At 45.1% G+C, this 144179-nt stretch overlaps 1 protein-coding gene across 3 annotated transcripts; it reads left to right on the top strand.

The window, feature by feature from the left end:
• The first annotated feature begins 39219 nt into the window (after positions 1–39219).
• Positions 39220–134628, top strand: RREB1 (ras responsive element binding protein 1). 3 transcript variants are annotated; one of them, XM_066579294.1, is made up of 13 exons: positions 39220–39542; positions 86214–86334; positions 91439–91555; positions 93339–93532; positions 96045–96134; positions 98868–99031; positions 107933–108077; positions 109684–109820; positions 117363–117552; positions 119656–122347; positions 124709–124873; positions 129160–129864; positions 130531–134628. In XM_066579294.1, the coding sequence occupies exons 2-13, from the start codon at positions 86256–86258 to the stop codon at positions 130980–130982; spliced, it is 5130 nt and encodes a 1709-aa protein (XP_066435391.1). In that variant the 5' UTR covers positions 39220–39542; positions 86214–86255; the 3' UTR covers positions 130983–134628. The 3 variants fall into 3 exon arrangements, with proteins under 3 accessions (XP_066435391.1, XP_066435394.1, XP_066435392.1); XM_066579295.1 differs by lacking the exon at positions 39220–39542 and adding an exon at positions 40022–40040; XM_066579297.1 differs by lacking the exon at positions 124709–124873.
• Positions 134629–144179: the final 9551 nt, after the last annotated feature.

The raw sequence follows: 144179 nt of genomic DNA, 5'->3' as shown, positions 1-144179 counted from the left end.
AGATCTCCCCTCCGTTCCTCCCCGCTCTCCACCGCCGCTCCCCTCCCCCAGCCGGTACCCTAATCTTTAGAGACGAGCGGGCAGGTACTCGAATAAGGCACTACTCGCTCGAGTAGTTTGCCTTAGCGAGTACGCTCGCTCATCTCTAATCAAGTGGTTTACGCAATAATTGTGCGGTGTAAACGCATGCAGCGAAAGACTGATCAGCAATAAATCGCTATGAATGGAGGTGGGTGGGCCGCAACAATCTCTTGCCAGCTCAAACTCCATTCAATGAGCTGTGGGGGCTATCGGACGCTTCAACACCCAACACTAGTCCCGAAAAAAGGGGCTTTAGAAAAGGGTATTGAGCCACCCTCACTCACTAGACCATAAAGCAATAACATCATTTTCTAATTTCAGCACACGTGGATACCAAATACGATGAGATTCAGCTGTTCTTTCCCTCAGGCTGTCCGACGAGACCAGTGTTATCTTGCTATAAAATGGAAAATATCTGCAAACATCATCCTCCAAGTACATTTAGCAACAAACATGTCCAATAATACTGCATCCAGTACAAGCACATGCTAAATATTACTAGACTCCTCCCGGCATAGTGAGCTCTTATAGAAGGACATGACTGCCGTATCATATATATATATATTACACATATACATATACACACACACCCTGTTGTACCACCTCTAGCTTGGATGCAAGATGTGATATGGGCAGGCATGCGGGCATACAGGTTCTGTTAGGTGTCCTGTGGCATATCGCTCAACATTTGCTGTAACTGAGCCTCTAGATCATACAAACTCATAGGCTGTTGAAGTTGGCGTCCCAGATGGTTCCGTACATGTTCTATATATAGGGGAAAGCCCTCACTGACTGACTCGCCATTAATTCTCTAACTTCCTGGTGTCGTACAAACATGAAATTTGGCAGGAGCATTCTATAGGCCCCCTGTCCACGGACGTGTATTCGCCAGGACTTTCCATAAAGCGCCGGCCCCTGTCCACAAGCGGAGAATTAATGCAATTCTCTGCTCACAGCGGGCAATTCGCAGCATGCTGCGAATTGCCCCGATTCTCCGCAGTAAGCCTATCTATTAGATAGGGCTGACCGGTGAACATTCAACGCCCGTGGACAGCCGGCTTTAGGTCCTAAATAGGAAAAGTAAAGAGGTCACAACTCGATTATTGCAAAAGTAAGTGACCCCCTAAGTAATGTACTTAATCTAATTCTCTAACTTCCCCGTTTCGTACAAGCGTGAAATTTGGCATGGCCATTCTTTAGGTCCTAAATAGGGAAATTAAGGGGTCACAACTTGATTCTTCAATTCTAAGCGTGAAAGTAAGTGACCCCCTATGTAATGTAACTAATAACACACATCTGTACAGCAGAAACTTGAAATTTGCCTTAAAAGCTTTCAGTTTTTTATTAAATGATCTAGACATGCAGGAACAAAGTATCACATTATCACAATAGAAAGCCAAAGGGGTGTTTGACACAAGAACACATGACACCTGAGGCCAAATACAAGTACAAGGAAACAAAGTAAAAACAAATAACCAATAATGCAATAAAAAGTCCAGTCGGCGGTTCATACCATGTCTTTCAGCCATGCACCTTGAAATTGTTCCGAAAAACATAGGGGCCTGTCTCTGGATGGCGGACAATGAAGCAGTTGGAGCTTGTCGGACGACCAGATGATCCTTTCTACTGGTGGTCTGTCGAGGGGCATCCTGAGCCCAATCGCCTTGTGTGCGTGCCCGTGTGCATCCACCTTCTAACAATGGGGTTAAAACGGTTCAGGTGGCGGGCAATTCATCAATATAACCATCCATCTTCTCCCATCCCAATAATGCGCCCCTCTCAGACTCTGGTAACGGGGTGAAATCTCCTCTCTGCGTCGTAGAGGCGTCTAGTGGTCAACAAGCTCTACACGAGCGGAAGAAGAGGTCACTACACACAAGGAGCCTCTGAGAGCCTCTTATAGGTCAAGGGGGAACCACTTTTAGGGCCTCAAGTGGCAAGACTGTTTGACTGCTTCTAGGTGGTTTTTGTTTTTTACAGAGTGTATATATGATAGATACATCTCTATTAGAGATGAGCGAGCATACTCGCTAAGGACAATTGCTCAAGCGAATCTTTTCTTCCGAGCGGGCAGGTACTCGCTAAGCGCAATGCTCGATCGAGTAATTGCCATTAGCGAGTATGCTCGCTCATCTCTAATCTCTATCATCGCACACAACAGCATGTGCGCATCATACACAGCGGAGTATCCCAGAAATTGGAATGGAATGTCAATATAGTATAGTTGAAGATTTCAGTAAAAAGTATTTGACCTGATATTAAAGATCATTAGTAAATACAGGTTCCTTAGCCGCTCTCTGCAGTCTAGCTAAAGAGCTTATCCAATCATATCCTAGGAAAACATATAAGTAATGCAACTTTTCAATATACTTTGCGTTTCCTGTACTCTACACATTTTCTAAATCTGTATTTGTTCTCAGTGAATGAAAACATTCTGAAGCAAATAACAAAATGGCACTCCCTCAACATCCCCATTCCCCACCACCACCACCACCACCACCACCACCAAAAAAAGCATTACATCACTGACAACAAAGTAAAGAGTAATTATATATAATTATCCATAAAGTAATAGTCCAATAAAACAATTACAATACTCCAAATATATGTTATTGCAATCATTAATAGTGGAAAACTTTTCATTACATAAATAAAGCACCAGAACCAAGCTCAGCATATAAGTACAGCCCCAGAACAAAGCTTAGTACATAAATGCAGCACCAGAACCAAGCTTAATAAAAGGGATAAACTGTAAAGTCAAGTCAGCCACTGCTATTTAAGTTTGTAATACGACCTGAACAGTGATATAGTATGATGGGAACTGTCTGTTCACAAACAAGACTGCTACTACCAATCATCACTCTATAGACTATACAGTGACTACATGACTGATTGGAGGCAGCCAGTGACAGAATGAACAATGACACTGTGACTCACTTATGAGGTCATCCCTAATTAGCATTGTTGTTTTCTTCTCCATTCAGCCCAGACCAACATAACAACTCCTCTGGACAAAATTTGTTACTTCAGAGGGTGGCACACAAGCGTCTTTGGTTCTTTGATTTTTAATATCTGTATTGCCTATATTAAAGATAAACCTTGATTAGTGCCATACATGGTTTCCCCTAAAAACTGTATAACAGGTTAACTCGTAGCACTCCCTAAGTAATATATAAGAAACTGCACTGTTCACCTGTAATGAACAATGATCCGCACTGTCCCCCTATAGTAAGCAAGGAGCCATACTGTTCCCCATGGTAAAAAATAGCCATAATGTACCTTTGTAGTATTAATAAGCCATTATGTCCCCCTATAGTAAAAATAGCCATGCTGCCCCCTCTAGTAACAGCCATAATGTTCCTCTGTAGTAGGAATTGACATAATCTCCCCTGTAGTAGCCATAATGTCCCCTGCAGTCGCTATAATGTCCCTGTAGTAGCCATAATGTCCCCTTTAGTAATAACTATACTGTCCCCTGGGGTAACCATAATGTCCCCATAGTAAAATAATAAAGTCACTCACCTTCCCCACAGTCTCACTGCACCTTCCATCCACCGTCTGCACTATTGTATCAGTCATCCTGCAGAACGACACAGGCGACGCGATGACATCATTGCGACACCTGCATCACATGGAAGGTGCCAGGCTGTAAAGCAAGGAGCCCAGCATAGCTTCTGAAATTAGCGCTGCCACTGTTAGGGGTCGTTCACATGGGTGTCCAAATCGTGCAGAAGTTAGCCTTGCAAAAAAAAAAAACAAGGCTAACTTGCCCAAAAATCACGTGAATGGACCATTTTCTGCGATCAAGTCCTAAGCCTCCTTAGCGTTTAAATTGCCCATTCAGTTGATCGGGAGCTGCGGGTTGCCTAAAAATGCGCTGCTGTTCAAAATTCCTTCAGCCGGTAGAAATCCTTCTAATAACTTCTAATGTCTTAAATACAGGAATCTGTCTTCTTTTTCGAACATTGGATGTAGCTAAACTCCTTCCCCCTCCCTTTTTTTCCAGCTCCCATAGGAGTCTATGGAGGCTTCTGCGATTTTCTGCCAAAAGATAGGTCAAGAGCTACTTTTTCAAGCAGCACGGAATTCCAGTCGCTGAGTTCAGCCGCTGATGTCCTATTTTCTTAGGTGCGATTTTTTTTTTGCGCGGCTTAAAATAGTTGATCTGAACGTTTCCATAGGAAACCATTGGTTCTACGAGTCGCGATTTTGTAGCACATGTAACTTAGCTGCAAAAAATCATCCTTGTGAACGAGGCCTTAATTGTATCTTAAAGATGCGGATACAATTAACTGTAAATTCTGCCATAGAAGATCAGCGAGCAGCAAGGGTGCCCTGCTGATCCCAGGCAGGCAGCGGCTGTGGGAGGGGGTGCCACCTGAGGCAGAGTGATCAACTTGCCTCATAGATGAGGCTCCCCGATTTATATTTAAAAGCTGAGAACATTTCCTCACCAGGTTCTGCTCACTCAGATGATTGGGCTGATTCAACATACTAGTGATCTCCACTCTGATGTCCAGAACTGGGGACTGGATATTTGTGTTGTTGGTGTTTTAACTGTTTATCTTAAAAACTAAACCAAGTGTGAACAGAAGAAAGTCAAGACTAGTTGTGAACATCTGAATGTAAACATTTTGGCTTTGAAAAGTTGCACAATTTGGTTGCACAATCACTGTTGGTGTGCTTTACGATCTACACGGACCCTTCACATTGCACGTCCTACTCTCTATTATCATAACTTCTATATCTTTCTTCTAGAAGATATAGCCATCCGAGGCCTTGGATTTTGCGGGAAAAGGATTTTTAATGTTACCTTTCAATGTACTGCAAGAATTAAAAAAAAAGTTTAAGTGGGGTGAAATGGGGAAAAAACATAATGGCAACATTTTTTTTGGGGGGGGGGGCTTGTTTTTACAGTGCAGCAAAAACATCATGTTAACGTTATTCTGTGGGTCAGTATGATTACAGCGATAACAAATGTGCATAGCTTTTTTGTTGTTGTTAAACTGTTAAAAAATAATTTTTGAGTGATAATCGTCGTGTAATTTACAGCCCAAGATGATCGCTCAAGATGAGTGATCAGCTTGCGCTGCCAGCGGAGGATGTAGAAGGCAAGCGAGGCTGCTCGTCTTCTGCATCTAGCTGTTCCTCGCTCAGAGCGCCCGGCTGTTATACAGCCGAGCGCTCCGAGCAGGGTATGAAGAATACAGCTGGACCGCTCTGTTCTTCATACCCAGCCTGTGTTCTGGGAGCGGGATACAGCTGAAACAATAGTATCAGCTGTATCCCGCTGTGAATCCCTGATAAGGCTCATCGTTGTTTTTCAGCCCGCAAAAAGACAATGATGAGGACGGCTTAGCGAAAACTGCATGATGTCAGCGCAGCAACACACAACGATTATCGCTCAAAAGACGGCTTTACTTTCTGTTACCATTTTCTGACTGTCATAACTTTATTTTCCTTTCGATGAGGCTGTGTGAAGGCTTGTTTTTTCCAGGATGACCTGTAGGTTCTACTGGTACCTTTTTGACGTACATATGACTTTTTTCATCGCTTTATATTAAATTACTTCTTGGAGATAAGGTGACCTAAAAAAAGAAGCGCAATTCTGGTACTTTGTATTTTTTTCCAGACGCCAGTCATCGTGCAAGATGAATAATGTGTTATTTTAATAGATTGTACTTTTACAGCTGCAGGGATACCAAATGCGTGGTTTGTTTTGTTTTTTATATTAAAGTGGGGAAAAATTTTTTTCTCATATTGAAACTAACTTTTCAAACAACTTATGCTGAAATGATAGCCAGTGTGATCGTTAGCCAAACTGCTATTCATCTGAAACAACATTTTGGGACTGAAAAAAAAGCACAAAAAAAACGCTAAAAACGCCTTAAAGTCGTGTCTCCATTCCCTCTTCTTTGTTGTCCACTGTCTGTTCTCACTTGATTATCAGGGGACACTGGGAAGGCAGAGCTGGCGATGAGTGTAGTGGCCCAGGGCTAACAGGACCCTCCATAAGTATGAATGCATTTTTGTCTTGTGCCTATGTGTTGTCAGTGTCTTCTATGTTGCATGAATATGATGTGTATTGCATAGCTGTAGCACTGAATGGGTTAACTGTCTGGTATGTGAGATGTCTGAAAAATGTATCATGTTGTATGTCATGTGATTGTGCTTCTATATATGTTTTTGCAAGGTGTCTACAAGAGAGATCTGTTCTGGGCTTGCAAGAGAGAAGAGAGGAGAGTGTTGTTCTGCGAGTGAGCCACACAGACACCATCTGCTCAGTGTGATCCGGAATGGAAGAGGCTGAAAGGTTTACACCAGCCTACCCTGGGCCTACTTTACCCAGGAGATACCATTGTTGAGACACACAGAGACACACAGAGACAGAGAGACACACACACAGAGACACAGAGAGAGACACACACACACAAAGACAGAGGGAGACACACACACAGAGACACAGAGAGAGACACACACAAAGAAACAGAGAGAGAGACACACACAGACAGACAGAGAGACACACACACACAGAGACACACACAGACAGAGACAGAGAGAGACACAGAGGAAGAGAGAGATAGACACACACACAGAGACAGAGAGAGGGAGAGACACACACAGAGACAGACACACAGAGACAGAGAGAGAGACACACAGACAGATAAAGAGAGACACACACAAAGACAGAGAGAGACACACACACAGAGACAGAGAGAGAGACACACACACAGAAACAGAGAGAGAGACACACAGAGACAGAGAGAGAGACACAGAGGAAGAGTGAGAGACACAGACAAAGAGAGGGAGAGACACAGACACACACACAGAGACAGAGAGACAGAGTGGAGCCACCATGCAGCGTAGAGTGCCTGTCTTCCAAATGTGATTGCTGACCAGTAGAGAGCTGGAGAGAGTGAAGGAGATTGGCCGGGAACAGAACCCTGCAGATAATGTTAACTGTGGACTCATCTGTCATCTTGTGAATTCCCCCCGTCACACCACTTTATGTTTTGCACCATTTTTCCTGCTGGCGTGTGTATACTGTTTTATGGACTGTAAATTATTCTACAAGTCAAGGAGCAATGCCGACCGTTCCTGGCTTTGCTTTAAATGTTTCCCTGTGTGTGGACTACTTATTTCTAACATCCAGATTCACCGCAGAGGAAGCAACAGTGGTGTCACGTGTGACAGGACTTTAGGTAAACCGCATATTGGGTTACCCCATGAAATTACCCCAGCAGTAACTTGGATGGGTCCCTTGCTACCCCAGGGGTGGGGATATTACAGCCCCATGACAAGGCCGCAATCTACCCTGCTATCTCCTGGACTGTGGGCCCGATCCTTGTACGCTGCATGAGTCATCATACCAATTGAAATTTGTGCAGAGAGGAAGGTGAAGGAGACTTACTCCCATGCAGATATGAATGCTGGAGCTAATGATGATATATTTGCTGCTGTTTATACACATATACAATGCTAAATCTTGTTGGACACCCCTACATGAGGAGGTTAGGTCTCTGTGTAATAGATAGTTGGAGACCAGAATCTCTGCAGTGCTCTGTGTACAATCTGTGCAACACAGCACTCATAGCACAGCAGCAGGCCCCTCCCAGCAGTTCTGAGAGGCTGGAGAATCAGATATACACCTTATAGAGGGAAAAATGGGGATAAATGTAGGAAGCAGAAAAAAAGGGTTATTCCTCATGTTTTTTGAGAAGTCAGGTACTAGTCAGGGAAATATAATAGGTCTTTGCTTTTGGGAAAAGTTTTATCACCAAAAAGGAAAATAAATAAGAAACTAATAAAACATAAGCTTTAATATGATATTTAAAAAGACCAAAAGCTACCAAACGTATACAAATGCAGATAAAAAGTCACAGAGTTAAGGAGGATGTTAGAGATAGAAAGAGGTCCACCCAATTATGACCCAGATTTAAATGCTCCTATAAACTGAGTAATCACCCCAAAAAGGGTGGCCCCATTCTCAAACCTCCTAATGAACCCTAAGATGTCCTTAAGATAGCCAATAGAAACATCTCTGACCATACAGAACCCCCATAAGTACACATACCAGCTACAGTAGTAATCACAGGTCAGTATAAATGGCCAAGATAATTCACCACTAATATAATGATAAAGTGACAAGTGCAAGAAAAATAGATATGGTATCCCAAAAATTAGATAAAAAGACCAAGCATCAGATGTATTCTCGATGCAGAAGGCAAAGTGAAAGGTGCATAAGTATAATTCAATCACAATCAGAGTGGTGAATAATAATTACTACAACCCCAGTGTTTCAACAGGTTTCACTAGGATTACCACCGTATCTCATCGGGGGCGATAAACAGATGGATAAAACAATAAATCAGTTCATGTACTAGTGTGATTAAAAGTCATGAACTCGTTAGTCAAAGAAATTCATAAATGAGAAGTCAATTCATGGGATAAAACATTCATAATGTTCCAATGAATGACCAAAGCAACAAGAAAATGCACTCATATACAAAGCACATCAAAAGGATACATGACAATTCACATTAGTGCCACTAGGCTGACTAAGGCATAAACATATGATGCAAGAAAATCAACTTAGTAATGACACCACTTATAGTAACATAGTAGGCTAGGCTGAAGAAAGACATATGTCCATTCAGTTCGCCTATTACCCCCCACCTGAACGTTGATCCAGAGGAAGGTAATGAGGTAGAAGCAAATTTTCCTCATATAAGGGGAAAAAATTCCTTCCCGATTCCAATCTGGCAATCAAAATAATCCCTGGATCACCGACCCTTCTGAAGTAATCATTGATATAACATTTAATATTGTAACGTTCAAAAAGGTGTCCAGGCACCTCCTATACTCTTAGTGAGTCCACCATCACCGTGTCCTCAAGCAGAGAGTTCCATAGTCTCACTGCTCTTACTGTAAAGAACCTACCACGCATAGAGCAGGCTTGGCTCCAGAACCCACTCCATACATCCCCCACTACCAGAGGGCATACATGCACGCCCTCGTTCAGGAAGGAGTATTCTGGGATTTTTTTTTATCTAACAGCTGACCACAGTAAAAAATAATAAGCCTACGCTCACCAATCCTGGACCTCCACAGCTCCAGCAAAGCAACTTCCGTCCTTCCCCATGCATTGTATGTCAAACATCACAGACTGCTAGAACCAATCACAGGCCTGAGCAGTTCAACACTGATGCCCATGATAGGCTGCAGCAATCAGTGACTACAGCATGTAAATATAGCACTGGCAGGGAGAGCGGACGATGTGGTGCTGGGGCTTCGGGGTCTGAAGCAGGAGAGTATAGCCTGTTTTATTATTTTTTACCATGGTCATCTGTTTTTTTGTTTTTTTTTATATCTTTGAAAAACTCCTTTAAGGGGTTAAAGCAAGTCCCCAATCTGTTCTGGCCAACAAAAATAACTTGTAATAGTAGGAACCAATTATTCTCATTTCAATTTTACATTCGCACAATTGGCCTTGTGTGTAAAGACTGTTGTAAGTGAAAGTGTCAGCAGCCAACATCGGATTCCAGATTTCATCTTCTCAGAACTTACTTTAGAATAAAAGAGGTGATGTTCCACTCTTCTGCACAAGGCCCAGTGGGCTCTGGTCTTCTGTAAGTCCCTAAGACTAGTAGTTCTGAGAAACTTCTCTCTAATGCAAAATGCACAGTATATATATAGCCTGTGCCAGAATCGGGGAGAAATTGTGGGCCATCAAAAGTTGTGTTCCCTGAAGTCATACATGCTCACATCATTCAATGTACATATTTAATGCAGTAGGGGAAGGCGGATAAGTGGCCACCGATACACTTTGTTTCTCATGGAGATAAGTGGTGCGCTAAAATCTAACCTGTCTGATGATCGTTTACTGTGCAGAGAGATGGCCCCTTCTAGTATTGCATTGTGGGGGAAAAAAGACTTATTCCCTATACTCAAGGGCGGAATGGGAATCTAAAATGGCCCTGGAAAAAATTATAAAAGTTGCCCCATTTTGTAGAGTAGGTTGGCCAACCAGCAAAAAGTGGGCAAACACAAGTAGGTAAGGGTTCGCCACAGCCATGTTAGAGGAAGAAGGGGATAAGCCCATGTGGTAGGCATAGGTTGATGTAGCAAATTGTCTATGAAGCACATAACATGTTAGAACTGGAGGTATATATTAAAAGGGTATTCCCATCTCAACTTTTCATAGCCAAGATGGGGAAACCTAGCGTTGTGTTCCAACCACCTGTCAGTAAAAGCACTGTTTCAGTGAGTGGGAATTACGGAAACGCTGTGCTACGCTATACTACACTTTGTTATGCTGTTTCTGTAGCCTTCATTCATGTCAATGACAGCTATGGAAGCAGCGCTGGGCTAGACTTTTGACTCTTTTCGTAGGCTTCAGCCGGATAGCAGGTAACTCTGGCAGCAATTTCCAATTTTGCCTATGTAAAGATGGAAATGCTCCTTTAAGGTGCCACCCATTTTTACCCATTAAGCCTCCATGACATAAATGAACACCACCTTGTCTTAAAGGGGTTGTCCCGCGCCGAAACAGGTTTTGTTTTTTTTCAATAGCCCCCCCGTTCGGCGCGAGACAAACCCGATGCAGGGGTTTAAAAAAAAAAAACGGATAGTACTTACCCGAATCCCCGCGCTCCGGTGACTTCTTACTTACCTTGCGAAGATGGCCGCCGGGATCTTCACCCACGGTGGACCGCAGGTCTTCTCCCATGGTGCACCGTGGGCTCTGTGCGTTCCATTGCCGATTCCAGCCTCTTGATTGGCTGGAATCGGCACACGTGACGGGGCGGAGCTACGAGGAGCAGCTCTCCGGCACGAGCGGCCCCATTCAGAAGGGAGAAGACCGGACTGCGCAAGCGCGTCTAATCGGGTGATTAGACGCTAAAATTAGACGGCACCATGGAGACGGGGACGCCAGCAACGGAGCAGGTAAGTGAATAACTTCTGTATGGCTCATAATTAATGCACGATGTATATTACAAAGTGCATTAATATGGCCATACAGAAGTGTATAACCCCACTTGCTGTCGCGGGACAACCCCTTTAAGCTTCTATGGTGGACATTTATGTCATGGGTCCTGCACCCACAGGTTTATGGTGAGAGATCTGTGCTGACTGACAGATAGGCTCTCATTGTAATGGCCAAAATCAGAGAATTCAGTAATTTCACTCTCCAGATGCTGTGGTAAATAGCAACCACGGCATCTAGGTGGTTAGAGGGAGGAGGCTACTCCCCCTCCCCCATCATCCCCCCACAAATGCAATCACAGGAGGCCAATGAATAACCATGGCAGCCACAGGTCCAGTAATGGCCTCCAGCTATCCCACAGCTGTATGCCTATAAGGGCTCACACAGGCATATGTGTCCCAAGTATTACACTTGTATTTTTCACAAGTGTAAAATACACAGTACAGAGTAAATACGCATATACAAGCTTTTTTGCGGCATCGCCATAGTCTATATTGGTGCATATTACACACCAAAATAGAACATGTTGCATTTTTCACACTTGTAATAAAAAACGCAGCTGTGAGTGGCCCAATAGAAATCAATGGGCTTTTAGAACTGCATATTACACACGTGAAAAATATGTGCATAATACGCAGGCAACATACACCCATGTGAGTGAGCTCTTAGGCTGTATATTCAGCACAGCCCACTACATTGTTTTGCGGTTTTAGACTTTCAGGGAATAATTCTTTGCTATACTGAGTATACAAAAACATTATAAAAGCGATCAAACGATCACATTGTGACATCTCCGGCGGGACTAAATAAGTAACAAGACCAATATTAGTAAAGTTTATTTTTCAGAAAAGTATACAGTTTTACAAAATTAAAACTAAATTTGGTTTTAATTTTGCATAAGTGCAACAACCCCACATACTGTATCACTGCAGTCCTCATGACCCACATAATTACCTCCATACTGTCACTGTACAGAATCCACTATAAGACCAATATCACCTATAAGAATACTGTATATGAACCAAATAATACCGCCACACCCTCAAATATAAAATAACGGTCACACAGAGGATAATGCCAGCATACGATCACTGAATAAAAAAAGCACTCCAAAAATCAATATTAGCAATAATAACAACATTATATGAGGGTCAAATAATACCCCCAGACCGTGACCACATAATATCACCACAGTGTTGCTGAAAAAGAAAACCCTGTACAAAGACCAGTATTGCCCCTATACATTTACCAGTACATACCAGCTCTACACAGCACGAGACACGACACTGCTTCTGAGCTCTATACAGGCGCTAAGTGATAACAGTACCGATCTATCCAGTAAACACAGGTGACATCATTGACTGGAGCTGTTCACTTTCCCTTTTTCTTCTTCATCTGGCCCAGATGCCATGACGTCTTCTCCTAGTTACAGATTGTCTGCAGAATTTGACACAAAAACATCTTTGACTCCTCAATTTTTCAGTCATCTTTGTTTTCCAAACCTCTGCAGAATATTCCCATCAGTAAAAATGTCCCTCATGACCTAAATTAAATAATGATGCCCTCTGTGGTGTAAATTAAAAACTAATATCCCTCATGGTCTTCAATTGGATAATAATGCCCTAGTGGCCTCTATTAGTAATAAAGCCCTGGTGACCTTTTTTTAGTAAAAAAGCCCTGGTGACCTCCTATTAGTAATAATGACCCTTGTGGCCTCCCAATAGTAATAATGCTCATTATAACTTAAAATAAAAACAGCTATACTCACCTATAGCGATCCTCCCACTCCTGACTTCTTCAATCCTTGCCTTGCTGCTCACCCATGGACTTCCTGGTAGAGTGATTATGTAATTGCTATGGCCAGTTCCTGGTCAAACTAAGGCTGGGGTCAAGGACTGGCCTTAGTGATCAATTGAATGTGTGCTTGTCACATGATCCCTCTACCAATCTTCGGGTGAGCATCGTGGCACGGATTGAAGAGGTCGGGAACGGGAGGAGCATTACAGGTGAGTATATCTGCTTATTTTTGTTTTGGTCCACTTCCAAGTTGAATTAAGAAAAAATAAATAAAAATGTTGGCCCCTACACCAGCCCCAGAACCGGACTGTCCCTTGCGGGTTAAATGACCAGTCCGCCCCTGCCTCTACTAAAAGTAACAATGCTGGATCTCTACAAAAGCAGAGAGAACCAGCTTTGTCAATCATACGATGTCGTCTTTTTCTAATGACCAGCCCATACATATTTTAATCAATACTTTGGTAACAACACAGCTAAAATTGGGAGTTGGATCCATTAGGGAGTTTTAAATCTTTCCCAATGTAACAACCCTCCTGTATGTTGTTTTTTTTACATTTTTTCTTCACACTTTCAAAAAATTATAACCTTTTTGTATTTTTCTGGTAATAGAGGAAGGCTTATTTTTTAAGTTGTATTTTTGAACCGTACCATTTAACATGATTGTGTAATATTTTAATCATTTGGATTTTTAAGGATGTAGCAATACCAATTAATTACATTTTTATTTGTATAATGAAACGGAAAAGGGGTTTTCTTAAACTTTTAATATATTTTTTCTAATAATTAAGAAAAAAAAATGTTTTACTTGTTTTTAATTCTCTCTTTAGTCTCCATAGGGGACTTGAAATTGCGATTGTTTGATCGCTCATACGGAATGCTATTGTATTGCGTTATATTATATTCTGATCAGCAATCTACTAAGATGTGCCACAGGCACATCTTAATAGACGTACATTCATGGCAGCCCTAGGGGCCTTCAGAAGGCCACAGGCTGCCATAACACACAGATTGCATCCAGTGATCTCATCGCAGGGGGCCGTTCAGGACATCAGAATTCCAATTGGGACATTTAAACGCAGTCAGAACTGACAGTGCCGTTTAAAGGGTTAACAGCCACAATCAGGGTTCTCTCTAATCGAGCCTGTTGCAGGCACGTGTCAGCTGTGAAAGATGGCTGATGCCTACCATGTATGGAATGGACTCAGCTCCTTTGCCCATTCCATACAATGACACCCAACATGCGCCGTACATGTACCTTGTGACATTTAGGACACTGATGTCTTCTTATGTGGCAGAAGGGTTTTGGGGCTGCTTCTGTTACCAGAGCCCAAGTGGACTGCTACCTCTGTACCCCTGTTGCTGTAAATCAGTAATCAATCATTTATTGAACCACAAATTTCTGAAGAGGACGTAGGGAAGATTTTGAAAAATTGAAGTCTTCATGGAGGACCACTATTAGAGCAGTCAGTACAAGTAGTACTGCCAGCAGGCGCACAGTCACAGCACTGCAGTACCGCGAAGATCAACTGTAGTCCTAATTGTTTAAAATTAACAAGCTCCACCACCTTACAATTTGACATTACATTTAGCCGACAAATTGGGGGTCTTTTAGCAAGTGCAAGTAAACCCACTATTTTTGCTTTATTGAGTTATATTATAGACGCCCCAAGTACAGAATCCTAGAATGGTAGAGTTAGAAGGGGCCTCCGGGGTCATCGGGTCTCCCTGCTCAGTTCAGGATTCACTGAATCATCCCAGACAGCAGTCTGTCCAAACTTCTATTGAAGAACTCGCCACTTCCTGTGGCAACCTGTTCCACTCATTGATCCCCCTCACTGTCTTATATCTAATCTGTGTCTCCCCCCTTTCGGTTTCATCTCATTGCTTCTAGTCTTTCCTTGTGCAGATGAGAATAGGGCTGATCCCTCTGCAGTGTGACAGCCCTTTAGATATTTGTAGACAGCTATTAAGTCTCCTCTCAGCCTTCTTTTTTTGCAAGCTAAACATTCCCAGATCCTTTAACCGTTCCTCATAGGACATGATTTGCAGACCGCTCGCCATCCTGGTAACTCTTCTCTGAGCTTGCTCAAGTTTGTCAGTGTCTCTACAGGGGTGCACAATCTGTGACCTGTGGAGTACAGATTGTGGCTCATGCCCCGCTAGAGAGAAACAGTTAATTGTCTGTGTGATGGAAGCCTGTATGAACCAATAAGATTTTTTCTTCACAGCCAAGGAAGGCATCCATTACTTACTAGACTCTGTGTAACCGGGGTCTTCAGAGAACATGATGTTGACACACAAGATGGCTTTAAATCTGTTTAATTTCATAAGTTTAAAAGGGTTGTCCCGCGAAAGCAAGTGGGTCTATACACTTCTGTATGGCCATATTAATGCACTTTGTAATATACATCGTGCATTAATTATGAGCCATACAGAAGTTATTCACTTACCTGCTCCGTTGCTAGCGTCCCCGTCTCCATGGTGCCGTCTAATTTCAGCGTCTAATCGCCCGATTAGACGCGCTTGCGCAGTCCGGTCTTCTCCGTGTTGAATGGGGCCGCTCGTGCCGGAGAGCTGCTCCTCGTAGCTCCGCCCCGTCACGTGTGCCGATTCCAGCCAATCAGGAGGCTGGAATCGGCAATGGACCGCACAGAGCCCACGGTGCACCATGGGAGAAGACCCGCGGTGCATTGTGGGTGAAGATACCGGCGGCCATCTTACTAAGGTAAGTAAGAAGTCACCGGAGCGCGGGGATTCGGGTAAGTACTAAACGGGTTTTTTTTTTAACTGATGCATTGGGTTTGTCTTGCGCCGAACGGGGGGCCTATTGACAAAAAAAATAACCCGTTTCGGCGCGGGACAACCCCTTTAAGCACATTTCCAGGCACTTGAAATGAAGATACCGTCTGCCTGTCTCAGGTCAAAGTCTTTGGGTCTCCCATGGCCATCCTGTTCATGATGCCATTTGTAGGGGTGGCAATGCGATTTGCTTTGATACATTCAAAGTCCTCAAGAAAGACTCAAATGTTAGTGTACTGTCTTCTCCATAGGCTACATGCCCCAAACTGGTTGTAGAAGAGTCCTTCATGGGGCTGACAAGCCATTTTCCCAGAAAGTAATAGAAGACGGTAAACATTGCTTCCTTGAAATAACTAGATATCATTACTGCGAACATAACGAGCCGGACAGTCTCTAACTTCACTGGGTTTCAGGCAGGTGGCATGGGTCCAACATGGCATAATGGCTCTTGGAGGTTTTATTCCTCATGGATACATTAAGAATTAGTACTGGTGTATCTCAAGTACTTGCAGGCCCTGTATTCCTCCATAGCGTGCTTGGCACACCGTGACTGCTTCTCTCTATCTCTAGGATTAGCAGGCTCTCAGATTCTCCTTCCGTCTTCCAGAGACTAAATGCGTCACAATTTCCAGGTCACATTATACCACATGACCTACATCCAATGAATCAGGTGCCTGCTACAGTGCCCACACCTTACCAGAACCAGTCTCTTTTGCAAGCCATTGGACCTAGTTACTGGAGGGAGTTGATGTCCAAGATGCTACAGTGGGTGAAGATGAAGCCTCGGAGGAAGGAAAGGTGGTCAAAATTCTAAGGAGGCATGGCTGAATATGGCAATTGATTCTGATCAGTGAGGGCGTTTGCTGATAGTAGATCACATAATGAGCACCCACAGAATAATTTGTCCAATTTACTGATTTTACATTTTTTATTTTACTGTTGTCATCGCATTAATTTATAACCTGTGTCACTAGGGGTCGAAATTGCAACTTGGCCACCCAGCAAATGGGGGCCTGTGTACCCCCGCCATACGGTGTATTACTGCCACAGGCTGTGAGTGGCACTCAGGGAAGGGAGGAACTTTTACCCGGGGAGCCGAGAGCCAATTACAGGCTACAGACTGCCCTGGCACACGATCCACCCTTCCACTGAAAGACTGCAGTTGTGATTGGTCACAACTGCAGTCTGTCAATGCACTGCCGGCCACGTGATTGGTCCAGCCGGCGGTGCACTGAAAAAGAAGAACGGAGTACACAGACCATGCGGTACAACGAGGTATGTACCACATGTAATCTTATATGTATAGCTGGTATAACTTATACCAGCTGTACATATATAATTATATACAGGAAGTATTAGGTTATACCAGCATGCTCCATATCACTATATACAGGGGGGTGTACATCTCTTGTATATAGTAATATGGAGCATGCTGGTATAACCTGAGTATCTCCTGTATACAGAAGCGTAGCTTGAAGCTCCCGGGCCCCGATGCAAAACTTGGAACAGGGCCCTGAACTATAATGCTTTACTTATAGTACTGGGTTCCCTATATGGAGAAGAGAGGCCTTATGGGCCCCCTAAGGCTCTTGGGCCCGGGTGCAACCGCATCCCCTGCATCCTCTATAGTTACGCCCCTGCCTGTATATAATTATATATGTAGTACTGGTATAAGTTATGCATCCAGTATGTAAAGATATAGACCATGCTGGTATACCCTGATATATAACTATATACAGGAGATGTATAGTTTATACCAGCTGTACATATATAAGTATATACAGGAGATATCAGATTACACCAGCATGCTCCATACCATTATATACAGGGATTTGGAGATTGCACTTTTCTCCTCCTTTTGGGAAACTGGAAAGGGGAACCCCACGGCCAAACGTCTCTGTACGGAACCAAACAGCATCAGACGGGCCACTTGATTTTAATGGGGTCCATCTGCCTTCCCCACAGTTTTTGGATGGAAGTAAAAGCGTTGCATGCAGCACTTTTCCTTCTGGTATATTGAGCAGCATCTGTGACGGAACCTCAACCAGAGGGTCTAATACAGATGTGAACCCAGCCTTACCCCACCATGGTTGATATCACTGTATACAGGAGATATACATTTCCTTGTATACAGCGATATCGACCACACAAACACACATATATATATATATAACCTGCATGCGGTTTAAAAAAATAAATTAAAAAAATGCATGTGTTGTTTACATCCACATGCGGTTGTTTATAGTGTATGCAGTTTCTTAAAATCCTATGTGGTTTTTGAATGCCCCTGAGCCTTTAGTTACGCCCATGCCTGCGTTGCTTATTTATGGCTTTGGTTGGTTATTTTTTGCACTCCGTATGACTTTTTTTAGACCCAGTTTGGCGGTCCTATTTGCTTGCTGGGCCCACCGATCTGCCCCTGTATTCATTTGTTGACTGTTCCATGTATGACTTTTTTGTTTTGCCCTGATTGTATGTAATTACCTGCACCCTGTAAGGCCGTGTTACTGGCATCCCATAAGGTCCTGTCCGCTGTATTTGTGTTCCAAACGCTCGTGTTGTTTACATATCATTCTGTTATTTGCTTCGGTTTGCTTTTTTTTTTTTTTAATTCCTTCCAAAATAATTTCAAAATTTAAATTTCATTGCGGTCCCTTAAAGGGGTTATCCAGGAAGCGCCCGCCGGGATACAGCATGGTCGGAGCAGAAGTGCTGCTCCAACCCCTGTGTAGTAGCCGGCGCTCGTAATTGCAGGTGCAGCTCTCACTGAAATTAATGGGAGCTGCACTTGTAATTGCAGGCTAGAGTCCTATTGATTTAAATAAGAGCTGCACCTGCAATTACAAGCGCCGGCCACTATAGCGGGGGTTGGAGCAGCACTTCCTCTCTGACCCCGGGGTATCCTGGTGGGCGCTGCCTGGATAATCCCCTTAAGGTAAAACATGACAATGCGGCCCTCACACCAAAAAAGGTTGTGCACCCCTGCCCTAAAGTAAAAAGCTCTACCTGGTGACGGATGCTCATCAAAGTTTCAGAGTGATTGTTGACTTTTAGGCACAATGTTGCTAAACAAGCTCTTAAGGTATGTTCAGATGTTGGAGATTTGTGGTGAGGAATCTGTGCGGAGGATCTGCTGCATATTGCAGTACAATACTGGTGAAATGCTCCACAAACCTGCATGTGACGCAGATTTAGGGAAAATGCCCACGGAAGGATTTCTGGTGCGTTTTACGCGGCAGAAATCCGCGTCGTTATCCAGCAGCTATTAGGTTCTATTGAACCTAATTGCTTTCTGCATTTCAATATTCACGCTGTGGAATTCAAGCATGAAAGAAATTGCAGCATGTTCTTATTTCCGCCGGAAAAAGGCACGGTCAGCTTCCATTGTAGTCAATGGAAGCCGTCTGTCATGCGATACTACGTCATCGCCCACTGCCAGCGCATAATGCGCTGTACTGCGCATGCATACCGGCTCACCAGACGGGACTCGCGCAGCAGATCCAGAGAGGTGAGTATGGGGTCTTTTTTGGGGGGGGGGGCACCGTGTCAGACTTCACTCCGATATTCACCACGGTCTTGGGCATGAGGCCTTAGTGCAGAATAGACACGCAATACAGATCACAGCAGGTTCTATCTTGTCACGTGTTACTTGGGCATACACACCAAGATAGTGCATGGCAATTGGTAGCCCGCAGCAAGAACGCAATGTCATTGGTTACTTGCTGCAGGCCATGTGACTGTCACATGCAGGCAGCACACAACGAATTATGTTCATGTGCAGCCAGCCTTACGGTAACATACTGAATTCATGAATGGGTGAGTGCTGCCTCTGATTGGCTGAGCGCAGGGACCAATCACAGGCAGCTCCCAGCTGTCATTCAATAGCTAAGAGCTGCCTCTGATTGGTTACAGTGCTCAGCCAATCAGAGGCAGCCCATTCAGCAGGCAGGTATTTTAAATCCCCGCCTGCTGAATACTCCTCAGAGCAGTGCAGGATAAGAGCTGGCTGGACGTTGCTGAGCCCCAGCAGCTGCAGAGAGGTGAGTACAGATTTTTTTTTAATTTTTTACACATTTTTGGGATGGTTTTCAGGGAAGGGCTTATATTTTAAGCCCTTCCTCGAAAATCACTGCAGCAATGGCCAGCAGTCCATTGCTTTCAATGGAGCCGGCTTCAAGTTTCAAGTTTCCTATGCAGCCGTCCCGAGCCAGGATCGCCGCATAGAAGTACACCCTTTCTAACTTCTGTCAGAGTGTCTGTGGAGTGACCCTACCCCTTTCCTCCTCTGTAGTGTTCCCCTTCCAGAAGCGGTTCCTAGCAGATAACATAGACTGAGTTTCCTCCCTGACCTCAAATTGCATTGTCTTGCCTGCACTGTAAAGACTTTAATGAAACTGCCTTGTAATAATTGTTTTCAAGTTTGCTAAAGTAAAGTTTATACCGGGCCCCAACCGTTCCTAGGGACCCTTGGTACTCAGAGACTGTATGTGTCTATAATTATTCTCCATAGAGGATCATTCCGGTGTGTAGGAAGGGTGGCGTCACCCGTGATAACTATAAGCCTCATTTTCCTGGTTTTATTGGCATTCCCTATCCTAGAGGTGTCTTTGGTGGCCTGCAGTTATACTCTGGCCTTGGCTGTGTGTCATCCCTCAGGGAAAGGAGTCTGGTAAGTGCCGCCGTGACAAGTCTCCCAGCTGCCCACATATGAACAGCCAAATCTCCCATCAATGTATCAGTTTTCACCCATATAGCAGATACAAATTTTTACTCTCCAGAATATCCCTTTAATGGTTACAGTACAAGGCACAGGACTTGGCTATTATAGGTACAATTAGGTACAAAGCTTGACGGTTAGAGTCTCTTAAGGCACAGAGCTTGGCAGCTACTTGTAGTAACTGAACAGTCTTTCAATGGGGGCACACAGCATATTGGTTACAGTCTCGCATAGTGGGCACACACAACTTTTCAGTTACAGTCTGTGTTAACTGGACTTGGTGGGGTACCTTGGGTTTGTTCTCTCGCAGTCTCTTGTCAAAATAGCAGTAAAGTATTTATCTCCAAGCAGTGGTCCAGAAATGCCCCAGTACTTCTGGAAACCTTCCAGCTGATCAGTTTCCTCAGGCCTAGCAATCTTATGCAGGGCCACAACTGGCGTAAGTCAAAAAAACAGGGTGGCAGATTGCCATCCAATGAGATCTCAGGATCAACAGCTCTAGTGTGGCTTCCTGGCCAAACCGAACGCCACTCGAACAGACCACATCAGATGATGCGTCTGAATTCCAGTCAGTCTTATGTAGCCATCGCAGCCACACCGGACTCTTGCTTTGCACATTATTGCTGAGTGCATCATATAACAAAAAGGGGCAAAGCATCCTCATATATAGTCTATGACCCTGCCCTGAACAGAGCCCATGAAGTGCCCCCCTCCAACATCCTCATCCGCGACCACAGAAGAATACAATCTCTATGCCCACTTATATAACCAGTGTACCAAGCAGTGAACTGTTAGAGGGGGACAGTAGCTGTCAAAAAAAGGAGTAAAAGAGCACGTTGGCTTGAGGGCGAGCTGATACGTCACATTGTTACATGGATGGGTGACTAAAGGACTACTTCTTGGTCTGCATTGGGAAGTAATCCGATTTTTTTCTGGACTATGGTTCCATAATCAAGAACCGGATCGCTGCCACACCGTCATTTATTGATTCAACATACATGTAGATCTTGTGTACTACTGAGTGGGCATATGATCTGTGTATATTGAAGTCTATGTACATTGCATGCTCAGACCATAATACACGGGTTTATGAAGTAGAAAGTAGCAGCACTATATACGCAGAAAGTGAAGTACAACCAAAAGGTCAAAGGTTTTAGCATATTTACATTACTTAGTGTGTGCATACATAAAATGAGCCGCGTAGCTATAGAGATGAGGAATACTGGCACCTCTAGCAGGATGCAGAAAGCATAAAAACGTCAAGTATGTATAATCACGGCTCCTTCAATGCACGGATATCACATGAATCAGTCCTGCTTATGAGCATGCCTAGTAACAATTTGGTAGTCCATGTTCTTCTTAAAGGTTTTTTCTGGCACTAAGATATTGATGACTTATTCACACCAGCGTATATCGGCCGGCACTTTCACGCCCGCCTGATATAAGCTACCATCACACAGGCGTATTCCCATGGCCGGGCAGGAAGGATAGAACTGGAACTACCTTCCTGGCCTGACTACGTCCGCTGCCATAGGCTCCTATGGGAGCCAATGACAGCGTCCAGAGAAGGGAGGTGGGAGGGAATTTAGAAGCGTGACTGCTAAACTCCCTCCCCCTTCTATTTTCCTCTCCGCCCCTTGCCGCTCTTTACAATTGGAAGGGGGCAGAGCTAAGCGCCACCCTTGTCTCACCTCCTCCCATTGCTGGCTGCGGGGGGGGGGCTTAGCTGCGCCCCATCCCGCTCCTCCCATTGCAAACAGCCAGAGAAGAGAAGAGGAGAGCCGGCGAGGAGGAAGGAAAGAGAAGACACCTTAGCAGAGCCAAGCTGTCTCCCTCCGCCCGACAGCATCTACGCCGAGCCAGTACATTACACGGTAGCGTATATCGGCTGGCTGTGAAAACGCCAGCCAATATACACTCATGTGAATAAGTCCTCATCTTCAGCATCTGTAATCAATATCAGATTGGTGGAGGTCCACCGCTCAGAACCCCCAGCGACCAGGTGATTGAAGTGACCACAGTTTTTGAGTGAGCACTAGGGGCGTAACTAAAGGCTCAGGAACCCGGGTGCAGAAGTTCAGCTTGGATAGGTACCCATACCTAAACCATGGTACCCACATACATGATCCAGCCCCTTGGCATAAGCTTTCCAAACATCAATCATTTCCTGGACTACATGAAAATTTGTTTGTAGCACCTTAGGCTGTGTCCATGTTTTTTGTTGCATTTTTGAACCACAATAAAAAAATACAAAAATAACACACCGCATTAAAAAAAACTGCATGCACAATTAAAAACCGCATGTGGATTAATACAATAGATGTTGTCTTTTTAAAACAATATGCAGGTTATTGATGTGTTCTTTTAATTATGTGTAAAGTGTACACTCGTATACAGGAAATACCCAGGTTTTACCAGCATGGTCCATATCACTATATACAAGAGATGTCTAGCTTATACCAGTAGTACATATATAATTATATACAGGAAATACCCAGGTTATACCAGCATGGTCTATATCACTATATACAGGAGATGTCTAGCTTATACCAGTAGCACATATATAATTATATACAGGAAATACCCAGGTTATACCAGCATGCTCCGTATCACTATATACAGGGAGATGCAGAACTTATACCAGCTGCACGTATATAATTATATACAGAAGATACCCAATTTACCCCAACATGCTCCATATCACTATATACAGGAGATTTATAACCTATACTAGCTGCACATATATAATTATATACAGGAGATACCCAGGTTATACCAGCATGCTTCATATCACTATATACAAGATGTATAACTTATAGCAGATGTACGTATATAATTATATACAGGAGATACCCAGGTTATACCAGCATGCTTCATATCACTATATACAAGATGTATAACTTATAGCAGATGTACGTATATAATTATATACAAGAGATACCCAGGTTATACCAACATGATCCATATCACTATATACAGGAGATTTATAACCTATACCAGCTGCACATATATAATTATATACAGGAGATACCCAGGTTATACCAGCATGGTTCGTATCACTATATACAAGAGATGTCTAGCTTATACCAGCTGTACATATATAATGATATACAGGAGATGCCCAGGTTATACCAGCATGCTCCATATCACTATATACAAGATGTATAACTTATACCAGATGTACATATATAAATTATATACAGAAGGTACCCAGGTTATACCATTATGGTCTATATCACTGTATACAGGATGTTTAGCTTATACGAGCCATACATATATATTTATATACAGGAGATATCCAGGTTATACCAGCATGCTTCAGATCACTATATAAAGAGAGATGTATTACTTATACCAGATATGTAAAGTATGTTTTAGAACTTAAAAATGCGCCTCACATGCTTTAAAAGTTGCTAAAATAGCACATTATGGTGGACTTACCGGGTGCTTGAAGGGTTAGTCCGTCGTAGATGGAGTTAACCCCTCGGCACCTGCTGTCCACGTTAGCCTTTAAACAGTTTCTTTCCTCTCCATCGATCTGCTTTTCAGGAGCGGCGTCCGGGGAAATTCCTTGATCCGTGTTTGCAGGCACGGTCGGATAAATGAATATACGGGAAAAAACTAAAAAGATCCTGCGCCGTGAAAGATACAATTTTCCTTTTAATGTAGCAACGCGTTTCGACGATTACTGTCTTTATCAAGCTTGATAAAGACAGTAATTGTCGAAACGCGTTGCTACATTAAAAGGAAAATTGTTTCTTTCACGGCGCGGGATCGTTTTCGTTTTTTCCCATATATTATACCAGATATGTATATATGATTATATGCAGTACATACTTGCAGTAGATACCACATGTTCCACTCCCCTCTTCCGCTATCAGCCACAGTCTACTCTCATACTGCAGTTGTGATGAATTAGAACTGCAGTTTCTCAGTGGAAGGGAGGATTGCTGTTACGGTATACTACCCGTGATACGCCAGCCCGGGTGCCCTAGATCTCACCCACAACCCCTGTCCCTGCCTGCTTTCCTCCACTCCTGGCTAACACCAGGCGGACAACTGGGCGGCAGTCCCTACTTTCACTAGGGACCGAAAAGGGACGCTGGCGTACCTGGATGGAAAGGGTAGAATACCGACAGGAAGGGCAGATGTAAATAACCAACATGAACAATACAAAGCAGAACTGAGGCAGATGGAAAAACCTGGCAAACAACAGAAAAGCATAGCAGACAAGATGACAGAGGCAGGAGACCAACAGAGGCAGGCTAGCTAGCACACTGAGGGAAACCAATAACTGGCAGTGATTGCAAGTCTCTGCCCGACCTTAAAACAAAAGCATCGGCCCAGGGGCGGAGAGAGGGAGACAGCCAACTCCCAACAGAACATACTAAAAGGGAGCTCGTGCACGGCAGCTGCACTCACAGGTGCGCACGTTGCCACGCGCCACCAGCACCACGCCGGCCAGGCACCCGCGCCCCCGGCAGCTGGACAACAAGCCGGGGGGATGCGCCCCGACTGCGGGACCCCGCACACCGCCACACCGGGAGGACCAGCAACCGCCGCATGGTACCAAATGCACTCTGAGGGAGTCTGCGGTGTGGAATTGGCTGCTGGCTGCCCCGGGTAAAAGCCTTCCCATATGGGAACATCACCCAGAGCCAGCCTGTTATGGAACGACAGTATATGGTGGGGATCTCATGTCCCCCCTAGCCAAGGAGCCGGGTGTAGAAATGGACATCACATATTTGGAGCAATATTCAACTCAGGCTCCTCTATAAGAAAGAAAGAAAGTACATGCAAAAAACGTGAGAAATAAATGCTACCCCCCTCCCCCCCCCCAAAAAAGGTCATAAAAATGGAACTGAATTGCTGATATGGGGCTGCCCCTGTTAGGCAGGTAGTTTACCATATTAGACAGGTTAAATTCCCCCTCCCCCATTGTTTAGTTCAGCTATTGTCAGTTGTGTTCTCCAAGTACTTATATAGCATGTATATAAGTCCTTTTGACAACTGTTATGTCTGATCTGGACAAGATGTTTTGTCGTTCAGCTCAGACGTAACAAAAGCGTCAGTGATACTGTGAGTGATTTCTCAAAAAATGAAAACCTTTTTAAGAATACATTGTATACAAGGTATGACACAATTTCTTGCAATTATATGACTTGTATTCTGTATTTTCCCCCTCTATATGTCTGATTCTCAAGTCTCGCAGTATTGGTGGGAGAAGCCTGGCTATTGTGCTGTGTTCTATGGACTGCACACAGAGAACTGTAGATCCTGCTCTCTAAATGTCTGTAACACACATATTTAAAATCCTCATGTAGAACAGTGTACAGCAAGAGTGAGCAGTGGAGATGAGATTTCTGCAGCTAAAACAGTAAAAAAAAAAAAAAGTGACTTAGTAATAGCTTACAGGCAGTGTCTGTGTGATTCTCTCCTTCCTTTCTGCCATATCCTCTCTGATATACTTCCTGTTGGTGAGTTTATACATGGCAAATTTGGTGCAGATTTTCCACACTGGAAAAATGTACATTAAAAGCTGCAACATTCGATTGAAGAAGCAAAATCCGCGGCGTGTGAACATTATCTATGTATTTCAATAAGCACGACGACTCAGCCCTTCTACCACCCATGTTCTAAAGTCTCCTGTCTGTCAGTGAGAGCAGGCACGCACACTTTCTTGTTGCCCTTTTCCTAGGTTGTGAAAAACACCAGAATTTCATGCATTTTTTATAAGCGCTTTTTGGGTGGCTTTTTTTTTTCAGGAGGTCCTATTTCCTATAGAAGAGCCTATGGATAAGCCTGAAGAAGTGTCACATGTAGCAACTTGACAGCAGAAATAGCCCACATCTAGTCAGCCATTATATTATTTCTAGAGATGAGCGAGCGTACTCGGTTCGGGTGTTTTTGCACTCGAGCACCACTTTTTCCGAGTAACTGACTACTCGGACGAAAAGATTCGGGGGGCGCCGAGGGTGAGCGGGGGGTTGCAGAGGGGAGTGGGGGGCTCCCCACTGCTACCCCCCGCTCCATCACGCTGCCCCCCCCCCCAATCTTTTCATCCGAGTAGTCAGTTACTCGGAAAAAGTGGTGCTCGAGTGCAAAAACACCCGAACGGAGTACGCCCGCTCATCTCTAATTATTTCCTTTTTATTTCTCCCTTACCCATCAGGTGTTACAGACCGAACAACACTGAACGATGATCTTCTGAACGAGCCAACGATGCATCTACCCGTCTAAACAGGTTGCACGAGGATCAGCGGTGACGTCACTCGCTCATTCAAATGCGAATCGTCTCGTCTAAAAAGACCCTAAATGGTCATTACTGATCTTTTTTTGTCTGGCAGATTGTTAACTTTTATGATGACATCTATAGCCGGCTTAACTCCCAGAGCCTTAGAAGCCATATATCTTACTCAAAGTGCATTGAGCCATTAACTCAAACAACTTTTCAAGTGATTAGACTCCCCACTGGATGTATTTGTACTACACAAAGCAGGAGGAGTGAAGTAGACTCCAAGAGCTCTTTCACACACGCACTATTTACGAACTCTCCTATGTTCACAACAGTGAGGAAGCCTCAGAATGCCTGAAGTCGAGGAATCCTAGGATGGATGGCTGTGGAGCTCTCCGTCTGTAAATAGGCACCATATACATTTACGAAACTGTTTTAGTCTGATACCTGAAGTTTTGGAAATTGCGTTGGGTTAGCCATTGCAAAAAGAAGTTCCAAGAACAATCTTTGAAATTATAGAATTACAGGGATAGAAGTTTAGGGATGGGTTCACACGGGGCGGATTTGCAGAGGAATTTCGCCGCGGCAAATCCGCATGCGGCCACTAATCCCGGGATTAGCCAGCCATAAGAAATCTCGTCCACACGGGAAGGCAAATCCGCTGCGGCTAAGCCAGCAGAAGATGCTGCTGCGGCGCAGATTTGCCGACCGCAGCATGCTCATTTTTTTTTTCCGCTGCGGCCGCTCTCTCCTCTATGGGAGCGAGCAGCCGGACCGCTTCAAAGCTGCCGCGGGTTTAGCAGCAGCGGTTCTCCCGGCGGAAATCTCGCGTTTTTTCACTGCGGCCAAACCGCGAGATTTCCGCCGAGAATCCACCCTGTGAGAGCCCAGCCTAAGTGGTAGTGAGTAACTAACTAATGGGAGGATCACTGTATGAGAGTGACTTACCCCATCCCCTCAAACATGTAAGATTTCCCAAACATGCATGTTTGCATGTTGCAAAATAGAGAGGCGGTAAAGGTCCTTTTCGATGGAATGAAAGTAAAGATAATTGTGCAATCTAAGGTTTTATTCACGCTAGCATTTTATTGCAGCAATTTTGCTGCGATGAAAGCTGGCCAAAAATTGCGACCATCTGATGCATTGGATTCCAATACATCCATTCAGATGGGTGATTTTCCGTTGTGTAAAATCGGCTGTCTGGACAAGATAGCATATTTTGAACACATTCTGGCTGGCTGCTTTTACCCTGGCTGGAAAAGATAGGTCTGGACCTATCTTTCGGCCAGAATATGCTGGCCGGTCCCATAGACTTCTATGGGAGCCTATGAGAGCTGCCGGAAAAGAGAGGTGGAAGGGAGATCCGTAGTGTCTCTGCTAAGCACACTAGCTTTGCTAAGCTCCATCCCGCCCTCTTCCATTACTGGCAGCCGACAAGGGGCGGAGAGCGGGCGGGAGTCTAGCACACTAGCTCCTGCCCCTCCAGCCCCCTCCCTTTGCCGGTAAGGGGTGGAGAGGGGGAGGGAGTTTAGCAGAGCTAAACACTCTCTCCCCGGCCGACGGTATCCTGGGCTGCGGCATATATGCGTTGCAGCCTCGGCCATCTGAACAGACAAAAAAATGGGAGATGCATCCGTGACTTGCTCACAGCCGCCTCTCGTGCAAGTGATTTCCGGCCACTCTGTGGCCGTGACGCGGGCAGACGGAAATCACAGCGCCTGTGTGAAGGAGCCCTAAAACACGAGCCAACGAACAAAGGACGAACGAGAATCGTTCACTTCTCGTTCACTTTCTGCAGGACTAAAAATCCTTGTTGGCTCGTTCACTTCTCATTCTGTTTAAACACTTCTCATTCAGTGTATCACATAGTGAACGTGAAAGACTGAATGAGAAGTGAACCATTCTTGTTGAACTAGTCAACGATGAATCTGCCCGTCTAAACAGGCTGCGCAGGAGCGAATGAGCTGGTGATGACGTCACCCACTTGTGCAAACGAGATTGTACCGTCTAAAAGGAGCCGAAGCTCAAGCGGCCGCCCAACTCTTCTTGCATCACTTATCTCCAAGAGAAATGTATATATATATATATATATATAGTGTACCTGGGTATCACTGATAAATGATTTGGTGTATCTGATGTAACAAAGCATTATTGGCAACCCATCGTGTGCTAAAGAAGTGCTTACCATGTAAAAAACTGCATCTTCCACTATCACCGGGGCAATGGTACGGATATGTAGTGTCACAAGATAGAATGCAGTGGTCCTTGATTGTAAACACAACAGTGATATGACACAGTCAGAGACAAAATACACAGTGACTCACGGGTGACATCCTCTGGGCGCACTCCTTCTCTCATGCATCTGCTCTGGGACTTCCTCCAGCTAAGTTTTGCCTGTGCAGAGTTTTCTGCCCATTTATCTTTAGCTACTCTGAAATGATCAGCAGCACATACTGCGTCACCTGAGTAGTGCTACTCCCTGCAAGCTGGGTACTTATTTTACCAACCTTGGAAGGATGGAATGCTGAGTCAACCTTGAGCCGGCTACCTGAACCACGCAGAGATTGAACCCGCAACCTACAGGTTGTGAGCGAGAGCTTAGGACTGCATTCTGCTGCCCTAACAATAGTGAATTATAATTAGAGATGAGCGAGTATACTCGCTAAGGCACATTACTCGAGCGAGTAGTGCCTTAGCCGAGTATCTCCCCGCTCGTCTCTAAAGATTCGGGGTCGGCACGGGTGACAGGTGAGTTGCGGCGATGAGCAGGGGGGAGCGGGGGAAGAGAGGGGGGGAGAGAGAGATCTCCCCTCCGTTCCTCCCCATTGGCCCCCGAATCTTTAGAGACGAGCGGGGAGATACTCGGCTAAGGCACTACTCGCTCGAGTAATGTGCCTTAGCGAGTATAATCGCTCATCTCTAATTATAATACATGCTGTGCCCCTAGTAGTGAATTATAGTACATACTGGGCCCCTAGTAGTGAATTATAGTACATACTGGGCCCCTAGTAGTGAATTATAGTACATACTGGGCCCCTAGTAGTGAATTATAGTACATACTGGGCCCCTAGTAGTGAATTATAGTACATACTGGGCCCCTAGTAGTGAATTATAATACACACTGTGAATTATAGTACATATTGGACCCTGGAAATGACAGTATTTTATTTTCTATTCGTGTCCAGACTACCTTGAAGAGATCTTTCAGCCACAACTCTACTTTGCACATAAACTCCCCCTCTTACTGCTGCCTGCAATGCCCTTTTCAGTGCCTCTGACAATTAGCCCTCACCGAGTCCAACATACTGCCCCAATGCAGCCCCAGCACAGTAATAATCTCTTTTTGCTATCACACATGTTATAAGTCAATAGAAAAAAAAAATAAAGATTCTCGAAATCCCCCTTTAACTCCCTGAATGCCTGCGGTGTGAGGCTCAACCTGCCTTATGGTAGGGGTGCCACTAGGCGGGTTCCCTTTGCCTGGTGCTGGCTCCGACCCGGGTGACAGAATTTAAAAAAAAAGTAATTTATTGCCTTCTGTTGGATTTCTTGACCTCTCCTGGGTTCATTAGACATGTCGCATTGCCAATTATGTACCTCGTTGACACTTATGTACCTCGTTGACACTTATGTACCTCGTTGACACTTATGTACCTCGTTCCTTACCAATTTCCCCAGATAATCAACCATTGAATATTTTTACGTGAGCTGAAACAAAGCGAATAGCGACTAGTGAATGAATTCTCACTTGTCACTCAGTTGATAGCCTACATTGGCTCCATGGATTGACTATTCGGACCAGCGTGAGGCCACTGAGCGGAAGCATATTTGCGTGCGCCAGAGCGCTGTGAACAATGTTCTTTTGGGCGCACGTCGGTGTATTTTGCTGTACTTTTTGCACCCGCAAGGCATGTTCAATTGCGAGCAGCAAACAAAGACGCAACAATTGAAACGGCTAATAAGTTCTAAATGTGTTCTTTTTCCAGCAGAATTAGGCCGCCTGCACACGGGCGGAAATCCCGCGGCGGTATTTCCCGCGGGATTTCCGCCGCTGAAAGCCTGCATAGGAGTGCATTACAATACGCACTCCTATGCAGACGGCCGCGGTTTGGCCGCGCAAAATCTCGCGCGGCAAACAAACCGCGGCATGTCCTATTTTTGTGCGGGGCTCGCACTCACCCGGCCGCCGGCTACGGTCTGCGCATGCGCCGGCTGCGCGGCAGCCGGCACATGAAAGAGCCGGGGCCGCCAGGCGTGGGTGAGTACACGCTCGTCACTGCAGGCTCTCGGGTCGGGTCCCGCGGCGAGAATTCTCCCCGCCGGATCCGACCCGCTCGTCTGCAGGCGGTCTTACACAGTGTTTCTGGCATCTCCTTGCACATTGGCGATTGACTTCTATGGGGATTCTTGGTGCGCAAATACTCTTTGCACGACCAAAATGCGTGTGCAAAATACTGAAATGTGAACAAACCCACTGAAATCAATTATAGAGTTCTATTCTCTGTGTATTGCAAGTGCAAATATACCCGTGTGAAGCTGGCCTTAGTCCCAATTATAGACAAACACAAAAACTAAAGCTGGGTTTAGACGGGACGACTGTCAAACGCATAAGTGACACATTTTATTAGAAATCAATGCAGAATTCCAGGTACTTCCAAGGGGGTCACCTCATTTGCTGGCAAAGTGTCATTTATGTCTAAAGGCCCTTTTACACAGGATGACTTGTTGGCCACATAAGCCCGATAGGCGGTCCCAGCGATGACCGTTCTTCCTGTGCCAGGAGCGATCATCGCTGAGTGAATGGAGGCAGAGTGGGTCGGGGATCTTTCCGGCCGGCACGCCTCCATTCACAGTAAACAGGCAGTCGCTCATAGGTGAATGAGTGCCTGTTCACAGGGGTCGATCATCTTTCAGTTTTATGCCTGCATGAACTCAACAACGAAGATAAGAGAATGAATCGTTGACATCATCGGGCCCCTGCGATGTAATCGCAGAGGGCCAACGGGTTGCCATTGCTACAGGATGCCAGATATAGGCGTCCTGCCTTGCCAGTGCCTATGATCAGTATTAGAAGCGACAAGGCGTTGCAAGACAGAAGTCCTGCAACAGCTCATCGTAGTGATCATAGCTGTTGTAGTACAAGAATGAAGAGAGTGATAACCAGAAATGAGGGAATAGATATAGGGTAGTGCAGCACGGTGGAGAGCTTTATGAATGTGAGTGAGGAATTTAACCCCTTAGTGACCACCAATATGCCTTTAGGGCCATGTGATGCACAGGGCGGCGTATACACCGTCTTCCCCTTCCCTCACTCTTGCTGGCTCTCTGCAAGGAGAGGAGGTGGGGCGGGGCCTAGCTCCGCCCTATCCCACCCCTCCCATTGCAAACAGTGGCAAGGGGCGGAGAGGAGAAGAGAAGGGGGAGGTAGTTTAGCAGTCACGCTGCTAACCTCCCTCCCACCTCCCTCCTCCTGCAGCGGTCATTGGCTCCCACAGGAGTCAATGCAGCTGCTGCCACCGCCAACGTAAAGGCACCCGACCGGGCATTTTTTACGCTGCGGACATACGCCCCTGTGCACTGATGTATTGTAAACCAATGCATCAGAGGGGCAGCATATATCGGCCGGGGCGTGAAAACCCAGCCGATATAGGCCCGTGTGAATAAGCCCTTATACAGTGGTTGCTCGTGGGCTTTAAACCTGCACATACATCTCTTTAAGGCCGCTTTAACACGGCCAAGAAAATCGTGCACATAGGGCACAACCACAGACCGATTTAAATGGCTAATTCGTCTTTGTAGATGTGTTCTTTTTTCCCGCAGCCTTACGCAGCGTTTCATGCATCTCCTTGTGTTTTGCACGTTCATTCGCGCACCTCCCATGGACTTCTATGGTGACCTTTGGTGCACAAGTATACAGAATGATTGAATATGTTCTTGGTCTTTTTTTTTGCATGATTGAAATGTGACGCTAAAATATGGAAATGTGAAAAAAACTCTTTCTTCTGCGTATTGTGCGGGTAAGTTTTGTGCGTGTAAATGCATCCGTGTGAAGCCGACCCAAGTCCATGAAATCTTTCCCTGTTTTGTTTGGAAGTGATGAAATCCCTTTTTGACAAAATATATAGCCCTCACAGTGTACCATATTATAGCGGTCTTAGGGCTTATTCAAACGGGCGTATATTGGTCCGGTTTTTACACCCAGCCGATATACGCTGCCCCTCTCTGCAAGGGGAGGGGGCGGTACAGGCCAGACGCTAGTGCACTGAGCTCCCGCCCCCTCTCTGCCCCTCACCACTGTTTGCAATAAGAGGGCCAGGTTGGGGGCGAAGCTAAGTTCCGCCCCGTTCCGCGCCCTCCCATTGCAAACAGTGGCGAGGGGCGGAGATGGGGTGGGAGCTCAGTGCACTAGCTCCCGGCCCATCCTGCCTCCTCCCCTTGCAGAGAGGGGCAGTGTATATCGGCGAGGCATGAAAACCCGACCGATATACGCCCGTCTGAATAAGCCCTTCGGGCTCCTTCAGACGGGCATTTTTTTACATGCACCTCAGTGTAATGTATTTGCGCTATGTACAAATTTTTTTTGTGCATGTATTGGTGTATTTTAATGTACTTTTTGCGCACGGCTGACAACCACGCCCGATTTAAAAGGCTATTTAACCTAATGAGTTCCAGATGTGTTCTTTTTTTCACAGACTTGCGCAGTGTATTGTGCATCTCCCTGGATATTGCACGCTCATTTATGCACCTCCCATAGACTTCTATGGGACCTTTGTTGTGCAAATGCGCATGAAAATAGAGCAGGTCCGTTAGAAATGTGTGTGCAAAAAAAAGGAAATGTGAGTGAACCCGTTGCAATCAATGGGTTCTATTCTCTGCATATTGCATGTGCAAATATGCCCGCGTGAAGGAGCCCTTAAAGCATCCTTCAGTTGGTGCTGGCTTTGGATAATGCCCTGTGTAGTACCTTCTGCTAGCACACCCCTCATGTGCTGTATGGACATTCAATATATACATGCCTTAGGCTGGGTTCCCACATGACGGAAATCTCGCGGCTTGGCCGCACTGAAAAGCCGCAAGATTTCTACAGGAGAGCTGCAGCTTCGAAAACCAACGGCATCACGGGTTTTGGAGCGGTTCGTCCGCCTGCTTTTTATTGCGGCTTTCTCTCCCTATAGAGAGGAGTGAGGCCGCAACGGGAAAAAAAAAAAGAATTGACATGCTGCGGCTGTCAATTCTGTGCCAGATCCGCCCGGCTTTGCCGTGACGGTTTGGCCACCCCATGTGGATGAGATTTTTGCAAAATCTTGTCCATATGGCTGGCTAATCCCAGAATTAGGAGCCACAGGCGGATTTGCCGCACAGAAATTCTGCACGGAATTTCTGCGGTAAATCCATCCCGTGTGAACCCAGCCTCAGGCTGCTTCCACATCTGCATTGGGGTCTGTTTGGGGAGTAGGAAAGGGGAATACCCTGGCCGAACGGGTACATCTTTTGGCAGAACCGAACAGTGCCAAGTGGACACCGTTGGTTATAATGGGGTACTTTGCTTTCCCCTTCGCTGTCTGGCATTTTATGGGACAAAAAAGAGCTGCATGCAGTTGTTTTTCTTCTGGTACTTTGTGCCGGATCTGCCAGCCCATCTGTGGTGCCCCATTCAGCAGGACTAGCCATCGGATGCAAGAACACCAAGGGGCAGCCATTCCTTGGGTTTCATGTTGCTATGGTTCTGTATTACACAGCATATTATGGATACGTTGTGCCCTAGAAGCAATGTTTTGTAATACAGGATGCAATGGAATGTTTATTATTTCTTTATTTTGTGTTCGTTTTACAGCATCACTATAGGCCACACGGCAGAGGTCAGACTGGTCTTCTGTGCGCTGCGGATGTGCCAGCCAGTGCGCATGCGCATTGCAGAGAATGCCGTGCCGGCGATGACGCGGATCCGCAGCGATTTCGAAATTCACTTTTCTGAATAGTCACGGGTCGGACGGCTTACATTGACTGCAATGGAAACCGTCCGTTCGAGTGACGCACCAAAATAGAACACGCTGAAATTCTTCCTCCGCGAGCGGAAATTGCAAGTGCTTTCTGCTCGTGTGCACGGAAGAATCATTTTACATTGCACGCTGGACGGATATTCCAGCGGAACATGCGGCCACACGCCCGTCGTGGATTCCACATTAAAAATCCGCGTGTGCATTGGGCCTTATACTCCTGGTCAAAAACAATCCATGCCCTAGAAGAAGGTGTTGCTTTGCTGCAAAACCAGGCATGCAGTTCCATCTCAGGCAGATGTATAAATGATGAGAGTTGTGATTAGAGATGAGCGAGCATACTGGTTAAGGCAAATTATTCAAGCGAGTATCCCCATTTTCGGGTACATGCCTGCTCATCCGAAAAGATTTGGGGGCCGGCGGGGTGAGCGGTGAGTTGCGGGAGTGAGCAGGAAGGGGGGGGGGGGAGAGATATCTCCCCCCCCCCCCCCCCGTTACACCCCGTCCCCGCCAGCAGGCATGTACTCGAAAATTCCCATACTCGCTCGAGTAATTTGCCTTAACAAGTACGCTCGCTCATCTCTAGTTGTGATGATTAGATGGACGGTCTTGTGGTCTTGTCACCGGAGGCCCCTAAAAGTGGTTCCTTCTTGGCCTATAAGAAGCTCTGGGAGGCCCCTTGTGTTTAGTGACTTCTGCTTGTAGACCACTGTGGCGAGCAGTTTTGCACATACACTGCCCTTACAGTCATATTGTGGCTTCTGTCTGGGCATTATGTGCGACGTGTGAATAAAATCTTAATGGGAGGCTTACAGAGGTACAGAAAGGGCCTATAGACTTCTGTGGGTATCATATTAGAAGCCCATGGTTTCCAATGGTTTTTTCAGGCTACAAAATATAGTGATTTTTAGCCCGTGTGAACCAGGCCTGATGGCCTTTTTTTTTTTCTAACCACTTTTGTTTGTTTTTTGTGGCTAGCAGGGGCTTCTTTGTTTTTTTAGGGTGGATTAGTGATGCTTTTATCAAAATGTAAAACTCTCTGGGTGTGGCTTTTCATAGGGTCCTTTTCCCATAGACTTCTCCATAGGACTTTCAAAATGTATGTTACAAATGTCATAAAAGCTATGAAAATGCTTGAAGCTCATGAAGTTTTCAGAAACGCAGGGGGGGGGGGGGGGGAATAGTGTGTGCCGCCCGCCCATGGTTTTCCAATCTATTGCTGCGATTCTTCAGCTAGCACAGGAGAGGCTTATTAAAGCCGAAAAACCACGAGCAGCTTTGTCGTAGGGTTCTTGGCTGTGTGAAAAAACCCAGGACATCTACTACATCTGAGTATACTCTTAGAGCTCCTATACATGAGCGTATGTGCAATTGCGCATGCTAGAGCGCAATGTATTTGCCCCGTGAATGAGTCTTTTTTGTGCACCTATTGGCATATTTTACAGTACTTTTTGCGCACGGGACACTACCACACCACGATTTAAAAGGCTATTTAACCCAATGAGCGCCAGATGTTTTTTTTTCATGAAATTGCGCAGAGTAGTACACAATTGCGTGCATATTGAATGCGCACCTCCTACAGACCTCTTCAGAGACCTTTGGTGCGCTGATATGCACAAGAATAGAGCAGGCTGCGTTTTGTTCCCCAATGTGCATGCAAAACAGAGATATGAGAATGATCCCATGGAACTATACACATAAGTACGTCCGTCTGAATGAGCCCTTAGGCCAGATTCCCACGGACATATTTACGTGCGCAATACGCTGAGAATAAAATCCATTTATTTCAATGGGTTCATTCACGTGCGTATTTGGCGTGCTTATTTCAAAACATATATGTATCATGCTCTATTATCCTGTGCAGGGGGAGAGCACGCATTGAACTCATGAAACTAATTACCATTTACCCCTTTCCAATCCACTGTCTGACATCTAAAGACATTATGATTTAAGGCTGTACAGCTCTGATGTTGGAAGACATCCGTCGGGGTTCTCTTACTGTATATTGCCAGCCTCTCTGCTGTCGGAGCCTATCCAACGTATCATCTCATGCAGTACTGGCTTTAGCCAGCAGATAGCGCCGTTGAATAACGGCAGAAAAAGAGTAAGCCCCCTAGGAAAACCACGATACAAATGGGATTGGAAAGGGTTAATGGCTGAGAGCGTCACTGCGTGCCCCATTCACCAAAAATGCAGCACAAATACGCTCTTGTGAATCCGGCCTTAGGATTTGTTGCGGAGTGTAGATCTGCAATGTAATGTTTGCCTTTAAACCCTCACCATTTGGTACGGATTTTATCGCATATTTGTGCACCGAATTCCCCCCCCCCCCCCCCTCATTAATAAAAGGTGAATTTTGCAGCAAAAATAGCAATCCAATTAACATATCGCTGAATTAAATTCCGCACCGCATGTCAGTTTCCGAACAGGTTTTGTTCAGTTTTTTTTTTGGATGCACGCATACGAGGTTTTTAAAATTTCAGCCACTTTGCTGCTACGGAAAATGACGCAGATTTTACGTGTGGTAGGTCTGCACTGAAATTCCGCTGCAAATCCGCCCAGTGTGAACCAAGTATTAGGCCGCTTTCACACAGCCGTGAAACGCGCGCAAGATTTGTGCACTGCGAGACGCACATACCCGTGCGAATATAAACCCCATTCTTTTGAATGGAGTCATATACGCGAGGAAGGTTTTCCCACACCGCATCACAGGAAAAAGAATTGCGCATTTCCTATCTCTTTGAAACGCATCACCCATTGAGTTTAATGGGACCTTTAATGCATCACATGGCTCTCGCGTGCCGTGCGATGTGCGAGTGTGATGCAAAGTCTCATTAAAATCAATAGAAAACACTTCTGATCCTCTATCGCACACGAATCTCGCACAAGAGGATCCGAATTTCACAGATGTGACGCGAGAGGTTCTTGCTTGAAAAATGCCTCACATCCGCAGGCAAGTCGCACGTTCACGAGCGCGATATCAGGCCAAGTTTCACGTCCCCAAATCACGACCGTCTGTGTGTAGGTAGCTTTAACATAAATCTACATGAGACATTTTTAACAGCGCAGTCAAAACCCCATTAAAAAATCCCGACTGCCGCAGTTTCGTGATGCGGTTATTGGCCGGAGAGTTGAGAGCATCTTGTGTAAATGCACCCTAGTTTCACACAAGTGTATCACAAAGCTTCGTGCAATAGCCAGAAGTTTGGTGCCGACAATAGAAGTGAAGTTGGGAAAACTTTTCCCAAAGTTTCATAATAAAAAAAACTTGCATAATAATAAAAAAAGAGGTTCTCCAAAAGTACCCCAGAACACCTGTTTCTAGTCCTATGTGAAGGTGGCATAATGATATCACAATGCTACCATTGACAATGCTTTTGCACATCTGAGTCACATGCAACAAGCACACAGACATCCGCATCCACCTGAATAGACAGTCTGACTCCTGAATAGCACATTGTAGGTAGCTGGGGTAAGGTAAGCTGGGCTGTCTCATCTCCAGGACTGCCAGACAGGCTCACAGTTTTATTTGCATTAATTTAACTCTTTAACATCTGAATGGGATCTAATGTGCTGGATGCTTGGGCAGTACCATGCAGAGTAAACTTATGTACCAAGTAAAGCCTTCAATGAGGCACCTGTGAGCAATTTCTGCCCTTTTAGTTCTGCAGGTGTCCTTCATTTCTTGGAAGGATCAGTTAAAGAAGGAAAGGGGGGGGGGGGGTAAACTTCACACTGTATGAACAAGGGTTAGGAAGGGATGCTACTTTGTTGCAACAGGCAGTTAGCTGTGGGAGAAGCAGCCTCAGCAGGCTCAGTAACATGTCCCCAGGAGATGAAACACGTGATGGCTCCTTTATCAGAGAGGGAGGGTGTGAGGACTCAGGAGGGGGAGAGCAGGAGCTGCAGGAGAAAGAGAGGTAGTAACCTGCTCTACCTGCCTCCCAGGTCCCTCCCTTCCTCCCTCCACCATCCTTCATGGAGGTCAGCTGCTGCTCTACAGCCAGGAGGAGGAAGGAGATAACATGAGAGCTGTGAACTTTGCACATCCACCCTAGCAGTTCTTGCACAGCTCTGCAGCTTTCCCTCCACCCTCCTGCAAGCTCACCTGCCCAGGCAGCTCACCCCCTTACTGCTGTGGGCATCACATGCTGGGACGTGGCATTACTTTTGTGTCATTGACCTTTGTAGTGGTGACATTTTACACACAAGTTGAAAGCTGCTGCAGAGATCAATGACAGCTGTCCACATAGATAGATCAGGACAAAGTTACTATGTATCATCATGGATGGCACTGCTCATAGTGGTAAACACTTTGCAACAGGCATCATCCACAGGTCATGTCATAAGATGATGCCTATAACTAATGACACCCCCCTATCCCTATGTCAAGTGTAATGAGGGTGCTAAAAACAAGGGCAAAAAGTAAAAAGACACACTTTTCCGAACTTGTATGCCCCAATGTTAGAGGAGATGATGTTGCTCTTTTTTTTTTCCCCTCCCCTCCCCCATCTCCTCCTCTCTCCTCTCTCTCCGCCCTCCTGACTCTCCTTCCCCTTCCTTGTTAAAGTCTTTCTACCAACCAGCTTTGAGCAGCAACAGCAGCAGCACCAAGAGCAGCATTTTGCCTGCAGGACCTGATGCTCATCCATATTAAACTGGCTGAGCTCAGGAATCCAGCCAGATCATCTCCTCCTAGAGCAAAGTTTATTTTTAACTAGCAAGCACCATCAAATCCTGGATGTGAGCTCGGTGGACTCTGGAGAGAGGACTATCAAACTTTTCTCAACAGCAGAAGACAAACTTTGTTTCTTTTTCTCCTTTTTTTTTAGTTTGGTGTCATTTCTTTTTCTTTACATTTTTGGCTTTGGTGTCATTCGAGTGTTCTTCATGGCATCCCCCCTATGAGATGAGGACATCCCTGCTAAGGTGAGTTCAAGCCAAAGTTTTCCGCAACTATCAGAAAGTTGTGCTTGGGTGGAAGGAGAGAGATGGGGAAGTTTGTCTCCCCTCCCTGTCCTTGTGTTTGTTGCATCCTCCATGTATCTTTCGTTGCTGTGTTTTGAGAGGAGGGGGGGCAGCTGGTGGCCTTGACAAAACTTTCCACCCATGGAGAGGGGGAATTAAAGTAATGGCTGTTGAGTGTATTAAGTAGCATCTGTTCGGTGTGCTGGGCATGGAGTGTGGATCGGGGAGGAATCACACGTAGCAGTGATCGTCATCATGAGAGTACAGGAAGGAGCCTGGCATCAAAGTACAGATGGGGGATGTAGTGAGCTGCTACTATATAACTTTCTCACCTCCTCCCAGCAGCCATCTCTCTGCATAGATGCTCCTCCAGCACTCATCTCTACTTCTGGACCTGGGGATGTATTATTAGATACTTGGAAAAACTTAGGAAAGTTGTGGGGCTGCTGCATCACTGCTGTAAGTAGATCTGTGGGGAGAGAGCTCGGAGACTGCGACCTCAATGGTTGCTAAGAAGCAGAGTATTATGCCCCCCCTGTGCTGCACAGGATGGATTTGCTGACTCTTTATAAGGCTACGTGCACGTTGGTGTTTACAAAAAAAAAGTTACGTCCGCGATAAACGGACGTTTTTGGCTTTTTTCATACGCGTGCTGCTCTGCGTGGCCTCCGTATTCGGTCGTGTGTCGTGTTTTTTTTTTTCGCTATATGACGTGCGTTTTTCACATCTGCAACACAACACAAGCCCAGTTTTTTTTCTGCATCTTTAAAAAAAAAATGGACAACATACGGAATACACATGTGCTGTCCATTTTTTTTTCTTTTGTCTCCCCGTTGACTTGCGAGTCTCGTCCGTAAAACGGATCAGAGTAGTGCATGCGATGAGTTGGGTTTTTTACACAGTCCGTGCTCGTTAATGTGTGTTGTACCGTACAACATTATGGGTCCGTGTGTAGTCTGTTTTTTTTTTTTAACGGATGGGGGGGGACCCCGCTAGCGTACTGAAGGCCTAACTGGACTCAAATTAGTTTTTCAAGAGTGAAAAAGTTCTTAAGAGTTTCTTGTATTTCCTCTTCCTCCTCGTGTGTTGGCCGCAGACGTCCTTGAGATGGTGTCACACTATATAGGAGCTATAAGTATGTACATATATGGATGGCGCTGTGTGTATATAGTGTTATATACTGATTAGTTTCCTGAGTCGGCGTAGTATTATCAGCTCCACAGTTTGCTGCTGGGTCTCCTCTGTAAGGCATCCTTGATGAGTTATAAAAGGAGGAGGAGAAAGAGAGCATTTCTCCTGTCTCAGCAGATCTGTCCTCCCCTGCTCCTTACTGGTGAGGAGATAGAAGGAGCCCAGATCCGGATGAGCAGTTCACATTCCATTACGAAATTCTACACGGCTTAAGAGCCAGCACAGCAGCACCAACATACATACTCTGCACTCACTGAGGGGAGGGAAGTGGATCTGATGGAGGGTACTCACTCTCCTCACTCACTTTAACCCCTCACTGGCTGGCCCAACGCATGCCAGGCTCTCGCTCCTCGCATGTCGCAGTATGGCATGTGATGATCTAGCACAAGGGTAACATTGTGACTCTTTTAGGGTGTTTATGATACAATGTGTTTGTTATGTTTACAGTTGTGTCAACATGTAAACACTGGTATACACAGGATGTTACATACAAGTCCATGCGGAGCTCACAATCTAGTTCCGCAATACACCTGACCTGTAATGTCTTACGCTTTTTGATTAGGGCCTGTTCACACTGACATATGGTCATCCATGTTTTTGCTCCTAAGCGTTTAATGGACGCGTAGGTTAAATAGGGAGCATTTGTAGTCTACTACGCTTTTCTTTCCCACAAAAGGTATTGAAACCTATACCGTCTTTTTTTTTTTTTTCCATACGCTTTACGTGTACGGTTTTTTTTGGATTGGGGAAAAGTGTTAAACTACAAAGGGTTTATAAAAAAAAAAAAAAAAAAAAAAAAAAAACATTTTGGACACACACAAAAAAATAGATCAAAACTTTCACCGCACCCACGATTGTAAAAACCTGAACCCATGCGTTTTTAGATTTTCTTTTTTCTTATGCATGTTCTTTGCATTAGTGAAACATACATGAAAGTACCATTCTATATAATAGTGCTTAAATCCACGATCGAGTACAGTGTTGGAGTAAAACTAGGTTAAGAGTAGCCGTTTGCTGTCAGTGAACAGAAGCACATCCATCATGTCTCCAGGACAACTCATCAGCAGAGATCCTCCTCCCTTGCTGATGTTTCAGAGTTCCCCTCATCTCATCAGTCTGGATTACATTGTAGTTGTGCAACCTACTATCTTTGCTTGTGTGGAGCAAGTCACAGTCAGATGGTCTGAACTTTGCATGTAACCCTTCCTTTGCCAACTGGCAGGATCTTAGAGCACATTTTACTGTGTGTGTTGAGAATGTACCTGTAGTCTTTGCATTTGGTAAATGGATACAGAGTCATGAAAAGCTACCCTTGTCCCAGTTACTTATAAACCTCCTAAGATGGCTTTCTACATCCATTTACATGATACTACAGTTCAAGGCTGGGCAGACTGTGTTGAGACTTTGTAAAGTAAGTGATGGCCTGTCTCATTGTCTTAAGTTGGTGCCTGTTGCTCCTTGGAGTTCTTTTGAGTTTCTAAGCAGTTTTCCTGCAATGAATGAGTTACTTCTCCGTAGTTTTTTTTTCTCCTGTTTGTTTTCCATCTGTTGTAGGCATACTGGGCGTGTAGAGGATGCTTCCATTTTCTCAGATTAACCTGCATGTGTTGTACTTTCTGTACTGACCTTGCAGATGCATCGAGCTCCACAACTGGGGCTAATTTAGTGAAAAAAGCCAACTAGTAGCAAAGGTGATTTTTGGGTGTAGCAGTAGGGGGGCAGGGGTAGCAGTCACTACCAGGCTCTGGAGCTTTAGGGGCCCAAAGGCCCCTCCATCACATAAGAAGACCCCAGTATTATAAACAGCACATGGTAGATAGGTGGCCCTGTTACAGATTTTGCATCGGGGCCCAAGAGCTTCCAGGTGATTACATATTTGTGAGTGTAGCCCTATCCAGGTGAGGTCTGTTAATGGTGTTTTGTCATGACATGTCCACTTCTAATGACGTTAAGGCCGCTTTCAGTCAAGCGTACTTTTAGTCCGGTCCGTAATACGGAGCTAATGTGAATCCGTGCGTGGCTGTGTATTAAAGGCGCAGCGTGCACTATTCTGTTTTTGTCCATATTGCATACACCCATTGTAGTCTATGGAAGGTGACTACATTATGGATGCATCACTAGTTGCATTCATTGAGTATATTTTCTATGGGGCGAATACGCTTCTGTATTTGCGCAGTGGAAAATAATACGGATGCCCTACGGTTGCAATAGTCCATGTGACGGCCATGTTATAATATGAGCATGTGGCCTAAGAAAGGGTATGCGATATGAAAAAAGGACATAGAAAAATGCAAGTTACTTTTCGATGTTGGTATTCGTTATCCCTTTTAAAAGAAGGTGGTGCTCTGAAGGTCACAGGATAAGTGTGCTAAGCAGCTAAACAGAAGGGAGCTAAAATTAACCCTCGTATCTTTGGAAAAGGCAAGATGCAAATTTTTTTTTAAGAGTTTTTTTTTTAGTTGGTCCAAAATGATTTGTCTTGTGTCCAGTGGTGAATAACTTTTTAGCTGACAGGAGGATGTGCTCTCAGATGGTACAGGTGGTGGAGTATATAGGTGAAGGGTAGTAACCTCTTTTGTACCATTTTATATGCTATACAACAGGGGCGCACAACTTGTGGACCATAATGCCATTCTGTGTGGCCCCAATCATCTGGACACAGAAATGGCTGCTTACGTGTAGTTTCCATGCCAGGGTAAAAAGGAGTGGCTCATAGCAGGGCAACAGGAACAAACAAGTACTAAGGGTGCACTGTGTAGCCATGTCTGGGTCCCTATATATTAGGACAAGTACTAAGGGTGCACTGTGTAGCCATGTCTGGGTCCCCTATATCACTGACGTAAATATAGGGGATGCGGTTGCACCCGGGCCCTGGAGTCTTAGGGGGGGCCTGTAAGCCTTCGCTTCTCCATATAGGGAGCCTAGTACTATGAATAAAGCATTATGATTGGGGGCCCTGTTACAGGTTTTGCATTGGGGCCCAGGAGCTTCAAGTTATGTCTCTGCCCTATATGTTAAGTCAAGTACTAAGGGTGCACTGTGGAACCATGTCTGGGTCTCTATATATTAGGTCATCTACTAAGGGTACCCTGTGGAGCCATGTCTGGGTCTCTATATATTAGGTCATCTACTAAGGGTACCCTGTGTAGTCATGTCTGGTCCCTTATATATTAGGATATGTACTAAGGGTGCCCTGTGTAGTCATGTCTGGTCCCTTATATATTAGGATATGTACTAAGGGTGCCCTGTGTAGTCATGTCTGGTCCCCCTATATATTAGGACAAGTGCTAAGGGTGCACTGTGTAGTCATGTCTGGGTCCCCTATATATTAGGACAAGTACTAAGGGTGCACTGTGTAGCCATGTCTGAGTCCCTATATATTAGGACAAGTACTAAAGGTGCCCTGTGTAGCCCTGTCTGGTCCCCTATATGTTAGGACAAGTACTAAGGGTGCACTGTGTAGCCATGTCTGGGTCCCCTATATATTAGGACAGGTACTAAGGGTGCACTGTGTAGCCATGTCTGGGTCCCCTATATATTAGGACAGGTACTAAGGGTGCACTGTGTAGCCATGTCTGGGTCTCCTATATATTAGGACAAGTACTAAGGGTGCACTGTGTAGCCATGTCTGGGTCCCCTATATATTAGGACAAGTACTAAGGGTGCACTGTGTAGACATGCCTGGGTCCCCTATATATAAGGACAAGTACTAAGGGTGCACTGTGTAGCCATGCCTGGGTCCCCTATATATAAGGACAAGTACTAAGGGTGCACTGTGTAGCCATGTCTGGGTCCCCCTATATATTAGGACAAGTACTAAGGGTGCGCTGTGTAGCCATGTCTGGGTCCCTTATATATTAGGACAAGTACTAAGGGTGCGCTGTACAGCCATGTCTGGGTCCCCCATATATTAAGATATGTACTAAGGGTGCCCTGTGTAGAATATCCTTGGGACCCTTGGAAGTGGTTCAGTATGACAATGTGGCCTTCAGACCAGAAAACGTTGTGCACCCCTGCTGTAGAGTGATGGTTACATAGAACAGATTAAATTAGCATCTTCTATTTGCTTGGGTCACTCTATTTGTTTCACAAAGGCTGATATAGTAGAATACACTGAAGAACAGTCTTCAGACTACAATACATTATAGTTACTAAAGTCTATCTTATCTCCATTTACTGTGTGATAGAATGTTATCTATTGGACCCTGTAAGCAGCCATCTGAGGCTGACTGTAGTGTTCTTCACTGGCATTGCTGATAGGAGTGGGGGAGACCGATCTACCCTCCATGATGACTGTTGTATCACCTATTGTATGTGTTTCTGAGAGCATTCAGTAAACATTAACATAATGGTGTATATTGTACATGGATGTACTTGTATAAGCCTTCCAATTGACCTTAGTATTATAGAGCTTGTTGTGATGACAAACAAGCCCAAGTTCTTGGTTAGCATGCTAATTCAAAGAAACGCCATCACATGGACCAGTTATACCAGATGTTGGCTCACAGGGCAAAACTCTCCTAGTGGTACCTTTTTTGGGGGGTTTGCTTGCACCTCAGTATGGATGGATTCCAGATCATTGTGGGGAGAGAGAGAGAGAGAAACCAGCATAGGAGGAGTTAAACAGCGCCATCACATTTTCTGTGCTTGCAGAGTGCTGAAAGAAAAGACTTTGCCCACCAGGTTTATTACCTGGCAGTCAAGAGGGAGACAAAAAAAGTCAAATGAATCATTGTTTCAACATGCTGTAAAGGGTGGGACATTTTCCTTATCCTGTTATCTACAATCAGGTGAAGGATGTAGGTTTTACACAATAAGTTGGAGGTGTGGAGTCAAGTTTTCTGCCGAAAAGCCTACTGTAGCCCCATTTTCAGGTTATTGCACTTCTGTATCGGTTAGGACGGACACTTCTGTGTTCTTCATCTGCTTGCATGGGAGAATGTTTCCATATATGTTGCAAAATAGAATATATTGGAGCAGATGCTGCTCAAACTGTAACAAGTAGAACATCTGATGAGAAGGCCCCGTTCCCACGGGCGGATGCAGTTGTGGTCCATGAAAAATGCAGCGTTTTTACTACATGTGTGTGTCGTTTTTTTTTGGGGGGGGGGGGGGGGGGGGTTGTCTCCTATGGGAGCTGCAGAAAAAGGGAGTCTAGGTGCGTCCAACACTGCGAAAACATGACAGTCGCCTGTATTTAGGCATTACAAGTAATTCCGAGGATTTATGCCGACAGGGAATCCGGGACTGCGATGTAATTTTTCGCTAATATGCCGCAGCAGGCCGTGTAAATGGACGAGAAAACACTTAATTTTAGCGACTGTTTTCTGCTCATGTGACTTTTGACTCGTCCAGCATCGCTCGTGTGAAAGAGGTGTTAGCGGGCGAGCACTGCTTGTAATACCCACATGAAAAAGATTGCAGCGTGCTCTATTCCACCGCGTATTGCGCAGAATAAGCCCTATTCTTTTCTATGTGTAGCGTATGCAATGCTGTCCATACACAAGATATTGCATATGGGTGGCGAAAAATACGCAACCCCCTCTGAGACAGAGCGCGAAAATGGAAAAAAAAAACAACGCATTTCACACTATGCATGACAGCATGCGTGAGAAGCACTCGCTGCCATATGTGGTGATAGCCGGTGGCTCACACAGACCGGTAAAACGCTGCGTGACCCATGCAGCGTTTCACGCATACGGTCATGCGAATGAGCCCTTAGAGATACGCTCGCAGCTATGTATTGTTCCCCGATCCCATAGACTGTAATGGGCAATTTGTCTTTATTTCACGTCAGGATACACCAATACACATCACTGCCTCTGTATGCTGTCTGTAGGTATGTGCTTCACACGGGCGTATGTGCGCACACAAAATTTGCGCAGGCAATGCACCAAAAATATGACCCATTGATTTCAATGGGTTCGTTCACTTGTTCATATATTCCTATGCATTTCGGTCACGCAGAAAAAAACCGTAAAGCATCTTCTGCTATTTTCCGGCGCAAAAACTCCCCATAGAAAACACTGGGGATGTGCAAAGACGAGCAAAATACGCTAGATGATGCATGAAACTGCGGAATTGCGCAAAAAAAAAAAGAAAACATCTGGAACTCGTTAGACAAATAAACCATTTCAATGGCTGGAGCATCGCTGCTTTATTGGCGCATGCAAATGCATATACGCTGCACGAGCAAAAAGTATAGTAAAATACGCCAATGCATGCACAAGAAAAAGCAGCGTTCGCTCCGCAAATACGCATACGCTCGTGGAAAGTGGGCTTTTCATACAAAAAAAAAAAAAACGGACAGAATAGACACCTGTCTGCATGAGGATAATATATTTTATAGCCAACCGGTTATAAAGTGTGATTACACATACAGACTAGTAAAGAGTGGATGGAACACTAGACGGCCCCTCCGAGGGTGAAGGGAGGATGTGTATGGCTTTAGTTATGTAGTAATGCAGCAATACTGGCAATCCGGGACATAAACTCTATGCAATCACTTATGCCATGCCGTTGGGGTGCGTTCACACGGGCCATAAAATCCCTCAAATTTTGTGCGTTGCGGGACGCACAAAACATGCAAGAGAACAGAACCCATTCTTTTCAATGGGTCTATCGACATGGGTGATTCTTCTCTTGCAATGATGCTGCGAGACGGAAAAATCACAGCAAAATCTATTTTCGTGCGAGTCTCACCAAGAATAGGTCATGCAAATGTGTGGTCACCCGCACAGCACATGGACCGCCTGCGTCCGTGCGAACGCACCTACAGGATGAGGCGTAAAGTTGCGTTTAGATGAACGGAAAAAAATCGCCACATTTGAACACATCATTCAGCGTAAACGCAGCTGATAATGAATGATAATTCATCCGCTTATCATTCATTTAATGCATGAAAATCGTTGGTTCGTTCGCTAATCGTCCGGTTTGAATACCGCTCAGTCGTTCACAACGAACGCGGACTATTTAGCGGGTGAACAATTTATCTGCCTGCATAAAGAAACCGCACGAGCGAACTCATCATAGGGGGTGCGAACGATAAATCGTTACGTGTAAAAGCACCCTAAGATGTTGTTCCCTAGTTGGCAGTTCCTGAAGGTTACATGAAGGTGACCCGGCCGGCTTCCCTTCCTGTAAATAGGATTCTAGATAGCGGAGACCGCATCCTCTCCTTCCACGGATCATAGTCATTAAATTGGGACCTAATTTAAGTTGATACTTTGTAGGTTCTTGGATTGTCGATCCCGGAGTGTTTAGCATCTCTGTTCACTAGGTTATCTCTGGTACTGAGCTGAACCCAAGGAAATGGGGAGGGGGGGGGGGGGACACGTATGGCTTCCTAAGATTCAGGGTAATTGGTTATGGCTTTATGGCTAATAATCTGATGGGGACGGATTTGGGATGGAAGGGGCCGCAGCAGATGTGATGTAATTGGAGATTAACCGTTTCAGTAATAGCCATTTTAATTGACATTGCCTGATGTCGTGTCTCGTATACCTTGAGCTCAATACACTATTGTTACTGCTCATGTTGTGCCTTAAATCTCTCTGTCACACAGATGTATTTGCGCATGAAAATTTTGCGCATTTGGGTTGCGTAAAAACAAAACGCGGCACGCTCTTAATTTCCTGCGCATTTGCATAGGGTAAGAACACATCTTGAACTCCTGACACTATTGGCCATTTCAGTGGTTGAGCGCATCGGTCCGTGTTTTTATTTTTTTTTCTTCTTTTTTTAACACATGTGACCGACTTGCGTGCACAAAAAGTACAGTAAAAATGAGTCGTGTATACAAATGCTCAAAAACATGCGTGTGATATGTGGTGGTTTGCAGCAAGCAAATACATACGCTGTTTCGCATACAATTGCATGTATGGATTGCATATAATACACGAGCACAAAAAAGAATGAAGCGTGTTCTATTGTGTGAGAGCCCATTGTTCTCTGTAATCAATTACGTATGTGTGGCGTATGTGCGCCATTGTGAAAAATGTAAACATTTTGTGGCCGGCTCCACAGCGGTACAACCCTGTGTGACTCACACACGGTTTTACGTATACGGCCGTGTGAGCCCAGCCATAGGGTCCCTTTAAACGAGCCAATTATCATTTGAAGCAGCAACTGGCGTCACGACTCACTCACGAGTAGATACATCGTTGGCTCGTTCAAACCAGAACCTTCAGTCTTTCACGATGAGTGAACGAACCAACGGTAACTTTCATGCTACATAAAATAAACGCCGAGTGAAAAGCGAAGACTATCATCCGGCATTGGGTCGCGTTTAGACCAACCGATTAATGTTCATTTTCGCTCGTTTGAGTTTTTTGGGTTTTTTTGTAATCGCACCGTCTGAAAGCGCCTTCATTAAAGATACGATGCAAAGATGAGTTTATTATCAATAAGTATTTTCGTTGGCAGTTTAGAAGAATTCCGGCGCAGCGTGTTTTCACTGGAGCCTGTTAGCAGTTGTACCGTGAAACAAAGGTAGGTTTCAGTGAAAAGGTGCCTCAGACAAAAGCAGTGGGTTACGGGTGGAGACTGTTTGCTCAGTGTGATTCAAACAAGAAAAGCTGTGAGCCTAAAAGCCCGGTCCGTTCCTGCAAGCAGGTATTTGAATAGCTCAACAAGGATTCACCTGCAGACTCCAGAATGTCAGGCTGGGGCTGCTAACAGGGGAGGAGAACCCTATTCATCACCCCCACCCTGCTGCATTGTCACTCCTGGGGACAGAAGATAAACTTTACAAGGCATCTTACTTCTTCAGTCCTTTTGTTTGCACTTTTTGACTCCATTGATGCTAGATGTGAACACCTATATACATAGAATGAAAGCTCCCAGCATCAGGGCGGCTCTTCTCCTGATCAGTGATGCCCGCCTCTGGACAGGGCAACGCTTAGCTCACCCTGTAAGATGCTGGATCTGTGTCTGTAACAGATGTCGCCCCTGTCTGAAACCATCTTGCAAGATTAGCATTGGATGGAGTAGGAGGCAGCATCCTCTCCAAGCGGCTGTTAACCACATGGCAACGTTTAGGAACCTTATGGTTTCCATAGCAAACAGAGCGTCTGGTGGCTTTACCTGCTCCGCTTGTTGCCAAGGCTAACGATGCAATGAATGAGGATCCTCTTTTGTTAATTTAATTAAGTTTACGGCTGATATGCTCCTATTACAGGTGCGACCAGCGGGGCCGGACGGGAAACGCATGAATTCGGGGTATGTTTAGAAAGCATTGCAAGGATTCTTGGGATGGAATGATAAGAAAGGGCAACTAAAAAAATAAAAAGGGAAATAAGTGAAGAAATGGGCCATGATATAAAAGGAATACATCACTGCCCCCACCCCCACAGCATCAGAACTTAGTTTATGGTACTGTGGGGGCGTGATAAGTTCCATTTAACCCCTTAAAGACCAGGGTGTGTTATATATATATTATTTTATTTATTTATTTATTTTTAATACATTTTTTTCTCTGAATATTTTCTATCTTTTTGTTTTGTTTTATTGGAAGTAAAAAATGAAGAAAGTTTTTTTTTTGTTTTTTTTATAGTTGTTTTTATATACTAAATTTAATTGCACATTTTTCCACTGTGGCTGAAGCATCCATAGGAGCCGCAGTTAGAGGGGAAGCATTGTTATTTAACACCACGGAGGACTCTGAGATGCCCTCTACATAACCAGCTGCAATACCAGACACAGTCCACAGGCAAGAGTAGCGCTGTAACTGGAAGAAAGCAGCCGTCTTTTTCTAATCTCAGACAACCCCTTTAACCCGAGAAGCCAATTACGCAGTGACTGTTACAACGGGTATCTGTGAGCTTATGTCTCCATATGTATCGCCATACTGAAATGCATATTTGCAAGCTATAGGCCCAGAGTACTGCTGCTCAAGTGCCGTGTTGTCCAGTACTATGCATGTAACCTGCCCGGTGATGGGTATAAAACCTGTTTTTCAAGAGTATTTCTAAGCAGATGTTGTTTTGTTTTTTTTTACTTTGCGGATTCTTTAAAAACCCCAATAATTGGGCTACCTGATGTATGTGCAGCACTCAATGGTGCCCAATCCTCGAAGGGGAAAGGTGGCAAAGTTTATGTAAGTTCAGAAGCCTTCGCTCCCCGGGGCCTTCACAGGAGGCACACACATATTGACTCATTCCGACTGTGCAGACTTGTTCATTGCACCCAATGATTTTCTTTATTGGAGCATCTTAATTTTGCATATATTATTTCTTTAGACAGGGTAATGGAAATACTCTTAATTTGTAATATATACGTAAGAGCTATTCATCAAATACTTGGTCCCTCCACTGTTACCTCCACTGTTTACCCGTAAACACTCATGTTTATTTCAGTGGGGGGGGGGGGGGTGTAAGACGAGCTGTTCTCAGACACCTCTGGCTGAGACTTGTCTACTGGAAGAACAAAGAGATTGGGATCCAATTTGCCAATCTTTCTTTGCTCATGGGGGTCAATTGAGAGCATCCCCCATATATATAAGATTAGTGGCTGATAATGACAAATTTGGTGCGATGCACCAACATTAAAGGGGTTTTTCAGGAAAATACTATTGATGACCTACCTTCAGGATAGATCCTCAATAGTTGATTGGCTGGGGTTAGCCGCTCAGCTGATCGGGCGCCCTCTGTCAGCACCGCAACACACAGGTTTATGGAGCTGAAGTACTACTCCGACCTCTGTGTAGTGGCTGACACCCGTAATTGCAGGTTGTGGTGGGTCTCCTTGACTCACCGCAGCTGATGATCCTGAGTGGCGAAATCAAGCAGATTGACTATTGATGATCTACTGTCATCCATAGTATTTCCCTGGAAGACCCCTTTTAATGTGTATGGGCAGAATTGCGTACATACACAAATAATGCCTTGGGCCTGCAGTCGGGGTCCTCAGAGTGGCAATTTAGCAGTTATTTACTCAAGATGTAGAATCCATGGTTCCTGTAATCGTGTCATTGTAAAAATGATGATGCCACTTAATTGTGTACAGTTGGCCATATATAGCCAGATGCTTGCCCGAGAGACTTTGGCCAATCCTCAGAATTGTCGGATTCCATTTTTTTTTGGAATTTATTTTTTTAATCTCCAATCCCTCAACTTTGGTGTAAAAATATATTTTTAAGAAGGAGTCAGAAGTATTGTTAACATCCCCATAGCTCAATCATTGGTCCAGAATCGGGCCAACTTGAAACGTTCTCCATGATTGTTAATAAATAGACGACTATTTTTGCTGTAGCTTTGTTTGTTGATTCCATTATTTCTGTGAAGAAGTTAATTACCCAGACAAGGCCTGTCTGCCGCTAGGCTTGTTTTGCCTAATGAAGAACCCTTGATAGAATCTCCTGCTGATGGCTGACTAAAGATATTTACTTGACCGCAGTCTCCCCTACTGCTAGGCTGTCCCTGACTCCCTTTGTATGGGGCTTGGCCTGGTATAAGAAACTAAAAGAAAATCACCCTTCCACATCTGCTTGTCTTTTATCCTGAGCTTTATCTGCTTTGCTGGTTGTTAGCTGGTAAGTGATGCCGTTCTGGCCGGTGGGAGCCGGTCGGGACTCCCGGCCCTGGCCAGGGTGGGAGCCGGTCGGGACTCCCGGCCCTGGCCAGGGTGGGAGCCGGTCGGGACTCCCGGCCCTGGCCAGGGTGGGAGCCGGTCGGGACTCCCGGCCCTGGCCAGGGTGGGAGCCGGTCGGGACTCCCGGCCCTGGCCAGGGTGGGAGCCGGTCGGGACTCCCGGCCCTGGCCAGGGTGGGAGCCGGTCGCGACTCCCGGCCCTGGCCAGGGTGGGAGCCGGGTGTTTGTGCATCAATATTTTTCAGTTAAAGATGATGCTGTTAATTGATTTTGTTTTCAAAAATTGAACTGGAAAGTCCTAGTAATCCTTGTGACCTTCTTAAAGATGTAAACCTTTTTGATTTTTCTCTTGTGGACAGTCACATCTTGCTCCTAAACAACTTAATTTCTAGCAGAGGATGTTGGCTAGTAACTAATGGCCCGAACCGCATTGGCTTGCTTCCTGTTTGGGAACTCATTTCCCTCTAGGAGGACTTTTCCTTCGGTAATTTTAATAACTGCTTATGCCTTTTGTATGCGGTTCTCTTACTTTTTATAGCTGGTACATGTCGGTGCGTTTCTGCTCTACGGTCATGGGGGTGTGCGGCCATACGAAATACAGCGACATTGTTAGATACGTTCCACCTTCACTGGTAGCATCTAATGCAGCGAACGTCTTTGTGCTCTTCTAGTCACTCTAAAAGGCTTCACACGAGTATTTGCATGTGCATTGTCGTTGCGTATTTTCAAGAGCATTTTTGCTGTACTTATTTGCGCAAATCCTATGGTGTAATCTATTCCATATGCTCTATGTGTAGGAAAATAGAGCGTGCTGCCTATTTCTTTGCGCGACAGACTTATGCATGCAAAATCCGCACATGTGAACGAATCCATTGAAATCAATGGGTACTATTCACTGCGTTTGGTGTGAGCAAATGCGGTTGTGTGGATTGGCCTAAAGCCTGTGGGACACGGGCGTATGTGTGCACAAGACTTTGCACATGCAATACTTAGAAAACGGAACCCATTGATTTCAATAGATTCATTCATTGCGCGTCCGCAGTTGCATCACGCAACACCCCCCCCCCCCCCAAAACGCAGAATGCCCCATTTTTCTGTGCAGGAAAAGAACACATCTTGAGTTTCAGTGGCCGAGATCATCAGTGCGTGTTTTGTTTTTTGCAAGGCCAATTGCGCGTGTGCAATAAAATATGCCAAAATGGACATTCCGCAAAAACGCAGTGCACACAAATACGCATACGCGTCTGTGACACAGGCCTAAGGGTACTTAATTAAAAGTTACTGTACTTTTTTTATTCTGGCCAAGAGGGGGTTAAGGTGCTGCCAGTAAGGGGTGCAGGCGGGTTACTTTTGCTAGCTCCTACTCTGTGCAGTGCAGGCCCCTTTAGAGCGCAGCAGATAAATCCCTTCTCTGGATGGTAACAAGATGCTAGAAAGGTAATGTATACATCAGTGCCAGATTTCAGAAGTGAATCCTCGCCAGAACACACACTTTCTCATGTGCCGCTCCTGAAACTCAACCAGGTGGCACGCCGTCCAAATCCGTGTAATGCACCCAGGTTTTGCTAAAGCAGTTAAAAACAAGTATTTTGATGGGTGTTGGTTCATCATTTCATCATCTGACCCGGGAGGGGAGGATGCTCTGTGTTCCAAGTAGTGTGTGCGAGCACGCTCTGCCTAGAATTGTTGGTCAGCGTGGAAAGCTTTTCTGTAGGATGTTTTTGGGAAATACTCTGATATTTTAGGGTTTGCTTCCACTTTAAGGACTGAGCACCTTAATTTATTTTTGGGGAACCTCTAAAATGTAACTGATGCATGAGAGAGAGAGAGAGAGAGAGAGAGAGAGAAGAGCCAATACTTGTGGGACTCTAGAAGTCATAGATGGAACATGAATTAATCCCGGGTGGAAGGTGCCTTCGTCCGGACAGATGAAGGCTCTGGTATGGTGCTCAAACGCGTTGCTGCTGACTCTCCAGGTCCTCTTGCATTGTTGGAACGCACCATCCACCCACAATTTTTCTCCTTATATACTGCCTGTATTAGAGCTTGTCCAGTCAACGGGGAGTTTGTTGTTGTTGGCCCTTTATATATGGTCCCAGGTACCATTTTTCCACCTTGTCCCTTCAGTGTTAGGCTGGGTCCAAACTGGGCTGAAGCCTAATCATTTGGCCTAAACTTGAGCCAATGACTGGTGAACGTGTATCGTTCGTCCATTTTTATGCAGGCATAAAGACCATCGTTGGCTTATTCGGTTTCAACGACAATCGTTCAGTCCTTCTCATACGCTTATACTAAGACTGAATGATTCTTGTTGGATGAGCCAACAATGTATCTGCCTGTCTAAACAGGCTGCATGAATGTGAATGAGTTAGCGATGACGTCATCGCTCGTTCAAATAAGAATTGGCTCATCTAAATGGACCTTCAGTGAGATATTGTGTGGACACCATCCAGTAGTTTAATGGTGCTAATAGATGCTAATGAATTGTAGAAACCTAAAGTGGCCCCTGTGGTGACTCGGCCAGAGAACTGGACTCACTGATGGGGAAACCAGTAGCAAAGGGCTATATTCGACTCCTTCCCCCACCTTCTCTCTACCTTTTAATTTTTGCTCTCTCCAGACACGGGAAAAACTAGTGATAAGATAATGTTCCTGGGAATAATCAACATTTCAAAGCCCTCCAAACAATAGATCTTGGTTGGATTAACATCTTTATTGTGGTGAGATGATGGGACCCGTCTGGTCTGGTGATACTTTTTAATCCAAGTCAGTGAACTCCGAGACTGATTAACAAGACGTGTCCAACACATCAGACGGGAGCGAACAATAGACGAGGCCACCTATGGCAGCCATTAGACCTTCCAGAAGGGAGTTGAGATTGAGAAGGTGAAAATTGCTTAATTGTGAAGGTTTATGGAGACTAATAAGGTTAAACTGTGATGGCGTTGAGGGCACATAACACTGGACAGTTCGGTCCTCGGTCCGTGTCCCATAAAACTGTTACTACTTCACATTGAACACCAAACAATTATGTATAAGGCATGAAGGGAGATTTATGAAAGTGTCTAAAAGAAAAACTGTATTTGCCCATAGCAACCAATCACAGCACAGTTATCATCTCATATTCTGGTCTGATTGGTGGCAGTGGGCAACCAAGACTGTTTGTTTTTCTTCAAGGCCCTTTCATAAATCTGCCCCATGATGATAAAGTGTCAGTTGGCAGTCTGCTGTCAGTGCAGATAGTGCTGTCCATATTGTAGTGTCACACTTTGGTATTGCAGGCACAGGACCTATTGAATTCAATGGGGACTGTACCTGTAGTACCAAACCAAACTGCTGCCACGCTGTCCACACTAACAGTAGGCCAGCTGGGATCCCAAGTAGCAGACTTCCACCAATCCACTACCGATGACCTATCTTAAGGATAGTTCGAAAAGTCCCAGTCATCCCTTTTAAGGGCCATTTACACCAAACAATATAGTGTTTGAATGAGTGAACAGTGTTTCACATACATTTCACTTCTATGCTGTAGGCTACCACGACTAATTGTAGACTTGGTGCTACGTATATTTGCGCTACCATTTAATGTGCACCCTTGTGCTTTTTTAGGATGAGGCAGCCTGTATTAAATTGCTGGTTGTTGCTAGAAGACCTGAGCTTGCATGTATGGACGGACCTTCAGTTTGTTTGACGCTACTGATGGTATACCCACTTCATTATTTTGGGCTATTTATTGTAAGCAGACCACTTGTTGTCACCTAAAACACAGCCCCCATTTGGTCTTGTTTTTCCATCAATAGCTTATCTAGCGGTGAGAAGAGTCCAGCGGGGCCGCGCTTCCCTCCGCTCTACAATTGGGCGGAAGTTTGCTCTTCGCTGTGTTTATTGACTGGGGTGCAACGGGGCCACCAGTGAAATGCATTCTGGTCTCACTATACAGAAACCTTAAGATATTACTTGATCCCTCTGCAAATTCCCAGCTGCCACATTCTCCATCCACTTCAATGGAAAGGTAGCGGAATTTATGGCGCCCCCTCATCTGGTAGAAAAGTGCGTTGCAGTGCAGTTTTATAGCAAGTCGGGGCAGATGTCAAAGTAATTTTTGGTGGCTTCACAGATTTGCGAGTAGACAGCAACTTTACCGACCGCCTTGTGGCCATTTACATTCAACTGGGATTCGAAAACCGTGCTGATTTACGGTAAAGCGGCACGCTGGCGTTGTTTTCACGTGACCTCAGATTTAAAGGGGTATTATGGATGTAACAAGTTACCCCTTAGCCAATCCGACTGTTGGGGACCCTCACAGATTTGTCTGGTCAGAACACCAATACAAGTAGGTTGTGCGGGTTCGCCGGTTCAGTGTGACTGGCGCGCACTTGAACTTGACCATCTCTGGTGCTTTCATTGATACGAATGGAGTATCGGAGCACCTACACGACCTCCGTTCATTTTTAATGAGGGCGTCCGACATCGTCAAGTTCAAGTGTTCAGCAGTTTCTGGAATACTATTAGGCTAAGCACACACTAGTAGAGATGAGCGAACATACTCGGTAAGGCGATATACTGGAGAGAACATCGCCTTTTTCGAGTACCTGCTGGCTCGTCCCTGAATATTCGGGGGGGGGGGGGGCGCTGGGGTGAGCAGGGGGGGGGGGGGATGTTGCAGAGGGGATCAGGAGGGAGAGAGGGATCTTACTCTCCTCCCCGCTCCCCCCTCGCTGCCTCGCGCTGCCCCCGACCCTCAAGGCCCTCCCGAATCTTCAGCAGGTACTCGAAAAAGGCGATGCTCTCTAGAGTATATCGCCTTACCGGGTATGCTCACTCATCTCTACACACTAGAACATGCTACGATTTCTTGCGTATGTATTTTGCGCAATTCATGTGAGTGGCAACATGGTCGCCTATGGGAGATTGGTACAGTGTATTCCGCGCCTGGAATACGTTATATTACCACACTCGTGTGAGCCTGGCCTTAGGCTGAGTTCACGCCCAGGTTTCATTATTCTGTTCTCTCTTAGGCCTGTGTCACACGGACATACTTGCGTACGAAAATATACGCGCGTGCTATAATACATAGAAAATAGAACCTATTGATTTCAATGCATTTGTTCGCAAGCGCATATTTTGCGTTCACGATCGTGTTGTGCAAAAAAAAAAAAAGCAGCATGCACATTTGCGCAGGAAAAGAACACCTCTTCAACTCAAAACTAATTTGCCATTTTTAATGGCTGAGAGCATTTTTTTTTTTTTTTTCACGCGCCACATTACAGTAAAAAATGCTGTGCATACAAATGCGCAGTGTGCAAAAATGTGGCGCAAATGTAAATGCAAATTTGTCAATACCAGATTCGTTCACTTCAGTTAGATGTCCGTCTCTTTTACGTTTTGAAAAGGTAGGGGGGCGGATCCGTTAAAGCTGGATGAAAGAACACGGATGTGAACATCGCCTTAAGGTCTGTTTAAACAGCGAGATTATCGTTTAAAAAAAGAAAAAGTTGGGTCGGGCAAACTTGAATAATAATCGTTCTGTTTAAACACGGCCGACGACTGTACGCCAAACAAGAACTCGTAAGGCATAAAAGTCATCGTTTGCTCATTAACTCATGGTGGCGTGTAAATGGCGGTCGTTCTCATTCGCTGCTACAGTGCAGGTGAACCATTTGCGAGCGAACAATTTTTCTGCCTGTATAAACGGGCTGCGTGCGTGAACTCCTGTCTGCGTCCGCTCGTGCGAAGGCTAAATCGCTCCGTGTAAAAGGAGCCTAACTTGCGCTAACATGTGACGTCGGCACAGTCTAAAATAGCGTGATACCTGAACATTCTGGGGAAAGCAGATGGTTCTTTCCAGCTACATAGTTGTCACCCCCTCGGGCACGTTTGTGCAGATTATTTCCCCCACCCAGCTCCCACCCACATACATAAGAGCAGCACCAGAGGTGTAGGAGTAGCATTTTAGATGCAAATGTGAACAAAGTCCAGAAACCCTAAACTTGTTGTGTCGTAAGAACTTCTCTAAAGTTATATAAAACTTTCTAAACTTTTTCTGAACTTTTTGATTACGATGATCTTCATATCTAAAACTTGTTATCTTGCCAAAAACCCCAAGCAATCTGATGATAATCTAGGAGTAAAATGGATGCACTGTGTCAGCGACCCTGAAGGGGTTAGCAGGGGAGCGGAGACAGGCTGAGCACCTAGGCAGGCATCACTGGCCGGGGAAGTGAAACACGCAGGCTGCGCTCACAAGATGGGGGAAGTTGCTTCAGCAGAACTCATCACAGAGCCGGAGGGAGGGGGCCAAACAAGATGGGCCATGTCAATATGATTTCCATTAAAATGTTTGCTGCTAGGACACAGCGTGGGATGCTTCGGCGTCTAAGGGGTTAATTGGACATATGCGGCTTTGTATCCTAAAACAGTTGCAAAGGGGCGTGAAAAGAATCTTCTGGATTTTTACGACTTTTTTTTCGTATTAGCAGAATGCACCTCTTTTAACGCTGACTTTTTAGAACTTTTTAGTCTGCGTAACTTGGGGCTCTTCACACGGGCGGATTTGCGCAGCGGATTACGTGCGCAAATTCTGCAAGCGTAAGGGTGGATGCACATCTGCAGTGGGGTACAAAAAAAATACACGCCAGGGCGATTTGAAATATGCGGGTGTATGCGAATTTCAGCCACACAAACGCATGGCACTTTTGCTCGGTCGAAGGGCTCTTACGCCGGTGTGTGAACAAGCCATTAGTCTGCGTAACTTGAACTGAATATTACTGCCCGTCTGTCCTTTATTTTCTCAGTGGCGCCATAGTAAAACTTGTTGTCTCAGACTCAAACCTGACAAATATTTTTACACGGAACGATTAGCGTTAAAAAAAAAAAAAAAATCGCTGGATCACTTTGTTCGACTCGCTAATCTTCAGTGTAAACCCGGCCAGCAATTGAATGAGAATCCGTTTACCTACCGTTTATTTTATGCAGCCATGAAAACCTTGGTTCGCTAGTTTACACGTTCCGTTGCGTGTAAATAGGGATCGTTTAGCTGTTCACATTCACTGGTACTCGCCCCTCTAAAACTCTTGTATCGAGTTCGCCATCACCACATCCTCAGGCAGAGAGTTCCACAGTCTCACTGCTCTTACAGTAAAGAACCCACTTCTATGTTGTTAAGGTCTCTTTTATCATTCGCTCAAGAAATGGACAACCTGAAAAAGCACCACCTTGTGAGCCAATGACCCAATACTTCACCGGCTCTCCAAAAAACGCATTTGGGCCCTTTACATAAAACATTTGACTAGAGATGAGCGATTATACTCACTAAGGTACATTACTCGAGCGAGAAGTGCCTTAGCCGAGTATCTCCCCGCTTGTCTCTAAAGATTTGGGGGCAGGCCCTCCCACTCCCCACTGAAACTCACCTGTCACCTGTGCCGGCCCCCGAATCTTTAGAGACAAGCGGGGAGATACTCGTCTAAGGCACTACTCGCTCGAGTAATGTGCCTTAGCGAGTATACTCGCTCATCTCTACGTTTGACCATTCCATCAGAAGGGAGGATTTCCTGACCGTTTCTTACATCGTCTGATGACCTTAATTGCTAAAAACACAAAACTGCCATTTCTTGTATAGTTCTATATAGAGCTTTTTGACCGTGGCCAAAAGGACCCTCTTTTGGCCTCTGTTGGGAGAGTAAAACCCTGTGGCCGTTTTGACGTATGCACTTGGCGTTTACACTAAACACGAGGCTCGCACACCGTGTTCTCGGAGCCTAACATTGCTTTTAGAGGTATTTTTGTGTGGTGGTTAAAGCTGTTGACATCATGTAGACCTTCCGGTAGAGACTTTGCATGGCAAACAACCATATGGTCCCGATGACTCCGTGAAGTGGTTCGGATCCAAGTAATCTTCTTATGTGATGGAGGCTTCTCGTTGGGAGTAATAGGAAAAATGCATTTTGCTACAACGGGAATAGCGCTTCCTGTTAGAAGGAAAATTTTCTATTTTTATCCTCAAAAATGTTCTCTTAGGTGCTCCGACCAAGATTTGTGATGTGTGCCTTTTGTAGCATAGCCTAGTGATGGCCGGTTACTAGTAGGGTTCAAAAAGTTTAGCACATTTGCTACAATACAATGATATGATGGAGCGGTATCCGGAGAGCCGTGATGAAGATCTGAGTCTCTCTGTACCTCTCGCTGCTGACTAAACAGTTCTGTCAGCTGGCAGTCGTGAGGCCTGAGGATTTGTGATAGTTGCTGGAAGGGTGTGGAGGAGATGGAGAGCAGGGGGAGGGGGATAAATGCTCTGGGCACCAACTGTTGCTCCTTTCCAGCCTTCCGCCTGAGACACCTTCTTCATAGATTAGGTTTTGATGCTTTTTTCTCCTCATTTTAACCCTTTTCGGCATTTGTAGACATTGACTACAGCGGCCAGTCGGATCCCCGGTTGCTGGAGGCATCTCCTGGACTTTTTTCAACTGCTGTAGTTTTTGGACAAGCGTAACTTTAGCTGGCATAGTTTTCAATTAGTACTTGGGTAGTGGGGCTTTGGGCTCGTTCACATGGGCATATTTTGCGCTCCTAGTACTTGGTGAATAGAAGCCATTGATTTCCACAGGGTCGTTCACATGAGTGCGCTTTTTTTTTTCACGCAATGTGCGATTGCGTTAAAAGATATGCGTCAGGTCCTATTCTGTGCGCATATGAAATCAATAGGCATGCATACATGCGCATGAAATACGCAGAAAACCTGCGCATTTGCTGTATATACTCACAAAATCATGCGATACATTTTTCTTTTTTTTTGCACACAAATACGTGCGGGCAAAGTACACAGGCGTAAACACATTTCGGCCGCACGAACACGCAACGTATTTGGATGACTGAAATACGCTTGGGCTGGATTCACAACAGCGTTAGGGTCAGTTCAGGGTTTCTCTCAGCTCCGTTTTTGGAGGAGAGAAACTGAAAAAAAGCAGAAAAAAAACGGATCCCTTTTTACCGCCCTTACTTTTTTTTTTCTGGAACCCCCATTGGCAATACGAATTCGATCAGAACAAAGAGATGGAAACCCTGAACTGACCCTAACGCCGGTGTGAGCCCAGCCTTAGGCCGCCTGTTCACAGCTGGGACGGAAAATCGCTAGCGATATTCCGCCGCAGGGGAGGAGCACTACAAAGTCTCCGTGATGAGCCTATATTAAGATGGCAAATCGTGGCATGCCGCGATTTTAATCACTCAAGGGGAGAATTGCTATGATTCTCTGCTCGTGTGCAGTAGGCTGCACTCTTCCATAGTTCTATGGAAAGCATGTCATGTGAGCTCCGCGTGCGGTTTACCGCCGCAGATTTCGCAATGACCCTCGCCCATGGACAGCCAGCCTTAGTGATGCTCTCTGAAGGATGTTACCATCCTCTCGTTTTCTGATGCATCGGTGTCGCTGTCCACCGCCGTAATTCGCAACGTTTCTCCTATGTAATATTCTTCTCTACATTAGCAAAATCCAACCGATTTGTTTGCCGTTGACCTTCCAAGACGACCTGGTAAAGAGCGGCAAGCTGCCATTGAAGCTGAGGATGGTGTTTGTTGCAGCGTTTCTGTGCTTCCCTGGCCTAGGCCATGTTTGAGCATGTAACCGGCGCTGAGATTCCTCCGAGTCACAATAGATCCTGCCACTCCCCAAGGCCAAGTAACTTTGTGGTGTTGTCGATGACTGCATGCACCTCTCGCTGGGAGAAGGGATACAGAGACGCACCTTATTTTACTGCTTGCCGGAGCTGGTTATGAATATTTTACAGTGCGACTACAGAGTTGATGATGTGCAATGCCCATTGTACATGGCAGAGGCATCATAGCTGGGTAGGCACTGCACTGACAGCCATTGTAATAATCTCCGGCCACAATAGTCATCAGATTAGATTCTATCTGGGTAAAGATGTTGAACTTTGTTTATATCTTTTATTCATGGTCGGATAAGCTAATCCTCCGAATGTATGTAGGAGTATTACCGTATGTGTCCCGGTGCACTTATGCATGTTATCGCATTGGCTCTGCTAGTTCTTTGACTGTTTGGCCGCCCCTTGCTCGGCCTGTTTGGTACAATTTGTTTGTTCATCAAACATAGGGTGCAGCTTGTCTCTAAGGTGACTGCGGTTCTATTGCTGCTCCTTCACTCCTGATGGCACACGCTACAAGTTACCTGTGTACACCGGAGAGCATCCTACGGCCAACGAAGGTCCAGCTAGATGAGAAAAAAATATTTAGCTTAGATTTTTATTGTATTTTTCTCCCGTTTCCGATGAAAATCAAATGACTGAAATCCACTAAAGCTTGTTGAGATCCATCAGCATTGTATTGAAGTTGCTTCCAGAGTGTGATGTAGACTATCATACGTATGATGTCCATGTTTATGGTGGAATGGACTGGGTAGCGATGGCCATCACTTCTGGTCTTTTGTCAATCACGTTTTCATAGTATTACTACAAACGGATGGCCAAGTTCTCGAGAGACGTCACCTCAAAAGATATCGAGGGTATTTTGCTGATAACGCCTTTTGTCTTGGGGGAGGGAGAATATCTAGCATGCGTTACTAAAGTCGTTCCACCCAATGGAAGGAAAAGGTGCCTCTTAGGCTATGTTCACATCTGTGCAAAGGTCGCGGGATCCGTGCCATCGCCTAGGGACAGCGTGGCATAATCTGCAGCACAGGTTATGAAGACTGCGGACAGGTACGCGGGGGTCACCGGACGGGCACAGGGTTGGATGCCGCTATGGGATCCCGCTTGCGGAATCCAACCCAGCCATGTACAGGCGGCCTAAGCAGGAGTAATTCAAAGATTGACCACTGGCTACGCTGGGCAAGAAGCCACTCTTTAGTTGTCTAGGGAGCTGAACCGGAATGACTAGCAGCACTGAGTCAGCAGTTGTCTGCAATTGGTCGTTTGAGTGCTTTTTCGGGCGACTATCGGCCTGCGTAATGGTACCTTTATCATGAGTATTCCCTGATGACCCTATCAACTACCTATACATGAGGAACGCATTGGGCTTGGATGCAGTGTTGGTCTTAGGGTTTTGTAGAGCTACAGCAGGGTTAGCCTCAATTGAGTGGGGGTGCACTTGTTAGGGCGATTGCCCCACAGTTAGGGCAGGGTGGGTGTAGGTCCTGTATAGGGTCAGTGTGCTAACAGAACATCACCTTCACTATAGGCCCGTCGTCCCTGGAAAGGTGTGTGTGTGTGTGTGTGTGTGTGTGTGTGTTTCCATCAACATCAGAGTTTGAGTCAACAAACCGTGAATTCTGCAGTAATGCCGGTTGCATAACCCTTCGCCCTAAGACCGAACGCCTGTTTTGGGGTTTTTTTTTGTTTATTATCATTTTGTGTTGTATATTGGCATTCTTTAAAAGTGATAGTTACCTTTTCACGTTTAAGACAAAGTATGAGTATATAAGTGTGGTTTCACCTCTGCGTTGGCACTTCCAGTTGGAGGTTCCATCACACATCCGGCACAACGCTTTTTCCTCCAGCTAAAAGCTGGGCGGTAAGCTATCGGACCCATAGTCCTTTCTGCACTGTCCTAAGCTGGAGCCTTCGGCCAGGAAAGCAGAAACCCCGACACAGGTGTGAAACCACCCTAAAATAGTCGTACATAATATAACTTTTTGGTTTTCTGTGTGTCTTTACCGAAATAGAAAGAGGACATAAAGGAATATGTATCTGATCACTTTTGGTATGAACTATATAGGTTTATGGAAAGTGATGGATTTTCCACCTTCACCTAGACCAGTGTTCCCCAACTCCAGTCCTCAGGGACCACCAACAGGTCATGTTTTCAGGATTTCCTCAGTGTTGCACAGGTGATGTGATTATTGTCGGTGCCTCAGACATTGCCACAGGGGTTCTTACCATAGGATATCCTGAAAACATGACCTGTTGGTGGTCCCAGAGGACTGGAGTTGGGGACCCCTGACCTAGACCACTATGTGACTCCACCGTACCAACCTCTAAAGTTCCCTCTCTTGTGTGGCTCCAATACGCAACACAAAGTAGCCAAATCTGCCTCTGTTCCGTCATCCTGTACATGAATATGTGCATCAAGCTGCTGCTTCTGTACAGAAATACTTTACCCCTCTGTTCCCCATGTGTACAACTTTTTGAACTTTTTTAAAAACTTTGCTAAACTTTTAAAAACTTAATAAAAAGAAGAATATAGAAAGTAGTGGAGCACGGATGCTTGCAGGGCCGAGCAGGCAAAGTTCTGCTATCGGGTTTAGTACAGTTCATGCGCAGGTTTCAGTAAACATTAACCATTATTATCAGGGCTTGCAGTGTGCTGAGTGGTTAGCAAAGAGAATGTACCCAAAGATTCAGATGAAGCAAATGAGTCCAAGGTCAAAAGGATGAGAGCTCTTTTATTCTATTTATTTTTACCAATCATGTGCTCTGCTACATTCTGCCTATCTTTAACTTCGAGGAAGGGGGGGGGGGGATAGGGAAGGAATGTCCTAAAGAATGTTGGTAGATGTAAACTTTTTTTTGTGGCTATGTGACCCCTTTCTACCGCCGGTATCTAAATAAAAAAACACCCTTGGCTGGGTAATGCGGTGTCAATGCCAGCCATGCATCAATATTTCCATCACTTTAGGGGGGGTGAAATGTGCACTTTTTGTTTCTTAGCCTGTTGAGTCCTCAGTATGTCAGTTGTGCAGGTTTTGCAGGAGAAGACCCATGAAGTGTAGGGCTGTTGATGCTACATTGTGACACTGCAGGCAGTTCTCTCTCTTCACTGATGGATTTCACCTTCTGCTTAGCAGAGCACCGCTGTCAATCAGAATCAGCAGGGCGGAGAAGCTGCTGGCAGGCTTGGGATTGGTCGTTGGCAGCCACACACTGACGGGAGGAGGAGAGCGGCTGCAGCAACAGTTGGCCAATGTTCTTGACTTGTACTTTGGCCTGCATCCTCTTGCCTAGAGATTTGTAGCAGAGAAGGGAGAGGGAGATTAGCAGATAGATTTTGCAATCGCAGGTCTACAAAGATGTACAACTATTGCTCAGCCTGAAATACTTTGTATCCAAGTTCTACTTGAGGAGAGAAACGTAGATGTCTTACAACTTGCAGATATATGGAACTTTTCTGGTGGTGTCACTCCAGTATAGAAAACTTTTTGTCTGTTTTTACAGACTTTCTCGCCTACTTTTTGCCTCTCTCGCACCCATGCCGGGAGCAGGCAATACATTGCATACTGCTGCGTGCCAACAAATCCCACTGTCTTAGCATGTATGCCGCTTTATACACGCCAAGATATGTCATGTTTTTTTTGGGGGGGGGGGGGGGGGGTTTGCACACCATTGACAGTGGTGTTACGTTAGTTACTGTGTATTATGCACGCAAACCCCACAGTGTAAAAAAGGCAAGTGTGATAAGAGCGCTTATAAACCAGACTTATGGGCGGACAGTAGTTGACCCGCTGAGTCCGGGGATGTATTATACTTGCCTACCCCAGTTGGAGCGCTGAAAGCCGCCGCTGAATGCATTGCGCGGTGCTCTGAGTAGACCATCCGATTTAATTGTATAATCAGCGGACTACTTGGCAGCAGAGCTCAATGCATTGTGTGTCAACTTTCAGCGCTGTCGACGGGGCGAGAGTCGGCTAAACGATGCACCAGCGCTGATGTCGCCGCTAAGGTCGTCGGCGCTTGTGCAGGTATTTAAACAGAAAGACTTGCCGCTAGGTCACGGGCTGGGGGGGAGCATTTACACGTAATGAGAAGCCATTGATCCAGCGATCGTTTTTATGCCGCCCCAAAGTCATCGATGGCGAGACGTGAACGAATAGTGAGCGATTTTTAAAGTACAGTATTTTAGACAAGTTCCATGGCAGGAGTGCAAATTTCCTGGTGATGAAGTGGTTAAATGCCCACTTGTATCCTAGCAATTGCTCACACGGGCGTATGTGCATTTCGGACACGCAAATCCGCCGCTTGTTTGCATGGCCGAAATGCACTTAGGCCTGTTTTAGTGTCACACAAAAAAAATACGCACAATCCCATTGATTTTGAGTGCATATGCGCAGCGAATACACAGGCTTTCCGCGTATGTCATACACATTTACACACGCCCAGTGATTTCAATAGGCTTTTGTGGTGCGCAATTGTGCATCAAGATAGATCGTGCCGTGTCTTTGCTTTTTCTTTTCCATGCAATTTTGGGGAAAAATACCCTCATGCGACCGATCCCATTGAAACCAATGGGTTCTCTTCACTGTGTGATGAAGCCCTGAATGCTCAACCAGCCCTTTTTGGTGCATTTTTTTAATTCGTTGGCCATAAAGTAGGCTCGAAAAATTATTGCCGTTCTGACATTATTGAGCTTGATACAAAAATGTATCGTAATGGCGTTCATAAAAAAAAAAAAATTTGAGGGCAAAAGTGTTCCCTAGTGATGATGAGGATGAGCATATAGTCCTCCACGCTCCGTCTTCTCCCCCGGTGTGTGGGAGGGAGAGGAGACAGCAACCCTCCATCATACTGTAGAATTAGAATCCTCCAAACAGACTTTTTTTGGCGTCATGAATGGCCCATTTGTTAGTGAGCGCACAAGTGTTAGATGTAGCCTGCCCAACATCCCACACGACTCCACAGTAACTGCATCCCAGCTGTACTTCTCCAACAGCCCTACTGAAATGTATCGGGGATGATGACGTGCTACCCTGCATCTGCGTCTTGTGCTTTAACTTTGCATCAAGGTCTTTAAACTTCATTCTTCTTCTTGTTTCTTCTTTTCATTGTAAAACTTAAGGAAATGAGTCGAACGATGGATGGAATCTAAAGTTCAAACCATTTAAAGACTTGAGAAGTTGACACATCAGGGTCTTTAACCCAGCATCCTGGGAGCTGTGTACATGTTTCAGTAGGTTCTTCCGTTGCTAGGTGCTCACGTTTCTGGTCTGCAGGCCATCTCCTCTCATTTGTGGCCTCCTTGCAAATACCTTCGCTGTGGAATGCTGGCTTTCCAGTGCTACCTTCTAGGGGTGAATTGATTTTGGCCGCTTGGAAATACTACACAAAGAAGTCATGGCACAGTGCCTCGCAAAGTGTTAGACCCCTTCCATGCATGAGGTACAAGCAAGATTACAATCGGAATATTTTGATCTTGTGAAGTGCTGACATTTTCGGCAATTGTGTATGTAAAATAAAACCGGTGGCACAAAAAGAAATGGACGGATTGTCCTCTTCTAGATTCTGCAAGAAGAATCCAGAATTGGCTGTCAAGGCCTTGTACCCAATGACAAATTTAAAGGGAGAGCAACTGGGACACGCATCCCAGAGGAAGAAGTAGGGGCTTCCACCAGTTCAGAATCACTTGGATATGCCGGAGAGGGTGTGCGCATAACAACTTGGTCTGTGACGTCAATCCCACAGTAGAATAAGAAGTTGAGAAAGTCACTATATGCGATGAAACGCGTTGCACTTTGATACGGAATAAAGGAGGATTTCTAAATCTATCTATGCATTGGTAACTCCATTCTCTGGGGAAATTGGATCCAAAAGGAGCGCAGGAACTTTTTCATTTCACGATCCTGAGAATAAGGGTCCCATGTTCCCATTTTCTGTGCCTGTGGGGATGCTTCTCCTACCTACAGTGACAGTAGATTGAATGCAGCGATGGCGACGCATGGGCAACCTCCACGCCAATCATTTCCATGGGGCTAACAGAAGTGTTTGTACTCAACTATCTTGGGCAGGCCCGGTGAAAATGAATGGAGTGGCACCGTGCATGCTCAACCGTTTCTCCATTCAAGCTCCTCCCCACTGCAGAGGGGGGCATGGGGAATTCCATTCCCAAAATTGGTAGGGGCTCAGCCGTGAAACCCACCCCTATTGATTGGACTTTTATTATCTATCTTGGTGCAACCCCTTTAAGTGATAAAGAAACCCATGTGATAATCATAAACCAATTAATTCATTAGCTAATAAAAACAGGTTCTGCAAAAGGTTGCAGAATGACCTCATCAGCTGATAAAAAATGGAAGAAGACTTCTATATGGTGGTGGTTAACCTGTTAATGATCACCAATACTTTTTAATGGCAGCCATTAATAGGTCTTATTCTGCAGCACTATGCTATGTAGAGCGGGTGCTCGAATATGTCCAACGGCCCAGCTCCAGCTCTGCTAATGATTATGGGGGGTGGCCATCTTACCTGAGCCATAGTTAATAGTAACAGGAAATGTAATAGTAGTGCAGGGTTCCCATTGATTTCAATGGGAGTGAAGCCGATGCCTTTACTTCCTCCCCTGTCCACTGATGATGACGTCCGGCCATGTTGCACTGACAGCAGATCAGTCGATCAACTACTGATGACCTATCCAGAGGATAGGTTGTCAGTTGCAAAAACTGGAATACCCCTTTAAAGAACATGTTTAGCATAAAAACTTAATTTATACAATGGGATATTTTCTGCTGACTCATTCCCTTTAACCCCTTGGATACTGCAGTCAATGGTTACTGTGGTACCTTAGTGGTCTAGAGAGGGAGGGACTTCCATCTCTAAGCCCCGCTGGTGTGAAATGCACCAAATTTATTAGCGTATGTCCAAGCGTTGGCACAGCCCTGCTGTCTGTGTGCCAGAAAGTCGGATCTATGCCAGCTATGAGCTGGCATAGATTTGTGCTATAATTTACACCAATTTATGTCATAAATTACATCAGTCTTTCGGTCTGTGGTGGCTGCGCCCCTTTAGAAAGCCCCATCCACTTAAAAAAAAAAAAGTGGCAAGGACAGTGGAGAAAGGACAAAAAGTCACAACTTTTTGAACAAGTATGGTTTGCAGAAGACTTCTTTTTTTTTTTAATGCCTTTTTTTATGGCCCCATAAACTTCCTATGTCAACTGAAAAAATATCAATGTTATCAGTCCGTTTAAAATTGTTTTTCGTGTGCAAAAGCAGTGAAACGTATAACATTTAAATAGGTTTTTCAAGCCTCACCATAATCCTATCAACCCAGAGAAAAAGATTCATCATGTTGTTCATACTGCACGGTGAATGCGGTGCAAGGTAACCACCAAACCCAAAAAAGCACTCATTCAGGGGACTATCAATAACCCCATTCTTATGATCAGCAGGGGTCCCAGCAGATGGAACCCCGTCCTGTGGATGGTGTATAACCTCTCTTCTTGGGACAACTTCTTTAAAGAACTACTTTAGCAAAAAAAATATATATTTTTTTTCCACCACTGCAACCCTCATCTAATTGTGTTTCGCACTGTAGACCTCTCATGTATATTGCACACACTTCCATGCAGTGCAGCATCCTGTCTAATACATATCAGGCACCATCTTGATTTTTAGGTTCCTCCCTACTTTCTCTAACATTTGCAGTTGTAGCAGTCTCATGATGCTTCAGCACAGCATCACCTGACCAGCTAGAGGCAGTACATTCTCTGCCTGCTGGGAGGACACTGTAATATTTGCCTACATAAGTATAGAGTCATGGAGGAGCCTGTGTGGAGCAGTCTATACAGTTTAATTATACAGGAAGCTCGTGTGACTGAGGTGGTGACCCCATAGAGAGAACGGAAAAACAAGGAATTCCCTGGTGGTCACTATAAGATCACATGACCCAACTGAAGATGATGAAGCTGACTTGTATATACTTGGTGGCTAGGTAATGAATGAACAAATATTTACTGGAGTGGCCACATATAGTGGTTCTTGTGTATCAATGAATAAATGGGTGAAGCCGTGTACAGTTGTCAATGCACATATGTACAACCAATATTAAGTGCACAGAGGAGAAACCCAAGTGGGTTGGATTACCAGTTTAGTATCTCCACCCATCAGTTCCTAAACGTACATGGGCAATGTTGGGTGTACCAAAGTAAAACTGTGGTGAATGTAGTCTGTACAGATAATTCAGAACATCAAAACCCAAACATATTTCACATTGACTTTCTCAAGACGGTGATACTTTAAAAAAAAAAAAAAATTGGAGGCCCCACCAGAATTTTGGCCTAGGGGCCTCCAACCATCCAACTTACTCCTGCCCTACTTGTACCAGTGGCGACCCTAGGAGTCTAGATGACACAACTCCTCAAGGGATTGTTTTTGTTGACGTGAAGATACAGTGTATCCAGAGTAAAGTAACCCTTCGCCATCTGTACGGGGCTTACACGCTTCGTTTCACCATGAAAATCACACGTTGGCAAGCACGCTTCGGGCTAAGTTTCTATCACATTCACCAGTGTGAATGTAGCTTAAGGCCACCTTCACATGTGCGTATTTGCGCAGAGAATAGAACCCAATTATTTCAACGGGTGCGTAAGTATTTTCCTGCGTTTTTTGGTTGCGTAAAAAAGGCTGAATGCTCTTTTTCTGCGCACCAAAGCTCCCCATAGAAGTCAATGGGGGGGGGGGGGTTATGTACAAGGAGATGCGTGTGAGACCCTGTGTAATTCTGCTAGAAACAGAACTCGCATAGAACTCCTTGGCCATTTAAATAGTTGCGTCTTTGTTTGCCGTGCACAAATAATGTGCCTTGCGCGTACAAAAAGTACAGTAAAATACACCGCTGCGTGCGCACAAAGCATAGTTCAGTCCGCAAAAATGCTACATTCGTGGAAACCTAACCTCTTTAATACCCCCAGTACTTTGCGTCATTTCATCCTTCTTCAGTCCCCCTGCACGTCCCTGAGACCGCTCTGCAGGTGAGCCTGGAATTGTGAGCAGGACCTCCTCAAACTCTGCTCGGTCACTGCAGAAAACTTTTTCTGACACATTTTAGTGATTCTGCTTAATCTAGCGGCGTCAGGAAGCAAGGCCAGCATTGTGCTATTGTTTCCGATGCAGTAACAAGATGTACAGCAACTTACATGTCCAACAGTTGCTATTTTTAAAGTAAGGGAAACTGAAGATTGCCAGGCAACTGGGTGTCCATGTGCGGTTTTTGGTTAGTCGTATTTGCATACAATCCTGCAAAAGTCAGTTTCATTGTAAGCAGGTCGCTTCTGTAAGCAGATTCCCTCTGCACTGGGCCGCATAGACTATCATTACCTGCACGATGCTTAGGTATGGCAGGAGAAGGCCGCAGGACTGCGGTCTAATCATCACTCGGGCACACAATGCCGTCTAACAGGTCCAACCAGATTCTGTTTGCTGCTAAGTATCATCTGATTATTTTTCTTTTCTGTTGCTTTACAACCTAATCATAACCCGGCCGCGCAATGAAAAACTTTAGGAGGTGCAGGTTTTTTTTTTTTTTAAATGATGATTTGGGTGGGGAGGAGGGGGATAAAGGGCAATGATCTTCAGAAGAAACAGCAGCTGGCAAAGAAAGACTCTGCTGTTTGGGTCTTAGGACACATGTCTATGCCCATCATCCTACAGCGCAGAAGAGGCAGAGGCAGCGCTCTTAACCCTTCCCTGCCAAGACATTGTGCTTCTCCAGCCTGGATCCTACTGGCAGATTAAGTTGTTTTTTTTTAGTTTTTTTCCCCCTACTTTTTTTTTTTTTTGTTTCTTTCTATTTTTTTTATACTTTTTTTTTTTTTTTTTCTTTTTTCCTTTTTATACTTTTTTTTGGTACTTTTTTTTTTCTTGCTTTGTTCTACTTTTTCTTCCTTTTTTTTCTTTCTTAGTTTTTTTAGCTACTTTTTTCTTTTTTTCTTCTTGCTTTTTTCTTTTTCCTATTTTTTTTCTACTTTTTCTTCCTATTTTTTTTTTCTTCTTTCTTTTATCTTTTTTTTTTTTTCTTTTTTCTTTTACTTTTTTTCTTCCAACTTTTTTTCCCATACTTTTCCAACTTTTATAGAAATAGTAGTTTTGAGGTAGAAGCCAGGGCTGTCAAGGGTTGAGTGTATCGCCCGACACATTGTAACAGTTGATGTAGCGATTGGATGTTGCAGATTGATACTAGGACTGTTGGAGAATTAATACCAACTCTTTAGGCGCTCATGCACTCCCAGTGATGTAGTGCGCTCAGACAGTGTGATGACACCTTTGCTGCCTTTTATAACATTTCATATTTCGCAGCTGATATGAACATGAGGACTAAAGTGTCATTTTGCTATTGCCGTAAACATGCCATATATAGTTCATCTGCGGCTGAGAGCGGACCTATCCTGTGACAGAAGCATTCCTTGGCTCCTTCCAAGCCTGAGTAGGATGACCAGTTTGTGTGTGACATACAGCCATCTCCACGCTGAATGGCCGCCACACCTGCCTGAGCACATGGGTAGAAGGATCTGACTCTGGAGTCTGCCCATGTACTTACCCTCCTCCAGAAATGAGGCGGCCAACTCTGCATCTGAAGGAGTTCTTCTGCATTCTCTTATTACAGACCTCATGTGACTTCCAAATGTTGGAAAAGCACATGATGCTGGTCCTGTGTCCTAGTTTATGATGCAGATGAATGATGCTTTTGGAGCTTGCTTTGTTTTTGCTCTTGACTTTTTTGTGGTCTGGTTGTGTTATATGGCGGCTGCCGGATTATCTGATGGGGAAAACTATACAAAAAGTAAACTCCAAACATTATACTTCCCCCCCCCCCCCCCCCCCCCTTTTATAACTTTTTTTTATTCTTTTGAGAAATGTTTTGATTCGCTGTACTCCATCTTATGCCTCCGGGCGTTTGAGATTTCACATTATATTGTAGTTCCATGCAAGAAATTTGTGACACAATTCCTCTAATCTGGCATCTGATAATCCATAAAATCAAGTGTGATCTAAAACCGTTTCAGAAATCTCACACTGACATCTGGTCACTAAGGCTGGACTCGCACGGCCGCATTTGCACTGCGTATGCAAAATCTACATGCGTAATCCGCAGTGAATAGAATCTATTGATCCATGGGTTTATTCACAAGTCCGTAATTTGCGCGTTCGAAAAGATACACGACATGCTCTATCTTGTTTGTATTTGTGCAGCGCAAGAGCCCATTGAAATCAATGGGCTTGCGCAAATGTGCCCAACATACTCGGGGAATCTGCGTATTCGCAGTGCATGTATGTGCAAAATCACATTGATTGTGTGCAGATACACAAATACCCTCGGCCGCGGGCAACACACGCCGGTGTAACCACATTTCAGATGTGCAAAAATATTTTCTGCACAGCGCAAGAGCCCATTGAAATTAACAGGCGTGCGCAAATGTACATGACAAACGCAGAAAACCTGCGTATTCGCAGTGCATCCACACACAGAATCAATAGGATTTTTGTGCGCATTTATTCGTGTATGCAAACACGCCTGTTTGTGCGCACAAATACCGGCGGGCAAAATATGCAGTTGTTAGTGCATCTCGGGCCGCGCAAACATGCAAATAGGTCCTAAGGTAAAATGCTAAAGTGGAAGAAATGGCGCTTTGATTATTCTGAATTGCCCGCAGCGTTCTCCATCCAGATATAAGACCCGCCTGTGTATTGTAAGGCGCTAACCTCTAGGAGCTGCTTATAAGACGGATACGTTATGCAAGTTGTGCGCAGTTTTAGGTGCCATAAAGGTTATGAAAATCTTCATAGTAATACGGACGCACAACGCGATGAAATGTCCATTTTAACTCCGTTCTTCCCAGCGGATGCACTTTTTTAGCACTCCTGGTTCAGGCGAGTAACGGAGAAAAGTTTGGATGCTCAAAGAAGTCCTGCAGATTTAATGGAGACTCTGAGAGGAGCGGACGGACTGCTCCAGCTGTAAGTCATTACTTGCAGAATGGCGCTCTCAGCAGACAAATGCTATCCTTGTTTTGAAAGCCCGGACTGTGAAAAAGCCTGCAGTCATCTTCCACACTGTGCCCCCTTTGTACCGCCACATACTGGATTGGATGCCTTATCATACGGATTGCGTCGCATGGCCCAGCAGTCGGATCACCTTTGGCATATAGAATACTCGCCTATAGACCCAGCACTGTTCGGGTATACATATATGAATATTTGCTAGTTCCGTTTCTTACTTGGGGCTTGTTCACACCGGTGTTGGGGATTTCCGTTTCTCTATTACACTTTTGGGGCAGAGAAACAGAAAATAAATGAAACCTTTCCGTTTTTCTGCCCCATTAGGTTTCAAAAAACAGAAATGATTCAATTGTGTTTCGAACTAAAAACTTTTTTTTTTTTTAAACCAATATGTTAAAGGGGCCATCTGGGCTTGTTGCAACTGATGACCAATCTAGAGGTGATTGGTAGTTGATGGACAGGGGTCCCCCACTTAGGCCCCCCGTCCTTCATCAGCTGATCGTCTGGCTCAAAATATCAAGTGCAGCAGGCTGGATGTTGTCATCCGCGGACATGGGAGGAAGTGTGGCGGTCTGCTTTTCTCCCACTGAAGTCAATGAGAGAGCTGTGCTGCTGCACTACCTGCCCAGGACAGGATGTCCATAACACGAATTGGAAGTGCATTAGTAGCGCAGCTCTCCCATTGATTTTAATGGCAGTGAAGTTGGTGCCGTCACTTCCCCTCCGCCAACTAATGATCACGTCCAGCCTGCTGCACTGGAGAGCGGGCCGGGCCATAGGCTGATGGATTGGGTTTCCCAGCTGCAGAACCCTGTCCATGAACTACAGATGACCTATCCAGAAGATTGGTCTTAAGTTGAAAAGGGCCTAGGCAACCCATTTAATTCGGATCATGAGGACCATGTGTGCCAAGCTTGGTTGAGTTCCATCGGGGCATGTAGGAGCCTATGAAGAGCAAACAAATATGCAAGCAAATTTTCACTTTTATATATAGATTTACATTAACCCAACGCCCCCTACCTCAAAACGCCCAAAAATGAATAGTCCTATGATCTCTTGTTTGTAAACATTGACTTTTTCTGTACGTTGGAGCACATTCTATTCAGTTCTGGAGCCTCATGATTGTATCCATATGTGCAGCTAGCGTACAGTAGGGTGATGAATACTTCTTTGTGGCGTGTATTATTAGTTATCCATACATTCAAGTTTCCTGACTCATCAACAAGCCGCCTTCTCCACTTCTCGCCATAGTGTGCGTTGGATAGTCAGAGAAGCTACGCGGCCATCTGGGTTTGTCTGGGGCCAGAAGATTGCTTTAACAATACAGTTTATTTCCTTTAGTTTGGAAGTTTTGTAAACTTTTTAATACAATGGAGTTCATAAGTCGGCCGACTTTGTATTTTTAGGACCACATGTCCCCAACCAATACCTAGAGGCTGAAGCTAATCTAAGTGTGCCCGTATAGACAACCTGCCGATCCATTTAGTACTTTGAAGTCACGTCTCTGGGATGTCTGTGGACCTAAACACTCTTTTGCGTTCTTCCTTTTTATAGTTTTAACTTATTTATTACTTATTTAGCAAATTGTCATCTCGGTGAATGAGGCTTCCGTATACTGCAGTGCCAGGTGTTCATATACAGTACAAGGGCCACAAATACTCCAGCTGATGGACCAGAAACAATGGATGAGGCTGACGCGGCGTCAAGCAGAGGAAGTGGGAGAAAATCTACTACTGAACGGACGCTGTTTAAACTGAGCGACGAGCTGACCGTCCATCGTTTATGCAGCATAGACGATGGAGCAAGGAAACACGGGGACGAGCGTTGGACATCGTTTGCCCGACATTCGTCCCGTGTAAATGGACCTTTATAAGTTGGCGATTTGCACAAAATAACTGTATGGGCCGACACTAGAGATGAGCGAGCATGCTCGCTAAGGACAATTACTCGATCGAGCATTGCCCTTAGCGAGTATCTGCCCGCTCGGAAGAAAAGGTTCGGCTGCCTGTGCGGGTGAGAGGTGAGTTGCGGCCATGAGCGGGGGGGAGAGAGAGAGATCTGCTCTCCCCCGCCACTCCCCGCCCGCTACCGGCATCCGAATCTTTGCTCCCGAGTGGGCAGGTACTTGCTAAGGGCAATGCTTGATTGAGCAATTGCCCTTAGCGAGTATGCTCGCTTATCTCTAGCCGACACCTCTGTGCCACGGCTGCCCAATGAAGATCCATGCTTGTTCCATCTTAAAGTATTACTTTGTGTTTTTGTGCTGTTTTATAGCTTCCTTCGCGTGCGCTTTTTTTAATGGCGGGCTTTGTTTGAGTGGAATGAACTTGTGTAAAGATCCGAGAGCTCCTCTGCGGTTTTTGCTTTGTTTTTTTTCCACCATGAAGAAGCCTATAGGAAAAAAAATGGTATTTGCTGTGCCTTGAAGGGCAAAAAAAGCCATTGACCCAAAAAGCACCAAAATTGAGGAAAAATCTCATATTTACCTGCTGCCTTTGCTCCAACATCTGGTCCCAGAGGGTTTTTTTGCTAAATGCCACTATAAAAACAGTATTTTTTTTCTCCTAAGAACGTGTTATGTGAAACCAGCATTCAATGAGTCGTCCCGGCCATTTGCAGAGGACGGGTCTCGATGCCACGAGAGCATCCAATGTTGCTTACTAAACAGTTGCAGGAACCGCTGTGCTTTACCTATCTGTGTGCAAACAAGGTGATTTGCATTGGGGGAGGGAAGGACGCAGGTGATGATCAGATGTAGGTGTTAACTGTACAGGTTTGTTCTCTGCTGTCCAGGAAGCTGTTGTCTTGATGCTCCGAGGCTTGTTTAAGTATAGCATTACACTTGGATCCATTGTTACGTCTATAGGATGCACCCTGCAGAACGGCCTTTCTGTGGTTACACTCCTTTCTAGCAGTCCTTCCCCTGTTGTAGGGGTTTCACTTTATTAAACAGGGTCTTCTATAAAACCCAAACCTCTAAGCTGCTTGTCACTGTTCTCATGCTATGGGTTTACTGGCCCAAGAAGTTTGGCATGGCTTTGCATTGCTAGTGATGTGCTGTTCAGCTTGCCTGACTACTGGAGGTGGACTACACCAATTTCTAAATAAGGTTCCTTTTTAGATATTTGTGGCCTCCATTCAGTGTCTAGATAGTTTTATGTCCAAAAGTTTTTGCCCTTTAGAGCACTTGTCAAACTCAAGGCCAACGGGCTAAACTCGACCACCATGTCATTTTATGTGGCCTGTAAGGTCCGGATGCAGAAGAGCCACTTCTAGATCAGAAGGTGTTGACCTGTGCTGAGAAGACCCTCTAGCTCACTATGGACTTGTCTGTGGCCTGTCGCTAGTTACTGGGATTGCGGCCGCCTTCTTGTTCCTACACTGCAACATCTGGTACATGCGGACTGAGTGCTGTGGCTGTTGCGGCAACCCTCGGAGCCTTTGCTGTGCTCCCCTGTTTGCTTCTCCTGCTGAGACTATCCTGCAGTACAGCCCCACTTGCCAGGGCGGCTTGTACATCTTGGCTGGTCCTCGCTACCATCCTGCAGAGGTCAATCTGTTCTAGTCTGCCTGTCCATATCCTGTGATCCTGCTTCATGGATCAGAGAGGACATTGTGTTATACTGCTACTCAACCCTATAACGGCTCTGCCCTAAGGAAATGTTGGGGAACCTTTCACCAGGTTCTGCTGACTCCCATAATTTTTCCTTTTCTCTGACTACCTGACAGTTTAGAGTCAAGTGCCAGTGTTGGGGACCTTGTGCCCTAATTTTTCTGGACTAGAATTTTGATCCATCTGTTCTCCCTTTCTTTTTTAATATATTCCTTAAAATACAGTTTAAGGCTGGTTTCACATCTGCACTGGAGCCTCTGGCCGGAGGTACCGTCACGGATGCAGCTGAAAATACCGGAAGAAAAAGCGTTGCATGCAGCCCTTTTCTTCCGGCCAAAAGCTGGGCGGACGCCATTAGACTCAATAGGTCTACCTGGCGCTGTTTGGTTCCCTCCTGAGATAGAACCCATTTATTGCTCGCCGAACGAAGCAGGAAACTGGAATTCCCAATGCAGATGTGAAGCCATCCTTAAAATTGCAAACTGCCCCATTGAAGGCAACCGCAATGCTGATGTGGCCCCTCGGTGAAAATGAATTTGACACCGCTGCCTTAGAGAAAACTCCAAGCATCAGGCTGCTGAAAAGGCTTCTGGGAAGATCTTCCCTTGGGCAGTCTTCCAACGCTCTAAGTAATATTTAAACCAGCTGAACAGACCTCTTCAGCCAAGAGTAGCAGCATGGTTCACGGCAGCAGGAAATCCATCTCCTAAACAGTGTATAGCGCCGCACCAATAGGGGATTGTCCGGCTCTCAGGACATCGCGTATAACGGCACAACTCATCTCGGGGTGTATTACTGTATGCACCAACATACAGAACACCCGACTGTGTCTGCAAGGAATGCAAGGTTAATTCTACTAGTATAAAACATGATCTTGCTGTAAATCATTGCAAGCGGCTTTTAATGAGAACTTGTATCACTTTGATCGAAGGGGGGAAAATGAAGAATACGTTGATCACTATGGCGGGACTTTTTACAGAATGAACTCCCATGGATGCAGTTTGTAGACACTGCATGACATTGATTGATTGAAGCTTTCCTGCAGCTATTTTATTGCAAAAGTTTTATATAGCGCCATCTAGGTAAAAAAAATTGTAACAAAAACCCGAAAGACCTTGTATGACACAACTCTGTTCATACCAATAAAATCACAGTAGTGTCCACTAATATTAAGGTGCTTAATCATTGAATGCATGCAGCAACTGAACTCGTTCGCTTCTACGTACTTCGTCGCTCAGTTTCTGCATGCAGAATAGTTAATGAATTATCGTTCCGTGTAAACAGGCAGTCGTTAATTTGTGAACGGCTGCTTACTTACTATGAATGGAGGCGGGCTGCACAATCCCCGACCTGGTCTTCCTCCATTTAGTCGTTGGGACGTGTTGGCAGTCATCTGCGCCTGTCTGGTCTTCCCGCGTAAAAGCACCCTTAGATGAGTCCTATAAGCCTACATTCAATAAGGAATAGGGGGTGGGAGCTTGGGTATGAGTTGTCTTAATTAGGAGACCACAGTATTAAATGCCCTGGCACCCAGATTCTTACTCGTACCCACATGTTCACGTTTGTTGGAATTCTCATTATTAGGGTACCATTCTTTAAAAAAAGTTGGAAACCAAAAACCTTTCTTATTGTGATGCAGGAGGTCACATCTTGGTGGTTTGTCTTCACAATACATCGGGAATAGAGATGAGCGAGTATACTCGGTAAAGGCAATTGCTGGAGCGAGCATTGCCCTTAGCGAGTACCTGCCCGCTCGAGATGAAAGGTTCGGGTGCCGGCGGCGGGCAGGGAGCGGTGAATAGCGGCTGTCAGCAGGAGGGAGCGGGGGGGGGGGGGGGAGATCTCCCCTCCGTTCCGTTCTCCCCCACAGCTCCCTGCCCGCCGCCGGCAACCGAACGTTTCATCTCGAGCGGGCAGGTACTCGCTAAGGGCAGTGCTTGCTCCAGCAATTGCCTTTACCGAGTATACTCGCTCATCTCTAATTGGGAACCATCCAGGAACCTAGGATGACTTTATGTAAGATGCGTGCAGAGCCCAGCAGTGCGGCCTTTTGGAATGCCTTGTTTAGACAGATCATTCAGAAAATCAAAATTCAATGATAATTGTTCGGTTTAAACGCAGCCAAGGACTGAACGATGAGTGAGAATCGTGAGGTTCTTGTTCGTCATACATTTTCAGCCGGCGTATAAGTCCTCGCCGGTCCGGGCACTTACTGCGCCATTTAAACTCTCTTCATTCAATGTTTCATATAGGAATGTGAAACCCTGAACGATAAGTGCCCGAGGACTGCACTATTCTCAACACGAACCGTGCCGTCTTAACAGGTTGCCTGAGCGTGGATGAGCTGGTGATGATGTCATCAGCTCGTTCCGTCGGACAAACGAGAATCGTGAGATTCTTGTACCGTGTAAAAGCACCATAACTGACAGTTGTTAATTTTGTTGATATTGAGTTGTTTGAAGTGAAGGTCTTTAGGCACAACACCCAGTGTCAGATTACCACTGTGACCACAACTACTACATTCTTCCAGAGACTCTGTATTTTGACCTTCAAGTCTTCATTCTTAAGCCCCATTTACACGGGACGACTGTCGGGCAAACGATAGCCAACACTCATTCCTGCATGTTCTCTCTCCCATGCTGTCTCACAGGAGCGAGTATCGCTGGCTCGCAGTGGGTGGCTGGAGGAGATTTCACTCCTCGCTCTCCACCACCCCTCTCCATTCACTTTAACAGCGGCTGTTCAGTACTGAACGGCTGCTATTTACACTGAACGATCATCGTCTAGTATTTTATGCAGCGATGATCGCTCAGTGTAAACAGTATCCATTTAGTACTGAACAGCCGCTGTTAAAGTGAATGGAGAGGGGCGGGGGAGAGCGGGGAGAGAAATCTCCTGCAGCTGCCCCACTGTGAGCCAACGACGCTCGCTCCTGTGAGACAGCACATGTGCTAGTACATGCGGGTACGAGTGTCGGGCATCATTTGCCCAACATTCGTCCCGTGTAAATGTGGCTTAAGTTAAGTTAATTTCTATTGTTGTTTCTTATGGGCCAAGACTTTGTATACAGAAAACCCACAGTATTTTACTGCTTAATTTGAACTACTTTTTTTTCGGTCCCACCAGTTCTTCGTTGTTGGCAGATGGTAGTTTTTACAGAGGTTTCAATGAATTATCTTTGCCACCAAATTGTGTCTGTCTGTACTCTGTTTGGGCAAATCTCTGTCCTCTTCTTCTTCTCTGTCCTCTTCTTCTTCTTCTCTGTCCTCTTCTTCTTCTTCTCTGTCCTCTTCTTCTTCTTCTCTGTCCTCTTCTTCTTCTCTGTCCTCCTCGTAACCAAGGCAGATGGTTGTGATGTATCCAGTTAACTGTTTGGAGACCGTTTCTCATGTCGCTAAAGATTGGCCATAATTATTTTTATTGTTCTCGTTTGATGGAGCAGTGTTGGAGTTTACTTCTTTAAATTCTTATTAGCGTGACTGTAATTATGTGGAACATTCTGTCAGATTATAGGCCAAAGAGATCTCTTTGTAAATGAATGGAGCGTTTGGATTGGTTAGTGCGCAGGGTGTTAATCTCCCCAGAGTGCACTGGTTTTCACGCATTCCACAAGAACAGCACTGCTAAGTAAAGGAAGGCACTTCGATCAAGGAAACTAGTTCTAAGGAACGTAGACCAATGCACATGGATTCAGTAGTCCTCACCAAGGTGTGCTATAGGAGGATCTTTTGCCAATGTGCTTTCTTCATTGCTTTTACCTTATTTATAGTTTTAGATCTTCTCAAGTCCTTTCCTGGCCTGTCTTTTTTCCAATAGACAGAACTGATGATTGGTTTCATAGCTGGGAAAGGAGCTGAAATCCATAAGCAGTTGCACCGAGGTCTTGTTTCATAGAAACTAGTGTAGCTTTTGGTGCTCTGTAGTAATCAATAGCGGGTCACAAGTGCGCACCTCTGGTGCGAGGACGGGCTTTCTTATCTCTTATGAGAAGAGAAGGGTTGGGTTCTGGTTTACAAGGCTACAGAAGGAAAGCATCAGCAGAGGCCGAGCTCCTTTCCAGGCTATTGCTTCATCCGCATATAATCATTAGCTCTCACAGAGGAGAATACAAGGCAAAGTACACTCCGAGGCCCGTGCCCAGGCCACACTTCTTGTGTGAAGTCATTTTCACAGTTTTATCCTCCAACATCATTTATCCGTATTTCCTGTACATACAATATGTTGTATATAATATTTCAGGGCACGTGGCAACCTTTCCGGTACTTGCGGTCTAGTCTGTTTTGTTGCGTTGGCGAACGTTGGCCTTTTTACTAAGGCAACCCTTAAAACCAGCATTCCGGACAGTGTTGTATAACATCTGTTATCCATTATGGTAATGATGATTAAAAAATAATTTATCACACAGTAACACCAAGATAGTAATTGGAAGGTGTGTATTTTCACATGAGCAGTCAAGACCATACGTGTTTGATCGCATGTTACATTTTGCCCTGGAGGTTATCTATTAAGAGAACATGTCATTTTGCTTTACACATCTGGAGTAAACACTGTTGCGTTGCATCCATCCTTAAAGGGTTTCTACCTTCCAAAAGAAAATGGTGTTTTGTTATCGGCACGACATGCAGATGACCCGCTTTTGTGGGAGGAAATCCAATCCTATAGAATGAATTCTGCAGTATCGCTACATTACCTGCATGATATTGGTCCTCTCTGAGCCTTAGAGGGGTTGTCCAGTTTTGAAAATCGTTCCTAGAAGAAGGCCACCTGGAGATAAGGACTACAAATGAGCGAGTATACTTGCTAAGGCACATTACTCGAGCGAGTAGTGCCTTAGCCGAGTATCTCCCCGCTCGTCTCTAAAGATTCTGGGGGCGGTGGGGGAAAGCGGGGAGGAACACCTGTCATCCACGCCGGCCCCCGAATCTTTAGAGACGAGCGGGGAGATACTCGTCTAAGGCACTACTCGCTCATCTCTAATAAGGACCCATTTACAACAGGCCATATAGCGTTAGAACAAGCCAGCGATCTCAAAGTTCACTTGTGCAGCCTGATTATACCGGCAGATACATCGTTGGCTCGTTCATACGAGAAATCGTTCAGTTGGTCACATTCGCTGTATAGGTGATGATCGGTGAACGATCGGTATTTCAACTGAACAATTAGTGAATGAGCCAACGATTGTTTTTATGCCTTTAGTGGTCCATTATCATCCGTAGGGAAATCTGCTAAGTGTTTAATTCCCCTACAGTGCCTCCACAGGGTAAATGAGGTATTACAAGGTACCTGATGGGTTGTCTGTTTCTAACAAAACTAGTTATTACCGTAGTACTATTTATAGTACCAGTGTTTCTGGTATAATATAGGGAATGACATCATCACATGTAACTCACTGAAGGACCTGTTGTGACAGTTGAAGTTGGTCAAAATATTGAAGGACCTGTGATTAGAGATGAGCGAACGTACTCGTTTAGGGCGATTTCGCAATCGAGTACCGCGTTTTTCGAGTAACTGACTACTCGGGCGAAAAGATTTGGGGGGCGCTGGGGGGTGAGCGGGGGGTTGCAGAGGGGAGTGGGGGGGGGAAGAGAGAGAGAGCTCCCCCCTGTTCCCCACTGCTACCCCTCGCTCCACCACGCCGCCCCCCGAATCTTTTCGCCCGAGTAGTCAGTTACTCGAAAAAAGCGGTGCTCGATTGCGAAATCGCCCTAAACGAGTACGTTCGCTCATCTTTACCTGTGATGATACCATTATGTGATGAGGGGCGGAGATCGGCTAAAGTGAAGGACCTGTGAAGACGTCAACATCGTGATCAGGGGCGGAGCTCAGAGCTCCACTGATTTAGCTGCTCACTGAGGTGAAATCTTGGCTGAGATGAAGGATATGCGATGACCTGATCGGAGGCGGACCATGTAACTCACTCTCTTGATGATGGACCTTTGACATCATAGTCATGTGATCAGGGGAGGAGCATGTAACTCAGTCACACACGGACAAGAGATTGTTAGTAGTTTGAATATGTGGTGTCCTCCATAGATCGAGAGAGAGACTGAGTTTTTGTAGCTTCTTTCACACCTATAAATTTATAAAGCCCTCATAGGGTATTTGAAAAATGGGCTTTTTCAAAAGCTTAAATACAAAACCTGTTAAGATGTTAGATTCAATATGCTGCTAGTAACTAGGCTGGAAGAAAATGATAAAGATATATTTTTATTTTTTCATCCTCCAGCTTCCTCTTTATTTTGTGACCTTTGACTAGGAATCTGCTTGCGCCTGGCTGGCACTCACATGACAAACCAGAAGTGCCGTATTTCTCTGTCTCTGTCACAATTCTGGTCTTTACAAAATCTTTTATTTGGATAATACATCATTCTTAATCTTGAAGTATCTTGGGGCCCTTTTACACGAAGGATTATGTTAAATCGGGTGAATTTGAATGATAATCGTTCGGTGTAAACACGGCCAACGATCGAACGATGAAAGAGAATCCATTTGCTTCTCATTCGTCATTCATTTTATGCAGGCATAAAAATAATCATTCGCTCATTCACATGTGGTTGCATTCTGGTACATTGAATGTAAGCGACTGAAGGGACTTGCCAGTTGTACACCATTCACCCCTATAAGCCACTTTCACAAGAGTGTATTAGGCTGGTTTCACATCTGCATTGGAGCCTCTGGTTGGAGGTTCCATTACAGAACTTGCTCAAAACGCCAGAAGAAAAAGCACTGCATGCAGCTTCTATTTCACCCAAAGCTGGGCAGCTGAGCAGAAACCACATGGAACCCATTCTAGCCAAAGGGGTTCATTCGGCGCTGTCTGGCTCAGTCTCAGGATGGAACCATACGGCCACGGGGATTCCCCTTTCCTGCTCCCTGAACGAAGCAGGAAAGTGGAACCCCCAACACAATTGTGAAACCACTCTTAAAGGCTAAGTGTTAAAGGTCTCTTCCGGCAGTCCCGGGATACACCGAGGTCGGAGAGTAAGCCTCTGCTCCAATCCCTGTGTAGTGGCTGGTGCCTGGAAGTGCAGGCGCAGCTCGCGTTGATGGACGTGCAGGCGCAGCTCGCGTTGATGGACGTGCAGGCGCAGCTCGCCTTGATGGACGTGCAGGCGCAGCTCGCCTTGATGGAAGTGCAGGCGCAGCTCGCCTTGATGGAAGTGCAGGCGCAGCTCGCCTTGATGGAAGTGCAGGCGCAGCTCGCCTTGATGGAAGTGCAGGCGCAGCTCGCCTTGATGGAAGTGCAGGCGCAGCTCGCCTTGATGGAAGTGCAGGCGCAGCTCGCCTTGATGGAAGTGCAGGCGCAGCTCGCCTTGATGGAAGTGCAGGCGCAGCTCGCCTTGATGGAAGTGCAGGCGCAGCTCGCCTTGATGGAAGTGCAGGCGCAGCTCGCCTTGATGGAAGTGCAGGCGCAGCTCGCCTTGATGGAAGTGCAGGCGCAGCTCGCCTTGATGGAAGTGCAGGCGCAGCTCGCCTTGATGGAAGTGCAGGCGCAGCTGGCGTTGATGGAAGTGCAGGCGCAGCTGGCGTTGATGGAAGTGCAGGCGCAGCTCGCCTTGATGGAAGTGCAGGCGCAGCTCGCCTTGATGGAAGTGCAGGCGCAGCTCGCCTTGATGGAAGTGCAGGCGCAGCTCGCCTTGATGGAAGTGCAGGCGCAGCTCGCCTTGATGGAAGTGCAGGCGCAGCTCGCCTTGATGGAAGTGCAGGCGCAGCTGGCGTTGATGGAAGTGCAGGCGCAGCTGGCGTTGATGGAAGTGCAGGCGCAGCTGGCGTTGATGGAAGTGCAGGCGCAGCTGGCGTTGATGGAAGTGCAGGCGCAGCTGGCGTTGATGGAAGTGCAGGCGTAGCTCGCGTTGATGGAAGTGCGTTGATGGAAGTGCAGGCGCAGCTCGCGTTGATTTGGAGCCTAGGCTTCTATTCCAACACCATTGTATCCTAGCTCTGCCTGGAAAAACTTCTTTTTAAGGCCTGAACATGGGCCTGCTGACCCGGACTCACAGCATAGGGATCTATGATGCTCTGTGTTCAGGTCAGTAGGCTGGGACGCTAGTCTGCAAAATGTGCCTGTAGCACACATGTGAAAGTGGCCGTAAGGTGTATTTATGGATGTAATGCATCCACATGGAACCAGATGACATCTAGTGAATGAGTAAAGCCACCAAAGTAAATTTCACAAACCTAGCCTTGCGCTAGCTTACATTTTAAAGCGGCTGTGAGAACCTGCCAGGGGTGCCGTAGCATGAGAGACTATGTTAGCATTTTTTTAAACAGGGGTGCCATGCGGTTAAAAAAAAAAATTTCCCAGTGGTGCCCTGAGCCTGAAAAAGTTGGGGAAAACCATAATGGCATAAACCTTGATGGTAACCAAAGGCCACCATGAAAATGACCATCTCTATTTTCGAGCTGATGACCATTCCTCACTAAAGTGACCATATTACAGTTTTCTTGTATTTTGCGGTTGATAGATTTGTTTTACCTTAAGACAAAATGCACAGAGTAAGTATTTTTGGTCTTGTCCCCTGCAGGCTGCAGTGTATTGGTGCCCAGCTGGAGGAGGAATTGAAGGGATGCTGCCAGCTAGTTTCTCGAGTGGGCCCTGCCAGTTCCAGCCTTTCCAGCAGCCGGGGAGCAGCCTGGTTGTTGAAGGTCAGTTGAAAAATACTTCCTTTTAGAACTTCCTTGATTTTGTCATCTTCTCCTCTATATCTACTTCTGTCATTTGACGACATCCATCTGAGTCTCACATTCCATTGTCTGTCACCTAAAACAATTCAGCCTTTTTCTGTGTAACTGGTTGGAGCATCTCGGCATACTTGGACAGTGAATCACATTGTGACAGTCTCCGGAGTCGGTGTGATCTGCAAAGCTAATGACAATAATTGCCACATCAGTCATGATGAACTGTGACTCTACTGGTGATACTTGCATATTGAGCATGAATGAAAAAAAATTATCAAATTTCTTAAAATTGGTCAATTGGCACTCAATATTTCACCAAGCCTCTTGAGACCTAGATGGTTAATAAGTATCAATTTAAAACCATAGCATCGATACCATAGTATACCGAGTTATGTGCCTGCCTTGATTGCAGTGAGATTTATGGAGCGGGTGTGAGTAATGGATGTAATTGGGTCACTGTGGCAAAATGGGGATATGGAATGGACCATCTAGTCCTCACCCTTACCTCGTTACAATACTGTTCACAAACAGCTGGATAGTTTAAGGTCTTTTGGCGATTTTGCTTCCAGTGTTGAGATGGCCATACACGTTTCATAAAGGTAGGTTGATAGTTGAAAAAACAAGCATCTGTGGTTTCACAGACTCGGATGTACACATTGGCTTTCATACTGGTTATTACAGTCATTCAGGCTGACCATGCATGTTCAATGACAACAGGCAACAAGAGGAACTGTCTTAGTGGAAATGTTCTTTAAAGGGAAGATCGGTTGTCTTCTTGGGTGAAAATTTTAATTGTCACAGACTACTTTGTAGACAAGTTTTTCCCAACTTTTCAGCCTTGTGGAACCCTTGGGAAAAGATTTTTATATCATGGGACACTCCCACCAAAAAGGAAGGGGGGTTAGGCACATGACTGTTGTATCCAATTGCCCACAGCAGTCACATACCACAGGACTGTGCATCCAGAAGAAAGGATCGGACTTGGGGAGAAGCGAAGGAGAAGACTATACTGTTTTTCTTTTTAGCCACACCTGTCCGTCTGGACGCTTAGGGGGTTGCCTGTAACAGACGATCTTGCAGCAGTAGTTGCGAGCGGCCCCAGGACATGACCGGCCCACCAGGATTATTCCCAGTGGACTTAATGGCCACTTTGCCCCTGGTGGCACCCTGCTTGGGTATCACTGTTGTAGACTATAAAAGTGTGTCACTAAATCAATGGTCGTTGCTAAATTTCACCTGACAAACGATTGTTTTGGTGAAAAATGTCCATTCTCATCAACTGTAGTCTAATGTCTATCGGCACCTCTAGTCTGTCTGCTATTGTGTGTTATGTAGGAGGGGTTTTCAAATCCTAAGGTGTCCTAACTTTTATTTTTTTAAACCCTTTTCCCCGAAATCTGAAAGTATTGTCACTTCTCAACATAATCTTCCCCTTGACATACACATTTTCACAACGTCGACTCCGTGATTGCATAGCCACACCGAACGCTTCTTTAGAGGGCCATTTTGCCCATTGGAAAATCGCTGATGCAAGAGCTTCACGACTGGAAAATGTGCAACCATGGAGAGCGTCCTTCATCCACGTCTCAGCCATTGTGACAATTGATGGAATGAAAGCACCATTCATGCCGTTATCACGTCAAGATTGCCTGACTCATTGCCACATGCGCAGTCATGTGATCGTCGGTCAACATTTGTGGCGATCACCTTCAGGAAACTTTCCGCATATTGAGGTCTTCACGCAGGATGGTGGGCACAAATCCTACAGAAATGCCGACTTTGCATGGAATCTCTTGAACAGTCCATGGGCGTTCCTCCATAACCACTTGCTTCATTTGTACAATCGCATTGTCGGACCGGCTGGTGTGTGTCCAAGACTTCTTTGGTTCATTCTCGTACAACATTCAGCCTTCGAATGCACGTTCTCTTCTTGTCCATGACACCTGCATGCCTCCATCTACTGACTATGAATGTCGATGGGTGTCATTCCATGCAAGTGAAGAAAATGGATGATTAATCACTGTTCCTGGAACGTGAATGTTGCCATTTTAAGTATTGAAAATTTGCCTAACTAGTTGTTCTCACATGGGTTCTTTGCACTGGGCGATGTTGCCATCTATCTCGCCCGTCCCCCGTCTTCAAAAATATGCCCCATTGTTCTATCTGCTCCCGAGACCTTAGAACTTGACTACACCTCATAGACGCAGCCTTTGACCCTGGCCTTTGACGATGGGGTCCAGTTTTGTTCTTACCGCTCACTTCTCAATAGATATAAGAAATGATTAAAATCAATAAAAGTAACTATCTGAATTTGTTAGAAAGTTGTAGGAGCTAGGATGATGGAGATAAGACTATATAGACCTTCTAGAAAGCAGTGCCGTGTTAAATCCTCCTACGGCACACTGAAGTTCCACTAACTCCGCGGCACACGGCTAGTTAACCGGCAGCCAACCGATAGGAACTAAACTATGGATTAAAGTAAAAAGGCACCTTTGTCAGCTGCTGAAAAAAAAAATAAGTGACTCTGCGTGGGGAAACAAAAGGGCCGGTGTCATCACTGCTGGGTTAATTGGCACCCTTATGCATGGAAAACCAGGATGTTTAATCCTTGCACTGCTTCACTGACTTGCTTGACTTGCATGTCACAATTTGCCCAGAACCTTAACACATTGTTGGCTGGAACAGCAGACAACATTGGCAGCAAAGGGTTTACTCTGGCTTCCATTCACATTCCTTGTGCTGCACTTCCTGGTTTCCCCCTTCCTGTCCTTCTTTTCCAGCTTGGGACGCTTTTCCCATCTGCTTCGGTGGGAGAGCTCATTCGCTGCACACCAGGAGGAGATGGTTTAGAGTATATATATCCTAGCGTGTGCTTCGGTTTCTTCTTCATGACTCAGACTCGTGGTTGCAGTTAGTCAGGCGCTGCTTCCCTTCTCACTCCTCCCAATGTTTGTGACCCTCCCTGCATCCTCTTGTTTCCTGACTCTTGTGTTGTAGAAGCAGAAGGAACAGATCGATCGACATGTTGAAGTCTATGGAAAAAGTTTATATACGCCATCGCTTCCAACGACCCCCTTATTTACCACCAGTGCAGGGAAACCTAAAATGTACAGACGCGGTCTGCAGGTCTCCATATTCATATCGCAGTTGTTCCGCACCTAATTATACAGTTTTATTAACCATTTCCCAGCTGACATCGGGATATAAAGCCGTACTGAGTCCTAAGCCTACCGAGACTGCAGTGTGCACCAGAACCAACTCCAAGCCGCAGCCGACTACTTTACATTCAGCAAAGTCTTGTATAACAAGTGATCAATAACCAAATTAGCCCATTAGGGACCTCAATACGCCTTTTTACTACGTCTTTTAAAATTGCCCATTTAAGGTGGTGGCTTGGCTGACTACTGACAACCAGGCTCCTGCTCTAACAGCCAGAAACGGAGAAACCTCAAATTCTGTCAGATTAACCCCTTCCGTGCCGCAATAAATAGCAACTGCAGCATGTAAGCTGGGGAAGGGGGCTCCTTATGTCACCCATCGGCACCCCACAATACTATCCCAAAGTACCAATGGACTCCCATGGCAGCTGGAAGCCTGACAAAGGCCTCCCATGTCTGCCATTTAACTCTAATAGGCTGCTGTCGTAGACTTAGGCCTCAGTCATACAGGCGTTTTTTCGCGCGATTTGCGGATCGCATAACAAATGCGCATCCGCAAATCACGTGACCGGGTCCGACTATTCACCGAAAAATCTGCACCTAGCCGCGTTTATCGTTGCAGCAAAACGGCCGTCTGACCTAAGTAAAATCGCCATGCGCATCAAAATGCGCATGAATCTTGGATCGGCCGAAACTTCCTAGAAGACTATGCACTCGTGCAGATGACGGGAGTACAGTGCGGCGTGCTCGCCAGCGAAAAATCGCAGCTAGTTGCAGTACATGCCTTTTGTGCGCACAATCAAACGCAGATACGTACGTTCTGCGAATCGTGTCCTATAATTTTTCGCACATCCGCATAAAAAACACATGTGACCGATCCCATTGCGAAGCATTGGGCCAATATATACGCGGATCGCATACGCAAATCGCGCGAAAAAAACGCCCTTGTGACTGAGGCCTTGGTGGAATGCACTACATAAGTAATGAAGTGTACTATTTTAGTGATCAAACAATCACATCTTGAAGTCCCCTTCAGAGACTAAAAAATAGTATCGAAAAATTCTGTTAAGTTTTAATTTAAAGAACTAAAAATGCAATTTTCCCCAGAAAAAAAGTGACATAGAAAAGGAAAATATTGCATGATGAATGTCGTAAAAATAGGTTTAAAATGTAACGTTAGAATTGTTGATTTTTCCTTTGTTTGTCTCCTCCAAAAAATACAATAAAAACAATCCAAAAGTCAAACTGGTACCAATAAAAACTACAGCTCTTCTTGCAATAAACAAAACCTCGTACTGCTCTGTTTCCGGAAAAATAAAACTTCTGGGTCTTTCTCTCTCCCCCCCCCCCCCCCCTCCTCCAAAAAAGCATAGTAAGTTATACACATTATATATATATATATATATCCCAGAGTGGGACCAGTAAAGTATATAACCCGTCCCAAAGCCAACAAGCCCTCATACGGCTATCTCCATAAGTTATGGCTTTTGCCGTATGATGATGAAAATCACTTGGTCCTTAAGGTACAAAATAGGCCAGTCACTAAGGGGTTAAACATGCTCCGACAAGAGGGTGCACTGCGAAGAGCGGCTGCAGTACATGATGTGGATGCCGCCAGCAGTCACATTGTCTTCTCGATAAGGAAATACATGAAGCAAATGTCTTCCTGTCTTTGCAGAATGGGAAGAGACGTGAAACTGCAGTGTATAGAAGCGTGAATATGTGTTTTATGTTTCACATGTAGCTATAGGGCGGTCATACAACATCCGTGCCTGTACATGATCCGTCATGGCATCCAGTCTGTCTAGTATCTGTTTTCTTTTAGTTATTTAGTACTTCGAATACTTTTCCTTATTTCCAAGTGACTGTAACACACTGATGATGTGAGGTCTGACATATGCTTCTACCTGCAGTTCTAGAGAGAGTCGCTGCGGACTCCACCTTCAGTGTCTCGGCCACCATTATGACGGATAAGAGTATTCGACAAGACCTTCCAACCACTACTGAGCACATGGCCAAGGAAAATGGAGGTAATCCTTTTGCGGGGTATTTGTGTTGCCTCCGTGTATGTTTCTCTGCTCACTACAAAGATGTTGACCAGTAAGGCTGCCTTCACATCTGCGTTGGACGCTCTGGTTGGAGGTTCTGTTGCAGATCCAGCACAAAATACCCAAAGCAAAAGTGCCGGATGCGGCACCTTTTTTGTTAAAATTCCGGGCAGCTAAGTGGAAACCGAATGGACCCCATTATAGTCAATAGAGCCTGTTTGGTGCCATCATAAGACGGATCTGTTTGGCAGGGGATTCCCCCTTCCTGCTCCCCAAACGGAGCAGAAAAACAGAACCCCCGATCCCGATGTGAAGGCAGCCAACTTGGTGTAAAGCCTAGTCAACGAGTCTCCAAAATGTAGAACTAGGAGAAGTGGAAACGAGACCTATCGTACAGAAATACATTTGACCATTTCAAATGCATAGAATTATTGGTTGTACCTTAAACCTTCTATATACACTTGGGTTCAAAGCAAGATGTTAAAAGTTTTTTGTGCCGAGGTGGTAGCCTCTGCTAAAAAATTTCGTATAGGGCCCATTCACATAGGCATGTATTCTGCCTACTTGCTGTCCTTTTATTTCATGGACCGTGCACAAACCTATTCTTGCCTATGAGGCTGTTCACGTTTACGAGTTTTCACACAGACCGATGGTCCGTATGAAAAGAATTGCAACATGTCCTATTCTGGCCCATATCACAGACAAGAATCGGATATGCAATGCCCACTGTCCTGCTGATATCAGACAGCATACGGACAGATGCCGGTTGCACATGAGAATCTTGGATGCAACTCGGATAAGTATGTAACATTTTCGGGAATTGCTTGAACTGTAGTTCCTTAAAACATTGGTGGTATTGAAATTTCTGCTGGTGGCGATAGAAGTGATTCTAATAAGGATCAGGGCAACCAAGTGACATTGTGCGGTTGCCATGAGCCCCATCATCAGAATGTAGACAGTGTTCCATATGCTACAATTTAGAACTCATTAATAAACTAGCTTATATACCCGGTGAGGCTTGGGTATCTCTTGATGCCTTGGCTCTTACCCTCTCTTTTTGAATTTGTTTCATGCTGTTTTGGGGTCTCTGCGGCCCTTGATGTCCTGACTCTTTACAGCTCATTTTTAAGTTCTTGGTCAGATTGCTTGCAGTATGTTTACTTTTTTTGCTTTTGGCTGCAATTGTCTGATGGGATTTCGGTTTTTGGAGGTATTCCGGGTCTGCCACCCGTCTAAATTCTTCATGCCACCGAATCACAAAGCATCCTATTTTACCATAGATTATACAATAGGCCTCCTTTATTGAAATGGTATACAAAATAGTTCCTTAAGCTGCTCTAGTGTTTTAAGTTGGACCATGAAGTTTATGATCTGTTCAGATGACATAATTATGGCGGAATATTCCATGGCGAATTCTGTCTAAATAAATAAATTAAAAATGCATCGAAATCTGAGGCTTTTTAACACTGATCTGCAGTGGATTTGGGCCAGTAAAGATTTTGACGCTGTTTTTAGTTGCGGAACTTGTTGCAGAATTCCATTTGCTGAATCTACCCTATGTGTACCAAGTTTGGTTAAGATCCCTGAAAGGCATGTAGGAGCCTATGAAGAACAAACCTTGAAACACATTTTCCTATATATATATATATGTACATCGCTCTTAGTGAAATCCACGACAGCCGTTGACCACATGGGGCCCCAGTAAATGTTCCCCTCCTTGATGATGATTTGCACATGTAAATATCTGTGTTGGTCTGTTTTATAGCGAAGGAAACAACCAGCAAGATGAAGCCGGGCAACCTCTACAATGGTTCGGAGGCAAGTGACTTGTCATCTGTCAATGCAATGATGTCAGCCGTGATGAGCACAACCAATATTGCTGAAAATGGCGCAAACCTTCAGAACACTAAATCGCCAGGAAAATGTCCACCTCCAAACAGGATTGGTAGAAGAAATCAGGTAAGGAATGGAATCCATGTCCCCATTACAAGGCCTAAGAAGCTGAGCAGTTCTGCAGGGTCTTCATGGCGGGGTGTTGTCGTCATCGCTGAGTTACACTGAGCAAAAACCGTTAGCGTTGGCTTTATTTCCCAGACATATTAGTGGTACCATTTGGTCAGTGATGGGGGGAATAAACCCCCTGGTGACAACCGGTTTCTCTCCAGTCAACCAGAGGAGCTACTATATGTAGTGTGAGGACCCCACGGACAACTCCTTACATCTCTGCTTGCTGAGCTCCTGTTGTGTGTCATGGCTGTGTGTGGGATGTTGTGGTTATTTCTAGTTGGTTTTTAATGTTTTAGGTGAATTTAAAGGGATTTTTCCAGGCAGCGCCGGCCAGGATACACCGGGGTCGGAGCAGCATTTCTGTGTAGTGGCCGGCTATCATCATTGCAGGTGCAGCTCTTGCTGAAATCAATGGGACCCCAACCTGCAAATACAAGCACAGCTTCCATTGAGTTCAAAGAGCACTGGGCCTGCAATTACGAGCGCCGGCCACTGCACTAGGGTTGGAGCAGTGCTTCCATATATTCTGGTCGGCGCTGCCTGTAAAAACCCTTTTTTAAAGGGAACCTGCAATATTGTAAATGTAATCCAATCTATGGGCAGCATGTCATGTCATAGAGCAGGAGGGGGCGAGCGGATTGATATCTAATTTTCTTCGGAAACTTTCAGTATAACTTGTAGTTTATTCATTTAAACCTGTGCTTGTTCTGTACGTAGGAGTCCAGCAGGCGGTCCTATCAGTAATTGCCAGCTTTCTTGTATAAATATATATGTACCGGAATATCTGTCAATCACTAATGGGACCGCCTACTGGACTCCTATCATTAATTGCCAGGTTTCTTGTATAAATGTGCATACCGAAATCTGTCAATCACTAATAGGACCGCCCACTGGACTCCTATGAGGAATTGACAACTTGTATGAATGTGTATACAGAGATATCAGTCAATCACTTATAGGACCGCCCACTGGACTCCTAGTCTGACCAGCCCTCCTGACTCGCCCCATTCTCTCACTCCAAAAGTGGCCTCCTAACCCGTCTGCTCTTCCAAAGAGCACTTTTGGGCAGATCTCAGGATACTGTCCCTTTCTCTTCTCCCGCACCCTTTATAACACACCTTTTTACCAGCTGCAGCCTCTCTCGCTTCCCTTGCAATAAGAGAAGTTCCTGGTTTTTGGTTTTCTTGCCTGCCTGCTGCAATACGGCAGAAACAGTTGTAATACAGCAAGCATCTCGCATCCTTTCCCCTGTGCTGGTATTAGGAAAATTTGGACCTCGGTTAATGATAAACTCTTGTGCAAATAGACATTTGCCGGGGCGGCTTGGATTATGTGTCAGTCTTCACTTCAAGGTGAACTGGCAATTACTCTCTTGTTAATATGCTGATGTATAGGGAAAACGCTTCCATGACATATACAAAGTAACAGAAATGGATTCTGGAAAGAGGTGTAATACCTCCTCCGACATCCTTATCTATGGGGGCACATGTGAGTCCCTTTAGACCTGCCGATTTATCGTTTGCCATCGTTCCCTCCTTCAGAGTTCACTCGGGCAGCCTGTTTAGACCGGCAGATACATCATTGGCTCGTTCGGACAAACAATCGTTCACATTCGCTGTGTAAGTGAGAACGATCGTACGATCGGTATTTAATCGGAACGCTTAGTGAGCGAGCCAACGCTGTTATTTATGTCCACAATGATGAACGAAAAGTGAATGATGATCATTCACTTTCGCCCGTTTTGAACAATTTTTTTAATGATAATCGTTACGTCTAAAAGGGTGTGGCGCAGAGTGTTAAGGCAGCCGTATGCAGTCTCGCTCACAACCTTAAAGTTGCGAGTTCAATCCCCGCCTGGTTCAGGTCGCTGGCTCAAGGTTGACTCATTTTACCGACCTCGGAAGGATGGAAGGCTGAGTACCCAGCTTGGTGGGGGGTAATAAGTAAGTGCTGCAGAATAAGTTGGCGCTATACAAGTCCCTTCCCAGACCTTTTTATGTATTCTATAGTTTTTCCGTTTCATAGCCATCTTTCCCAACTACTGTGTAGTGCCCTCTGTGTACCCCTGGGGGACGCAGGATAAACTAATAGATTATTGGAGGCTTTATTACCCTGTCTGTTTGGGCAGAGCACCTTCTTTCGAACTGATATCGCATAGAATCCATATTGGTCATGTATATGTGCTAAGTTCAGGAACCCTAGATAATAAGTAGTGTGACATGTAACACATGGCACTTGGCTGATTACAGTAGAGTCAACATGAGGAAATATGGGAGAAAGATGCAGTTGGTTTAAGTACATAACAGTTATGCTTTTTCTGCAGCATTATAGGTGTATATGACTCTTCTCATAGAAGTTTACTTGTTCTGTACCTATGTGCTGCTGTCAAATGAGTAAAAATCGCCTGTCTAATTGTTTCTCTTCAAGCCATGCCTGAATACAATGTTATCTCCTTATTTAACAGGAATCAAAAGATGACAAGTCCTCGTATACGTGTCCCCTGTGTGAAAAGATGTGCAATTCACAGCACCAGCTCACTATGCACATCCGTCAGGTACTATGCCTAGAAAGCTCTTCTACTGAACGTTACACAAAGCGTATCTGTTATAAGTGTATGAAGATTAATTATTCTAGTTACTCTTTGTCAAAAAAAAATAATCGCACCCCTAGAAGAAGTTGTCATTTAGCTGCAAAACCCGTCCTGCAGTTCCATCTCAGGCAGATATGTAAATGATTAGTGGTGTGATTTGGATGAACGGTCTTGTCACCGGAGGCCCTAAAAGTGGTTCCCCCTTGGCCTATAAGAGGCTCTCGGAGGCTCCTTGTGTGTAGTGACCTCTTCTTCCGCTTGTGTAGAGCTTGTTGACCACAATTGCCCCCCCCCCCCCCTATAGTCTCTCTCATATTAATCCTCTCGAGATTTGCATAGAACACTATAGCATAATAACAGTAGGACCCATTTTGCGGTATGTCTTCATTAAAGGTCAGAGTCATTAAGAAAAATGTCATCTGCAACCACCACTCGTAGTTTATATATTTTTTCCCCCTCCCTTTTTTTATCTTCTCTCCTTTTGTGGGAGGGGCACATTATTGGAATGTGAGAGGCTGGATGGTCATATAGACGAATTGTCCACCACCGGCCGTTCTGACCAGAATGTTAGGGGGTGTTGGGACCAATGGATGTGTGAGGGCACACAAGGTGACTGGGCTCAGGACGCCCCTTACAGACCACTAGTAGAGAGGCGTGTCTGACCAGACTGTTAGAGGGTGTTGGGACCAATGGATGTGTGAGGGCACACAAGGTGACCGGGCTCAAGATCCCCAACAGACCACCAGTAGAAAGGAGTGTCTGACCAGACTGTTAGGAGGTGTTGGGACCAGTGGATGAGTGAGGGCACACAAGGTGACTGGGCTCAGTACCCCCTATAGACCACCAGTAGAGAGAAGTGTCTGACCAGACTGTTAAGAAGTGGTGAGACCAGTGGATGTGTGAGGGCACACAAGGTTACCGGGCTCAAGACCCCTGACAGACAACCAGTAGAGAGGAGCATCTGATCATCGGACAAGCATGAGCAGTTCCAACTGTTTTGTTGTCCTCTATCCTGAAACAGGTGGCGCCATTGGTATACCCTTGTGTCTGTTGGAACTACTTCAGGCGCTTGGCTGAAGGAAATTTGGTGTCACAACACCCATTACATATATTGCCCTTTGACATCCACCATCACCTTCATTTGCAATGGTTTCATGAACGATGAAACTAAATGCTGCGGAGTGGAACCAGGTGGTCTTCAGCAATGAATCCAGGTTTAGTTTGGGCACTGATGATGGCCGTATTCGTGTCTGGAGACCTAGGGGTGAGCGCCTCAATCCTGCCTTTGCTGTGGAGCGGCACACTGCCCTCTACTGGTGTGGTGGTCTGGGGGGCCATCGCATATGACAGTCGGTCACCCCTAGAAGTGGTACGAGGGACAATGACAGCTTAGCGATATGTTCAGGACATCCTGCAGCCACATGTGTTCCTCTCATGGCGGCTTCCAAGAGGCATTTTCCAGCAGGATAATGCCCGACCGCACACACAAGGGGTCACAGGAATGTCTCCACAACATTGTCACACTTCTGTCGCTGCCCGGTTGCCAGATTTATCACCAATAGAACATGTATGGGACCATCTGGGATGCCAAAGTCAACAGCCTACGAGTTTGCACAATGTAGAATCTCAGTCATAGCAAATGTGGAGGTATATTCCACGGGATACCATATGGAACCTGTATGCCTCCATGCCCGCCTGGATTTTTTTGACAATGAGTGTATATAGCGCCAACATCTTCCACAGCACATTACAACTCAGAGAAAATCTAATTCATAAGACATTACATACAATATTAAACCAATAGCCAGTTTGAACAATAGGTGTGATGGTCCTGCTCCCAAGAGCTTACAGACTATAACACGCTAGGAGGGACACAAGTGGTACAAGTGCTTGTTCTAAGCAATGGTCCAGCCATCTTTTACTGAAATAGGGTGCTTACTATACATAAAGCTGTATGAGCCGGTCACCAGCCAGTATCAGGAATGAAGTGCATTAGAGTGTATGGATGCAGTGGGATGTCTGGGTCAGGTTTCCAAAGCGAGGTAAATTGGGGAATAATAGAAGGCCTCTAAAAAGATTTGTTTTTAGAACACGCTTGGTTGGGTGTGGGAATTAACCCAATTGTCTGGGGTAGCACATTCTAGAGAACTGGTGCAGCTCTGGTAAAATCTTGGAAACTGGAGTGGGAGGTCTGGATTTAAGAAGAACTTAGTCTAAAGGCCCTTTTACACAGACAGATCATCAATGAGAATCATTCAGTGCTTCTCATTCCTATGTGAAGTACTGAGCGGGGAGTGTTTAAATTTAACGAGAAGCCAACAAGCCACTGAGGACTTTTATGCCGCCTGAAACTAAATGAAAAGCGAATGATTCTCATTCGTCGTTGACTTGGGTTTAAACTGAGCGATTATTGTTCAGTTTCATTCGTTTTAATGATTTTTTTAATGATAATCGTTACGTCTAAACGTACTAAAGGGTTGTCCTATTTCCACTTTGCAGCACTCCATATGTCTTTTTGTGGGTAGTAGAAAAATGGCCTACTTTTGGACTATGGTAGAATATCAAAAGCTTCAATCCATCTGCATGAATTGAAGAATACGGTCTGGTCTAAAGATGTGCAAAAACCATTTATGTAATGTAAAGTGATTATGATTTTAACATTAAAATTACTCATTTTTTTGGTCCTTCCCCTTACAGCACAACACTGACACTGGAGGGACCGACCATAGTTGTAGCATCTGTGGGAAATCCCTGAGCTCTGCTAGCTCTCTGGACCGCCACATGCTTGTCCACTCCGGAGAGAGGCCTTACCGATGTTCCATGTGCGGGCAGTCCTTCACTACCAATGGGAACATGCACAGGTGAGCGAGACATACGGTGATAGAATGGCGAGTAGGGATCATGTGACCTCTATATTTATTCCCCCCCTACCCCCTCCTGGGAATTTCTGGTGTGTAATCCCTTGTGCTGGCCAAGATAGCAAGTATCATTTGACTGCTTTGTAATTGGCTGCATAGCTTGTACAAATGAGCAAGGATCAGGAAGGTGTGCTAGCAATTCTTTTATCTAGGTGCCAAAAAGAACACAATCCTTTTTGATGAACGGTGGCCGAGCTGCACTGAAACAAAGGCGGTGGAGAAGGAGAATTCAGTCCCGAAGGAGCTCTTAGAAAATGCGATCCTTACTTGATCTGTCTTAAAACCAATCTCCTTACCCATTTAGAATTCGGCGTTAAGTTTCCTCTAGTAAGTGGCAGTCTGCCTACTCCGGGACAGTCCACTATTTATGACCGGCTACTTCCTCGGTCCCCATAGAAATAAGACGTCGTCATGTCCTGGTGCATCTTATTGCAGAAGGTTCGACCAGAAGCCTCAGTTTCTAACACTTATTTACTATGTTCCTTAGTTTTGTGTGTGGTTTGCTGCCACAAACTGGGAGTCCCTTATTTTTGGAACTTTGTTTAAAGGGAACCAATCTAGCGGTGTCCCTTTCTGAAGTCCTGGCGGCGCACAAAAATGTGACTTATGACTCCTGTGCATTCGCTCTCCTATACAAGTCTATGAGTGAGAGCATGCACAATACTCTAGTCAGAGTTTTGTGTGCCGCCAGGACTTCAGTGCTGGATCGGGGGAGCAGGTGAGTGTAAAAAATCACGCGACTCCCTATCGCCTCCCTAACAGTACCAGAACTTAGTTTATGGTGCTGTGGGGACATGGGTAATATATTCTTGTAATTTTTGCATAACTGTTTTAAGTCGGCCCGGCAGGTAATTTTTGGTGGCCCCTGGACTATGACATGACGATGATGTCAAGAGGCTACTTGCTAACCTTTTGACATCGTAGTCCTGTCAGTCTGTAGCAAAGTCATGACATCCTAGCTGCTAGTGATAAAGCCTAAATTCTTCCACTAGCTGCTAGCATAACATGACTTGCAGGGTATAGGACCCTCAGTGAATGAGTCACATGACTGTGCAGGGTATAGGACCCTCAGTGAATGAGTCACATGACTGTGCAGGGTATAGGACCCTCAGTGAATGAGTCACATGACTGTGCAGGGTATAGGACCCTCAGTGAATGAGTCACATGACTGTGCAGGGTATAGGACCCTCAGTGAATGAGTCACATGACTGTGCAGGGTATAGGACCCTCAGTGAATGAGTCACATGACTGCAGGGTATAGGACCCTCAGTGAATGAGTCACATGACTGTGCAGGGTATAGGACACTCAGTGAATGAGTCACATGACTGTGCAGGGTATAGGACCCTCAGTGAATGAGTCACATGACTGTCATTCCAGTCAGGGAAGGTCCTGTTAGCCCCAGGAGTAGCGGTGCAGCAGAATCGTTCAGCCTACAGTATTTGCTGCAGTAAGTGTATTATGTAGAAAGTTAGATGTAATTCTGCTTGGGCTTTTTCTTAGGTTCCTCAGTATTTATAGCATAGCAGTGCGCACAGTTAAAGTTTTGCTAATTAACTTGCATACACATTCTGTGTTAAAGGCAGTCTGCACACAACCGGGTCGGATTCGGCATGTGGGAGGCCACAGCGGAATCGGGCCCTGATCGCAGTCGGAGTCTGCGAATAACTGTCGCAACTACGGATGGTCCATATGGCTCTCCGTTGGACATGTGCAGTACACATTTTAAAAAAAACAAAGGTTTATTTTTTCCTGCGCCATCACTAGGCAATGACACGGAATCCGCAGCTTTTCCGCATTGTCAATTGCGGAAGGGACATGGGTTGGACGACTTCCATTGCCTTCAATAGAAGCCAGTCCATGCAGAATCCTCGCAACAATGGAACATGCTGCAATTTTTTTTTTTTTTTTTTTTTTTTTTTTTTTTTCTCAGCAAGCAGAAATCGCAATTTATTTCCACTCGTCTGCAGGAAAAAGCGCTTTTCCATAGCATGTTACGAACTACATTTGCTGCAGATCCGCGGTCCGGACGCCGATCACGGATTCCGCAATGCAAATCTGTTCTTGTGCAGACAGCCTCAATAGCAGCATGAACCAACTGAGGTCCATGCTCATGTCTGTTCACTAGCAGGCAGAGCATCCTGGGGAGTCAATGCTGGATTTGCCTTGTAATGTGTGACCAACAGATTGCTGACAAGAGTTGTAAACCTTCCCATTAACTACATGCAAAATGGGTGAAAAACTGGTAGCGATTAGCAAAGTCGTTTGCAAAATAGCTTACTCATTAAAGTTCAGAATAGATACGTTTTTAACAGCTAACTTACAAAGTAAGCCGCTAAAAAAACATCTGCGGCCGATATTAATTTCCGAACCTGCTTACTATAAAGGCCCATTTACACGCAATGATTATTGCTCAAAATTCGTTCAAACGATGGTATATGAGCGATAATTGTTGCTTCTAAACGCTGCCATCGTTCACTCTTCGGCTGAACGATGATTTTAAGGTGAGCTTAAAATCCATTGTTCAGCCAGAGAGTAGATAACAGGGACCACATGCTGTGTTCTGTATAGGAGTCGGAGATTACATTGTATTCTAAGCACTGCAGAATAAGTTGGCGCTATACAAATAAAGATTATTATTATTACTCGGCCGATAGCCCGTGCGAGAACAAAGGAGCTGTGTGCAGTGCTCAGACCACATGCTGTGCTCTGCAAACAGCTCCGGTAAGCTCTTTTACACGAAATGAAAATTATAAAGTGTTAATGGACATTAGTGTTCATTAACACTTTATGCAAAACGATCACTAAAACTGTCAATCTTTCAGTTGTTTGAAAGATTGTCTTTGCATGTAAATGGGCCTTTAAGTTGTGCAGGCCTGATCTCCGGCATGCCTTTGTACATGTCTAAGGAAGACCAGGACTCATCTATGTATAAAGTTTAGCACAATGTCATAATTTCTATCTTTTTTAAAAAGAACATTTTTCCCAATGCCTGCAAGCCGTGTGAGCGCTGGTGCAACACAGGGCATCTAGATAACAGGGTAGGACTAACTTTGCACCAAAGGAATGCATTGTTGACCTATTAGAGGGTTATTCGGGTGTATGCACTCTACTAATGAAGAAAAAAAGTTCAATAAAGGCTGTAACTGAATAGAAGCTTCACGCTGATGTATTGATTGGTCGCCAGCAGCAGAGGTGTTAACATAATAGAAAGTGAACGTGGGGCTTAATGGGGATCAGCAGTAATGTTCTCATCATCCAGGTTGTCATGCATCTCTTCACAATTGTAAGGTATTGCCTGGGACTTCACCTCAGTTCACACAACAGGAAAAAATGAGTGAAAACTTGTCTGACCTGTTCTACGGAGCAGGCTGGGACTAGCAAACAGAGCCGGATCCTATTACACTCCCCCGGCTGTCTCCACAACACAACTATTGCTTTCCCTATTGATGTGAGCATCATCTTCTGTGCATGTGGTTGGATGGCGCGGTGGCTCATCCTTCTTCTACCTGGGGCTAATCCTTTACGTTTCAGCCTTTTCATGGCTCGGATGATAAAAAGTTGTTTCTGGCTAACTTTACTTCTGGTTGAAAAGGTGCCCTTATGTACATCCAGAGTCATTGTGACTAGCAAACTGTTGCAAGTGGCACCATGTATGCCAATGTCAGCAGCACCCGGGTTGTGCGCCCACGTGATCGTAGGTAACTGCACTTGGTTGCAGTATGAGGGAGGATGATTCCGCCCTGCTATTTGGCGGCCTCTCCTTGTAGACTGTACCGTTGAGATGCCTGACACCAGGGCCTCTCTGAGGTGGATCGCTCTCAGAAGAGTTTTGCAATCCTGTGTTAGCCCAAGGGAGGTTCATGACTGAACTCGCAGGTTTTAGTCCATCTTAAAGTTCCTAAAATGACAGTAAACTTTCTCTTGCTGCCATTTTTCTTTGTCCTCGCTGAGTTACATATTCTATGAAGCGCACTAGAGATTGCAGCAGAAGTACGTAAAACTATACACAAAGTTAGTGGAAACTTTTTAACATTTTACCCCTTTACCTTCTCCTGAAATCAAGGCCAGCAGCTGTTTGGAGAAGCCCACTTTTTAGTACAAGCAGCTGTTCGGAGGTCTGGCATCTACTGGGCACTCGGCGTTGTAATCTCCATTGTGATAAATTGTAGTTTTTTTTCATCCTTCTCAGAAGCCAGAAAGATATTCCGTTCCATACTGCAGGAATTGCGTATAAAACCTGGATGCATTCCTTGTTGGAAGGTCTATGAATGCTCTGTTCGTTCGGGGAATGAAGCCGTCTCAGGGTGGCACTGAACAGACCCCATTGACTATAATGGGGTTCGTTCTGTTTCTGCTCAGCTGCTCGGCTTTTGGATGGAAGAAAAGATGCTGCGTGCAGCGCTTCTTCTTCCGGTATTTTGAGCCGGATCTGCAGCAGATGTGGAACCGTCCCTAGGCCGGCTGCACACGAAAGGGTCGGATTCTGCATGCAGGAGGCCGCAGTGGAGTCTGGCCCCAACTGCTGCCGGCATACCTGTCTTTTCTCTTCTTCATCTGTAGCGCGGATGGCTGTGGCGAGCCGCCGTCGGACATGCGCAGTACAAATTTTAAAAAAATATTTGTTTTTCCTGCACCGCCGCTAGGCGATGACATGGAATCCTCGATCTTTCCGCAATGTCAATTGCAGAAGGGCCACGGGTCAGATGGCTTCTATCGACAATGAAAACCGTCCGTGCGGTATCTGCATTAAAATAGAGCAGGCTGCGATTAGCCCCCCCCCCCCCCCCCCCGCTTGTGGAAATCGCAATTCGATTCCTCAAGTGGGCAGGAAGAAGCGCTTTCCAATAGCGTTCTCTCAATGGTATTTTCTAAGAATCCACGGATTCCGCAATGCAAATCCATTCATATGCAGCCGGCTTTATATGCTGATCTAGTGTTTATTACAAATGTTTATAAGCACAAGGTTCTTTGTTACATTGTGATCAAATTGTATAAGCCCACTAGCTACTTCACAGCAACCTCTTTTTAGGCCGGGCTCTCACAGGCAGACCAGATTTCGCATGCAGGAGGCCTGCAACAGATTTGGCGGTGAGCCCGGCCGGCGACCCTGTGTACCTGTTGTTGTTCCTATATTGCGGATGACCACGTGACGGCTCACCATTTGTCCTGTGCAATATAATCTATATAGCAGCAGCGGAGTTGTTGGGCAACTGAATTGCCCCTTCATGCAGTGCTGCACCCTGTAACATAGGGAGCCACTAAGACCGGGCTCAAAATTGCAACATGCTCTATTTTGCAGCGGATTCCGCATGTATGGCCTCTATTAACATTGCATATGGGCTGCAGGTACCCATGTCATTGCTAAGAGATGGCATGTTGCAATTTTGAGCCCAGCCTTAGTGGCTCCCCATGTTACAGGGTGCAGCACTGCATGAAGGGGCAACTCAGTTGCCCAACAACTCCGCTGCTGCTAGACACAACCCCTATAGCTCGGGGTCATACACCCCACAGACATAGCACCCACCATGCAGCACCGACCATGTGAACAGGCTTGTAGAACTTACCTGTCCATATGAGAACAAAGTAGGCAATTGCCTCCTGTGGCCACTCGGTGTATTAATTTTTTGGTTTGTTTTTTTTAATATTGGCCAGGTACAAAAAAACTTTTTTTTTTTTTGTTTTTTTTTGTTTTTTGTTTAATGAAGTCGTGTGCAACTTCTAATGTGCAAGATACTACTGACCATTTGGGGGGGGGGGGGGAATTTACTAATTTATTCTGGGCTATGGATTTTGGAGGTCCTATTACATTCATGTAGGGCACAAGTTCAGCGTCCTCCACGGAGACCACCAAAACCCTCAGACCAAGGTGTAATTAATGTCTGCAATGGACAAATATAGACATGTATTATCTTACCAAAACGCAGGGAAGAGAAAATTGGGCGAGTAATGGTAACAACAATATAAGGAAGGGAATGCTATCCCTAATCAACTTTAGTGTGGCAGACCCTGCCTAGAAGCAGGGTGATTCCCCCAATAGAAGCAGCCCCACATTAGGAAGCTAGGGGGCCTAGTATCTCCAAGATGGAGAATTAGGGAAGAGGTTTAATGCAGATGAGAACGGCAATGTACGTAACCCAGTATAAGGTAGAAGTGTAAAAGCTCACAGGCACTTAGCTGACAGGGGTCCGCTGCCTCACCAAACACCTCGGGCAGGACAATAACCGGCGCCCATGTAGAGGCGGGACCGAAATAAATACACTTCAGTTGTGGCTGATTGGCCAGCTAGGGGATATACCTCCCTGTCATCCAATCAGTCCATACACCACAGGAGATATTGTGAAGAAGGATACATTATATACTGATTCTACTGAGGGATTTCTGACACAACACTTTTCGGACCTTCTGTGATGACAAGAAGAAGGTGGTCATGTGGTTTGGGGCTCAACCCTCAATGAAGCCGTCGCACCGCAACAGGTCCTATGTTATGCTTGTCAGTTGAAGAGCGTGCATGGCTCTTCAGTCGTGCCACGTGCCATTGATTTTAGTGACCTTTTGCTTTGGTACACCCATGAATGGGCATTCATCCGTTTAGTGATATGGTACATCCTGACCTGCCTGTAGATGTGCTAGAATAGTAGATCTGGCCTTTTTATTATATTTGCTTTTTCTTCATAAGGTTAATCTACCCATCTGGCCCAGACCCTCTCCCAAAAACTGCTGCCTTGTTTCTGTGAAGTGAGATACGAATTCTAAAGTATGTGACCCTGAGCCATAGTGTGCCCAGTAATCTGCCCAATAATGTATGGCTACACTTTTACCCGGAGCATTTTGGCCTAGTTGCCTTCTTCCTCATGACGGTGTCATGTGTAGGACGCCTGGGATTTGGCGAGCGCGGAGCAGAGCACCAGAGCAATGCCAAATAAGGAGACTTACTGGGAGATAACTGACTGGAAATGTCTGCTTTCTGTTCACCAGGCACACTGCCTGCAGACTTCCTTCTTGCTTCAATCTCTGGAAACATGTTCGGGTTTTCTCTTTTGGGGATGAAATTAGTCTGTGATTTAACTGTTTTGACTCATTAATAGAGTTGCTTTATATATTGCAATACATGGTCCAAGCCATCCCTGTGTCGCTTCTGCACTCTTGGTTTATATACTGTATCATGTAGACTGGATATACTGTCAGAACAGATATTGATGGCTAAGGCTGGGTTATACAGTTGGTGGTCAGTCAGTGGGGTCAAATCTATGTGACCCCTGCGGGCCTTTAGAAATGATGGGTATAATATACATACATATAGTGGGTGGACAAAAATATGGAAACACTGTACGAAACACATGCCTTAAGTTACATGGGATTGTAAATCGTATTACATTAGGACCTGTAGAGACCGAATGTAAGTGGAGGTAATATGACACAGATGCTGCCGGGCAGAAGTGAACATCTGCCAGAACAACAAGGTCCATTGGTCAGGGGTTGGAGCCGCTCAGCTGCTGTTAACAGCTGACTGCCAAAACCACCCAGAGCAGGGCAAGAGGTGAAATAAACACAAATTTGGTGGGAAAGCTCACAGCCAAGCAGGGGTCAAAAGGGAAGCTCAGTGCTAATGATTAAATCACACGCATTTTGTACAGTGTTTCCATATTTTTGTCCACCCCTTGTATATAGATAGATATAGATATATTATTTTTTAACTGATTGAGCCCACATTCGGGTACATGTTTTCTCTTAATTGTACTTTTTTTTGCCCTACTATGTGGGCAGCCATCTTGCCTGAGCTGCTGTTAACCACATTAAGAGATATGCTTTATAGGCGCATCACGGACTGTAGGAACCTGTAGATTTGAAACTTCTATGGAAAAGAGTTCTAACGTGCTCTGTGACCTGTACAGAGCCCTTTGTGCAGGGAGGGGGAGGAGGTGAGCCGTGACCATCACCTATTGTGAATGGTGGATCCTGTGTTATCTATACAAAGGTCAGCGGTGCACAACATTTCTGGGGGCACATTGCCATACGGACCCACTTCCAAGGGCCACAAGGGTAGTCCCAATCGGAGACAGTTATGGTATATGCCATAACAAATCACAGTAAGTTCCACTTTCAGGACTCTCATCTATTGGGAGAATGGTCCCCTTTCTCCACCAATCAGCACTCCAGAGAGGAGGAGACCTTGCATGCAGCTCTGTAATGCTAAAAATGTTTTTTAAAAAATCACCCAAAATTCTTAAAATATGTTTAATAATAGACCTTTTCTAATGACACATTCCCTTTAAGTGGCAGCGGCCCATTATGGTCACATCAGTCAGACATTGCTAGTCTGTCATGAGGCAATCCTACATCTACAAGTCTCCTTCGATATGACATTAATGGTGATAGCATGCAGTAGAGTTGGCCTTGCAGGGGTCAATATGCCTTGAGGTTTTCTGATACATTTCAGTCGTTTGATGTTCCTCCTTAAATAGCATGCTTTGAAAGATGTCTACAATGCAGAGGCGTAACTATAGGGGATGCAGGGGATGCGGTTGCACCCGGGCCCAGGAGCCTTAGGGGGCCCATAAGGCCTCTCCTCTCCATATAGGGGAGCCCAGGACTATGAATAAAGCATTATAGTTGGGGGCTTGTTACAAGTTTTGCATCGGGGGTCGGGAGCTTCAAGTTATACCTCTGCTACAATGGTCAAAGTTTGGACTAAAATCCATTCCCACTCTTGCAAATATTGTTTGAGGATCTCGAATAGGGCAGCGGATTAAATCATTGCGAATGCGGAGAAGAACCAATGCTTATCCGGTTATAACTAATGAACAAAAGGATCACATTTAGTTTCTATTTCCATTCTGCTTTAGACACATGAAGATTCATGAGAAGGACCCAAATGCTGCAGTAACCACCAGTCCCCCTTCCCCTCAAAAACGAAGGAGGTTGACATCCAAAAGGAAATCTAACCCTGAAGAGGAAACCGAGAAAGAAGAGGTTCCACCAGCAAAGAAGGTAATGGCGTCTTCATAAAGTTCGCTTCGCTGTTTGTCTCACAGCTAGTAGTTTCACCGCAGTAGATTGTCCCTCTTCGTGTCCTATAAGAGAATTTGTGTCACTTTAAGACCTTGAAATAGAATATTGTCGATATGCAACAATGTAGCAGAGAGGAGTTCTGTCACTCCTAAATCCACGTCCTCCCAGCGTTGCAATCAATACAGCGTTGTATAATGTGGATAAAGTAGACATTGCCTGTCCGGTTAGTTGGCCTCTCGCCTCACAACACACCCCTTCCACACCTCATCATGAGCTATATTCTTTAACACCCCTTCCATATTGTTCCCGTTCTATGACCACTATGTTCCTTTCAATCCATATACTTGGATAGGTTTCCTAAAAATGGCACATAGGTGAGTTTAGGTGGCTTATATACTAGATACATATTGGCTGGACCTGCCGATTTGGGCCATTCTAGCTGATCATCTTGTGCACTCATGTCTAACACAAGGCTCACGGGCCGAATCTGACACGCCACCTTATTTTATGTGGCCCACCAGCTGTGCAGCAACTTACCAGGCATTCCACTCGCCCAGCCTGCAGCTCCAGTCCGGCAGTGGCGGTGCAGAATCTATGACCTCTGACCTCTTCCCCCGGTGTCTGTGTGCATCATCCAGTACAAAGCCTAGACGCTATGGAGAGTGGTCAGCAGTCAAACTCAGAAGTGACTGCCGCCGGATTAGAGCTGGGTGACTGTATTGTTTGTACAGGAGGACGGGGGGTCACTATCACTACTAAACCCCCCATGGGGGGGCACAATGATTATTGGTGCCATCAAGATAGTTCACTGTTACTACTGGGGCCACTATAAGGGGTCACTATCACTTCTGGGGTCACTATGGGGGTTACGATTATTACTGGGGTCACTATTATTACTGGGGTGACTATGGGGGTCACTATTACTGCTGGGGCCACAATGGGGATCACTTACTGCTGGCGCCACTATGAGGGGTCACTAGTATTTTTGCGGTCACTATGGGAGTTACAATTATTACTGGGGTCACTATGGGGGTCACTATTACTACTGGGCCAAAATGGGGATCACTTACTGCAGTGCTGGGGCCCCTATATTATTATACAGTCTTACAATTACAATCGGCCCTTTTGAAGGCAGCCATAAGGCTGATGTGGCTCTCGGTGAAAATATATTTGACACCCCTGATCTAGTGTGTATGGGGGTCTCTCAAAGAGGAGAAACAGGCAGTTGTAGTTCAGCTGCCCAATACTTTTGTTCTCAGTAGAGAAGCCATTACAAGAGGTGTCTGGCAACAGCTTTCTCCTCTCCCTACACATTGCATGTTTGGGTGATGACTGACCTTTCTGGTTGTGGGGCTTGTATCACATTATCCACTAACCAAGGGGTCTGTGCAGGCTGGGCATGGGCAATCCTTCAGTTTGGTCACCCAAATAATTAACAAAGTTGATCCCTTGGTAGTCAGACATTAAGGCACCATCAATACTATGTGTGATGGGTGGAGTACTTGAAGTGCACTATACATTCTGATAACTGTATGTATATTTAAACTATTTTATCATTTTTATTTTTTTTTGCGCATTTCCAAAGGTGGTTGAAGAAATTCAACAAGTTGAGCAAGTAAAGAAGACTGAGGATGTCCTTCCCTGCCCGTTGTGCTTTAAAGAATTTCCTTGCAAGTCTAGTCTGGATACTCACATAGAGACTCATCCAGAAGCCTCTCTAAAGTAAGGAAACTATCTTAAACCTACTTTGGCGCTGTAACCAACTGATGTGTATTCAATTTAGAAAATGTGAATATAGGAACACCGTAAAAGAAGGAAAAAAAACTATGGGTGAGGAAATTCATATAGTGGGGTTTCATTCTGGGAAGCGGGGGCAACATGACAAACCTTGAACTAAAATGCAATGTGTTTAACCCAAAGTACTGGTTTTCTTATGGGTATATCCGATGCCCTGGTAGATGAAAACTAAAGGAACCTGTTGCATCCTATAACCCCTTAGTGACCAGGCTTTTTTGCTTTTTTCCATTTTTGTTTTTTCCTACTCCCTTTAAAAAAATCGTAGCTCCTTTATTTATCCATCGACGTCGCTGTATGAGGGCTTGTTTTTTGCGGGATGACTTGTATTTTTCAATGGCACTATTTATTGTACCATATAATGTACTGAAAAACTTTTTAAAAATTCTTAGCGAGAGAAATGGAAAAAAAAACGACATTCCACCATCTTTCGGTGCGTCCTGTTTCTACGACGCACAAACTGCAACAAAAACGACCTGATATTTTTATTCTATGGGTCAGTACTATTACTACGATACCAAACTTATATAGTATTGTTTTTGCTGTAGTACTTGTATTTTTTTTTTAAGATATTAAATTTTTTTTCAATTATTTTCTGCGGTCATTTTGTGCGCGCGATAACTTTTTTATGTTTCCGTCGACGTAGTTGAGCAAGGGCTCATTTTTTGCAGGATGTCCTGTAGTTTCCGATAGTATCAATTTGGAATACATACAACTTTTTGATCGCTTTTTATTGCGTTTTTTCTGGGAGACAGGGTAACTAAAAAAATGCATTTCTGGCGTTCTTTATTTTTTTTTCCAGACGATGTTCACCGTGCAATAAAAATAATGCAATACTTTGATAGTTCGGACGTTTACGGACGCGGCGATATCAAATACATATTTTTATTTTATGATTTAGATTTTTTAATAATAGTTATGGCAAAAGGGGGGGGGATTTAAACTTTTATAACCTTTTTTTTTTTTTACAATTTAAAAAACTTTATTGTTCTTTTTTTGTACTTTACTTTGAAGTCACCCAGGGGGACTTTAACATGCGATGCTTTGATCGCTCCTGCAGTATGACGTAATGCTATAGCATTACGTCATACTGCTTTTTTACAGGCAGTCTATGAAGCCACCCTGTGTGGATGGCTTGATAGGCAGTCTGCTAAGGCAGCCCTGGGGCCATTCATTAGGCCCCCGGCTGCCATGACACCTGCACGGATCCCCCGATCTCACCGGGGGGGGCCATACGGGACCCCCAAACAGCGTTCGGGGGATTTAAATGCCGCTGTCAGAATTGACAGCGGCATATAAAGGGTTAATATCCGCGATCGGCCGAACGGCTGAGCGCAGCTATTGCCCGCGGGTGTCAGCTGTAATAAACAGCTGACGCCCGCACTGTATGGAGGGAGATAGCGGCGCTACCTCCCTCCATACACTTTCTGCAGCTGCAGGATGTAAAAACACTATGGCCTGGTCGTTAAGGGGTTAAGCACCATAAACTAAGTTATGTGCCTTGTAGAACAGGTCCGAAGGAGTCCGGGGCTGTACTTTTTATACTTACCAGGCTTCTCATTCTCACGCTGTCATCCCTGGAAGTTGAAGCTCCATCTAGAAGTGTGACTTTTCTTTGGTCAGTGCACTCGGACTCCCATAGAGAACAGTGAAAGTGCGCACACACGGATGGAAGAAAAGAGTCACACTTGTACATGGAGAGCCAACTTCCAGGGACGATATGTGAGAACATGGAGCCTGGTAAGTATAAAAAGTCCTATAAGCACTATATCCAAGTTTATGATTCTTATGGGGTGTGACCAGTTCCCTTTAAGGTCCTATTTTTCATAGGCTTATAACCGGCTGAATGAAGCGGTTGAAATATAAGCCCTACCCCTAAAAACATCCCTAGCTGTAGGGGGAAAAAAATTTAGCTCATCTAGAAGCACTGTTCTCCCCGTCCCTGGCAATCTTCATCTGTATTCTGGTGGCTGGAGGCAGCGCTCAGCTCAATGAATGGCTTAGCGCTGCCTCTGATTGGTCACAGCGCTCAGCTAATCAGAGGCAGTGCTTTCTGGAGGCGGGGATTTTTCAATCCCCAGCCACCAGAATGCAGAAGACAACTGCCGGGACGGGGAGAAGAGACGGAAAGCGCTTCCAAGTGAGTTAGCATTTTTTTTTCGACAGCTAGGGATGATTTCTGGGGTAGGGCCTATATTTCAAGCAACCCCCCCCCCCCCCCCCACACACACACATAGGTGCGCAAAAAAACACACTCTTCTGAATGAGGCCTAGCATGCGCTAATGCACTTCTTATGTGATTGGCGCTCATTCGGACAGGAAATTTGCCTATGTAAGAGGACCCTTAAGGCTCTTTTACACAGACCAACAATTGGGCACAAACACTTGTATGAAGGCTCATTTACATGACTGACGACCCGCGTACACCCGATCAACTGACTAATTTGCAAGCGCTCTTTCATCGACTGATTGGATTTTTGTGCAGCCGAAAAAATCCTCATTGCGTGCTGCATGTTTCCCTGTGTGAACGGGATGTGCTGCCGACAGCGGTCATTTTCTATGTGGGCCAAATGATCGAGCATGGAGTCGGAATCGGCCCGAGTAAAGACTGGGTAGTTGTGCACCGATCCCATTGATTGTCGTTGATCTAGAAGAGCAAATCGCTCCATGTAGAAGGCTCCTTTATGGTATATTAGTCTCGCTTTTCTTCTCCTCTGCTCATCATGCCCGTACTCCCCATGATCCTGTCGCTTTGTATGTACTGTACTTTCAGCGATGATTTATTCTGCACCTTTAGAACAGTTCTATTTGTGTAACAGTAACTGTAACGTGATAACGGCGTGCAGTGCCGGTCACTGATCCTCCATTCTCGTTCCTTGTAGACACATCATCTAACTTATGACCTGAGGATGCTTTTATGTCATATGATACAGTTCATAATTGTATACCACAGCGTAGTAATTGATGAAGCACATTGATTCCTATATGGTCGTACTTCTTCCTCAATGTCATGAGTACGATTTTTGGGTTTAGTTGTACGCCTTTGTTCAGAATTTACTATGTATGTGTGCTTAACCCTTTCCAATCCAATTTGTATCCTGGTTTTCCTAGGGGGCTTAGTCTTTTTCTGCCATAATAAAACAGTGCTATCTGCTGGCTAAAGCCAGTACTGCATGAGGTGACACGTTGGATAGACTCCAACAGCAGAGAGGCTGGCAATATACAGTAAGAGAACCCCGACGGACGTCTTCCAACATCGGAGCTGTACAGCCTTAAATCATAATGTCTTCAGAGGTCAGACAGTGGATTGGAAAGGGTTAAAGGGAATCTATCATCAACTTATAGCCCTAGAATGTAGCAGAGTCTGGGGATGTAAGTGTTATACTTGCCTTCCCCGTACTTTCCCCCGGTGTGCCGCCACTCCATGCATTGAGCGGCACGCTAGGTAGTCCAGCCGTGGATACTTTTCAGCACCACTCAATGCATTGATCAGGAGCTTCAGCGTTGACACCGGGGAATGGGGGGGGGGGGAGGTAAGTATAACACTTACATCCTCAGACTCAGTGGGTCACTTTCAGCTTAGCTTATAGGTCTAAAAGTAGGCGACAGAGTCTCTTTAAGTTCTTTTTGGCTTGTATTGAAGCCTTGTGAGATCCCTATGTATGGGTCAGACCAAAACAGCTACGCTGTGTCTGGAATGTGAGTGGCAACCTGCCCAATCTATAATCAGCAGCCTTAAAATAGGAAGCCCTAATGATATGGTTTCAGACCTTGGTTGTAGAGGGAGGTGTGTGTGCATGCATGTTTGGATGACTGCTGCGTGCATGTGTAATTTTACACTGGAAAATGACAGAAGAGTCTTTCACATGGGGTGATTCATACTCCTACCAACTCCACTATTGTTTCCAGACTTCTGCCGAAAAAAACTTTTTTGCATGTTCTAACAAGTTTTGTCTATTGTAAGTGATGGGCGCATGCAAGAGAACAGACCCTTTTCTTATTTTATACCTACTGGGATGTGTGTGTGTATATATATATATATATTTTTTGGAAAGTTTTTGAAAACTTTGGTGTTTTTTTTGCTTGCCGTGACGGGATGCTGATGTAAAATGCAGCCAGGATGTGGAAGCATGTGAAGAGAGTATTTCGAGCCATGTGTCTTGCCTTTCAGCCTCCATTGCACATTCGGAAAGCAAACAGTATCAGTTGTGAGAGTGTTGCTTCTAGCAGCTGAGGCCAGTGCAGCTGTTTGATGTCAGTTCACAGAGACAGGGGAGATGTCTCCCATTTCAGCTAGTGAGGGGAAGGGGGGGGGGAGATGGATACGCGGGTGAGACTGGAACTGGAATAGTCAAAAAAAAAAAAAAAAGTTTTTTTTCCACCACGCCTGTTGAGAATTTGACTTCCTGCACGGTCTAGTGGTGAACATGTTATTAATGGAATAACATCTTTTAGTCTTTGGGGTATTAGCATTGCTGTACGAAAAGGCTAACTAGGTGCTAAACGGAGGAGCCTGGGGACTGTGTGTCTGCGCAATAAAGCTAATTAGACCGGGTAAATCCACAACAGAACACAGATGTTTGCCTCCCGATGGACGCTGCTTGCATACGTCGAGTTGCTGTACAAGTAGACCCTTCCAATGTGTTGTACCCTGCAGAACAATGATGTATGGCGCAGGCACCTGCCTCTGCTAAGCAGCAAGTAATGTGCATGGCATGCAGCCAAGCCTTGGAAGGTAGGGGCAATGAATGCAAGGAGGTGAAGGCAACGATCAGACCAGGCGGTGTAGAAATATTGTGTGCAGCAGATGAAGTGGCCTCTATTAGTACTTGACTCCCTCTTTCTCTGCCTTCATTTAGGCTAGTACTGATGCATATGATACGGTATATGACTTGTAGGCCTCGTAGGCGGCGCACACCAGGTCTGCTATTAATATAATTATACTGTTGGTAGTTTTGGGTGATGATGAATTTTGCTTTACAAATTAAAAAAAAACGAACAACTAATTCTGAGAACAATATATTTTAACCCCTTTGTAGACCAGAGCCAGAATTGCGCTATGAAGAGGGCACTCTTGCCGGCTAACTTTTTTATACGTCCTATAAGACTCCTGGGGGTCATTCACTTCTGGGGGTAACATCCATAGGAGCCCCAGTTACAGGGGAAAACATCACTGTCAGAGTTGGTCAGGGGTCTGTCAAATCTGAGATGCCATGGGTCAGTGGCGATCACATGATCGCCAGATCGCATTCAGAAAATGTATGTGCCGCTTCCTGCATTCTCTTCATAGCATTCAATGAACGCTATGTAGCCCATAAAGGAGAAGACAGAAGTGGTTAAAAAACGCATGTCTTCTCCTCTGGGTCCTCGGCTGTGTCTGACATCCGAGGACCCGACCTGCTCCTGTTAGATTGTATTACTCCTGCGCCGTATATTTACTATCTGCTGGAATTAAAGTCCAGGACCAAGCGCTGTATATTTTCGTCCCCTGGTCCTTAAGGGGTCAAATATCCATTCTCGGTTGTAGATCTGGAAGCAAATACAAAATGTATGTAGTAGAATGTGGCATTTAATGTATAGATGTTTCTGATCTGCTGTGCGGGCGGGTGATCCAGTCTAAGATGCTGAAGCCCCGGCCGGCTGCCTCGCGGGCGCAGAGTGGATTTGCAATGACCTGTCTTGTCCTTGAAGAGCAGCTTAAGGCAGAAGGTCGGAGGCTGCGGGACTAGTGCCTTCCAGCCAAGCATCTCTGTAGTGGGGGCAACTCCCAAATGTTCCTGGGGGATCTTTTTTCACACTGACTTCCAGTTTGAGGACACATGAACAGGTGTGGAGCGCCGGCCGCCGCCGGGAGGGTTTTATTACCCCTCTAGGTATTGGCCAGGATTTGTTTTCCCTTTGTGGCACCCTTGTGAGAAAGGGAACAATTATGCTGCTCTCTTGGTCAAGGGGGAAGGGACAAGTGATGACAGAGAAGAGTTAGTGCTAAATTAGAAGTACCAGACGTGGTGATAAAGTTCTTTACAAGTTTCTTCTGCGCTATCTGCTCAGCTGGCTGGGATACTTTGCAGCGTACAGATACTGCGGGGTATTCTTATGGTATACGTGACACTTCCTGGTCAACTGTAAGCGCGGCTGTGCAGGTTACATGCTATATATATATATATATATACATATATATATATATATATATATATATATATATATATATATATATATATATATAAATAATCAGCACATGAGTAGTGCCCTGGAGGCTCGCTCTTTGGGGTGCAGTCACATGGGCGAGCGCGACAACGGAAAATTGGACTGCTATTAAGCTTGTAAAATTGTGAGCACGATGCATTTTTGCTTAAAAACTAACGCCTCGCCTCTATGTGCTTGCGAATTTTTTTTATTTATTTATTTTTTTATTCTTCATTTTTCACGTATGTAAACTAGTCACATACACAAATATATCCATTTTAACCTTATAAACACTGTTTGTATGAGAAGGACTACAGGTTCACCTTTCTGTTATTACTAGATGATTTAGGCCGGTGTTGTAAGCGCAGTTACGTGCACATTTGCGCAAAGGGCGTGGCGTATTTGCTCACACATGTGCATGTTTTACTGTACTCCTTGCACGCACAAAAAACGTGCAACCGTTTCCATTCATTGAAATTGGCAACTAGTGTAATTACTTCCATATGTGCTTATATATATGTTCCATATATTACCCGGCGTAAATGTGCAGGAAAAGCGCGTGCTGCGTATTGTTATGCTCGAGAAAATGTGCGCGCAAAATCCGCTTATGGAAACCAACCTCTTGGAGTCAGTGGGTTCTATACACTGCGTATGGCACGCGCTGTGAAAATATGTGAACCCGGCCTAGGGCTTTGTCACACAAGCGCAATACGCAGTGAATAGAATCCATTAATTTCAATGAGTTCGTCCACATGAGCGTATTTTGCGCGTGCGTTTTGTGCACATGCAACGAAAAAAATTGCAGCATGCTCTATTGTTTTGCGCATTTCCGCACGAAAATGGCACATATTGAACTCATTAACTTATTTGCCCATTTGAATGAATGGGGGCATACTTGCATGTTTTTTTGTACACGCAAATGTGCATGATGAGCGCGTGCAAAAAATACAGTAAACACGCACAAGCGTGCGCAATAATCCAACTCCCATTGTGCGAATAGGCATGTAAATGCTCTTCCACCTCTGTGTCAGCGGCCGTACTCTCCTACTAGTCTCGTGATCTTTGCGGCTGCCCTCCAGTTCCTGGTTGTCCGGCCTCGCTTATTTAAGGGCTGGTACGATTAAAGATACTCGGTGACTTTTCATACTCTTGAAAGTTGCAGAGTCCCATCAACTTCTGGATTCCCGGTCCAGAGCCAATCAGCTGTAATGCCATCTTGTGTGGATATGCGCATGAATACCGTTTAGCATGTCTAAAGCTTTGTTCCCTTCTTCTTCCCCCAAGGTGTGACACTTGCTGCATTTCATTTCGCACCCACCGTGGTCTGCTCCGGCACAATGCTGTAATCCACAAGCTGCTCCCCAGAGACCAGTCTGGAAAGCCATTCATTCAGAGCAACCCTTCCATCCCAGCTGGATTTAATGACTTGGGCTTTACGGACTTTTCTTGCAGCAAGTTCCCTATCATTTCTCAGGTAAAGAACTGTTCCTTATTGATACGTCTTATTAGTTCTGTATGGTCTTGTCTTACTGGAAGAAGTCTCTAAGACAAGAAAGTTTACTTTCTGTGCCTAATAAAATGCCAAGGATAGGTCTGTTCTATGGGAAAATACTCATTGCGAGTGAGCAGCGACTGTACAGAGACTGTAAACCCCTTCATGACTGCTGACTGTAAAATTGCATCGCTGTTGCTGGGCTTTGTGCAGCAGCTACGTAAATTTATGACCTGCATTCCGCCAGTGATCGAATTTTCTCTGAGCGGGTGAAACGCCCAAAAAACATTGTTACCAACAGCCGCCTGTTTGGTGCTGTCATTCGGACCCGATTGGATTGGTTCAGGTCCCCATGACATCATCAGAATTACAGCCAATCACTGCACTAGTTGTGAAAGTTTTGTTGCAGTAACAAACTTTCACAGCATTTGAGCGCTTTAACAGCTGCTCTCTTCCCCGCTCTCCTGTCAGTGTGAAATCATTAACCCCTTTATTACTTATCCCCTATTATTTTGGTTATATTTAATTGGTATGGGTGATTGTATAGTCTAGGGTTCATTTTTTTTTTTTTTTCAATGTATCTAGGCACAAATTCAGTGTATAGGGGTACATTTGCACGTAACTGATCTTGGTGTAGATCCGCACTGATATCCACAGCGCGTTTTGCTCTGCATATTTTGGTGGGGTATTTGACGTAGATCCGCAGCGGATTTTACCCTTTCAACTGAAGGGGTGAAATTCTGCTGTCAATCTATGTCAAAATCCACACCAACGGTGTAATGTGGAATTTGATGTGAATTTTGCTATGGATCTTCCACAGTGAAAAGCTGCACCAATTACGCCACATGTGAATGTACCCTTATATTAACATCAATAAAATGTAATCCTCCAAACTATTTACATTAGAATATTAATTTAAAAACCATCTAATGTAAAAAAAATTAAATAAATAATATTAAATTGGTACATCTCCTAATTTGCTTAGAAATATACAAAATTTCACAAATGTGCTTCCAAAATAAAGTATACAAATTTTTATCAGATGTATATTTTCGAGTGGTTTCACATCTGGGCTGGACCCTCCGTCGCAGATCCCGCACAAAATACCGGCAGAAATAGCGCAGCATTCAGGATTTTTCTTTTGGTAAAATGTTGGTCGGCTGAGCAGAAACCGAGCCGACCCCATTATAGTCTATGGGGTCTGTTCGGTTTCATGCTAAGACTGATCTGTTCGGCCAGGGGACTCCCCTTTCCTGCTTCCCAATTGGAACTCCCGAAGCAGATGTGAAGAAAAAAAGGAAAAAAATTTTTTATATATATATATGATATAGATGATAGAATGTAAACATTTATATAATAGTACATCATATTAGACCACAGTTAGCTACAATCAAGTCCGTCTTGATAAATTATATCCAGATTTCATTGGTCTAGTTCAATTATATTCTGAAGTAATTATTGCTAATTGCTAGAGCATTATGACAACCCCCCCCCTAAGCTGTTGGACGACGGGGGTACGGCGGGGCAGTCTTTCAGCGCATCTTGCACTAAGCTGCTATTTAAGAAAGAAGTACAAAAGGAAGATGGTCAGCTGTTTGTTTTGTGCAATAGGCTGGATGTAGAGTATCACAGCGAGACATGCAATGCTCTTTGGGTTTCTATAGCAGTAAAGGGCTTATCATTCTAATCCCCAGTTCACAAGGCTTTAAGTGGCATGTGGAGAAAAAAAAAATAGTGGTCTGCCCTTAGACCCAGATAGATGTTAACCCATCCACATCCAGAATAGGACAAGGTTCACATATATGAAGATGCCATGGCGTCTTAACAGATAACCGAGCATATAAAACCTGCAAGTAATAGTCCTAGTACTACATATGGGCTGGGATTGCATCTTCTCTTGCAATAGGTTTTTTTTTTTTGCTTGCCTTGATATGTGTTCTTGTAATCACAAATTAATGATTTGTCGGTCTTGATGATTAATTAGTAAATTTGAAAGGTTTGTTTAAAATTACACTGACCTAGTCATTTGCATTGCTGCATAGTAATTTGCAATGTTCTGTCTTCTTACCCCTTTAATGGGATTAGGTCTGGTGTGAAACCAATTTACGAAGATGCATCAGTGAATTGCACAGTTTCATATGTGAAACCTGCAACAAAGCATTCCCAATGCCGTCGGCTCTGAAACTGCACTTGGAAACCCATAAGGAGGGTCAGGTTAACAATCTGCACAAAACTGAAAAATTGGCTGGGGAGGAACATGAAAAGAAAGCTTTTATGGCAGCCTTGGGCCTACAGTACACCAAAGACATCAAGCCTATCGGTCAAGAGGAGACTTCACCAGACTGTTTCCAGGCCATACACATAGAAGCTATGAAGAGCAACCTACCTCACGAGCTTAGTAGCAACACAACCATGCTGAAGTTGTCTCCTTTAGAAGCACCCCCTGTCGGTGGTCCATTCTCGGTCCTTCCTTCATCGAAAGACAACCTGAAACTGCTTTCCTTGCAGCCTTTCCAAAAAGGCTTTACTGTACAACCAGACAACAGCATTGTGGTAAAACCTATCTCCGGAGAGTTGGCTGATATTCAGCAGATATTAAAGATGGCTTCTTCAGCACCATCTCAAATTAGTCTTCCACCATTGTCTAAAACGTCTCCTGCCATCAAACATATGCCACCATTGAAGCCAAAGCCACCGGTGACTCCTCGTACAGTTGTTGCTGCCTCTACTCCTCCACCTCTTCCTAGTAATCAGCAGGCATCTCCAGGCTGCATCAGCCCCAGCCTTCCTCCTCCACCATTAAGGATGATCAAGAACAGTGTAGAACCTGCCGCCGGCGCCATATACTTACAGTCCAGGTCTGGAGCCAACTGTAGCTCCTCTACTCAGAACTCCCAACTACCCAACTCTGATTTATTGAAACCACGAGATCTAAAGACACAGCTAGAACAGGACAGTATTATAGAAGCCTTCATGCCTTTAGACTTGGAGGCAAAGATCAAACAAGAAGTGGCGGAAGGGGATTTGAAATCGGTTATTCCTGGATCAAACGGCAAAAAAACAACCCAAGCGAAAAAAGTGTTTTATCCTTGCCGCTTCTGTGACCAGGTGTTTACATTCTCTGGTGTATTGCGGGCCCACATACGTACTCATTTGGGAATATCACCTTACCAATGTAACATATGTGATTATATTGCGGCCGACAAAGCGGCATTAATACGGCACCTGCGAACACACAGCGGGGAAAGACCGTACATATGCAAGATATGCCAGTACCCTTTCACTGTTAAGGCGAACTGCGAAAGACACCTACGTAAGAAGCATCTAAAGGTCACCAGGAAGGATATAGAGAAGAACATCGAATATGTATCCTCAAATACATCTGAAATGGTGGATGCGATCTGTTCCCCAGACACAGTTTGTAAATGCTGCGGGGAAGACTTGAAGACTTATCGAGCTCTTCACATACACATGAGGAGCCACCTTCAGAAAAAGAAACTTTTCGAATGCAAAGAGTGTGGCACGGTCTTTTTGGTCAAAAGAAACTGCATTCACCACATACTCAAGCAACACCAGCATATTCAAGAAAAAGAAATCCAGAATCACATATTGTGTGGTTCTTGTAGCCCCGAGCAAAATAGATCAGATACTCCACCTTTGGAGGATAGCACTTACCCTGAACGTAAACCTTCCACATCCTACCTGGAACCACAGAATGGCTTTTTTCATGGGAGTGTTTCTTTTCCTCTAAAACGTGAACCTGCTTCCAGCTATCCTGTGGACCTCGATGAACCCTTAGACTTTTCTCAAAAGAACAAAAACCCATGTATGTTTCCAGTGAAGGAGGAGCCTGTGTATACCTCTTTCGAATCCTCCATGGAACCCATTGATCTCTCTGTACCTAAACAAACTAAACAGGACAAAGATAACCCGCAGATTCAACACAACACTCAAGAGCAAATATGTGGCCCTGTCGGTCAACTGTTTAGTTATCAGCCATACCAGCCTCCCCTAAGTGCCAATGAGCTCCTAGAAAAAGGTGCAGCTGTCACACATTCCAAACCAGTGAAAAATCCCATACAACTGACTGTTCCAATAATTTCTCCTGCTGTTCTCGGAAGTGCAACTATTCTTCGCCCATTGAGGCCTAAACCACCTCCACTCTTGCCAAAGCCTCCAGTCACTAAAGAATTGCCACCCCTGGCTTCCATTGCACAGATCATTTCTTCGGTATCATCCGCTCCGGCTTTACTCAAAACTGATCTAAAAACCCCTAGTTCTCAAGTTGCTGCCAACAATCCATCAACCACTGAGAAATCTGGCAAATCTGACAAATCCAAGATGACAGTCCATAATAAGGAGCCTATGCCCAATGATGGATCCCATAATGTTGCAAGCTTGACAAGCCCATCTGACCTCTCCAATCCTGCTGCTGTGGTGATAGTAGTGAAGAAAAGAGGTAGAAAGAAGGGAACTAAAAATAAGCCTAAAGTAGCAATAGGTGTAGACCTGGAGTCAAGCGGTGAATTTGCAAGTGTTGAGAAGATGTTGGCCACAACGGACGCTAATAAGTTCAGCCCTTATCTGCAGTCTACAGAACACATTAAAGATGTTGCAGACAAAAATGGTACTAGTGAGGATGAGAGAGATAGCGGCGAAGATAAGAAAGCAAAAAGAAACTCCTACTCCAATTCCTTGCAAAAGATAACCTGTCCTTATTGTCCCCGTGTCTTTCCCTGGGCAAGTTCCTTACAGAGACACATGTTGACTCATACAGGTAAGACGGCCTAAACCGGTTTCAAGCTTTTTCTTAGTATTTCCTTTGTTGGACCAGATGTAACCGTTGGTAAAAGAGTTGATGATAGGTTTGTAGTTCTACCCAGAATATGCAGCTAAGACATTTCCTTCTATGGTGCTTTGAATGTTGGCTTCATGTACATAAGGAATCTCTGGCAACCTTCATCTTTTATACAGAACTACCTCTACTATGTACATCTTGTAACAGTAAAGGAGATGCCCACTTTACGTAATACCCTATTTGCTAGATCTCCTGGTAGGTTGTCCTACTGCTGTAAACCCCCCAGTGATCCGCTATCTTCTATAGGAGAACCTAATGGCAAATGTTCAGTTTCCCTATGGTGCCACCATTGGAGAAGATGATGCATTGTAAAATACACATTGATATCTATGAGCTGTCTTTGCAATGAATGGGCGTGCTGCATTCTCCAAACGAGACTCTTTGTAGTTGCTGTCTGCTTCGACTGTTGGAGTAAAATCTTGAATAAGTAGTTGACTAGGTCTTTCCATTGCACTGTGTTGTGCCATACAATTTAAAGGGGTATTTCCAAAATTGACTTTTATCACCTACACGGAAGTGGTCTCAACTAGCCAACCAGAGGAGGAAGATTCCATGTCACTCCCTCTCCACCTCACTGCAGTGTTATTGCTCCCCTCTCAGTGAAGAGATGGAATGGCTCAGAGTTCGAGCATACACAGTGCTTCTACAGCCATCTTCAATAGGGCTGACAGAGATAGGCGAGCGCTTATACTTGGCCATTTCCATCAGCCCCATTGAAAAGAATGGAGCGCCAACCATGTAAGCTCAACTGTCACACCATTTAATCCCCATGTCAATGTGGGGGGATGCATTGACTCCGCAGTGAGGATGAGAGGTGGACACAAGAACCCCTGTACTCGGGATTAGTGGTAGCTCACCACTAATTAGACTTTTAACACCAATCCTATGGCTAAAGTGATAAGACAATTTTGGAATACCCCCTTTATGGAGTTTTCTACTTTGGAAAATGTTGCCACAGTGCGGCCCCCCTGTTCAGAAACCCCAACTTTACAGAAAGCAACTACAATGAGTGTCTGTCTATGCATTGCACGTACAGGCCATTGATTTCTATGGAGCTGTGCAAGGCTTTCCTTGTGGTCTACTATAGGGAAATGGAACCCTTGCCACAGATTACAGATCACTCTAGGTCCGAGTAGTGGGGGCACCATCTCATCTGCTTCATATCTGGAGTCCCTTTAAACAATAATCAAACATCCAAAGTTCACCCCTTTAAATCGAATGATCTAGAATGTAGTATGCTATGGAATCACTTACTAAGGTGGCTGAATGTAAACCCTTTATGTGAGCACGAGAATATATTACATGATGTGGATATATATATATTACAACAAAGGGATCAATAATCCAGACCTTCATCCTATATACCTGAGCCTGCGTTAGAGTCAGGCGGACCTGTATAGACAACAGATCTTCTTAACCGCAAAGAACACCTCACAAGATGCTACACAAACCTATCCCATATACAGTATGTTGCATCTATAATATATACTTTATGTATAATATGTTACAGTTTTAATGATAAACCCCCTGCTGAGTGGAGCTCAATATTGGGGTGGAAGGAGCAGTTCATATGACCAGCCTTAGGTATTGCAGTGTATTGTTAGTGGATTTCTTGCTGTTTTCCAGGAGACCCTGAATTCATGAGAAGCCTCTAAACTCTTAATTTCCAGTCTTGACTGTTTTCCCCTGCTGAATGCTATTTTCAGTGTATGTGACGTTGGGAGCAGCTTGTTGCATCTCGTTGAGAACCTCGTGTCCAGAAGTAGAACGCTTCGGCGTCATTGTCTTGCATATGTGTTTTCCATATGTGTCACTAAGCGAAAACTGCTGACTGTTGCACATTTGTCATTTGATACACGGCTTTTCTTCCTCCCCGATGTAACATGGAGATCCATGTAATTAGGCATAGTGAGGTCACATGACAGCCTGCTAGTAAGGATTGGTCCATGCAATCTCCTAATGCAGATTTAGCTGTTAATTAGCAGCAAAACGAACAACTTGAGGCAGATTAAAGCGGAGTGGGTGCTCATAATGCAGCTTTTGTGTCCAGCCTAGAGAGGCTCTCTTGTTCTAAAGGAAATGTATGCCGTCCCCTTCTCCCTCCTCTGTCGCTGCGGCCCACATCACTCCGATGCTCTTAGCCTTTACTCAATATTAGCGCTTGCTACACTTCTTTCCAGAATTGCATATACATTCTTTTCCCATATTGACCTAAACTTTTGGCATTTGTGTACGGTGTAGCAGGTTGGTTGGATAAATACATGTTTTTTCCTGCTTCAGGTCAGAAGCCCTACCCGTGCGCACAGTGCGATGCCTTCTTTTCCACTAAATCTAACTGCGAGCGCCATCTTTTACGCAAACATGGAGTTGCCAACCTCTCCTTAAGAAGAAATGGTCTTATGGCCCAGTCTAAAGAAAGTGATGTTGGATCTCATGATAGCACAGGTAGCACATTTGGCTTATTCATTATTCTAAGTGGTTGGCTTCGAGTCGGTGTGTTAATATGTGTATTGGTAGTGGACGACAAAGCAGCAGGCCCTATTCTAGGCTCTGTTCACATCATGTTTGGGCTCTACATTCAGCATGTACGATGGGACGTGTATACGGTGTTGTGTCCATAGACTTCATTATCCAGACGTCTTCCAAAAGTGTAGTCTTGGCCTGTTGTTTGATTAGTATATATTACTATGCGCTAACGAAAAGAGTAGTCAACATATGTGCGGATTTACATGTACAGTGAATTTAAAGGGTCTCCACCCCCGTTACATTGGCAGGTTCTTGTCATGTTGATAAAACCGACAAAGATGAATCCTATTTCGATGTGACCCGTTATCTGTACAATTCCACTGAAAAACAAACTGAAATCTCCTAGGGTGGAAAAAGGTAAAAAGAAAACTAAAAATGTGGTTGCATAAATATACACACCCTAAAACTAATACTTTGTTGGTGCACCCTTTGACTTTATGACAGTATTTAATGTTTTTTGGGTCGGTGTCCCATCAGCGTGGCACATCTTCACTTGGCAATCTTTGCCCACTCTTCCTTGCAGAAGTGCTCCAAATCTGTCAGATTGTGAGGGCATTTCATGTGTAGTGCCCTCTTCAGGTCAACCCACAGATCTTCAATCAGATTCAGGTCTGGGCTCTGGCTGGGCCATTCCAAAACATTGATCTTCTCCTGATCATTCTTTTGTTGATTTGGAGGTATGTTGAGGTCTTTGTTGTACTGAAAGGTAAAATTCCTCTTCATCTGAAGGTTTTGTGCCAAAATGGGCTGATATTTGGGACGGTTCATAATTCTCTCCACCTTGACTAAAGCCCCAGTTTCATGGTGGTCTATGGGTGATTTGGCTTTGCACCAAACATACCTTTTTGAAGTATGGCCAACAAGTTTCCCCTTGGTCTCATCAGACCACATAACGTTTTTCCACAGACTTCTTACAGAATTAATGTAGGTTTTGGCGAAACATTTTCGGGCTTGGATGTTTTTCTCTGTTAGAAAATGCTTCTGTCTTGCACCCTACCCCACAGCCCAGACATATGGAGAATACGGGAGATGGTTGTCACCTGCACTACACAACCAGTACTTGTCAGAAACTCCTGCAGCTCCTTTAATGTTGCTGTAGGCCTCTTGGCAGCCTCCTGGGCCAATTTTCTTCTGGTCTTTTCATCAATTTTTGAGAGCCGTACAGTTCTTGGTAAATTTGTGCCAAATCCACTTCTTGCTGATCCTCTTCACTGTGCTCCATGGTATATGTAATGCATTGAAGATGCATATAAGATACGTCAGAATCCCTGTAAATACTGGCAGCGGAGTGCTGACTACTATTTATCATGAGTTTTAAATGTGATTGGCTAATTCTGAACACAACCACATCCCCAAATATAAGAGGGTGTTTACATTTATGCAACCACATCATTTTTTTCCCCCCACTCTAAAGGCCCGTTTACACAGAGCGATGATCGCTAAAAAGCGATCGTTTGAGCGATAATCATTGCATCTAAACGTGCGGCCATCATACGCTTTCGGGGACTGCTGGCTGATCGTTAAATTCAGTCCAACCTAAAAATCGTCATTCAGCCTTATCAGCAGTTCTCCACGGGGAGTGCTGATAGCATTGTTTCCCACTGGAGAACAAAAGAACTGAAAGCAGATAAGAGCCCTCCAGCTATTAACTGTTTTCAGCTAAGGCTTCATTTGCACACTTAATTGTTTTTAAGTAGCTGAGTAGCTACTGAATAGTTTATGCTAAATGATCGCTCAAAGCTGTCACTCAAACTGTGATTTGAGCGCTTATCGGGCCGTGTAAATGGGCCTTAAGTTTGTTTTTCACAGGAATTGTACAGATAACGGGTCACACGAAAGGCTACTATCCACTGTTCCTTTTTTTTTTTTTTTAACATGGGAGTGGATGCCATACTTGTGTAACTCAGTAGGTGTCCATTTGAGTAGGTCTGGGGAGTATCGATTTGGAAGTGCACTTTACATGATGTTCCGGGCATGCACTCAATGTGATTGTGTAGATAACGATGGATATATTATACAGATGTGTTCTCTCTTAAACTTTTCTCTTGGCTTGACGTATCTGAAGGTGAGTGGCGTGATATGACATGGACTCCCATGTTAAAGAGCGCATACTTGTGACAAATGCCTCCAATGTCTATACTATATCCATAGCCCATAGGCTCCCCTCCCCAAAAAAGTATACATTTCATGTGTACCAGCTGGTGTTTGTGAGAAGTAACCTATTTAGTACCCTGAGAATTTGGAGTCCTTAATGAAATTCAAGCAACATTAATGGCGGACACATCCGTATGTGTGTGTATATAATATATTCATGTCTAGTTTTTGTCATAGTATCTATGCATATATAATTTGGCAGCACATGCCTCTTATATGCCATTCAAATCCAGAAGTGCATTCAGAAGTCTGCAGTCTGAGCTCTGACTTCACGAACCCTTAGCAGTCTCTGCTGGTTCAGTGTCTGCGCAGAACACCAGCTACTGCTTTACATGGTGGGAGATGTTGTGTTTATACCAGAAACTGTACAGGAAAGTGATGGTAACGAAAATCTCTCCCACAGCACACAAGACTGCAGTGCATTATAGGACTTCCATCTTAAGGCCCTTTTACACGGAACGATTATAGTTGTAAAAAAAAAAAAAGAGTGAAAATAAAGGTTAATCATTCAGTGTAAACGCAGCCTACGGTACAATATTATTGGATAGCAGAATTTTGAATGCACCACTGAATGTTAATGGACTAAGATAGGGCTGGGAGATTCAGTCGAAAAGTGGAATTTTCTTAAAATTTATTTTCATTCTTTTTTGTTGCCTTTTTTAGCATAAGGGAATCACATACACAATAATTCCTAATATATTCTGATTATCAGTACTCCACATGAGAATATTAGGTCTGCAATCCCCTTATAGAATGGAGTATGAGATTTAGTTATATACCCATTAAGGATGGGGTCCCCCCCCAGTCATCCTGCCCTCCATGTACTATGCACACACCCCTTCACTTCCTCCATATATACTTTCCTCCCCAGTCATCACAGCTCTGCTCCCCGACATCCTGCACCCCCCCCCCTATTAGCCCCACCCACAGTGGGCTGGCCTAATGTCGATTTCGCAGTTCTGATGAAAGTTAGATTTGGGGTACTATTAGACAAGCGGATTATCTTTTGAACGTGCGATTGACATTACTGCTAGCTCATTCGCACTCATGCAGTCTATCAAGACAGGCAGATACATCGTCTGCTCATTGAAACAAGAATCGTTCAGTCTTTCACATCCGCTGTATGAGTGACTGAGAACGACTGAACGAGCGCCGACGCCGCTTACACCGAAGGAGCCAACGATGATATTTATGCCTGCACGAAATGAGCAACAAGCAAAATGTGAACAATTGTCATTCGTTGTTCGGTCGTTTGCTCACATTCAGACTGAATGACTATTGCTCACCTTCGCTCATTTGGACAATTTTTGGGAATGATAATCGCTTCGTCTAAAATCACCTTTGTACATCAACAAACTGACAATTAAATTAATTTCATTGATTGCCCAGCCCTCTCTTAAGGCTGATTTAGACACAACAATTAAGCGCTCCGTGAACAGCCGGGGTATGAAGAGCACAGCGGTCCAGCTGTGTTCTGCATACCCCGCTCGGAGCTCTCAGCTGTATAACAGCCGGGCGCTCCGAGCAGAGAACAGCTGGATGCAGAAGACAGGCAAACCAGCTTGTCTTCTGCATCCCCTGCTCGGAGTGCTCAGCTGTAGCGCTCCGAGCAGAAAACAGCTGGATGCAGAAGACGGGCGGCCCCGCTTCGCCTCTGCATCCCCCGCTCGGAGCACAAAGTGATCGCTCAAGCAATCACCTTGCGCTTAAAGGCACACAAGGATTATTGCTCAAAAGTCGCTCAAAAGACATCTTTTGAGCAATAATCGATGTGTCTAAACCAAGCATTCGATCTGACATATCCCAATAGCAGCAAAGTTATTGACCATTATATGTAGATTCTATTTCTATGCAACCTGTAAAACGGTTTTCCCTGGTGATAGGACTTGGGGATGGAAAGGGAATACCGGGATTGGCTTAGCACGGACACTTTTGTGGATTTCTTTTGTGCACAGTTGGGTCATTTACTGCACAGGTTAATGAGTTCTGCTTTCTCAAGAGGAAGTTGATGGAGGATAACCTGCTAAACTCTTGTCTATGTTTCTTTATAGACAGTCAGTCTGATGCGGACTTGTCAGCTGCAGAAGTTGATGTTCTAGACCTGACTTCTGGGGAACGAGATAAAGCGGAGCAGGCTCCACTGACGGACATGAAACCGGTATCCAAGAACAAGCAAGCCGAGGATCTGACCGTAAGCCAAGAGGAGTCGAAGCTGGATGGAGAGGAGCAGTTGGAGGATGACGTTGTCAGCAATAAAAGCCTTGACCTTAATTTTGCAAGCAAGCTAATTGAGTTTAAGCTGTCGGCCAGTGAGCAGACTACCAGCAACTCTTGTGATGTTTGTGGGAAAAACTTTAAGTTTGCCGCCACTTTAGGTAGACACAAGAGGGCACACTCGTGTGCAAGCAAGGCACAAGAGAAAACTGTTGAACTTGAATGCAATGACTTATCAACCCCTGCCTGCAACTCCACTCTTGTCAGTGCTGATGAGCAAGGAAGTCCAGATGAAGAGCTTCCAGTTGACTTGAAGGTCTCGAAATCTACTGTGGTGGCTGAACCACTGGGACTAAAGCAAACGGACAGCGAAGAGAACTCCGACGAAAAAGCTGAGAAGTCCTTGGAAAAAAGTGATGACAAGCACACCAAGCCTGAGACAAAGGGGACAAAGGCCGACAAAAGGAAGAAGATCTGCACAGTCTGTAGTAAACGCTTCTGGTCCCTTCAGGATCTCACAAGACACATGAGATCTCACACAGGTACACTTGGCCTTACTTGCCCTGCCCTGGTGTATGGAGTACTGTGAGCATAGCCATAGAACCCGTGTTATCACTCTCAGATCTACATTAATTAGAACAGGGTGGGTCAAATTCATTTTCACTGAGGGCCATATTCGCATTATGGTTGGCTTCAAAGGGCTATTTTATAAGCACTCATTCACATGGGCATATTTGCGCTCCGTGTTATGAACGTATTTTTTATATGCGCAATACGGACGACTTAAACACTATTGCTTTACGTTGGGATTACTCCTTAACGTGGCTATGGAGCTCTATACACTATGATGGCGTTCCTCCCCTTCCACCCCTCCAGCAATGAGCTTCCCACCTTGGAGGATGGCTAGGGCGCCTGGGTAGGGAGTCAGAGCTCTGCCTCCACCTGTGAACAGAGCAGTGTGGAGGTAAGCGTTGGAGCTCAGAATTCAAGATGGCACCCACTGCCACCGCTGGCTACGTTCTCTGGGGAAAGTAGAGAGGCGTTCCTCGCTGTGGGCCACATAAAAAGTAACAAGGCGGACCAGATTTGGCCTGCGGGCCTTGAGTTTGACACGTCAATTAGAATGTACCTTTAAATCATGCTAAAGTAGATGTTTTCTTTGTACGCGCTATTCATTAACCGATGCTTACCACTTTTTTTTTTTGTAGGTGAGCGACCTTACAAGTGTCAGACCTGTGAACGCACTTTTACTCTAAAACACAGTCTTGTTCGTCACCAGCGAATCCACCAGAAAATCCGAGATTCTAAAAGCCAAGGGAAAGAGAGCGACAAGGAGGAACGGCTGCTTCGGGGGGAGGAAGAAAGCGACGCCGAGTCTTTGCAGAGCAGTACACACCACATATCTGAAAACGAATGCGACACACCCGTTAACAGCTACGCTGCCACCAGGAGCAGAACCAGCCAGTCCAATGCCGATGCCGAGGAATCATCTCAAACCAATAAAGCCGCATCCGTAAGAGACACCCCAACCCAACGCGGTAAAGATCCAGACAGCCATAAGTCCGCCGAACCCAAAAACATAGAGGATAGTAACAAGGAGCCTGCTACTATGAATCTCCTAACCTCAGAGGGATCCTTGCCTATTGTAGGGCCTAAATGAGCCAATCCTAGGAGGCGCCCATCCTGATTTGCTAAGACAGAATCATACTTAAACTTGACCTTTTTCAGATGACTTTTCTACAGCGGATTATGGCAGGCCATACCATGTGCCATAACCTTTGTTTCAATAGTAAAAAAAAAAGTAAAAACTTTCTATGGATATTGAGTGCCTTACTACTTTATTATGTGTTTTTTTGGTATTACACTTTTTCAATATTCAATTTTGTACAAGAAGATATAACGTCGATGGTTATTCGAAGAGGACTTTTTTTTCCCATTGAAGCATTAACTATTTTTTGTGTGTTCATCAATCACTGTCTTTCCAGAGGTGGTCGTCTCTTCCGGTTGTGGAGAAAGCAATGTGTTACTACAGCCAATAACTGGAAAAAAAAAACAAAAAAGTCAACGGACATTGCAGAAAAAGTTTTATACCGGACCTCTGCTAAGTTTTTGGGCTTTGGATTTTCTGGGGGGGGGGGGGGGGGACCTTTGTGCATTTTACAAGTGCTGGATGAATTTATTCACAAAGTGTATGGTCGTCGCCATAAGCCAGGAAAAAAAGTAGCACAACCTGATCTGCACATAACATGTTCTTGTTGAGCAGTTGTTCTACCTCGGATAAACACACGGAGAGGATTCGGCAAAAACAAAAACATCCCCCCCCTGGCGGAATGAATCTGCCCACCTATCTCTCAATTCTGTTTGCTTGAATTCAACAGCTTACTAGTCTCTCTGCATTTTGCAGAACCGTTTGGGCAATATTTGCCTTTTCAAAAATTTACCAAGTAACTTTTTGAGTCCTGGTATTAATAAATGTGTATAAATATAAACTTTAGCTTTTTTTTTTTTTTTTTTTTGAATGCTAGCCTTCAGCAGTTCTCTTGCGTTGCACCATTCCAACTCTGTTCTCGGTTAAAAAAAACATTTAAAAAAAAAAGGAAAAGAAAAAAAAAGAGGCTTGTGCGCAATATTGTAAATGCAGACTGTCGTGTGTCCTGCCATTTTTATTTTTGGAGGACAGAGTTTGGACTGTGAAAAGAAGCAAAAGAGTGCCGTCTTCCAATATAAGATGCCTTCGCTTCAAGTTTTTGTCTTTTTTGTTTTTAGGCAGGGTTGAACTACTGGCGAAAAAGAAAGCAAGAAGGAGGAGCTAATTTAGTATTTGTACTATGGCGCTTGAAGAGGAGACTGTTTAAGAATGCTGTGTGTATGTGTATATATATATATATATAGTATGCATGGTGTTATATATATATGTGTGTGTAGATGTATATTTTACACTATACACTCGATACAAATCTGAATGGGCTATTTGTTATAGATCTATATATTAAGTACTCTACTGTAACTGTGCAATCCCCCCCTACACCCCCTCACACCCCCCATCTCGGTTGACTATGACCTCTAGGACTTTAAATATGTTCATAATTCTTTGTTTGTTGTAGGTTATAAGCCGGCCTTTAGGCCCCCTTCATATGAGCTTGTGCGTATTTGTGGAATGAAGGCCACCTGCAGACGGGCGGAAATTCCCGCAAAATTTCCGCCCTTGGAAGCTGCCGTAGGATTGCGTTAGCAAACGCAATCCTAGGCAGACGGCCGCGGTTTGTCCACGCGAAATCTGGCACGGCAAACAAACCGCAGCATGTTCTATTTCACATTGCCCGGCCGCCGGCTCCAGTCTGCGCATGCACCGGTTGCATGGCAAGCCGGCACATCAAACAGCCGGAGCCGTGGGCACGGGTGAGTACGCGCTGCTCTCTGCAGGCGCTCGGGTTGGGTCCCGTGGCGAGAATCCTTGCAGCTGGATCCGACCCGCCCGTCTGCAGGTGGACGAACTATGTTTTTGTTTTTTGGTTTTTTTTTGCAAACGCACCGGCGTACTTTACTGTACTTATTCTAATAAGATCCGGATGTTTTTTTTTTCTGCGCAGTATTTCACACGTCTCGTAGCGTATTGCGCCCATTGACATCTACAGGAATTTTAAGTGCGCACATGCGCAGAAAAATAGAGCATGCTACGTTTTTACACTTTTTGCGAAATGAACAGGAAAAATATGCGCATGTGAACGAATCCATTGAAATCAATGGCTTCTATTCACTACATATGGCGTGCACATATCCGCCGTGTGAAGGGGGCCTTCCACCAATCATACACGTAGATTACTTTCTGATTCACCTATGATGCGGCCTCCCCGTATCATAGACACCGGTATTACTAAGGTCCTGTTTTGGCTAGTAGCACGTTTCGCGGTTGCTGGGAGCTACTACCTCCACATTTCCACAGAGCAGTATTTGACCTTGATCTTGAACATTTCACATTCTCTCCTGAAATTAGTTTTCCAACTTCTACTTTTGTCTAAAACTCCTTTAATTAAACACTTCGACTATCAAAAAAAAAAAAAGTTTTTTTTTCTTCTTATTGTAACTAACAAATAGTTCCAAACTTTTAAAGTCAAGAGTCCAAAAGCGAGGTCAAGTCCGAGAGGGCCCATCCAGCGCTACACTGTCACAGTATGTGTGCAATGCCTGACAATCAATGAATGATGTAACCAATCAACGGCTCAAGCGACGCCTATCTGAGAAGAAAACCATAAAAAATGTACAATATAGTGAAACGTAATATATTTCTGTATGGGATGAGCATATATATATATATGTAGACACACACGACTAGTTCTGGATCACAACCCATGATTCCTCCTCATGTTTTACCAAGTGTTCTTATTAATCAGAATCAATTAAAGGACAAGCCTGTATTTTAGTAGATTTTCTTATTAAGTGATTGCCTCCAGATGTTTCATGTTTTACTGTAACCTGATGCCTCAGGCCTGATCAGAACAGAGGGACATGGGTTAGCAATAAAAGAAAATGGGATGAAAGCTTTATTTAATGTATGTATACCCTGATAGGTAAGGTCTTTATCTTTTAATTTTTGGGGGGTTTTAAATACAAATATATCATAAATGAATTTAATATGCGTTGTTCCCAAACTACTTTGTGTCTTTTTTTTGGATATTAAACTGTGAAGTATATGCCATGATTGAATTCTGGGTGAATCATAGATATTTAGTTTGCATGTTCAGCTAATTTTTGTCTTTTTTTTCTCTTTTTTTCTCTTTTTTTTTTTTTCCTTTCCTCTCAGGGCTTTGCAGATTTGATTTCTATGAATTACTATTTTTTTGTTGTTTTTTTTGGTCATTTCTACGTTTTCCGATTAAGTGCTCCCTATCTATATTTAAAGCTGAGGTCATGAAATCACTACAATAAGCACTTGACTGTGAATGCAATAAGAGCCCCGTATCACACAGACGGCGATCTCGCTAGAGCTGGGCTACACAACAGTCACTATTCCAGTATACCGATTGATTATTTTTTTCTTCTTCCTGTCCTTTTGACTGTATGAACAATATTAGCAACTACATCCCATTGTAAGGGGACGCTATGGTGAAAATGTCATATTTTTCTAAAGGGAACTTCAACTGCTGCTATGCATTATGTACAAGACATGTCTATGCCACATGAACAGAGAATCAGTTTTGTTTTGGTACTTGTTTTCCTCCTTTTTTCAGCTGTACAGTACTTCCAAATTCAGAAAACAATGTTCTGTATGAAACAATCTAAGCAATAAATGTTATATTTAAAATTAAGCTTCTGGTAGGCTGCACTTTGTGGGTACATGTGTCCGGCCGTGACGCCAGGGCAAGTCACGGCTACCGGCAACGGCATTAATGGGTTCAGGTGAACTTGTAAGTTTGGGGTTGGGGTGCTGTAAGGGTAATTTTATGTTATTCCTGCATGAGCTGTAAATTTGACTCCCTAGTCCAGTGATGGCGAACCTTTTAGAGACGGAGTGCCCAAACTGCAACCCAAAGCCCACTTATTTATCGCAAAGTGCCAACACATCAGGGGGCGGGGCTTATCACGACATATGATTTTACCCCTCGTTCTAAAAAGGACAGGGCCGTTTCAAAATAGACAGGGTGCAGTTTTTAACTGCTTTTTGGATGCGGAAATCCTGCAGGATGTCCTCAGCGGAAAATACTGTAGAAAATTATGCAGCATTTCCGCATCCAAAAAGCAGTCAAAATCTGCACCCTGTATATTTTGAAGAGGCCCTGCCCATTTCCGCCACATGTAAACATACCCTTAGCGGTAATAGTGACCCCTATCACCGATCCCAGCAATAATAGTAACCCCCACCCCAGCGGCCCCCAGCGTAATAGCAACATCCCCCAGCGTAATAGCGACATCCCACAGCAGCCCCCAGCGTAATAGCAACATCCCCCAGCGTAATAGCGACATCCCACAGCGGCCCCCAAGCATAAAAGCGACATCCCACAGCGGCCCCCAAGCATAAAAGCGACATCCCACAGCGGCCCCCAAGCATAGAAGCGACATCCCACAGCGGCCCCCAAAGCATAGAAGCGACATCCCACAGCGGCCCCCAAAGAATAGAAGCGACAGTCCTCCGCCGCTGTCCTCCGCCTCAGCCAATCAGAAGCTGGGGGCATGAACCAGTTCTCTGACAGGTGTATTATGTCGCCACCCCTTACTTCCTGTGGCAACATAATACTCCAGTGCCGTCCGATCCCAGCTGCTCACTGACATCACAGTGGGCCCCGGTATCGGCGATGTTAGCACAGCAGCTGAGTGAATGCCGGCAGGAGAGCCGCAGCCCCTGCCGGTATTTACAAGTGGTGGGTGGCCGATGGTGGCACGTGCCAGTAGGGAGGGCTCTGCATGCCGCCTCTGGCACGCGTGCTATAGGTTCGCCACCACTGCCCAAGTCAATCCTCGAAGAATCTGTCCAGTTTCAGATCGTCGTCTACATGTATGATCCAGGCAACTGCGTCACGTAAACGGTCTGCGGAAGAACAGCTCCCTGGGAAATCAACAGAAGATCGCTCACTATGGGATTCTGTTAGGGTGCTTCCTAAAATCGTTCAAACGAGCGAAAGTGAATGATCATCATTCGGTCTAAATGCGAGTCAACGAATGAATGGTTGACTTTTCGTTCATTGTTCATTTTCTGCAGGCATAGAATCCATCGTTGGCTCGTTCAGTTTACATACGGATTGTTCCGTTGTTCTCACTTATACAGCGAATGTGAAGGACTGAACGATTTCTCGTTTTGAAGGTGCCAACGATGTAACTGACGTCTAAATGAGCAAACAAGCTAGCGATGATGTCACTCGTTCAAATGATAAATTGGCTCATCTAAAGGGGTTTTCCAGTGAAGTACTATTGATGACCTATCAGGATAGATCCTCAATAGTTGATCAGCCGGGGTCCGCCCCATGGGACCTCGTCTGACCAGCTGAGCAGGCGCATGCTGTCAATACTGCAATAGCACAGAGGTCGGAGCTGAAGCAGCGGTAGCCTCCACGCCAACCTCTGTGTAGTGGCCAGCAGTTGTAACTGCAGGCACGGCTCACATTGAAATCAACACAAGCTGTGCCTGCAGTTACAAGCGCCGGCCACTACACTGAGGTCGGCACAAAGGCTTTCACTCCGAACTCTGGGTATTTAGAGTGGAAGTCTGCGCGCCAACCTCCATTTAGTGGCCAGCACTTGTAACTACAGGCACGGCTCGCGTTGATTTCAATGAGAGCCATGCCTGCAGTTAAAAGTGGCCAATATAAGGAGTTTGGGTTGAGGCTTCCGCTCCGACCTCTGTGTTATTTCGGCACTGACAGCATGCGCCCGCTATCAACTATTAATGACCTATTTTGACAATAGGTCATCAAATAGTATTTCACTGGAAAACCCCTTTGACCCTTTCCAATCCACTGTCTGATGTCTAAAGACGTTCTGATTGAACGCTGTACAGCTCCGATGTCAGAAGACGTCTGGCAGGGTATTCTTACTGTAGATTACTGGCCGCTCTGTTGTTGGGGGCCTCTCCAGTATGTCACATACCGCAGTACTAGCTCTAGCCAGCAGATGGCGCCATTGTATAATGGCATAAAGAGAAAGCCCCCTAGGAAAACCCTGAATTAAAAATTGTATTGCAAAGGGTTAATTTTAGGCAATTGTATATCTAGTCTTTTGAAATGCACCTCTAAGGGTCCGTTTACACCAAACGAATTTGCTTGCGCAGCCTGTTTTATACCGGCAGATACATCGTTGGCTCGTTCACATTCTGTGATAAGGACTGAACGAGGGGTATTTAAACTGAGCGATAAGTGAACGAACCAACAATGGTTTTCATGCTGCGAAGAATGACCGAAAAGCCAACAATTCATCGTTCGCTCCCGCTTACACAGAACAATTGTCCTTAATCTTCGCACGTTTGAACTTTTATTGCAAAGAATATATTGATCATAAATCCCAGTCCAAATAGTAGATCCAATACATCAAGTGTGCTGTCAGATGGGTATACTTTTAACCCTTTCTAATCCACTGTCTGACCTCTGAAGACCTTATGATTTAAGGTTGTACAGCTCCGATGTTGGAAGACGTCCGTCGGGGTTCTCTTATTGTATATTGCCAGCCTCTCTTGCTGTCAGAGCCTATCCAACGTGTCACCTCATGCAGTACTGGCTTTGGCCAGCAGATAGTGCTGTTGTATAACGGCAGAAACAGAGCAAGCCCCCTAGGAAAACAGGATACAAATTGGATTGAAAAGGGTTAATAGAAAACGCAGCTAGCAGATTACATGTTCTGCAGGTTTAGGCTGCATTCCCACGAACGTATATCGGCTTGGTTTTAACGCCGAGCCGATATACGTTGTCCTCATCTGCAGGGGGGGGGAGAATGGAAGAGCCAGGAGCAGGAACTGAGCTCCCGCCCACTCTCTGCCTCCTCTCTGCCCCTCTGCACTATTTGCAATGAAAGGAGGCGGGACAGAGACAGGGCTAAGTTCCAGGAATTAGCCCCGCCCCATTCCGCCTCTCCCCATTGCAAATAGTGCAGAGGGGCGGAGAGGAGGCAGAGAGGGGGCGGGAGCTCAGTTCCTGCTCCTGGCTCTTCCATCCTCCCCCCCCCCCCCCCCTGCAGCTGAGGAGGACGTATATCGGCTCGGCGTGAAAACCGAGCCGATATACATTCATGGGAATGCAGCCTTAGGCCGGGATCACACAGGCGTATTGTCATTTTGCATCACACGTGTAACACATGATAATGACCCATTCATTTATATTGGTCCACTCACATCTGCATTTTTTTTGCGTGCATATTAGTTGCGGGAAAAAAAATCACACTATATCTTAACGTGGTGCGTATTATGCATGCATATATACCAAGTTAGTGTATGGGGTTTGGTGATACGCAACCAGTGCGCACGCGGCCCGCAGGTAAACACAGTTTTGTGAGCCTGACCTTAAGCACAGCTATTATAATTAACTAAAATATACACAATGCCACTTAAGGCAGCTGCACACGTGTGTAACATGTAGCGCTGCCATACATTTTGTATCCAAGCCCTCTTTCACACAGGCTACAAAACATCGCTTAAGGCTCGGTCCCACGAGCGGAGATACGGGAAAAAAAAATCTGCACCTGCCAAAGAAAGAACATATGGGTGGCAATGGACGGGGTCATGCGGATTTTCGTCCACACGCGTTGCCGACGTTTTTCCGTGCAGAAATGCGCGTGAATCGCCACCGGTCTGACTGAGCCCTGATGTGGAAGAACCCATTGGAAACTTATGAGCTTCACATTGTAGCGAGATTTTGTAGCCCATGTGAGACAGGCCTAACATACAAATTTTGGGGTTATTTCCCTTCTCTGTTGGCTATTGTAAATGTATATTCTCCTCTCTTTGGACATGGAAAAAGTTGCACCCAAGATTCTCGAAGGTGACTGATCAAACCGCAGCCGGCCATCTTATCCGTGTGCTGTGCACGTCACCTGTGGCTGCTAAATTGGCGAGCTCCTGGTGTGATGTAAGTGCTGTGAGGAAGATGATGTCTCCCACCTGATAACCTGAAAACACTATGGCTGGTTTCATGCAGCCGAGAATATGAACCAGTCTTTTGAATGGAGTCCTCTACATAAGGGATGTCCTATATTTTTGCGTTCTTCTCCATTGGTTTCCAATGTGTCAGTAAAACCCATTGCGCGGCATATGATGTGCATGCGAGTGCAATAGGCGGTTCTCCATTGAAAACAATCAGAAACACTTGCTGATCCTCTTAACGCGCCCGAAAGCCGCGCCGGAGGATCGCTACTTCACAGAAGTGATGCATCGACATGAAAACGCACGTTGGCCCGATACCGTGTTTGCCCGTGTGTAGGCAGCCTAAGGTCAGATTCACACGGCTGTGAATAGAGCCCATTGATTTCATTGGGTTCGTTCACAAAAGTCACCATAGAAGTCAATAGGAATGCGCAAATGTACACAAGCTATGCTAGGAGATGCGTGAAATCCTCTGCAATTGCTCAGGAAAGAGAATACATCTTGAACACTTGTGTGCACAAAAAGTACAGTAAATTACACAAACGCGCACACAAAACGCAACGTTCATTCTGCAAAAAATGCTGCGCTCATGTGTGCACAAATACGCATACGCTTGTGTGACTCTGACTCTCTAGCTGCATCTCCCTAAACTGATGATTTTTTTTTTTTTAGGGGACTGTAGAAGTTTTTCAACAATGTGGTGTGTGCAAACAGTCCTATATTAGCGGCTCCCGTCCTAGGCGCTACATTCCTGGTCCCTTCTCTGTTTTGGAGCCATGTACAGAGGTCCAGCAAGGACAGGAGAACTACAGGGGGCTAGAAAGAGGAGATGTCACTTCTCTAAAAGCTTCACATAGTCACCACATGCTCTACGGAGATACAGCAGAAACCATATACTGCAACAGTAATGCTTTAGCTCTATGCAAGGTTGAGAAATTTCTTCTTTCACCTGCGGCTGCCTGCATGGAGCTGGTCAATAACTGGCTGCTCATGGTGGGAGGAGAAAGCACACCATGATAAATGCAGGATGTGCCTCTACTACAGGGATCTACTAGTCAGTAGGGGGCACATCACTCAGTTGTGTGTAGGCAGATATCTGGGGTTGGTGGTGACTGCTGCTGGAGCCCCATGTGGTGCAGAGTGTTAAGGCAGCAGAAGCTGTTAGCTCATGCTCATGACCTGAGGGTTTGTGGGTTCAAACCCTGCATGGTTCAGATATCCAGTGCAAGGTTGACTTCCATCCTTCTGAGGTTGGTAAAATTGCCACGATCAATGACCACCCAAAGAAGGTCATGACTCTGTGCGCTTTGTTCCAAGGGGCAAGAGACCCTAGTGGGGGCCCCCCCAGTTTGGTTTTATTAGGAGAGAGAAAAGAACTTGTTATTATAGCACCAACTTATTCCACAGCACTTCCAGTAAGCTGGATACTCATTTTACCAGAAGGATGGAGGGTTGAGCTACCTGAACCAAGCAGGGATTGAACCCACAACCTTCAGGTCTTGCGTGAGATTGCTGCTGCCTTAACACTCTGCACCACACTCTGAGGCCTCTAAATTAGGAAAGAGGTCGCCCATATGTGCCATTTAAGCGTATGAATGAAGAATTGCCACGATCAAGTCCCAAACTTTAGCCGCGTATTTCTGCCGTTCACACAGGCCAAAGTTGTGTATCAGCAGAAAAATGTGCAGAAGCGCCGAAAACCATTGGTCGCTGTAAAATACTTTAATGCTTAAGTAGCACCAGCTGCCTTCTCTTCCCAGCGTTGGACGCAGCTAAACCACTCTCCCCTTTTTTTCCTGCTTCCATTTAAGTCTATGGGAGTTTTCTGTGTATCTCGGCAAAAGATAGGGCAAGACCTATCATGTGACACAGCGTAAAAAAATGCCGACTGCAAACGATCGATAATGTGCTATTTTTCCCAGCGTGTTTTTTTTTTTTTTTTTTCCACGAGCCCAAAAATACGGTTGGGTGAATAAGGCTAAAGGAATTACTAGTTACATGGTCACCCGACATTAACGTGACTCCAAGGCGAACTTCGGGTTAGTCCTCCTTCGGTATAAACGTATAATCACAGAAGCCACTGAATCCCATCGTAGGAAAATCTTTTTGTCACACATTAACCTCTTGTGTCAATGTTATAACTTTCCTGGATTGCTGCCCTTTCTATAGCGCAGAAGGTTCTTATGCAGGAAAAAGTGAGCAATTCAGCACCCCGTCATCCCGGTCCGCGGACCTCGCTTATCTACTAAGTGATGTTTAGTGTTTTGTAATTATGTATTTAGAGTAATTGTCAATATAAGGACACAATAAGAATATTGTCTCGTGTTGATCAGTTCATGCTGCAGTTTTGCTAATGAACACACGGGGGAGCTCTGACACCAGAAATGGATGTAAGCACATGCAATGGTGTCCTACATGTCTGTACGAGTCCTAGAAGGGATCCATATGGAATCTATTCAAGATTGCACTTCTTTATTGCCATTTGTCTAAGCCTTAATATCAGACAGCGGACCGGCCGTCCTGCTCTTCATTGCTCTCCCAAATGTCGCACAAACAAAAAAATGGGAAAAAGTGTTGAATGCTCTCCAAGGGTGGTTAGAATTCACCCACTGTTATGTAGTGCAAGTAAACCAAGGAGATTAATTGTACGGAGATTCAGTAACTGGGAAGATCGCGGCACTGAACTGAGGGAGATCAAGTTCAAGACACTAGGGGTAAAGTGTGCGTGCGTGCGTGCGTGCCAAGCCGGTGCCGCAGGACCCTCAATGCAACCTATGGTAGAACAGGTAACCATGGCCCTCCTCTGCCATACCACGCTCTATCCTGTGGCCTACATGATGCCAGGACTGTGGATGGGATGTTCGTGTCCCAATACAGGCAGTGGGTGACATGTCTGCAACGAGCCAGAAGAGGGCACAGCGTTCATCAACGTGCCCACGAGTTAAGGCAACTTCACACGAGTGAATGTCCATGCCTCAGTGCAGGACACAACCACCCCTGATTTAAATGGTCATTTAGCCTAATGCATTGCAAATGTGTTCTTTTTTTCCCCCTGACAAATTGCCCATCATATTGCGTGCCCACTTACGCACCCCCCATCAAATGCTGTGCAAACCTTTGGTGCGCAAATCTAGAGCATGCTGCGCTTTTCTCTGCGAGTGCAAAATCTTGAAATGTGAACAACTGCATTGAATTCTACGGGTTCTATTCTCTGTGTATTGGCCCGTGTGATGCCGTTCTTACTGCTCAGGGGGCATTTTAGTGGGCATTATTACTTTTAAGGGGACACTTGGAGGAACTATTAAACACTGTATAGAGCATTTGGAGATATCAATACGTTTAAGCGGACTCTTGGGGAGCATTACTACTTTCTATAGGGCACCATTACTGTGGGGCTGGAGATCTCTATGGGATATAGAGGAGAGGTCGTCACCTGCGATCACCCCCCCCCAACTTCCCCCTTAGGCTAATTTCACATGAGTGGGTCTGATATCGGGCCGTGAAACTCAGACCAATATCACGCTCACCAATGTGCAATGTCCCCGGGGAGGCGAGGCATCTTTATGTTAAAACCACCTCGTACTCCTGCAGGGAAGTAGCCATCCTCTGCTGCGGAGTGTTTCCATTAATTTTCAATTATGGAGGCAGAAGTGATTATGGCAACTAGCCAAAAATAAAGCACGTCCTTGGGCTAGAGGGAGGGGGTTCTTTCTCATTTTGGTATTTGAGGAGGCCCCTCCCTATACAAAGGAAGGGGCACATTATTTCTTTCACCGCATAAGGATTTTTCCTAACCAATTTCCTGAAAAATTAGGAGAGGGCTTAGTTCCGGGGAAACCTGGTATTCGTGAGATTTGTGTGCATTGCAACACGCAACTTTACTGCATTTTTCAAGCTCATGTAAAGGCAGCGTTAGGGTGACTATTCACTAGCGGGGTTTTTCCCATTGTCAATGGGGCTTTCTAATGTTAAAAACGCAACGCACCAAAAACGCAAGTTGCGTTGCGTTAACATTAGAAAGTCCCATTGACAATTGGAAAAAAAAAAAAATCAGCAAATTCGCAGCAGAAAAAAAACCGCTAGTGGGTAGTCACCCTTAGCCTCATGTCCACGGGCAAAAGAATTAAAATCCGCAGCGGATTTTAACTCTTCTCCCGCACGCGGATCCGCACCCCAGAGGGATGCATTGACCACCCGCGGGTAGATAAATACCCGCGGATGGTCAATAAAAGTGTTGTTAAAAAAAAAAAAAGGAGCATGAAAAAATCTGGACCATGCTCCATTTTCGTGCGGGTCTCCCACGGGGACGGCTCCCGCAGGCTTCTATTGAAGGCTATGGAAGCCGCCCGGATCCACGGGAGACAAAAAAATAAATAAAAAAACAAAAAAAAAACGGAATTTACTCACCCGCTCCGGTTCTTCCCTTCGCCACAGCTCCATCTTCTCTCCGTCGCGGCCGGATCTTTTTTTTCTTCGGGCTGGCGCATGCGCGGGGCACGTCACCGACGTGCCCTGCACATCCGCCGGGCCGAAGAAAGAAGATCCGTCCGCGACGGACAGATGACGCCGAAGGGAAGATCCGGAGCGGGCGAGAGGTAAGTTTAATTCTTATTTTTATGCCTCATGTCCGCGGGGCAGGAGGGACCCGCTACGGATTCTCCATGGCCTCATGTCCACGGGCTTAAAATCCACAGCGTTTCTCACGCTCGCGGATCCGCGACCCATAGCGATGCATTGAACACCCACAGATAAATACCTGCAGATGTCATTTTTCCCGTCAGGCACGAATCCACGTTCGGGGAAAAAAAATGGACATGCTCCATTTTCGTGCGGGTCTCCCGCAGGCTTCTAGCGAAGCCTATGGAAGCCGTCCGGATCTGCAGGACCCCGTACCAGAATTAAACTCACCTGCTCCGGATGTTGCGGTTCTTCCCTTCCTCGTGGCCGGATCTTTTTTTTCTTTGGCCCGGTGGATGTGCCCGGCGCGCCGAGCACATCCGCCAGGCCGCAGAAAGAAGATCCGGCTGCGAGGAAGGGAAGAACCGCATCGTCCGGAGCAGGTGAGTTTATTCTGATTTTTAGCGCTCATGTCCACGGGGCAGGAGGGACCCGCTGCGGATTCTCTATGAAGAATCCGCGGCGGGCCTGATTTTCCCCGTGGACATGAGGCCTTAGTGTGGATTTTGGTGCGGAACTCAGGAACAGCATATTTGGCAACATTGTTGCTAGAGCATTCTATCACATGTGAAAGGTCCAGCATGGTAAGGTGCACAAGTGTGTGTGTAAAGATGAATTATG

This window comes from Eleutherodactylus coqui, chromosome 9 (assembly GCF_035609145.1).
Source record: "Eleutherodactylus coqui strain aEleCoq1 chromosome 9, aEleCoq1.hap1, whole genome shotgun sequence".
Classification (NCBI taxonomy): Eukaryota; Metazoa; Chordata; class Amphibia; order Anura; family Eleutherodactylidae; genus Eleutherodactylus; species Eleutherodactylus coqui.
Note: the sequence above shows the minus strand (reverse complement) of the source record. Positions and strands in the feature narration are given on the sequence as shown.

Coding starts and splice junctions, on each gene's coding strand:
- RREB1 (XM_066579294.1), top strand. CDS start 86,256: ATGCTGCCAGCTAGTTTCTCGAGTGGGCCCTGCCAGTTCCAGCCTTTC. Junction 91,556..93,338: donor CATGGCCAAGGAAAATGGAG/GTAATCCTTTTG, acceptor TCTGTTTTATAG/CGAAGGAAACAACCAGCAAG. Junction 96,135..98,867: donor TCACTATGCACATCCGTCAG/GTACTATGCCTA, acceptor TTCCCCTTACAG/CACAACACTGACACTGGAGG.